The sequence below is a fragment of the Eublepharis macularius genome, chromosome 18 (genome assembly GCF_028583425.1).
Source record: "Eublepharis macularius isolate TG4126 chromosome 18, MPM_Emac_v1.0, whole genome shotgun sequence".
Classification (NCBI taxonomy): domain Eukaryota; kingdom Metazoa; phylum Chordata; class Lepidosauria; order Squamata; family Eublepharidae; genus Eublepharis; species Eublepharis macularius.
The window spans coordinates 2,985,858-3,123,563 of NC_072807.1; the positions used below are offsets into that span (position 1 = coordinate 2,985,858).

The following is a 137,706-nucleotide window of genomic DNA, read 5'->3' on the forward strand; positions in this document are numbered from 1 at the left end:
CACTTCTGCGCATACAAAAGTCTGGCTGCTGCCGTCATATAGAATATCAATGTCCTATGTTGTGCTGGGATGCCTTCCATTCCCAAGTTCAGTAGCAGGAGTTCTGGGTTCTTGTTAACTTGAAATTGTAAAATCTCACTCATTACTCTTATTATTTCCCCCCAGTACTGCCTAGCTACCTCGCAAGTCCACCACATATGATACATTGATCCCTCATGTTTTTTACATTTCCAGCATCTATTAGACATATTCGAGTTCCCTAGCGCAATCTTCTTTGGCGTCAGATACCAACGGTAAATCATTTTGTAAATATTCTCTTTAATATTGGTACATGTCGTGATTTTCAATGTATGTTTCCACAAGTATCCCCACGCCTCCATTGTTATTTCTTTGTTAAAGTTTATAGCCCACTTCATCATTTGCACTTTGACTGTCTCATCTTCAGTATACCATTTTAACAACACTTTGTAGACCTTAGAAATTTCCTTTTGGTCTTCTTGTAAAATTACTTTCTCTAATTCTGAGTCTTCCATCCTTATCCCTCCCTTCGCACAGTCTGAGTAATAAAGATCTCTAACTTGTCTATATTGAAACCAGTCGTAGTTTGGAGACATCTCTTGTTGCGTTCTTATTCTTATTTTAAAGGATTCTATTTGAGTTATCTCCTTATACGTTAAACACTGTTGTTCATTATCGACCGTTCTTGGATCTATTACTTCATATGGAACCACCCAGGAGGGAATTCCTTCTTGTAGGTATTCTTTGTACTTCTTCCAAATTGTGAAGAGGCTTCTCCGAATATAGTGATGCAGGAACATAGAATCTGCTTTTACTTTATCATACCATAGGTATGCATGCCATCCAAATAATTTTTTGTATCCCTCTAAGGCCAGCAGTTTGCGATTTTTCAATGTGATCCAATCCTTCAACCATACCAGACAGATTGCATCATAATAAAGTCTCAAGTTGGGCAGTTGCATTCCCCCTCTTTCTTTTGCATCCTGTAACACTTTCATTTTCACTCGAGGCTTCCTGCCTGCCCACACAAACTCTGATATTTTCCTCTGCCATTTATCAAATTGCTTGGAGTCCCTAATGATTGGTATCGTCTGTAACAGAAACATAACTCTTGGTAACACGTTCATCTTGATTACTGCAATTCTTCCCAACCATGACAAGTTCAGCCTATTCCATTTGATCAAATCATGCTCTATTTGAGTCCATAATTTCTCATAGTTATTCTTAAATAGATCTATATTTTTTGCAGTCAATTCAATTCCCAAATACTTCACCTTACTTGTTACCTCACAGTCTGTTATTTCCGTTAATAACTGTTGCTTTTGTTTAATCATATTCTTACATAAAATCTTTGATTTCTTTTTGTTTACATAGAAACCTGCCAAGTCTCCAAACTCTTTTATTTATTCTATTACCTTAGGCATGTTTTCAATTGGATCTTCCACAATTAACATTATATCATCTGCAAACGCTCTGACCTTATAGGAAAAGTCTTTTATCTTTATACCACGGATTGCATTATCTTCTCTAATCTGCATCATCAAAATTTCAAGAACCAAAATAAACAACAATGGGGATAGCGGGCAACCTTGTCTTGTACCCTTTCCGATAATCAGTTTTTTAGTCAGCTCGTCATTCACCACAATTGCTGCACTCTGGTCTCTATAAATTTCTCTCACTGCTCTTATGAACCTTTCCCCCATTTGTAGCTGTTCCATGGTGGCAAACATAAAGTCCCAGTTCAAATTGTCAAATGCTTTTTCAGCGTCTACAAAAAAGAAACCAACCTCCTTATCACATCGCCTGTCATAGTATTCTATAGCGTTTATGACTGTCCTTAGGTTGTCTCTGATTTGTCTATTTGGTAAAAAGCCTGCTTGTTCTTCTCCAATAACTTCGGCAAGCCACCCCTTTATTCTCTCCGCCAAGATCTTTGCAAAAATCTTGTAGTCATTATTAAGTAAAGAGATAGGTCTGTAGTTTTTAACATTGGTCAAGTCCTGTCCTTCTTTGGGGATCAATGATATATTTGCTTCACTCCAGGTATCTGGGATCCTTTGGTCCCTCATAACACCATTGATCACCTCTTTTAAAAACGGTACCAGTTCATTGGCCATTGCCTTGTAAAACTTAGCTGTGAGTCCATCAGGCCCTGGCGCTTTTCCCAAGTTTGTTGACTGTATTGCCTTCCTTATCTCTTCTTCTGTTACTTCACTGTTTAGTTTAACTCTCCACTCCTCGGACATTACTGGCAGCTTCATTTTCTCCAGATATGCGGCTATCGCATCTTTATTCACTTCTTTCTTATCATACAATTTAGCGTAAAATTTATAAAAGGCTCTGCTAATAGCGACCTGTTCCAGGTGTACTTTATTGTCATCACATATTTTATTTATTATCTTTTTCTCCTTTCTTTTCTTCAATTGCCATGCCAAAAATTTCCCAGGTTTGTTCGCCCCTTCAAACGACTTTTGATTCAGTCTTTTCAGATTCCATTCCAATTCTTTATTATTCATGGCCGTCAACTGCTCCTGAAGGATTTTAATGTCCTGATATATTTTCTTTTTCCCTGGTCTTTTCTTCAACTGGATTTCTTTGGCTTTTATTTTTTCCATAATCTCCTGTCTCTTCTCCTCTTTTTTCCTTCGGAGTCTTCCATTTAAGTCCATTAATACACCTCTGATTACTGCCTTGTACGTGTCCCATACCTTGTTGGTTGGTACTTCTTGATTCATGTTGTACTGTATGAAGAATTTAGTCTCCCTTCTCAACATTTCCATATTTTCTCCCTCTTGCAACAAATCCTCATTTATTCTCCATCCTTTTCTCTTAGTTCTTTTTCCAAATTTCCACATAATTGGGTTATGATCTGAGCCTACCATAGGCATTATTTCTACTTCCTTAGTCCAAAGTACTAAGTCCTTTGAGGCCCAGATCATATCAATACGCGATAAGGTAGAGTGTCTTGCAGAGAAAAAGGTATACTGTCTGATTGTGGGATTCTGCGTTCTCCACACATCTTCCAACGCTTCCTGTTGCATTAATCCAAAAAAAGTCTTTGGTAATAATCCTCTTTTCTTTTGTGTAGTGGCTGATTTCTTGTCTTGTTCCAAATTCGTAACTCCATTGAAGTCTCCTGCAAGTATTATCTGATCATATGAAAGTTCATCTAGTTGCTTCTTTAAATCCTCAAAAAAGCACTCTTTAGCTCCATTAGGCGCATATATTCCAATCACCAACACTTTCTTTAAGTTCCAAATGCATTCCACTGCTATAAATCTGGCTTCCCCATCTCTAATTATCACCTTTGGTTGCAGCTCTTCTTTTATATATAGTACCACTCCCCTTTTTTTCTTTTTTGAGGCCGCTACAAATTCAATGCCCAATTTACTTACTTTAAGGTATTTTACATCCTGATTTCTAATATGAGTCTCTTGTAAGCAAACTATATCACATTTCTGTTTTAATAGCCAGTGGAAAATACTTTTTCGCTTATTAGGTGAGTTAAGTCCATTTACATTCCACGATAAAACTTTGCACTCCATATTCAAAGCCTTGTTGTTGGTAAGTCTTTTTCATTGTCCATCATGAACCTTTCCATTTCCAATTCAGATCTGATGCGCTTTCTTACCCCTCCAAATTCAAAAGATATCCCTTCCGGTAATTCCCATCTGTATCTTACTTTCATGTCTTTCAAAGTCTGGACTAACACTTTGTATTTTTTCCGGTCCAAGAGCACCGATCTGGGTAACTCCTTCATGATGATAATTGTCTTGCCATCAACTATCAATGGATCTTGAAATTGCTTAGTCACTATCATTTCCCTTACATTCCTTGTCGTAAATTGCACTATCACATCCCTTGGTACCTTTCTCTGGGTCGCAAATCTAGAATTTATTCGGTACACCACATCTAGGAAAGCCACAACCTCCTCCTCCTCCTTTTCCAGGTATTCAGCTAACACTTCAGTCACCTGTTCTTGTGCTGTCTTTCCTTCTACTTCCAACAAACCTCGAAACCTCAGCTGCTTTTCCATATATTTACTCTCCGCAACTGCCATTCTTCCCCTCATTACTCTCATGTCCGTTCGCTGCGTCTCTGTAAGGTTGTCCATCGCCTTCTCCACATCGTTAACTTTTTGCTGCGCTGCCTGCAGGTCGGTTTGTATCGTCTCCATTCCCTTTTTTACTTCTGCCAGCTCATTTTTAACTGTCTCTTTGACATCTTTGACTTCTTTCACCAACTCCAATTTTGTTTCTTTAAGCTCCTTTAGCATTTCACAAAGTTTTTTGTCCAAGTTCTCTATGGCTGCTTGCCACTCTTTCTTCGACATCGTGGGGCTTGATTTACCTCGCTCCCACGAGTCTGCACGTTTTCTTAGCTCCGTGGCATCCAAATTGGTAGTCCTTTTAATTAATTTAAAAGTCCCGGTCCTTTAAATGAACAAAAATCGCTTCAAAAATCCAAAATGTCGGGCGTCTTTTCTCTATGGTTTCTCTGTACCCTTTTGTAATCCAAGATGTCCTACTTCCGCCCTTGCTGAAGCCAAGGCCCTTCCCTGTTCAAAAATGGCGATGCCCTTCTTCCTGTCTTCCAGTAGGGGCCGTCTCCTTCTGGCGACTCTATCACTATTACGTACTTCCTGTTTCCCGACTCTCCGCTGCAGCTCTCGCGATGGTAGAAGTTTTCCCACAGCCTGCTATCGATTCTCAACCACAGGTATGATAAACAAATGTCTCTTTTCTGAAATTACTTCTTTTTACTTAGTCCTTTTTGGAATCTATTTCTTGCCGGGTTTCCCCCTCCTTATAGTAAGTCTGTTGCAGTTTAAAAAGTCCTTTTAAAACTTCGTTGCTTTTAACAATCCATCCCAATTCAGGAGATAGTGATCTTTACCTTTTCAAACGTCTTTCTGGGTTGTAATCACTGCTTCAATCTTAAGTTCTCTTTCCGTTTATTTTCCCCCTGTTGAAGCTTGGGCACGAAGGTCTTATGCCAGCCGCACTGGCCCCGGGTCTGTCGCAGAGATCTATGCCGACCTGTCAAAGGGTGGGACCTCAAGGGTCGAGAGAGAATCCTTAGCGCAGAACCCCCCCCCCTCGCCCGAGATCAACGCGCCCTGAGGTCTTTGAGCGTTCTTTGCCTGTTCTCCGCCTGAGAGCAGGTGGCCGGGGGCTATTTGTGCCCCTCCGGCTGCTGAAACGGCAGCCCGGTCAGCTCTGCACTTAGAGCTGCGTTAGACCTCCATGGATCCCAAACCGGAAGTCCCTCTCCCACCATTCCTGAACTTGAGAGCATCAGTGAAGATGATGGGAAATAGATTTCCTGCTTGATTTGATTTTGCAGCCTTAAAGAGGCTCGTGCACCATAAGCACGTGACTTCCAATTGGACATTTTGGACCAGGGTATTTGCACATGTGCTCATTTATTTATTTGCGTTATTTATAGTCCATCTTTGTCTCAAAGACTTGTGGTGAATTACAGAGAATAAGTCCATGTGATCAACTGCTGGGACATTCAATAAACAACATAATAAGTAAGGCTTGCAGAAATCAGACACAGAGCTGGGAAACAATGCTGAAACACAACATAAGCAGATCGATATGACGTATTAAACAAATGTGGAGCTATTGACTAGGAGCATACTTACAGCAACAGACAGTATCTAGTAGTATAGCATACCAACCCTGTCCCTGTCAGTGAATCTCTCTGAACCATTTCCTTAGAACACAGCCCTATTCGCTGTGCAAAAAACCCCTCCTTCACCCCCAGTTTAAAAAGTGTCTCTTCGAGTCTCTCTACACAAGACATCTTACATGGGGCTCTGCAGGGCTGGCGCCTCCATTGAAGCAACCCTGGCGATCGCCTCCAGCTCTGAGGTGCTGGAGGGGGAGCCAGGGCCAGGGCCAGGGCCAGGGCTGCACGCTGCAGAGCTGGCAGCAGCAGCATGTGGGCGGCTTACTGGGAGGGATGGGAAGCTGCCTGTGCAGCGCCTCAGCTGCCTGCCACACCTGGCCTGCAGCTACTGCAGCCTCCAGTTCTCCTGCGCTGCTGCCACCGCCAACACACACCCCTGGTCGGGAGCAGCAGCCACGGGCCAGGCGCAGCAGGCGTCTGGGGCGGCGCATGGAGCAATGGAGCAGGAGGGCTGGGAGGACACACACGTGCCTCCCCAGCCATCCGCCGTGCTTGGCTGGGCCGGCAACCTCTCAGCCCAGCCATTCAGACACCCAGCTGCCCGCCACCCCCGCAGTCTGGGTGCACGCACGCGTTCTGCGCATGAGAGAGAAAGAGGGGGCAGGAGCAGTCCTGAAGCTGCCCCCCCCCAGCCTCAGGCACCAGAAACCCTGGCTCTGGGCCTGGGGCTCTGTCACTTTCACTTTCCTTTCACAGAGGTGAAGGTGAAGTTAAGAAACCCTTTGAGGGCAATCTCCGCCGGCTCCGTCTTTCAAAACTACGCTTCCTGGCTAACATTGCGTCTCCCTACACTTGAGTGTCCCCACGTAAGAGCTCTTGTGTAGAAAGATTCTTTGCTGAGAACAAGTAGGAGGGGGGAAGGGAAGTTTGATGCTTCCAAGCCCCGCTCAGCCTTGGGCTTTCGTCATGCAGATGCGGCCAGAAGGCTTTCTGTTAAAGGCTGGCCCTTCGAATGCCAGGAAGGTTTCTTCCTGGGACCTCCAGGGAAGGCCTCTCTGACCTGCACCTTCGGGCTGCCCAGGGGGTGAGCAAAGGGGGAGAATAAAACCTCCCTGGCCCAAGACGGAGCAGCTCTTTGGCCAACTTGAGCTGGGAGCTGACGGAGCTGAGAGGGCATTGGCCACGTGGAGGCTGGAGGCCTGCAGTAGGAGGAGGGCATCTCGATGAACTTGAACTTTGCGGTCTGTACAAGATTTTAGTATGGAAGCAACCAGCTACCTGATGCAACACATAACCCCGTAACTGAAATGATCACATAAAATGAAGTATGAAGGTGCAGATGCTTCTTATGGTAACAGAAAAACACCTCTTCTCATTTGTCGAATGGGCAGGCCTATAGCTAGTTCGGCAACAGGGGCTGTTATCACACTGAACTTCTGATGTGACCTTGTAACAGTTTTCACATGACGATGGTTTGCGTTTACGAGCTGCCTCGCTTGCTCCCCTCACAAAACATATTTGCTTCATTCTCCCCAGTGGCTACCCAAAGTAGTTTGCACAGTCCTCCCCTCCTCCATTTTATCCTCACAACAACCCTGTGAGGCAGGTTAGGCTGAGTGGGTGGGTCTAGCCCAAGGTCAGCCAGCAAGCTTCCATGGCAGAGCAGGAATTCGAACCTGGGTCTCCTAGATCCTAGTCCGATGATCTAACTACTGCGCTACTCACTCATCTAACCACTCTGAGGCAACAGCTCCAGAGACGACAGCGTGGGAACTATTTTCCTTTGGGTTCCTGGCATCCTAGCCATGGGAACTGGGGGGGGGGGCAAGATGACAGCTAAGGGGACAGCACTATGGGAGTCTGGGGCTGTCACTGACCCGCCAGAATTACCTGGCCTTCTCCTCCTCTTTTTTGCCAGCCTTCAGAGGATATCCAAACAGTTGAAACTGACAGCACAAAGGAACAATCTCTGTGACACAAGGAACGTTTCACATCCGATTTATTGCTGACAGAGTTTTTCCACAATAGTCTTTAACCTGTTGCACCAAGTAACTGAACATGCTTCGCTGCAGCTGCAACATTTTTTAGCATTGGGATCTTAGTTAATGTGTAACCGGCCCCTGAAGGAAACTGCAATACCTCCTTCATGCTCTTAGACCAGGTCAACCCAAACAGTATTTGCTGGGACTCCCGAGGGGTAGCCCCCCTGTTAGGCTGTTGCAGCAATAGGAAACGGGGGTCTACTGGCAGCACCTTCAAGTGTAACAACAACGGCAACAACAAATACAGCATAAACTTATGTGGAAGAGATCTCGCTTCTTTAGATACAGGTGGCTCCTTATCAGGCAGGCCTTTTATAGAGAAAGCATGAGAAATACAAGAAACTGCAGGACCAAAGGGCCACGTGCTGCAGGAAGCAGAGGGCAAAATGTAATTATGTAAAATTCAAATCTAATTGATAAAAGTACAGAGACCATTTACTTGTTTTGCTAAGCTAATTAACACCTGTAATGAGTGGGGAATCCTGGGTTTTGTTGCGGTTGTTAACACCTCTAATGAGTAAGAAATCCAAAGGCTGAGTTCGCCCCTGGCAAGGAGACAAGGGTGTTTTCCACGTGGGCAAATTATAGTGATTTCGTTTCCATTTTGCTTCTCTTGACTTCTCACGTGAAAAGGTGGCAAAAGGTTCAGAACTGATTTTTTCCTGGTTTATCCCTTACTTTTTTCCCTATGCACAAATTGTGATTTTTTTAAAAAGCTGGTGTTAATGCAGTTTTCGTGTGTGCAGAACTCTTACTGTGATAGGGCTTCTCCCGCCCGCTCCCTTTCCTTCCCTGGGTGCTGAGTGGTTGGCTACCCACTGGAAACTACTCCTAGGCCGATTCCAGATGACTAACCTTAAGTCGCTTCATGCCGCCCTCTTCCGGATCGCGACGGGGAAAATGCGAAATATCGCGTTTCCTCGCGCGAGTTTTGCGCGTCGTCGCGCAAAACTCGCGCGAGGAAACGCGATATTTCGCATTTTCCCCGTCGCGATCCGGAAGAGGGCGGCATGAAGCGACTTAAGGTTAGTCATCTGGAATCGGCCCCTCTGTCCCCCACTCTCTGCACCTTTTCTACTCCTTTTTATTAAAAAAAGATAGTAATGCTGGGATAGATGTTTAGTATATATGGCTTTCTTCAAATGATTTACCAAACAGCCCACGCTTAAATGGTGCGCGCAAAATAATTTTTCATTGCTGAAGAAGTCTCAAACCTTCTGCCCTCCTTTTAAAAAAAGATTTGGGGGATTGCAATGTTGCAACGTTACTGAGGCCCATCCGTAAAATAAAAATTCGGGTTAATGGGTCGATGGGCCTCCACAGTCCTTCACTTCTATGCTTTGACAGCACTAATTTGGATCACATTTTATTTTTTAAATTTTTTTTGCACACAACTTCAATGCTTTCGGCTCAGGTTCCATCTTATGAGGAGCTGCAAAATGGCGGCTAGCGACAGGGAAGGCGGATGGTTCACCCACTCAGGCCCCCCTCCTCAACCCACAGCACCATCATGTGATGTTTGGCCCCCAGTCGGAAGGCGGAATGTGTGGGCTATTTTCGGCCGCACCCTCGAGCAAGCTGGATGCTTGTGGGATGGCTCCTCAAATGTCTGCTGGTGGCCGAGACGTTTCCTGGCCCAAGACGGAGACATTGGATCTCCTTGAGCGATGGGGCAGGGGAAATGTGCAGGAGGTTCTGGCTCCCCCTCATAGGAAGATAGACATATTCAAGAGAATAGCAGAGCAAATGGAGGCAAGGGGGCACAATGGGACGGCCTTGGAGTGCAGGACAAAAACAAAGCCTTCTGGCAGGAGTACAAATGGATGGGTCACCCACAATGGCCGACTGGGGAACTCTCCTACAACCAGCTCCTTTTACCACCAACTGTATCATACAGTGCGGGGAGATGCCAGCCTCAAGCCGCACTCATGTTGCCAGGAGCCTTTCCGTTCACCCAGGGGATGTCCTTAACAGACAGCAGGACACTGCTCTTGAATGGTCGGAGGAGCTCTTCACACATGACCTTGTGATGATAAAAGTGCAGGACATCGCCTCTCCCACCCCATTGACTACAGGTGAGTGCCGTTTTTGTCAAGATGGGAGCTGTGGGCATGTACTCTCAGCACAGGAAGCATGAAAGCTGCAGTGGGGAAGGGGGCCCATGAAGTGCCAGCTGTTCATTGTGGGGAAAAACAGGATCTATGTTGAGGTACCTTTTCTTTCCCGCTCACGTGGTTCTCCACAATCTCGTACCAGAGTGGTCCCCAGAAGATCAGGAGACACAGATTACTACCCTGTTTACAGCCACATCACAGCACAGAGGAGAAATTGCTGAAGAAGATACGCCTGCATTTCTTTCTAGAACCCCAAAGGGCCCTGAGATGACAGGGCCCACTTCTGACTGGGGGGTGGGGATCCGTGGTCGCCTTCCACGGTCTGTCCAGTGCCAGGCAAAGAAGACAAGATGGAACTTGATAGACTCTTGGTGTGACTTAGTGTAAGGCAGCTTCACATGTTCGTGTACGTATGTATGTCGTCATGGTATGTACATTGCATGACTATCACAGGAGAACCCTGATTCCACATTCTGGTCTCCCTGGTCAAGCTCTGGCTTAAAGAAAGAGCGCTGGGGTAGATTCATACCCTGGGCTCTTTGCAGGAATTTCAGATTCAATTACTCTCCCATCCTTCCTTCTCTTCTTATATATATAGAGTACTAGAGGCTTACCTTGAGATGGCGCAGTGCTTTACTCTTGCCTTGCCATTAAGGCTCTTTTTACTTGGAATGACGGACTGTAGCACTTACTTCCACAGTTCATGTTGGGAAGTTGTCAGGCATGCCTTTGTCATTTGTATAAATGAAAACCAATTTTGCTGTGTCTACTGCACAATTAAAATAAAATAAATTTGGAAACTATGCAATCCTCATTCTGTACCAAAAAAGCTGAATTCTGTGATCTGTATACCATCCTAAACCCTGGCTTGAAAGGCAATGAAATCCTATGTCAGCATTTATTAGATATAAGCTAGTATCAGGATGGGCTGTTTATTGTACAAAATGAACGAACCTGCACGCTTTCTGTAATTTTTTGACAATTTCTTCTGGTTTTGCTAATTAGAGGGAGGGGGTAGGAGTTTCTGCACGACACTGAAGCCCCCCCTCCCAGCCATGAGAAATGTTACTCATGAATCCCTCCGGTTTCTGAAATCTTACTTGGCACCATCACAGTTTCAAATGTATCTTTACAATGATAAAGGCTAGAAACTTGCATTTTAAAAAGGCAGAGATTTTCAGGTGGCTGAATTTTGCATTTAGTACGGGTTTCCACCCCCACCCCCACCCCCATGCTTCTGTCAAACACAAGGAACACACAGCCCTGCTCAAAGTTTTGTATGTAAGAAGGCAATCTGCTATCACATTGTGCACATAGAAATAAGTGCCTGGGGAAAGAATTGCTTTTCCAGGACACCAATTAAGAACAATATCTTATCATTACAATTCCTCTGCCTGCATCAATGATCATCCTTCTGCCCCTTTAGCAATTCTTAATGTTTCATTTCCTTCCTCTTTGTCTCTCTGCAATGCCTCGAATGATTAATTGTCATGATGCATCGGTTTGCTCTGTGAATTGTGGGGTGGAGTGGGTAAATCATTTGTAGCCAGAATATTTTAATCTTTTTTAACCCACAGACATCTCAATACTCTCTAGTTGCTAGTGTGGGCAGTGCTTAAAAAGTAGCAGGCAGATGAGTATAGGTGGGTCTACCACAGACTGGAAGCGGGGGAGGATATTTTGGGAATAGATGTACAATGAAGCTGAAGTTGTACATCACTAAAGTTTAGAAGGAGAGGAGAGGACGCCTTGAAAACTCGGAATAAGACGGGCCTGAAGGAAACGCCCTGCTTCAGGGGGTCTATTCACAGTCAGATCGGCATCGCTTTTGTAAGGTGCTGTGTTTACCTCTACAAAACTATAAAGGGATCACAGCCCTCCTGAAACTTCTGATGGACAGCCACCCGCACTAACGTACATCCTGTGAAAAGAAATCTTTAGGTGCACACAGAGGAAAGCCACGCTAGCCAGAGATTTTGTGGAGGGGGGGGGGGTCAGTTCTCAGGTGGTATGACAGAGGAGTAAAAGCTGCTGAGAGCTGAAGATTTCAGCCCTCCACCGAAAATAGAATTTTAGGAACCTTGGGGGCGAATGCATCACCTTGTCCACTCCTCCCTTCGCCCATGACTCTTCCCCCCCCCCCCCATCAACGGAATTGCAGGGCTCAGTTCAACACAGAGATGCCTGCTTGGATGCAGAGAAGCTCCTTTGTCAAGAATGGCTCCTCCCTCTCCTCTGCCTGGGATGCCCGAGCTCTTATTCTGAAAGGATGGCCCTGCTGCCACTGGAAGCTCTGACCCCCCCCCCCTCTCTTCTGCCAGTCCTCCGTCTCTCCCTTCTAAAAAATTATACCGTCTCAGTAGACCCTCCTTCCACCCATCGAAAGAATGTCTTCCTCCAAAAAGTACTTCTGGCTGCCAGAAACGGCCGTCATTGTGGCTTCCCGGGTCTCCAAAAACAACTCCCCCCCCCCCAGAGCCTCTCCTCCCAGGCCGACATGGGATGTCAAGAAGGGCAGTTGGAGGACAAGTCAGGACATTTTACCTGGGCATGAATCTTGGCATTGAGTTAGTAAGTCAAGCCCTGGGGAAGACAAAAGGGCAGTCAAGAATAAATGCCCTGTGTCTCAGGCATGGCAGACACAGATCAAGTTCCACTAAAGTGGTAAAGCGAGGCGGAAGAGAGGGAGCTGTGTGCCACCTCCTGGGATGGATGGAAAGCTCCTCTATACAAAATCTTCCCCTCTGTTTGGAATACTGACATTGCAGAAGAATTGCAGTCAATTGCAATTGCAATGTGGGGAATTGCATCCCCACATGGGGATGGGCTTGTGTGGTTTCTACATTTCTACATTCACTGCCAGAGCAAGGGGGCTACCACATTTTCCTTGCTCCAGTCCGCTATGGTGGTCACCACCACCCTCAAACCACTAGGTGACTTGCAGGATTTTTTTAAAAAAACCAGCAAATAACATTATACTGTTATTACATTATGATGGTCCATCTGTCAGGGCTCCCACATCCCAGCTTTCCTTTTAAAAAAAAGGTAAGTCTGCACCCCTTTTATTGCAGAGATATAAGAGGAAAGGCATATCCCTGCAACAAAAAGGGCTAGAGAGTTTTTTTTTAAATAAAGTGAATGCTGGGAATTCAGAGAGCAATAAAATTGTAATGCTAGAATAATATGTCAATGACTGATTTTATTATTTTTTTTACAAAACAGCCTTTTGATGGCAGGAGTGGAGGTGTATGTCTGTAGTGAGATACTCCTGGGACATAGGAAACGTTGCCCATGTGGGCAGGATTGGGAATATGGACTTTCCCGTTCACATGGAAGCTAGTACGGCATAGTGTTTATTGTCAGACTAGGATCTGGGAGATCTAGGTTCAAACCCTCCCTCTGCCATGGAAGTGTGGTGGGTAACCTCGGGCCAGTTACACACATTCAGTTCAGCCTACCTCATAGAGCTGTTCTGAGGATAAAATGGAGCGGAGAACCAGGTGAGCTGCTTTGGCTCCTCAGTAGGAAGAAAGGCGGGGCAGTTTAAAAAACAGGTACAAAACGCAAATAGCATGAAAACAGATCAGACAAAAGGTGAAGAAAAATCCAAGAGGCGCCCAGAAGCACCCTGACGCTGTGGGCAGATGGGGGTGGGTGGGGTGGTACAGCTTCCCAATTAAAATCCAAACCAGGGCAAACAGCCCATGTACAAGAGGCGTATGTCTCTCCCCAACACACCAATTTTCTATGTTCATGGATTTGGGAAGGGAGGGGAGAGAATGGCTCTGAAATCACGTGAGCTGCCACGTATAATCTGATGTGGCAGAGTGCCATCTCTGGCTGCCATCACAGCACAAGAGGAGTTAGAAGATCGACCGCTCTTTCCCCACAGTTCTTAGCCCTGTTCACAAGTTACAATGAACACACGTACAATCCGAGCAGTGTGGTGATGGTGGAAAGAGCCACAAAGTTGCAGCCAACTTTTAGTTACCCAGTAGGGCTTTCAAGGCAAGAAGTAAACAGAGGTGGATTGCCATTGCCTGCCTTTGCATAGCAACTCTAGACTTGCTTGGTAGTCTCACTGTCAGTCCTAGGGTGGCAAACCCTGGCAGTTAGATCCCCAAGCCCCTCACAGCAATGGTTGAAGAAGCTTTATTTAGCGATCTATTCAGTTCAGGTGTGCACTCATAGGTAGAAGTTGGCAGAAGTGATTATTCAAACAATAGGACTATTAATTATAGGGGATGTTCTTCTGCCCTCTGGCCCATTGGCATTCAGGCACAAAACCCAAAAAAGTTACATGGGAACAAAGTAGTTTAGTCTAGACATTCTCTCCTGTGAAAAATCAAAAAGAGTCCAGTAGCACCTTTAAGACTAACCAATTTTATTGTAGCATAAGCTTTCGAAAATCACAGTTCTCTTCGTCAGATGCATGGAGGGCAAGAAGAAACTGGTCAGATATATAGGTGGAGAGGGGAGGGCCGAGTAGATGCAAACAGTAGCTTCTGATATGGAGATCAATTTGCTTCTATTAAGGAAGTCAGTTACTTCTGATAATGAGATAACCATTCATAGTCTCTATTCAATCCCAGCCTGACTGAATCAAATTTACATATGAATTCCAATTCAGCAGCTTCCCATTGGATTTTAAAAGGTTTCTGTTGAACTACAGTGACCTTTAAGTCCTTGATGGAGTGTCCTGGTAGATTGAAGTGTTCTCCCACTGGTTTCTGGATGTTGCCATTTTTAATGTCAGATTTGTGTCCATTTATTCTTTTGTGCAGAGGTTGGCCGGTTTGTCCAATGTCCAGAGCAGATGGACATTGTTGGCACATGAGAGCATATATCACATTGGAGGATGAGCAGTTGTAAGAGCATTGGAGCAGATATGATTGTAACATAAGGCTTGGCTGTAGACAATTGACCAAGTGGTATGTTTAGGGTGGTAGCTGGAGGCATGTAGATATGAGTATCGGTCTGTGGGTTTCTGGTATAAGGTGGTATTTATCCGTCCATTATGTAGTTGTACAGTGGTTCCAGGAAGTGTACCTGTAGCCTTTGTTACAATCGTATCTGCTCCAATGCTCTTGATCGGGACTCCCACTTAAGAGATTTACAACTACCATTTTTGGGACTACAATACTCACCAAATGAAGTGAGGAAACAAATCAACAGTGCCAGACTAGTACCCATAAACAGCTTGCCCCAGGACAAACCTAAAGGAACTAACAACAGAACACCACTGGTGGTCACCTATAGCTCCCAGCTCAAACCCACCCAACGCATCATCAGTGATCTACAACCCATCCTGGAAAATGATGCCTCTCTCTCAGAAGACTGTGGACTCAGGCTGGGATTGAATAGACTATGAATGGTTATCTCATTATCAGAAGTAACTGACTTTCTTGACAGAAGCAAACTGATCTCCATATCAGAAGCTACTGTTTGCACCTACTCCTCCCTCCCCTCTCCACCTATATATCTGACCAGTTTCTTCTTGCCCTCCATGCATCTGACGAAGAGAACTGTGATTCTCGAAAGCTTATGCTACAATAAAGTTGGTTAGTCTTAAAGGTGCTACTGGACTCTTTTTGATTTTGCTACTACAGACTAACACGGCTAACTCCTCTGCATCCTGTAAAAAAGATACATTTCAGTACACAGCTGCAGCTCTGGTCCAAGGACACTCAGAAGTGAAAGCGCATATTTCTTAGAGATAACAAAGAGGCCACTGGCTCCTCTGGAAATTAGTACTAGCAGTCTGGACTCCCTCAGGTGACTTATATAAAATGCATCAGGTACAGTATTTAACTTTGGCATTATATCAGCATGAGTTTAAGATGCAGTGTAAGATGCAGAACAGAACAACGGCATGGATACTTGGCATACGTGACACTCACATTCAAATACTGAGACCGACCCTGCTTGGCTGCCAAGATCTGACCAGATCAGCCCAGCCTGCACCCATTATTTTCTTTGTGTTGAGTAATTTGCATGCCATGTGCAACACACACAACTGAAGGTGTGATTGAAACCTCATGTTTATTCAGGTACTGACCGATCCTTGGTTTCATTGGTGAAGTGTTTCCAGTAGACCAGCAGTATTTGAAGGAGACCAACAAGGATTTAGAGACCAACAAGATTTCTTGTGAGAGTCAGAGCCCCTTTCTTCAGATACAAATGAACTGGTAAAGCAAATATACACGGGCACAAATGCTAGAACTGCCAAGTCTCCCCGGCAACTGGCAAGGGGTGGTGGTGGTACTTGCCGGGGCTTCAACCTTCGCGCATGCGCTCCCGGCCAGCTTGCAATGATGCCACTTCCAGGAGTGACGTCACTGCACCGGCCGTGGAAGTTCTCCCGCACTTGCATGGGGCCGAGTCTTTAAGAACCGGTTTGTTTGTGGCTGAACTCAGCCCTGCAGGAAGCGCAGAAGTGCTCCCAGAGCCAGTGCTCTGACATCACTTCCTGAGGTGGGTGGTTGCCAGGCACTGATCGCTGGAAGAGAGGCAACCATTGGGAATTTGCCCACCACTGGCACACACCTGGCTAACCTGAGACTGTAATTTGTGAACAAGGCTCTTCTTGTTCAGTGAAGAACACACCAGCACAGGTAACAGTTAACAGAAACACACTGACACAGAGACATAAGCCACCTGGATTACTTTATTCCAAAAAGTAAGGTTTGGGGCAAGTTGTGAGGAATGTCTTGCCTCCGTCGCTGGACTCTAATGCCCGCCTGCATCCTGAGGCCAGTACTCGGTACTCGGTGGGTGCTTGGTGGGCAGGTGGGCTCACTTCACTTTCTGGAACACCTGGACACAGACCTCATCCTCTGCTGTCATGCGCTAGATGAGAAAGGGGGACCATTTTTGAAAGAGGAAAAAAGGTCTAAAGATCTGGTTCACTGTGGGGGATTTTCCCCCCGGGGTGATGCTTAAACCAGTTCATGGTTCTAACAGAAAACCTACGGGGGCTACTATGAATTTTTGTTGTGTACTTTGTTACAAACAGTGTGCAAAAGGCTCCTTTCAGTGCAGGGTTGTGTTTTCAGATGGCAGGGAGGGAGATTCACAGCAAAGATCAGCCACCCACCCTGGAACAGATCCAAGGTTAAAGCAGAAAAGGCTGTTTATTTTAAGACTCTGTGTGGTGGATATTTTTCTCTCTCACAATAACCAGAGATATTAGGTGCTCCAAAAGAATAATCCCTTATGTCCTGAAATGGACGTAGGTGATTCCTGTGAAACATTCCAAGCCAGGATCCAATCCCCTGCCTTCAGTTCCTGTCTGGCTTGGAGGGAGCTCTGTCGTCACACACCACAGCCACGGTCTAAGTTACTCTGCTTACAGACAAACTAGAGGAGACCGCATCCGTGGGTCTGACCTGCTGCTGTAGCATAGTGGGTAAGTGGTTGGGCTGTGAAACAGCACTCTGCTTGTTTGACTCCCACTACTGCCATAAACTCTGCAGGTGGCCTTGCGTGACCTCTCAGCCCCAGCTCCGCAGATGGACTGTGAGGATAATAATAACAAGGGCTTTGTTCACCTCGGAATAGGGCATAATCTCTCTAGAAAAGCAGTATATAAGCACATGGTTATTATTATTAATAATAATAATTATTATTATTATTTTTACGCTGCCACCATTTTAAAGTGATTTAAAAATGGTGCAAGGGCACAATCTTAAAGATGTCTGCAGTGCAGGGGGCTGAGGCACACCTGCTCCCCCCCCCCATGCCTTTTCAAGTGTCGAAACACTGCTGTTTTGGCACATGAAAAAGTGCTGGGGATGGGACAAGAGTATCTCAGCCTGCCACGTCGCAGCCCAATCAGGCTGGGGCCCTTGTAGTATTTTAAAATCATTTTTAAATGGCAGTGATGTCCACAGGTTGGACTCAGGGATGCCGTCGCTTCAAGTCTGGCCCTCAGAAGATGTCACCTGACCCATCAGGCCTGCTGATCTCCCACCCTTAACAATACGTCAAATCTGTTTAAGAAGAAAAAGTTACTTCACTGCACGTTCCCCACGGTGTCTCTGGGCATCCTGGCACCTGCCAATGTATTCCCAGCGTCAACTTGCTTCCTCCTCACAGCAAAGACCCCGTCCTAGCTTTCTCGGGCCTCCTTAGTGCAAGAGGCGGCTCAGAAGAGCCCAGGAGGCATCGTCTTTTCTGTCTGCATGGAGCATCCATTTGGGAATAGCTGCCTTCATCACAGGAGGATGCTTTGCTTGCAACCGGCCCTTTTGTTAAGCCGCCCATGTGGCCGCCTGTGGTGACTGGTCCCAACTACCATGGCAGCCATGTTGTTGTGGTGCCCACAGCCATTCCTAACATTCCAAGAGCCCCCAGCTTCTGGGGGGCTGGGGCTCCCTGCTTTAGTGTCTTCCCTTTGGACCAGCTAGCCCAAAGGTTCATTCCAAAACCACTGCGTAACACCCCAAGCTTTTCTGTTTGGCCTCTGCACTTGAAAGGCACTAAGTTTTGCTATCTGAAGCTATAATCACCCACGTTCGTAATTTCAGCAAACCCATTTGCCCCTGGCAAATGGAGGCATTTTTGTATGAGCCTTTTAGCGAGGGGAGATGTATGTCAACAGTTTTCACATTTTTTTAAATTAATGTGAACTCTTTCATCACTATGGCCATGAGTTTATCATCTAAGCTGGCTTAGTTTTATTGATACAAGCTGTTGTGCACCATTGTATTTTATGGGGGCCTTATATTTTAACAGATGTTTTAAATAATGCATTGTGTCTTCAGATCAACAAGCAATTATATTGCCTCTGAAATACAGTTTATGCCCCCCACAAATATTTTAGTTTGTTTCTTCCCTCGGCAACTTACTGTTCCAAGTGGTGAACTTCCTCTTTGCACAATCCCAAATTCCATTGCCTCACACTGTGTCGTCCCAAGAAGCGTTACACCCTTCTGAGTACATGGAAGCCAATGGGCTTCAGATAGCATAACTCTGCACAGGATGGCACCCAGACTGCCAGTGACTTGCAGATACTTTGTGTGAATAAGAGCCCAGAATTCACTGTGCATTTCCCCACCCCAGTCGCCCCTCCCGCCCCTCCGTGTCCTTTTCATCTCTGCCTGCAGGCATCCGCCTCAGAATGTCTTCCAGAATTTCTGGTGACGGGAAACACTCATGTACAGACCCTGCCATCTCCTCTGTCGGTGCTCGTTTGGTTTTTGGAAGAGTATCATACACGGAATTGTCTTGTGTTTGATGGATTCTGTCCTCCCTTTCTCACACTGGGGGGGGGGGGGTCAAATTTCAAGGAAAGGACGGGACAATGGGTAGGTTCCTACTGAGCTCAGCCAAGTCAACTTTTGAACTCTTGGGAAGGCCGGTTTTGTCATGCCGGCTGTTGCCCCCAGAGAAAGCACACATAACTCATGGGGCCTAGCTTGGATTTCTCAGAGGGGGAGGAAGGAAGAGGAGGGCTGTCCCCGTCTGTGCTTCTGAAAACTCCCGCACGCGCACGCTATCTCCTACAGCTTCTCTTCTCTTGAACTTTGGGGTGAGGGGAAGCAGGGAGTTAAGGAAGCCCTCCTCACCAGGTGCAGCCGGTCCCCTTCAAGCCAGTGCTTCCAGCCCCGGTTCCTTTTCTCGCCTCGCTGTTCACACACCAACTGATCTCCATCCCAGTCAACAGTTGTCTGAAAAAGGGAAGAGGGCAAAGAGGGAGAGAGGTGACAACATCAACTGAAAGGGAATCAACCGCAGAAAGATTAATTATGCACAGTGGATTGGTTCCAATAAAACAGTACTGGTTTAAAACCTAATCTAGATAGTAGCAAAAAGAATGAGGCTAAACCAGATGTGTGCTGGCTGTTCTATGTCCAGAGCATCCAAATGTACTTTAAAACAACATGTCCTGCCCTAAACACAGAACTCCCAGCATACGTTTGGTTTGGCTCTGAACCAGGGATTTTTTTCTGGGGAAAGAGGTGGTGGAACTCAGTGGGTTGCCCTCGGAGAAAATGGTCACATGGCCAGTGGCCCCGCCCCCTGATCTCCAGACAGAGGAGAGTTGAGCTTGCCCTCTGCGGTGTGTAGGGCAATCTCAACTCCCCTCTGTCTGGAGATCAGGGGGCGGGGCCACCAGCCATGTGACCATTTTCAAGAGGTTCCGGAACTCCGTTCCCCCGCGTTCCCCCTGAAAAAAAGCCCTGCTCTGAACTATGGATGAGGAAGTCCCTGGTTCATATTTAAGTTTTGCCATTAACTCAGCAGACAGTCTTAAGAAAACTTCCATTTCTCTGGTTCCCTTCTGCAGTATGGGTATAAAGTTGCCAGGTTGTTTTGTAGCATAGCTGTCAACAAAAATGAGGTGATGTACATGGGATTCTCGGAACCTTCAAAAGGGCTGTTCAAATATTATTAAAACTGCCTAAGATCTGGGAATTTTGTTTTCTGGAAGTTGCAAAGGAGATTAGTATCAAGCACAGCTAAAAAACTGGAAGAGTTTGTTACTCAGTCCTGAAATTTTGTAGGGCTACAGAGGAATGTGTCCCACGTCATTCCAATTTTAGAAATCCCAGAATCAAAATTATACCCACAGGTTCTGTATGGAGCTGAAGAGGGGGATGTTTATTGCCGAGGTTAGAAATTGTTTCTGAACATAATTCGGTATGTTATTTTTGGCACCCCAAGAGGGTTTAGTTAGTGGGTGAAATGGGAGGTGAGAATTGAGGGGAAGCAGAACATGCCCGTCTTTCTTTGATTGCTGGTTAAAACTCATGCGTGTGGCTGAAGATGGGCTTCATTGCTCACGGCTGCTCACAGAGTCTCAAAAGAAATAGCTTGGCAGGTCCCATCAGGTCTCCTTTCTGAATCATTTTGTAGCCTCCAAAATGTCCCTTGATAAACAGGAATTAAAGGGGGGGGCAGAAAAATTTGCTTACCAGATCACCAATATGCATTGAAATAACAAAGTGGTTCGGTCCATGGCCATCATAAAAGCAGCACAAAAAAGTAAGAGAGCCCCCAGAGATGTAGAAAAAATATCCATTTTGTAGACTAATTAAAGGAAAAAACACCCAAAACTGGTCTGATGAGAATTAAATACGCTCTGAGAGCCCCCAGGATGTTGGGGAGCAGCTTAGAGTCCAAATTCTTTTTTTAGAAAAAGAAGAGAGAGAAGGTAGCCTACTCCAGCCTCTGAAAGTTTACAGAATCCTGCGGGGGGGGGGGATTGGGCAGGGGGGAGCTCAAATTGTCCTATGATGCCGCAAGTTCCCCCAGTTTGTTTGTCTCTAAACGGCATATGTTAAAACTGCCCCCTGGTACGGAATGAAGTTTCACTGTGGATTCAAACATGCTTTAACAGATTTAAAATTTAAAAAATTACCATCTGCTTTTCAAAAACAGGGTTCTCAGTCTAACCACGGGAGGCTGAGGCGGGCGGATTGCTTGAGGTCAGGAGTTCGGCAATGCAGTCAGCATATAACGTCGGAAGACGAACTGTATCTCTGATCTGAAAGGGTCCAGGAGAGGTGGCCCGGCTCATACTTGCGGAGCGCGAAAAGCTCCAAGGATCATAAGGATCGCACTATGAATTTTCTTAAGATAAAGATCAAATGTTTGCCAGAACCAAAAGTTTCCCATCTGTATGGGGCCTCTCTCTTAAACCTCATGAGTATCTGTGGCAGAGAGTTCCACAAGCCCAGGGTTAACACAGAGAAAGATCTAGATTTGCACTGAAGGTTTTTGCCAATATTAATTCCAAGGGGGTTACAATTAACCATCGCTATTAAACACCGCCCAAGCAAAAACAACTCTGCATTGTTGAAGCTTCAAGGAAGGCTGCCTGCTGCTTTAGACATCCTAACTTCTCATTCAACTCAAGACTGGCCGGGATGCAAGATGTTCCACCCTGTTCTGCACCTTTGACAAGAGCCGAGTAACAAACGGCTTCCTGTGCCTGTTGCTGAAGAAGTATGTCAAGTGGCCAGGCCGGCAGAAATTAGAATGTTTCCTTGCAAAACAACCACAGAGGTCACCAAACCATGGCAACATCAGCCTCTGCTGCTAGAAGACGTCAACAAAAATTTGAGTAATTGGGAACCTTAGATTGCAAGTTGGATGCGTTCTATTTTATGATGGTTTACACTTGCATATTTACCTTTATGGTAACAAAGGTGATTGTCACAGCAAATGCTTAAACAGGTGCTAAGCACTAAAAATGTCAGGCGGTTCTTCCCATGTTATATTTCTCACCCCCCTTCCAAAAAAACCCAGATCAGATGGGGAAGATCACTTCTACACGCTCCACTGAACACAAGGAAGGTACACCCATCACATCTTGGGATGCCACCAAGCCAAGACTGTGCAACGAGCTGCAGGGGCTTGGTGGCATGGGCCAAGGAGGGAATGCCATTCATGTCCCATGCCACAGGGGGCTGGCACCAAGCGAAGCCCCTGCAAAACCTCGGCACTCTTATTGTGCCTCCTTAGCTTGGTGGGCTTGGCTAGAGAAACAGCCCCGACTTCACTTTATTTCTTCTCCCCCTTTTCTTGGGCTCTCCGAACTTTGGGAAACATCTCATCTCTCTGCCCATTTTAAAGGTGCATCTTTTCCTTACTTAATTGGCTTCCTGCAATCAAAGGCTAAAGCAACAGAATCGTCCTCCCACACTTTTCCTGTATCCAAGCACTCCCATCAAGATGCTGCTTCTGTCTTTCACGAGGAGGATGGTTTGATTTTCTCCTGTTGACGGCAGCATCCACTGCTATTTTTGAGCAGTTCTGCAAATCTTTGTTGTTGTTAGCCTGATGAGTTTTGGCTCTCTAGTGGCTTTTTTTTTTAAATGCATAAACCACTTCAAATATTCTTGAACAGAAAGATAAGGTACAATTCTCCTAATAAAAATGTACATTGCCTGCTTTGAACGATGAAGCTAATATAATTCTGTTTCCCTGTTATTGTTGTGTTATTTTCCCAGCAACAATTCTACCCCGCCAGGTACTGGGTTGGATTCAGTCAGTTTTTATGCTGGTGAAAAAGGGAAGACAGGTCCCCTTTGGCCACAAAATGGCTATGCTGGTGTTCCTAGGACTTGTATGGACAAAGGCCACATGGGACAGGGGCTAGAGTACGGAGAACTGATGATGGCAGGAGAAAAAGCTGGCTGAATCCATCCCTCTACATCAATTTCTGTTCCAAATGCTCTATTGAGTGAGATGGCCCATATGTCATGGGGCTTGATTGGCTATTGCCAGTGATGTCACACACACACCTCCAACAACACTTACGTATTGTGATCTTAAAATAGAAAGAAAGCTACAAAAATAACAAAGTAGCCCCCAAAATTGTGTCCTTGGTGCCCAGGTACTCTGTTATGTCCTACCGCTACTTAAAAAAATAAAAAGACAAATCTGAAAAAATCAGCAAAGCTCCTCAGAGCTGACTTTACCCGAAAGGAATGTGAAACTGTTGTTTTAGACAACAGCGTCCGGGGGTAGTGGCGATAGCAGGCAATACTCTGCCTCTAGCACCCAACCCTGTGTCAAAAAGAACTCCCAGCCCAGATCAGCTTTTCACCTCAGATGTGAAAATGTCCAGTGCCAGCCCCAATCCCACGTTAGTCTCCAAGAGACAGACACGTAAGCGGCCACGTCCTCAAGTAACGAGTCCACTCAGCATTGTGCACCAACCCTCGTTTGCTGTTATTTGTACTTTTCTCTATTCCTTGTTTCCATTACTTTCAGAGGGAAATACATTTCACATGAGATCACACGAGCCAAACTCCCCAGTCTATCAAAGTCAGTATTGTCCACTATCCCTAGAAATGGCTCACCTGAGTCTTTGGCAGAAGCAGTTTCAGGTGGATAACCATGTTAGCCTGCAGCAGAAGAGCAAGATTTGAGTCCAGTAACACCTTAAAGACCAACAAGATTTCCAGGGTAGGAGCTTTCCAGAGTCAGAACTCCCTTCTTCAGATATATTCAGGTATCTGAACAAGGAAGCTTTGACCCTTAAAAGTGCTATTGGACTCAAACCTTGCTTTTCCCTACCAAATTTCACTCAGGTAGCAAGAAGTATCCCCTTGTCCTCTCCTGCAAGTGGCACAGGGACGTATGCCAACACTGGTGAAGGTTCCCTCATTTCTGAGGCTCCTCCAGGTTCTCTTTTTTAAAAAGCCAGAATACACAGATATGGGAAGCCAAACCTGATCCATTTCCTTTCTCTAAACTTGATTTGGACACTAGAGAGCAACTGGGACGGGAGTAAAGCTCTGACAACCACGGAGTTCTCCACACCCACAGGCTGTGATTTTGTTTAAAAATAGACACCCCCTCACACACACACTGCCCTTACATGAGAACAGATTGTGTATAAATTAGTATTTCTTCATTTCGCTCCAAACTAAAAACTAAAACCTTGCTTTTTTCCCACTCAGCACCACAGAATCAATGGTAGTCAGCTCCCATTCCCATAGATGCATCGCAGGTGTCCCCTGACACTTCAGATCCGCCCTAATTTTTCCTGCACCTATTGTGGGGGAGGGGGAGCAATTGTCTCTCCTTCCCCCATCTGCAGCAGCCGATCTCCCTTCCATTGGCATACAAGCAGAACTTGCAGAGGCATGGCGGGGAGGGGGGCTTTGCCTCTATCCTCCCCCCCATGCCTGGATTCTCCAGGGCCGTTTCCAGATGGCTTACCTGCACCCGTTACGTCGTGCCACATTGCGGGGAAAACGCGAAATATCGCATTTTCTCACGCAAGTTTTGCGCGATGTCGCACAAAACTCGCGTGAGAAAACGCGGTATTTCGCATTTTGCCCGCAACGTGGCGCGATGTACCAGGTGCAGGTAAGCCATCTGGAAACGGCCCAGGATACAAGAAAAAACAGTTGTCTCTCTCAGGTTAACTGCCTGTTGTGCAGGGGAGACAGCTTGTGCTTCTGTTTGGCTTCTATTCCCCTCTGCAATGCCTTCCTTTGGAGAACACAGTTGCCCAAGCAGACAGGCACAGCGCGAGAACAGAAAACGGATTAACAAGCCAACTGAACACATTTCTGCTCATACATGGTGGCAATACAAAAGCCTTTAGCACAGCAACTGACCGCGAGTGAAAATACTGGTCTCATAAATACCCACTGGAAGGAACCTCTCCTGTATAAATATCTGCCAGCTCATTTGGCTGGAAGATGCCCTTGTCAATTAACCTGCCAAGTCATTCTGCCCCTTCACATAGCTTGGTAACATACGAATGGGAGAGGTGCCCTGGTAGACAGACCAGTAGTCCATCTAGTCCAGAATCCCATTCCACACAGTGGCCAACCATTTCCCCTGAAGGCCCCACAAACCAGGCAGAGAAGACACGGCCCTCCCTCCTCTCATCTCTTTATTCAGAGCTTTCTTCCTCTGACTGGGAAGGCTCCCTTCAGTAATCACAGCTAATAGACACTGAGGGACCACTCCTCCATGAATCTGTCTAACCCCCTTTTAAAGAATAGCTATAATTTGTGAAAATTGCCAACTGCCATATTCAACAATTGTATTCAGTACATTAAAGAATCAGCTTGGATTTCTCTTACTTAATATCTAGATGCGCAGGACGCTCTCTCAGCCTCAGTTCTATCTGCCATTTGCAATATGAGGAGAATAATGGCCAGCCATACAAGAATGATTGTGGTAATATACACGAAACCCTTTTACTTGAAGAGTGCTGCACAAGTGCCTCTGCTCTGCTTAGCCAGCAACAGAACACTCATTCAGCACATATGCAAAATAACTTCTTTCTTTTGTATCATTTTTATCCTGCCCTCGTTGCATACATGGCTCTCCCCTCTGCTGGCCGGCTTATCTCCACAACAATCCTCTAAGGTAGGCTAAGCTGAGAGAGAACAACTGGCCCAAGGTTATTATCCAGTAAGTTTCATGACAGGTGGCAACTTGAACCTGGGTCTCCCCAATTCCAATCCAACCACTACAGAACACTGCCTCTTAACCTTTGTTCCTAATAGTAATCACTGCTCTCCCACTAAAAAGGCAGCTACAGGATATTCCAGTATTGGATTGGAGCTTTTGGGTTCAGAATTAAAACCATTTTGGTTATGTGGAAAGGTCAGAAGGAACAGAATGTAATTTTTTCAGCTTGCTTATAGGGCCAGAGAGCTCAGAGTATTCCTGGATTAATGGAGCAGGTGTATAATTTCACTCCATGAATGCAGCCCCCCACCTATACAGAGTGGGCTCAAAAAACATCCACATTTGGCTGGCTACAAACTGCAAGAATAAGGCTGGCTGGCTTGGTGTGTCACAGTTCGCATAGACCTCACATTGAGTCAGGTTTGGGTAATGAATTGAACCCAGTTTTCATGAACAATAACAATAAGTATAAGCTGTCTACCCAGGTCAGCACTGTTATGTTCTAAAAAGAACACTAGCTGGAATTCACTAGTTGGGATTTCCACACTCCCTGCGTACTCAGCTTCTAAGTATGATCATTACAGCTTCCAATATTACATCACATGAAAAGACCGCTTGTGCATGCTGTTATTTGCAGTTATGCCTGAGTGCAGCAGTTAGACCAAAGAGCCTCGGGTTCAAATTTCCCCCAATTAGGTCACTGGGTGTTAGGCCAATCACTCACTCTCAGCTTACCCTACCTCAAAGGGTTGTTGGGAGGATAATACAGAGGAGTGTGCCATCCAGACCTCCTTGAAACAAAAACAGGATACAAATACGACAGACTGATAGGTGTGGATGGGATTCTCTTCCCTGAGAGGTGGACAGAAAGCCAGGCTTGGAACTGAGCTGAGCCAGCACAACTCAAGGCCAAGAACTGACACCTCTGAAACCATTTTGGCTTCTCAGTTTTGCTCTCCGAGGAGGACAATAAAATCATTTGTTCCCTCCGCTCAGCCTTCCCGGAGGAGATCTCTTACCTGGCACTTGCGCCCGTCCACTGGCCCCAAGTCCTCTTCAAACTCAACCCCCAAGTCAAAGTCCATGATGTAGTTTCGAAGGGAAGTTAATGTGCGGATGGTCATGTGGTTCCCGTTGTGGACGATCTCCTTGTCTGGTTTCAGGAGGCAAACCAGCTTCCGCAGAGCAACATTAATGTCTAAGTGGAAGGAGAAGATAAGCAGGACAGAAGAAGAGATCTGGGAGCAGGGGAAAGCAAGGCAGACTATCAAGCAAATTAAATGAAGTAAAAATAAAAGGGAATAGCTAAATACCTTACACTACTTCCCACCTCACAACCATCTCTGTGTTTACAAACTGTGGTACACAGATTTTATTCAGTCCCCAAGTGCAACAATTATAGATAATAATTTGAAATTCATACTGGGCCACTCGTACAGTAGAAATTAGGAGACCACCACAGATTGCTTCAGGTGGGTTGCTGTGTTGGTCTGCAACAGAACGGCAAGATTCGAATCCAGTAGCACCTTGAAGACCAACAAGATTTCCAGGGCATAAACTTTCAAGAGTCAAAGCTCGACTCTCAGATATCTGACGAAAGGAGCTTTGTCTCTTGAAAACTTATGCCCTGGAAATCTTGTTGGTCTTCAAGGTGCTACTGGACTTGACAAACTGGTATGTTTTAACTATTCTTCAAACAATTCGTCCTTAGGCCAGCAGTTGCCTCCACCTCAGCTCTTTGCTTCATCTGCAGTATAGAAGACAGCACCGGGTAATGGTTAAAGGAACTGTAAAACTACACTAGAATGTTGGACAGCCGAGACCTGGCTTTCTATCTTCACTCTGCAGTTGAAGTTAGCTTGGAGAGCTTGGACCAGTCTCTCTCTCTCTTGGCCTAACTTACCTCACAGGGTTGCTGTGAAAAGAGAGAAGGAAAAGGATGGACTAGATGACCAGGAGGTCCCTCTCAACCCTATGATTCTTCTGGCTCAGCTCCTTGGAGAAGGCTGGGATGAGAATGTGCTAAATAACAAGTATAAGACTAGAATCTAATATAGGATTACAGAGATGTTTTATGCAAAGCACTTTAAAAACATTACAGAAATGGCAAGCATCGTAACTACTGTTACCCTCTTAAAAGCAAAATTCCAAAGTGCCAGAGTTTAAAACTGCCTAGAGATCTAGAAGTCCTGCCATCCCTGCTAGAATGTATCTGAAGAAGTGAGCTGCGACTGGCAAAAGCTCCTACCTGCCACAAATTTTGTTAGTCTTAGAGGTGCTACTGGACTCTTGCTCTTTTCTACTACAAGCAAATACCACTACCTGTCTTGATCTATCTCCGGATTATCTGTACAAGTCTGGGAGCAAACGTGTCTTGGAAGGCACTCTGCACACACTCAGAGGCAATCGGAGCTAAACCACTCCTACGTGCTCCCAAGCTGAACTCCCACACGAGCGGTGCGGTGGAAAGCGTAGCGCTGCGCCAAAGAGGAGAAGACAAAAGGCAGCGCGGGCCCGGGGCAGGGAGAGGCCGCTCACCTAAGGCGCGGAGGTAATTCTCCATGTTGTCCTGGGAGACGAATCGGTAGTAGCCGGTGAGGTTGGGCGGCATCCCGCGAAAGAGAAGGCGAAGAAAAACCCGCACACAGAAAAGGACACCAACGGGGCTCCGGACGCGCGTTAAGTTGCCCGTGTGAATGCAGCCCGGCGGGGAAGAGAGCGGCTTTCCCGCGCCCCGCTGCCGGCCACTGACTTGGGTGGGCGAAGTCCGCCGCGGTTTATATAGCGCCGCCGCGGCCCGGAGTCCCGCCGCCGTAAGAGTCGCCGGAGGCCCCGCGCGGCTGTCCAGGGAGGCCCCTCCCGGCCCGGCCCGGCCCCGCCTCCGCGCCCTCCCCGGCTCGCCCCAGACGGAGGTTTCTTCGTAGCGCCTGAGCCCGGCGGGTCCCGCGAGCGCCGCGCCGCATGGGAGGGAAGGAGGGAAGGAGGGAGCCGCCGGCGGGGCAGCCGCGCCGTCCTCGCTGGGGCCGCCAAGGCACGCTGCGCCCGGCTCCGACCGCCACCTTCTCCGGCACTTTCAGCAAGCGGGGCGTGAAGAAACGAAACGAAACGAAACCAAACAAGCCGCGGGCGGGATCTTCAGGCGCCGTTTTGCAGGGGCGGAAAGCTGAGCCGGGCCGCAGGTTTCAATGGCGCGGGGATCAGGGGCTAGGGTTGCCAGGTCTGGATCGGGAATTCCGGGAGATTTGGGCGGTGACGCCTGGAGAGAGCGTGGTTTGGGGAGGGGCTTCGGTGGGGTATAATGCCGTAGACATTTCCCAAAGCAGTCGTTTTCGCCAGGCAGTAGAAAAGAGCAAGAGTCCAGGAGCACCTAGAAGACTAACAACATTTGTGGGAGGGTAGGAGCTTTCGTGAGTCACAGCACGCTTGGTATCTGAAGAAGTGAGTTGTGGCTCACCAACGCTCCTACCCTACCACAAATTTTGTTAGTCTTTTAGCTGCTACTGGACTCTTGCTCTTTTCTACTGCAGCTACAGACAGACTAACACAGCTACTCATCTTATTTTTCTCCAGGGAAATTGATGTCTGTCGCTTGGAGATCAGTTGTCATTCCGGGAGATCTCCAGACACCACCTGGAGGCTGGCAACCTTAGGTTGCACTGTAATAATCTTTACAATGCTCTTGCTGCCCATATCTCCTTGACATCTTGGTCCTGTACTATTGTTATTTGTACTTTACCTGCTGGTGTTGTGGTCATTTTGATGACCTATAAGCCTTTTTGGCTTTTTGTGTCTGTACTGTTTATTGCCATTTGCTAGCTTGTATTTTGAATGGTATATAAGCGCACTGTTTTCAATATAGCAACATCAGTTACACACAGCAGAGTTGTATTATTTATTTAATTACTATAGTCTTTTCACAAATAATAGAGGAAACCCTTAAAGGTTATTTGGGGGCCAGTATTTAAGCCTGAACATGGCTGGTTTTGGTTTATTTGGTTCATTACACACACCGTGATCCCTTGCTGTAGTTTGGACCACCTGGAGGCTGGCAACCTTAAGTTGCACTGTAATAATCTTTACGACAGTTTTGTAAGGCAGGCCAGACATATCGTTGTTACTCCCAGACGGCAAGCTGTAGCTCAAAGTTTGATGGGTCGCTCAAGGGTGTAGTTCGTGGTGTGGTGAGATCCGAAGCAGGGATTTGTTAGCGCGCATGTGGTGCCAACCTATCCAAAGCTCTTTGTGGGGGGAAAGTGCCATGAAGCCACAGCTGGCTCATAGCAACTCCTGCTGCGGTTTTCAAGGCAAGAGACTATACGAGGAGGAAGGAAGTTGAGTCCCACAGAGTTCAATAGGAAAATCATGTACAGAATTAGACACTTCAGCCTGCCTTCCAGAACCCAACAAGTTTCAGTCCACAGTATCTAATAAATAGCAAGCCCAGAAGTACGAGGCTCAGTGGAAGGGAGCTCAGAAAAAGAAACTGTGGCCCCTTCTGCACCGGGGACATAACTCCTCACTTTCCCTGAAGTCAAGCCGAAAGGCATGAAGTATGTGGCCGTCCAGACCTCTCTAAAACTTGATATTAAATATCTTTAGTTTTGATACCCAGATATTTAGCCCCCTATACAATAATCCTGTCAGGGTTGAAGTGTATGTATGTAACCGAAGAGACTCTGTATTAATTCTTTCAGTACTCTAAGTGCTTTGTTCCCAGGTGCCAAGATGTTCTCAGCAGCTATCTCACGGAAGAGGATTGTTTTGGCTATCGCTTCTCCAGCCTTGGGAAACTTTCGCTTTCTCAGCTTCAAAGGGATTGTTTTGAGAACTGTGGGGGGAGGTTGGGCCTGCTGGGTTCTGATACTTTGTACCTCATGCTTTGCCTGTCATTCGTAACAATACACGTGTACCAGCCTGGATATTGTATCTGGGCCCGTGGACTATAATGAACTCTTTCTTCAGTAAACTTTTGAAAACAACGGGCTTTTGTCTGATTGCAGAAGGTAGTCTGGAGTAAGGACATTATCTAGCCACAGTTCTGACATTTTGTTACGAATCCAATTTTCCAATGCCTAAGCCGGAGAAGACGGATACCAAAGCCGTTCCCGACAGGGACCCTTTGTTTGATCCATATGCCTCCCCCGGCTCTCAAGGACTGGAACCTCAAGGACCTGTTCCAAGGGGGACAGGGTCCTCTGTTACTATGATTTATACTCTTGCTCCCAGCAGAACGGATACTCGGCCCGTTGCCGCAGCAGATCCATTGATATCCTTGCCGACTCCGACGCAGTGGGGTGCGAGGCCACGGGAAGCAAGAGAAAGAAGGGCAAGTACAGTGTTCATGCAACCCCCGATGGACGGCCGGAGGAGTTTAGAAGTAATTGCAGAGCATCCCAGTAGCCAACCATGGTACTACTGGAATAGAGAAGCCGACCAGTCGGAGTGGGAAACGTCCCGCCACGATGTATTAAGTTGGGACTATGCAGAAGTTACCCCGTGGTCGGGGCAACAAGACTTGAGTGAACACTCGTGGATACAATTGCAAAGCAGAACCATAGCAATTGACGCTGGAATCTCAGTGGTTACGGGATTGGCGAAAGGGATCTTAGCCGGAAGATCCCAAGAAGAACAAGGTGCAGGGGCTCAAGGCATGGGAGAAATAAGGCCTTGGCCAGGGGCAGCCTGTGCGGAATCATACGCTGAATACGTGGAGACCTCGCAAGCCACCGAGGAACCACCTTTTAAGTATGCTGATGCCGAAACTGCCGGAAGAAATTCGAGCCCTGTACAAATCTTAGAGGAAAGGCCTACAAGCATGGAAGAGAGTCTGGCCCATGCAGTTCACCTACTATCTGTACTCGTGGTGGGAGGTTCGGAAGAAAACCGGGAACTGCCAGCGGGTCTGCCCAACATCAGTCAGAGCCTGTCTAACTTACAAAAGTATATCCCAAGGACTGAGGTGGGGGCACCAGGTCAACCGCTTCCAGTAGAGGATATACTGCAGCAACCCGATGAACCACAAGATCCCATTCTGGATAATGGTGAGGATCCCTGTCCGGATACAGGGGAGGATCCCTGTCCCGACCCAGATGTAGAGGATGAAGTGGATGAGGACGGAGACGTGGGGGGAGTGCCGATAGAGGAACCTCCGACAACCCCAAGAGGTACACCGGAAGAGCCCCCGGGAGAAGATCCCGCCATCACACCGCCAATTATTCCACCAACAACGTCCCGGGGGGGGCAACCCTTTCTGCCGAGACTATTGGCACCGTTGCAAAGGGGCACCACTCCGCGTCCCACTCCGATACCGGGATCGATTGGAAGGGGGACTACTCCTCGACCGCTACAAACTCCTGGACCGAGAGGAACTCCTGTCCCAAGACAACCGATCCCAAGAGGCACTCCTTCCCCATTACAGCCTGTGCCGCTACAACCGGCACCGCTGCTGCCAGCGCCACGAGAGACGCCTCCAGCACCACTACAACCAGTACCGCGGCTACCCGCACCACGAGGGACGCCCCCAGCCCCGTTACAACCGGCGCCGCTGTTGCCCGCACCACGAGGGACGCCCCCCGTCCAACCATTACCAATACAGCCCGCACCATTACAACCAGCGCCGATGTTGCCTGCACCAAGAGGCCCCCCCCACTGCTACATCCAATTCTGGGGGGCCCTCCACCGCGGCTACCTCAGCCAAGGCCCCAACAACCTCCGTTTCAACCACCGCCGCAACCCGTACCACTCGAGTACTATCCGGCCCCGGCGCCAGCGCCCAGGCCACAAGAATTACAGATGGGCTGGGTAAAGTTGGAAGCCACATTTGATGGGGATCCTTCCAAATTGGGATTCTTCCTCGTACAAGCCCTGCGATTTTTCAATCGGTGGGGACATTTATTTGGAGACGAAGCCAGTCAAATCGAACACTTGGGATCCCGTCTCCAAGGAAAAGCTGCAGACTGGTATGTAGGTCTTTATGATATAGGTGCCCCTGAGTTAAATACACTTCAAGGGCTAGTGGATGCACTGCGAGCCCAATATGAAGACCCTTTAGAGGAGACGAGAGCTCGAACAGAATTGCAGTCCATTAGGCAAGGCAACATGTCGGCCAGAGACTATGTTACAAAATTCCGACAGCTTGCCGCCAAATGCCCAAGGTGTGAGGAATCGACCAAAATAATTCTGTTCAAACAAGGCATGAATCCCAAGTTGCTAGATAGAGCCCTCATGCAAGAGAATCCTCCCACCTTATTGGGGTGGATTCAGTTAACTTGTGAAGTAGAAAACCGCATGCAAGAAGTGCGCTTAGTTGAACAACAGCAACATGCGGGACAAAGGCGCTCCTCAGTACTCATTAGAGGAGGCAGAGGTGCTGGATATGCTACCAGAGGAGCGAGAGATGCTAGATGGCAACAAGGATTGTGCCTGCAGTGTGGCCAAAGCGGTCACTTTGCGGCGCAATGTCCGTACCGGCCTGTGCAGAGAACTCCGCTCCAATTAAGGCGTCCAGCCCCCGCTTTCCCGGCACCACCTCGCCCGACACCAGCTCCCAGAACAACAAGAGGCAGAGGAGCTTCTCGGAGAAATCCTCCCGAAAGAGGGTTAGAGCTAGAAGAAGTTATGGACTATGATTCAACGGCTCTAACCAGGGAGGAGAATCCAGAGAGTCCTGCCTCGAGAAACGAAATGGATCTGTCGTAAAAGGACCCAAACGGCAGATCAAACCTCAGTCAGTTCCTACTTTGAACAGACCTCATGGGTCCATACTCTTCATACCAGTAACACTGGTGAATCCAGATAGAAAAATGCACATCCGGGTTCAAGCTCTCATAGACTCGGGCTGCTCTAGAGACATTATTGCACCAGCCCTAGTGAATGGATTAGTACTCCCCATTAAGGAACTGGAAACTCCAGTCATTTTTGAACAAATGGATGGCACTAACATGAATCCTGTCACTACTGAAACCGTGCCAGTCATAACAGGCATGGGGCAACATTGGGAATCAAGATCGTTCGTAATTAGTGCCACTGCCAAATATCCGTTGATTCTGGGAAGCAGATGGTTGTGGGATCACAACCCCTACATAGACTGGGCAAATGGAAGTATCACGTTTACCCATGATACTTGTAAAAATCACCGTTGGAATCAAAATTGGGGTAACAACCCTACCCTCACTGAACAAGCCCTTTTAACTCAAGAAGAAATCAACCAAATACCCAAACAGTACAGAGCTTACATCCAAGCTTTCACTGAAGAAGAAGCCAACTCCTTACCTCCCCACAGGAGGACGGACTGTGCCGTGGAGATATTACCGGGCGCATCTTTGCCCAAAGGCAGACTGTATCCCATGAGCCCTAACGAAAGGGAAGAACTCCGTAAATTCATTGACACCAATCTTCAAAGAGGATTTATCCGACCCGCTAATAGCCCACATGCTGCTCCAGTACTTTTCGTTAAGAAGAAGGATGGGGGACTAAGACTTTGCACAGACTTTAGAGGACTAAACGCAGTATCCTCCAGCAATTCCTACCCCATCCCACTCATTCGAGATTTGCTCAGCGTTGTGGCACAAGGTAAGATCTTTACAAAATTGGATTTAAAAGATGCTTACTTCCATGTTCGGATCAGAGCAGGTGATGAATGGAAAACCGCTTTTAACACAGCCCTCGGCCAGTATGAATATTTAGTTATGCCGTTCGGCCTGGCCGGGGCCCCTTCGGTTTTCATGTCCATGATCAATGAAGTATTACATGAATTCTTGTACAAAGGAGTAGTAGTGTACCTAGATGATGTCTTAATTTATTCAGAATCGGAAGAAGAACATGTGGAGCTTGTGAAGAGAGTTCTGACTACTCTAATGTGTAACAAATTACCCATTAAACTGTCGAAATGTGAGTTTCACAAAACAGAACTCACTTATCTGGGATACTGTATCTCTAAAGACGGTCTGAAAATGGACCCGGGCAAAGTTCAAGCCGTACAAAACTGGCAAACACCCACTACCCGCAAGGAATTACAATCCTTTTTGGGCTTTGCCAACTTCTACAGAGAATTTATAGCAAACTTTGCTCAAATATCACTCCCCCTAACCGAACTGCTAAAAACCAAAGACAAGGGGGACCAAGCCAAAAAACCAGGGGCCAAATTGTCCTGGACGCCAGAGTGCCAAACGGCGTTCAACCACCTTAAAACGCAGTTCGTTTCTGAACCCGTCCTACAACACCCCGATGAAAATCGCCCCTTCGTAGTACAGGTCGATGCCAGCGACACTGCGATCGGAGGCGTTCTTTTGCAGAGGGGGGAGGATGGTAAACTTAAGCCCTGTGCCTTTCTATCTCGGAAATTTTCTGAAGCTGAAAGAAATTGGAATGTATGGGAAAAGGAGGCTTTCGCTGTAAAAGCAGCACTTGCCGCTTGGAGGCACTGGCTAGAAGGAGCCCGTCATCCTTTTGAAGTATGGACGGACCACAAAAATCTAGAAGCCTTACGCGGCCCCCGAAGACTAAATGCTAAACAACTGCATTGGACGGAATATTTCTCTAAATTCAATTTCACCTTAAATTTTTTACCCGGCAAAACTAACTTTCTGGCCGATGCTCTATCACGCATGCCCCAGCACAAGAGCAAAAGGGAGGAGACGATAGACACCGTCTTTTCGCCTACGCAATTAGGGGGAGTGGTGACAACGTGCAGCCGCGCAACCCAACCTCCCCAACCCGATCAAGGGTGGAGACTAAAACTGAAAGCTGAAGTGGAAAAAGAGGGGGGAAACGTGCCCAAAGAAAAATTACAACAATCTGAACAAGGAGAATGGCTTTGGGGAGATCGCTTCTATGTACCCAGCAGCTTAAGGAAAGAAGTATTACAACACTGTCATGACGCCCCTACGGCTGGACATTATGGGTACTTGAAAACGCTCCATTTAGTACAACGGCAATTTTGGTGGCCGGGCATGCGCAAAGACATCTCCCAATATGTAGCATCATGCCCCATTTGTCTTAGTGCTAAATCCCGCAAGGGCAAACCGCCGGGCCTGCTACAACCTTTGGAAACACCAAACAGACCATGGGAAATAATATCCATGGATTTTATAACCGACCTACCCCCCTCCAAGGGTCACAATTGTATTTTAGTCGTAGTAGATCTATTCTCCAAACAAGCTCATTTTATACCTTGCACCACTATACCTTCGGCTCGAAAACTAGCAGATATCTTTTTAAAACACATTGTAAAACTCCATCAAAGGTGATCTCGGATCGCGGCGGGCAATTCGTTGCCAACTTCTGGCGGGAGCTTCTACAATTTATGGGAATTGAGCAAGGATTAAGTTCAAGCCATCATCCGCAAACTGACGGACAGTCGGAAAAAACTAATCAAATATTGGAACAATTCCTCCGCTGTTATATTAACTTTCAACAAGACAACTGGGTCGATTTGCTTCCCCTAGCAGAATTCTCGTATAATAACAGTGTACATGCCTCTACGGGAGAAACTCCTTTTAAAGTCGTTTATGGCTTCCACTTCAAACCCTTCCCGTTTGAAGCGCTCCCCCCTCCTACTTCAGTAACCAAGGACGTTTCAGAATGGTGGGGGGAAGCTGCTCAACAATGGACTCTAATTAAAAAACACCTCGACAAAGCCAAACAGGATTACAAAAAATACGCAGACCGCCATCGTGTGGCCGAATGGGAATTACAACCAGGAGACCTCGTATACCTTTCCACAAAAAACTTAAAAGTAACTCAAACCAGCCGCAAATTGGCTTTAAAATTTCTAGGACCCTTTCCTGTTCGCAAGGTAATCAACAAAGTGACTGTTGCCTTAGATTTGCCAAAAAACTTGCGTTATGTTCATGATACCTTCCATGTCAGCTTACTAAAAAGAGCTCCACCGGCAGACCAGTGGCATGTTCGAGCTCCTCCTATTCCCACTTTGATTGATGATCAAACCCATTATGAAGTGCAACAAATTTTGGACTCTAAGCTTAAAAGAAATCAGCTGTTTTATCTCATCAGATGGAAAGACTTTGACTCTGGGTTTGATGAATGGGTGTACTCTGCACATGTCCATGCTCCTAAGTTAATCAAGGCTTTTCACAATCGTTATCCGCACAAACCTGGGGGAGGGGCATCTTAGAGGAGGCAGAATGTCAGGGTTGAAGTGTATGTATGTAACCAAAGAGACTCCATATTAATTCTTTCAGTACTCTAAGTGCTTTGTTCACAGGTGCCAAGATGTTCCCAGCAGCTATCTCACGGAAGAGGATTGTTTTGGCTATCGCTTCTCCAGCCTTGGGAAACTTTCGCTTTCTCAGCTTCAAAGGGATTGTTTTGAGAACTGTGGGGGGAGGTTGGGCCTGCTGGGTTCTGATACTTTGTACCTCATGCTTTGCCTGTCATTCGTAACAATACACGTGTACCAGCCTGGATATTGTATCTGGGCCTGTGGACTATAATGAATTCTTTCTTCAGTAAACTTTTGAAAACAACGGGCTTTTGTCTGATTGCAGAAGGTAGTCTGGAGTAAGGACATTATCTAGCCACAGTTCTGACAAATCCCACCTCTGCCAAAGCAAAAAGAATAAAAAGAGATCTTCTCCCTGTGCTTTCAAACCAGCGATTCATAAATCCTGCTCTGAATTTAAAAAAAAAATTGGCCCCATCCAGATTCGTCATGTATATGTACAGACGCACTTATTTAATTATTGTTATTTACTTCATACTTTAAATGCAGTGGTAATTATTGTCATGCACAATCAATCTGAGTAGAAAGTTTGTATTTGATGTTAATAAACTTGTATGTTAACAGAATTTGCAGGAGGGTATGTTTATAGAAGGCATTTACCAATCTATACAATTATTTGATATTTTTCTCCAATGTGTTTTTAAATTATTTTTAAGCATCCAATAAAATTGTTGGAAGTTAAAAAAATACCTCTGCATGTTTTTGCACTGAAAACAAAGTGATCCTGCCTTGTTTCAAAATTGTAACATGTTAGAAGTACTTCACACACAATATTTCAGTTACAATGGACCTAATATTGTTAGCCCCATTTTGCATGAGACAGGGGCTAACGCTGACAGAAATTGGCTTATCCTAGGTACTGACTGTGTTGCTAAGACAAGTCAATATGCTTTGCCCCAGTTTATATTCCTTGGCTCAGTCATCAACCAAAAGGGAAACTGCAATGAAGAAATCAGAAGAAGATTGAGACTTGGAAGAGCCGCTGTGAGGGAGCTAGAGAAGATCCTTAAAGTTAAAGATGTCTCTCTGGGAACCAAGATCAAGATAATCCAAATTATGGTATTCTCCATTACTATGTATGGATGTGAAAGTTGGATGGTGAAGAAAGCTGACAGGTAGAAAATGGATTCATTTGAAATGTGGTGCTGGAGGAGAGTTTTGTGGATACCACGGACAGCCAAAAAGACAAATAAGTGGGTACTAGATCAAATCAAGCCTGAATTCTCCCTAAAAGCTACAATGACAAAACTGAGGCTATTGTACTTTGGTCACATCATGAGAAGACAAGATTCTCTGGAAAGGTCAATAATTCTAGGAAAAATGGAAGGCAGTAGGAAAAGAGGAAGACCCAAAGCGAGATGGCTGGACTCAATAAAAGAAGCCACGTCCTCCAGTTTGCAAGATCTGAGCAAGTCTGTCAACGATAGGATGCTTTGGAGGTCTTTCGTTCATAGGGTTGCCATAGGTTGGAGGCAACTTGACGGCACATAACACACACACACATATCCACCATCTCTGTGCCATTTTCCAGTTTCTCTTTTTTGTCTAGAACAGACACAGCCTCTCTATTTCACAAGCCGCCACATTCAGGCTGATCCTCATGTGCATTTATTCACATCCCTCAGTGGCTGCAGGTATGAATGTAACACCAGAGGCAGACCTTTCAATATTACCCAGTGTCTGTTCACACGTTTGGCTGCCCACCCACCCCATGTTCTGCCTGCATGTGTGAACAACCTTTCAAACCCTATTCCAGACTTACTTCTTCATCAAAGCCTTCCCTAACCTTGACGAACTTCACCGTACCTAACACCTCAGTTGCCCCAAGACTTGTTTCTTTCATGTATTGCCTAGGAGACTCAAGGTGGACTATGGAGTTATAAGAATAATGCAATAAAGACCAGGATAATACATACAATGAAGAAGGCAGTAAAAGTGGACTCATACAGTTAAAGAACAATGAAATGAATACAGTATAAATAGCCTGGATTTCACAGTTAGAGAAAAATAAGATAAACAGTGTACTATTAAGGTGTGGAGGGGAGCAAAGAACTATCTAAAATTGTCCCTGACCCATCTGTAAAAAAATAGCCTGCATCGTCCCACCCGTTTCCCTTGCGTTCTGTGTAGAGCGTCACACACTCTGAGCAGGGTCCATCCATGCTGGGCTGATCCACAAGCCACCCCAGGAACTCTTGGAGCGGCAGAAGTCTCAGGGCACCAAGAATCTCATTGTGCAATCCTACAACCATTTTCTTGGGAGGAAGCCCCACTGCATAGGTCCGAGTAGGCTTGCTTAGGGCGACACTGTTAGTCTCAATTGGCCCTGATGGTGGAGTTGGCAAGATCAGGCCAGATCTGCATAGACTGCTGTGGGGGGCTGCGCCATTTCATACTGCTAGTAGGGAAAGACATTTGTGCTTGTTTCTCCCCCCACCCCAAAGGCAGGGGAGGGGACGGCTTCATGCAAGCAAACAATCAGTGCGTCAAAGAGAGAGGTTCTAGGCCAGACTTGGCTGTGTCCCTATGGGTTTTGGAATGCTAAAGTGTGCACACACCCCTCACAGTCTGAAGTTGTAACCTCATTTCTGCTGCCTCATCGTCTTCTGCAATGGTCCATGAAAATCTTGGGGTGCACCTCTATGATCATGTAGTGCAGCCACATGGCACAGCCAAATCTCTTGGCTCAAACATCTCCCCGTGTCCTTATCTATGGACACAACAATGTAAATCACTTGATGATGGCAAGTGGTTTATCATACACTCATCCAAAAATAGCTGGTCTGGCTCATTAAAGCGGCTTCCAGAACGATGAAACAAAATCAGGAAATGAAGCTATAATGACTCCGCCCCCCCCTGCCAAAAAGTTCATGTTTCGATTTGGTTCTTACCTGTGTAGCAGCAGCACAAGCAGGCTAGGAAGTTGTGGGCTGGCAGTATCTTGTTTTCAAGAGTCAGTTTGGTGTAGTGGTTAAGCATGGCAGGACTCTAATCTGGAGAGCCAGGTTTGATTCCCACTCCTCCACTTGAAGCCAGCTGGGTAACCCTTGGGTCAGTCACAGCTTCTCGGAGCTCGTTCAGCCCCACCCGCCTCACAGGATGATTATTGTTGTGGGGATGATAATGACATACTTTGCAAACCGCTCTGAGTGGGTTTACAAAGTGTCCTGAAGGACAGTATATAGATTGAATGTTATTAATGTTATTATTCCTTAATGGCAGATCTGCATGCAAGTAATCGGATCTGAAGGGGAGAGATTCACAGAATCACAGAGTTGGAAGGGGCCATACAGACCTTCTAGTCCAACCCCCTGCCCAATGCAGGATGAGCCTAAAGCATCCCTGACCAATATTCATCCAGCCTCTTCTTGAAAACTGCCAGTGAAGGGGAGCTCACCACCTCCCTAGGCAGCTGATTCCACCTTTGAACTGCTCTGACCCTGAAATTTTTTTTCCTAATATCCAGCTGGTACCTTTGTGCATGTAATTTAAGCCCGTTGCTTCAAGTCCTACCCTCTGCTGCCAAATGGAACAGCTCCTTGCCCTCCTCCAAATGACAGCCTTTCAAATATTTCAAGAGAGCAATCATCATGTCCCCCCTCAATCTCCTTTTCTCCAAACTAAACGTTCCCAAGGCCCTCAGCCTTTCCTCGTAGGGCTCAGTCTCCAGAGCCCTAATAATTCTCGTTGCTCTCTTCTGCACCCTCTCAATTTTGTCCACATCCTTTTTGTATTGAGGCCTCCAGGACTGTACACAGTATAGAATCATAGAATCACAGAGTTGGAAGGGGCCATACAGACCATCTAGTCCAACCCCCTGCCCAGTGCAGGATCAGCATAAAGCATCTCTGACAAGTATTCATCCAGCCTCTTCTTGAAAACTGCCAGTGAGGGGGAGCTCACCACCTCCCTAGGCAGCTGATTCCACTTTTGAACTACTCTGATCGTGAAAAAGTTTTTCCTAATATCCAGCTGGTACCTTTGTGCATGTAGTTTTAGCCCATTGCTTCGCGTCCTACCCTCTGCTGCCAACTGGAACACCTCTTTGCCCTCCTCCAAATGACAGCCTTTCAAATATTTCAAGAGAGCAATCATGTCCCCCCTCAACCTCCTCTTCTCCAAACGAAACATTCCCAAGGCCCTCAGCCTTTCCTCGTAGGGCTCAGTCTCCAGACCCCTGATCATCCTCATCGCTCTCCTCTGCACCCTCTCGATTTTGTCCACATCCTTTTTGAAGTGAGGCCTCCAGAACTGCACACAATACTCCTGGTGTGGCCTGACCAAGGCAGTATAGAGAGGGGCTATGACCTCCTGCGATTTCGACGCTATGGCCCCTTTGATACAACCCAGGATTGAATTAGCCTTTTTTGCCACCGCATCACACTGACTGCTCATATTCAGTTTACAGTCCACTCTTACCCCAAGATCCCTTTCACATATACTACTGCCCAGAAGTGTATCCCCCATCCAGTATTTGTGCTTCTCATTTTTGTGGCTCAGGTGTAATACTGTGCACTTGTCTTTGTTGAATTGCATCCTATTCACAGCTGCCCACTTCTCCAGAGTATTCAGGTCTTGTTGAATTTTAATTCTATCTTCTTGGGTGTTTGCTACCGCTCCCAATTTGGTATCATCAGCAAATTTAATGAGCAGCCCTTCCACTCCTTCATCCAGATCATTGATAAAAATATTGAAAAGTACCGGGCCCAAAACCAAGCCCTGCGGCACCCCACTGGACACCTCTTTCCAATCTGATGAAACGCCGTTGACCACCACTCTTTGAGTGCGGTCCTCCAACCAGTTCCCTATCCACCGAACTGTCCTACAGTCTACTCCACAGTCTTCCAGTTTGCCCATCAGAATGTCATGGGGGACCTTATCAAAAGCTTTACTGAAATCCAGATAAATCACGTCAACAGAGTTCCCCCGATCCAGTAAGCTGGTCACTCAATCAAAGAAGGAAACCAGGTTGGTCTGACAAGATCTGTTAGGAACAAAACCATGCTGACTTCCCCGGATCACTGAGTGGTCCTTCAGATGCTTACAGATTGATCCCTTTAAAATCTGCTCTAATATTTTCCCAGCAACAGAAGTCAGACTGACCGGCCTGTAGTTTCCCGGGTCATCCTTCCTCCCTTTCTTAAAGATTGGGATAACATTCGCTCTTCTCCAATCTTGTGGCACATCCCCAGTCCTCCAGGAGGCCTCCAGAACTGCACACAATACTCCAGGCGCAGCCTGACCAGGGCAGTATAGAGAGGGACTATGACCTCCTGCGATTTCGATGCAATGGCCCTTTTGATACAACTCAAGTTTGCCTTGGGTTGTATCAAACTGCATCACACTGACTGCTCATATTTAGTTTACAGTCCACTCTTACCCCAAGACCTCTTTCGCATACACTACTATCCAGAAGTGTATCCCCCATCCAGTATTTGTGCTTCCCATTTTTGTGGCCCAGATGTAATACTGTGCACTTGTCTTTGTTGAATTGCATCCTGTTCACAACCGCCCACTTCTCCAGAGTATTCAGGTCTTGTTGAATTTTAACTCTATCTTCTTGGGTGTTTGCCACTCCTCCCAATTTGGTATCATCAGCAAATTTAATGTGCAGCCCTTCCACTCCTTCATCCAGATCATTGATAAAAAATATTGAAAACTACCGGACCCAAAACCGAGCCCTGCGGCACCCCACTGGACACCTCCCTCCAATCTGATGAAATGCCATTGACCACCACTCTTCAGGTGCGGTCCTCTAACCAGTTCCCTATCCACCGAACTGTCCTATAGTCCAGTCCGCAGTCTTCCAGTTTATCCATTAGAATGTCATGGGGAACCTTATCTAAAGCTTTACTGAAATCCAGGTAAATCATGTCAACAGAGTTCCCACGATCCAGTAAGCTCGTTACTTGATCAAAGAAGGAAACCAGGTTGGTCTGACAAGATCTCTTGGGGACAAAACCATGTTGACTTCCCCAGATCACTAAGCAGTCCTAAGATTGAGCTGCCCTTAGGATTAACTCCATTGGCAGGAAGGTTGAATATGTGCAGTACACATGAGTGCATTGTCTCATCTACCTGCCAATTGAGTCATCGAAAGAGGAGGAATACTGACCCTTCCCCACACCCACTGGCTTCAGAAAAGTCTGTTCACTTAATACCATTGGGAAGGGAGTGTTTGCCTCTTTTGGGGAGAAGCTACTTGGGCATGGGCATTGTCTCCCTGCCAATCAGGTCATAGGAGCATGACTCCTCCCCACCGATTGGCTTTGGAGCGGAGGGAAAGAAGAACCTACAAAGGCAGTGATGGGGCTGGCTCTGTGTGGTTTCTCCCTGCTCCTGCGTCAGTGAGTGACGGCTCGGCGCCCGTGTGCTGGAGCCGCTTTGCTTTCAGATATGTCCGTTTGTCCCCATTTCCTTTCCTTGCTGTTTATTTTGTTTCTGAAAAGGGGTGATGGAGGTTGCTTGACTTAGGGGAAGCTTGGGAGGAGGTAAAGGAATCCCCCCCCCCATTGAAATCAAGGGGCCTGGCTCCATCATCACCACATGATCTTAATGGGGCTGGGAGGAAACCAGAGGCCACCCGGCCCTCTGCTCTCTGCTGTGTTGTCTGCCGGATCCCCCAGGGAGCCCCAGCCTGACTCCATGCTGCTCGAGCCCTGGGGCCAGGATGGTCTGTCCACGTAGCCCTCTCACGTTCTGTGGAGTGGGAGGAATCAGGTGCTGCAGCCTGGCCTAAGACATGCTGCTCTTCCGTCTGGTAATCGTTTGTACTTGGAGGAGGAGTAGCACTGTGTGATCTGTGGGCAGGGCATGCACGGGGGAAATTTCATACATTGGTTGGGTTGCACGCTGGCCGTAAGGAGGGTGCTAGCTCTCAGTTCAGGAGGAAGAATAACAGCAAACAAGGCCACCAAATGAACGTCTTGTGTGGTTTGTTTCAAGTGGGTAGCTGTGTTGGTCTGTAGTAGCACCTTAGAGACTAACAAATCCCTGCTGATTTCCCCGTATCAACATGTTGTCCATCAGATGCTTGCAGGCTGATGCCGTTAATATCTGTTCCAGTATCTTCCCGGGACCAGAGGTCAGGCTGACTGGCCTGTAGTTCCCAGGATCGTCCTTTTTCCCTTTCCTGAAGATCGGGATGACATTTGCCCTCCTCCAGTCTTCCAGCACATCACCTGTGCTCCAAGAGGCCTGGAAGATGATCGACGAAGGGTCTGCAAGCTCTTTCTTTAAGCACTCTTGGGCTCACCCCATCTGGCCCAGGGGTTTTGTGCACATCCAGTGCAGCAGGGTGCTTCTCTGCCCATGTCAACCAGCAGCCTCAAACTTACACTTTGCCTAGCAGAACCATCTCTAAGTGAGCCTGTTCTCTCCTTCAGAGAAAAAACTGAGGCACAGTAGGCATTGAGTCTTTCTGCCTTCTTTCTGTTCTCTGTCCAAGTTTCTCCATTTTCATCCAGCAATTGGAGTATCGCTTTTCACCTTCCGTTTGCTTCTCACATATCTGAAGAACATCTTTTTGTTGGGGTGAGCCTCTCTGGCCAGTCTCAGCTCATTCTGAGCTTTGGCCTCTCTGACGGCTGCCCTAATGTGCCTAGCTACCCCTAGATACTCTTCTTTGGAAGAATATCTAGGGTACATTTCTTGAACATCTCCTTTTTCCTCCTTAGCTCATCACAGAGCTCTCTGTTCATCCACGTGGGCTTCTCAGATCCTCTACCGCATTGCTGTCCTGCTGGAATGGTGATAGGTTGAGCCTGCAGCAGCTCCTCTTTTAGGAAAGCCAACCCTTCACTCATTCCTTTCAGCTGGTACAACTGTGTGTAGGCCTGCTGCTTCCTCTGAACCAGGGCTTTTTTTCAGCTGGAACGCGGTGGAACGGAGTTCCGGAACCTCTTGAAAATGGTCACATGGCTGGTGGCCCCTCCCCCTGATCTCTGCGGCGTGGAGGGCGATCTCAACTCCCCTCTGTCTGGAGATCAGGGGGCGGGGCCACCAGCCATGTGACCATTTTCTCCGAGGGCAAACCACTGAGTTCCACCACCTCTTTTCCCAGAAAAAAAGCCCTGCTCTGAACCTCTGGTATCTGTTGTGATGTGAAGCCGCTACACATTGCTGGAGATGTGAAACAAGGGGGAGAAGGCTTTTAGGGGGCTTCTCTGCTGCATGGGGGATCTTTCATAGTGTTTCAGCAGTTCTGCTGAGTTGCCCACTGTAACTTGTAATGTGAGGGGTTGGTGGTTGGCTGAGTTTGTGGTTGGCTGAGTGGAACTTTTTTGCAAGCTGTAAGGATCAGAATTATTTTATTGGGGTCTTTGGGGGAGAGTAGTTTCGGCAGTAGGTATAGTCACATTCAGGGCTTTTTTTCTGGGAAAAGAGGTGGTGGAACTCAGTGGGCTGCCCTCAGAGAAAATGGTCACATGGCTGGTGGCCCCACCCCCTGATCTCCAAACAGAGAGATCAGCCGCTAGGCGGCGCGGAGGGCAATCTCAACTCCCCTCTGTCTGGAGATCAGGGGGCGGGGCCACCAGCCATGTGACCATTTTCAAGAGGTTCCGGAACTCCGTTCCACTGCCTTCCCGCTGAAAAAAAACCGTGGTCACATTTCAGATCTCTACCAACCTCAAGTTTCTCTACTCCACCCGCATCAGTTTCTCCACTCTAACCTCAGGTTAACTCTTAGGAGAGCATGCCCACAGTTGCACCTTCTCCCACCTATCAGTGCTATGAGAGGGAAAAGGGGGAAATCCAGTGGAATGACTTCTTCCACACAACAGGGTCTCTCACCCTCTTTCCCCCACTGGGGGTCGGATAAGTGTTTGAAGCCACCCCCCACCCCCATCCTAAGGTTTGGCAGGTGCAGGTCACGAAAGGGTTGCTTTGCTCCAGTGAGGGGAAAGGGGAGTGGGCGACGCTGTTGGCCAATGGCCATCGGCCAATCCCTTTCAGTGTTTTTTTATGCACAATATAAGGAAAGGCTGGCAGTGCCAGCAAAGGCAACCTGGGCATCTAGAGCGTCTCATGCAGCTTTGAGGAGGGGGGGGGGTGTCCAGCTTGAGTCCTGGGCTGCCACAGAGGCGCATGTTATGCAGATTAATAACTAATAAATAATTATAAAAAGAGAACCGCATTGAGGAGGACCCAGGCATGAGTTGCCCAATCCAGTGGCCTTCTACTGCAGTTCTTCCCGTCTTTTCTGGGCTTTTTTGATTAAAACTGTTAGCCCAGGTGGTAAAGAAAGGGCGACAACGGAGGTGTTGCTTGCATTCCACACAGAAGAACTGGCCTGGTCAGATTCCTTAAAGCCTTCGTGGCAATTGAACTACCATGTTCACTTTGCCTCCTCCTATTTCCTTCAACTTGGGTTAACAGTTTTATTTGGAAAGGGAGACTAGGGGGCCTGTCCAGTCTCCTACTAGTAAAAAATAGAGAAAACAAGAGAGCCATTCCTCTACTTTCCATGAACAAAACCAAACATCCCCCCCCACACACACACTCACTCCTCCCTTTGAGATCTGAGGGACTCCCAGGGCATCGGAACATCAGTGGGCTCTCATGTTTAGAGTGGGGCATGAAATGATACCTTATGCCCGTCATAAAATGAAGAGAAACAGAATAGTGCCCAGTGCAAAGCATCGTAGTATGCAAGTTGTGCTCTAACCTGTTGGGGAAAGGGTTAAAAATAGTTTATATTCAGAGTTGCAATGGATCTTGAATCAAGAGAGTTAGATGCTTGGTTTGCTTTTAAGAAAAGTTTACTTCTAAAAGGGAAAAAGGGTGCACAGGGTTGCTACAAAATAAAGAGATCTATCACCTACATCTTGACACAACAAAGTGCAAACTTTGACTGAAATACCACGCCTGTTAAGGCAATCTTCTTCTTGACCCTAGAAATCACCTGACCAATTGACCAATAGTAGTTTACAAACACATCTCAGTTTCCTGGGCTTTGAGTTAGATTAGGCTATGGGCTCTCTGCCAGGTTTCCCAGGTCAATACAAACAATAGCGCACTGGGAAAACACATTAACCCCATAATGACTGAATGTCAGACCTTGCAGCCTATATTCCACCATAATCTTTGGTCAAAATCATGCGGCATTAAGAACTTTAGAGAACTGCAGGTGCATGGACACAGATGTGCCACTGCTAGCCAGTCTCTTCCTTCTGCAGGCGACAGACGATGCTGCTGCTGCTGCGAATAAGGCCTTTGGATGAACTACAACGACTCACTTTAAAGTTCGAAGAAAGATCAAAGATCAGAGCTGAGAGGATGGAGTTGAGCCTGAGCCCACCAACTCTTTCTCCTTCTTCCACTCACAGGTTAACTGGGAAATCCTCCAGGACAAGTGCAAAGGAGGATCATTTATGCAAATAAAAGAGGAATTGTAGCCAGAAAAAATCAGAGGGAAAGGTTTGGTCTGGAATGAAGGTCTCCGGAAGGGGGACACAAGTTGGTCAATGGCCACATGCACCACTCCAGCAGCACCGGAGCACCGGCCTGTCTCCGCTACCTCTACCAGGGCACTTGGATAGCCCTTTCTTTTGGCCCTTTCTCTCATCACTTTCTTTCGGGCTTGCTCTCTTTTTATGTAAATAGCAAACAAGTGCCCCAATGAACCCCCAGCTTGTTCATTAACCAATTTAGGTTTCCCTTCATGTTTTTTTAACATTCACGACTTTAAAAAACCCAATTCTCCACATAATCTGCTGCTGTGAGCCAGTGGCCTACTTATCCCTGTCTGCCCGCACAACACAATGAAAAGTTATGCAAAAACAGTGGTCTGTCGGGAAGGGGTGGGTAGGGATTGATGCCGCCTGCCTGCACTTGGCAATTGGTTGTGGCTTAGGTGAGACACACCCTGTTTTCCAGTGGAATGCTGAAAGATTCTCTGCTCGCTGCCCCTCATCAGGGGACTGGGATGAAATTGCAAAGAAGCACAAGGAAACATGGCAGCAAGTAACATGCAAGGCTGCAAAGGTAAGAATCAGGGCTTTTTTTCAGGGGGAACGCGGGGGAACAGAGTTCCGGAACCTCTTGAGAATGGTCACATGGCTGGTGGCCCCGCCCCCTGATCTCCAGACAGAGGGGAGTTGAGGTTGCCCTACGTGCCGCTCCTGCGGCACGTAGGGCAATCTCAACTCCCCTCTGTCTGGAGATCAGGGGGCGGGGCCACCAGCCATGTGACCATTTTCTCCGAGGGCAACCCACTGAGTTCCACCACCTCTTTTCCCAGAAAAAAAGCCCTGGTAAGAATAATTTATTGGCACTATCATCACTTGAAAAAGGGGGAAAGGGAACATAAAGCAGGATTTTAAAAAATATAATGCCATCATTCTGCCGCACTGGTTGGAATTGGGCCTCACTGTTGCTATCACTTTGCAAGTCAGCTCCCCACAGTGTGTGCCTGGCTGCTGACACTCACTTTCTTTGGGTATCCGTTGTTGTTGTTGTTGTTGTGTGTAGTGTGCTTGAGAAAAACTCCGTGGGTCAGAAGTTTAGAGGGATGACTATACAGTACAGCACAATCTTTATTGCAGCCTACAAACTACACAAACACAAAAAACTATCCGCGATTGATAACCCACACAAATCCCAGTTACAATAATCATCCAAATCCATAACCACATTTTAAAAACTATAACCTAAACAATTTACACATGGGAAGTTAACTTGGCTAGCATTTTCATTGCAGAAAGCAAAAACTTGACTACAGAAACCATAATTCTTTGGTCGATTCCCACCCTCTTTTCCAAGAATCGTTTTTAATCGCCCAGCACTGGTTTCAGAAAATCTGTGCATGCTTGGACTTAAAAGCTACAGTGAACCAATGACTCAACTAGGTTATTGGAACACGGCAAATTTTATGATTAGAAGGAATATTTTGATATATCTTTGTCAACCGGGAGGACTGTGTTCTGTGCCATTTTGGTGCTGTAAGGTACAAAAACAGCTGCCCCAGAGTTGCATTACTCCAAACCACCTTGAAAAGAACAGTGCGCATGTGTGTATTTGCAGCCAACACCTGCCTTGTGTATATGCAATGGGCGAAAACTCATTTTAAAAAATGGCAATGCTCCAGCCAGAACAAACCAGTAATAGAATGGAGTTTGATGGTACCATCGTTCTCCGGCCGTGAAAGCCTTCGACAATACATAGAATGGAGTTTGTTTGGAAGCCCCAGATCCGATACCGAAAGAGAAATTTTCTGGGGCACACCTCTGGTTTTTTACATTACCTGATACCACACAAAGAATACTTTTCAAGAGCAGGCAGGTCAGAAGTTTCAAGCATTCCAGTATATTTTTAACCTGCCATCCCTCCAAGGAGGTCAGAGCAGTTTACATCCCTCTTCTGTCCCCATTTTATCTTCGCAACAATCACGTGAAGTAGGTTTGACTGAGAGAGCATGACTGGTCCCAAGTCAACCAGCAAGCTTCTATGACAGTGTAGCAATTCGAACCTGGGTCCTGACATTCTAACCACCACACCACCCTGGCTGTCAGCGAGGAAAGACAAAAGGCCTCCCTTTTCTTTGTCCAGTGCCTAGTGCATTGCTGGCCCTGCACAAAGGCAGCCCAGTTACCCCTCTGACCACTTCTTGGGACCAGCTCCAGTCAACATCTTCATGCTGGTGGTCTGACCCGAAAGAAGGGCAGCCGTCAGTCCCAGTTTGAATTTCCGCTCCACTTTGGTGGTTCTCACACCAGTATTGTGATGCTGTCTAGCACACGGCAGAGCCTGTCTTGACGTGCTTTGTCCCAGCAGGGACCTGCCTCTCTTTTTGTTTTGTTTTTATTTTATTTACATTATTTATAGTCTGCCTTTTTCATTGAGACTGAAGGTGGATTACACAGCGTAATTTAATAGGAGCAACAGTTGGGACATTTAATCAACACTACGATAGGGAACATAAGTTGCAGAAATCTGAAAACCAGCAGAAGTCTGACACAGGGCGGAAGCAGGGTTGAAACAAAACGTAAGCAGTTTGACATCATAAACGACAGTAACGGAGACTGCTCAGTAGTATAGCCCACAGTCCCTATGCCACTTCCCCACTCTTGACCCCATAGGGCATGTGTGTGTGGGTGTCTGGGTCAGATGTAAGCGGTGATGAGCATGTGTGGTGTGTGGGTGAAGGCATTTGCTGTGTATGTGTGGCAGCGTGCTGTGTGTAGGCTGAGTCTGATGGAGCGTTTGGGGTGAGCGGTGTGTGTTTAGGGGTGGGGACAGTGTGATTTAATTTTAATTTAATTTATTACATTTATATTCCGCCTTCCCCGCTTTCGCGGGCTCAGGGCGGATAACAAAAATACAAATGTTAATACCATTAAAAACATTAAAAACACTGTATCTAATCATTAAAATTACAGCTATGTACATAAATGTCATATATTTACAGACAATAGATAAAAGCAGCACATAATTGAGCGGTTTTTCCAGAGCAACTATGTACAGTATCGAGTGTGGACAATAACAATGTGAGCATGCTGAGCTCGGGCGTGTGCGTTTGTGGTTGGGGTGTGTGTAGTGGGGTTTGGGTGCGAGGCATGCGCGTGGGGCCCCACTTGGTAAGGGTGTGGAGGGATGTGCGTCCACAGGGTGGGCGTGGTGGGCTGCTCGCTCTGTCTCGGGGGGGGGGGCGGTGTGGAGGCGTGGGAGGCTGCGTGAGGAGCGCGTGTGGCGAACGGCGCGTGAGGGGGGTGCGCGCACCCCCCCACCCCACCCCCGCTCCACCCCAGCGCCACAAACTGGGCGGGGAGGCGCCTGCCGGGCCCCGGCGCCGCCCAACTCCCCCGAAGTGCCCGCGAAGTTCCTCGCGCGCGCCCCCGACGCCCCCCTTGCAGCGGGCGCGAAGCGGGGCGGGGGTCCCTGCCTCGCCCGCCGCCCTCGGTGCCTCCCCTCCCCTCGCTCGCCTCCTGCCGCACCTGGCTCCGCCGCCCCTCGCATTGGCTGCTGGCGCCCATCAATCAGCGGCGGGCGCTGCTGACATCATGCTGCAGTAGAGGGGCTGTGCCGGGCTGGGGCAGGGAGCCGAGAGCAGCGGCGGGAGAAGCCGGGCGGGCGGACAGGCAGGCAGGCAGGCGGAGCAGCCCAGGGGCAGCCGGCGCCCACCTCGGACCAGCGCGGCGCGGCACTTGGCGCAGGGCGGGCAGAGGCGCGACTCCCTCGACGGGCTCGGGCAAGATGGGCTGGCGGCGGCCCCTCGCCTGGCGGCCCCTCGCCTGCCTCCCGCTCGGCCTCCTCCTCCTCCTCTCCTGCGCCCTCGGCAACAAAGGTGAGTGGCTCGGGAGGGCGCGCGGGAGCCCGGGCGCTGCCGCCCCCCGCCGGCGCGCCTCTGCGCCGGGCGCCTCTCGTGCCGCTCCGCACCCGCTGCCGCTGCCGCTCCCGCGGGGGCTTCGGGGCCCTTCTGCGCCCTCTCCCCGGGAGGAACGCGCCCATGCCCGGAGCCCTTTGCCCGGCTCTGCCCGGGGCGCCCGCCTCTCTGCCTCCCGGCTCCCTGCCGCCCCACCCGCACGCCCCTTCGCAGCCTCGGCTCCCGGGCTTGGCCGGCTTCTCCTCGGATTAATGACGGAGAGATCTATCATCGATCCGCGGGGGGGGGGGGGCGCTGCGCCCGGCCGGGAAGTGCTGCCAGCGCCGGCGCCACCCGAGAGGGGCTTCAGCATTCTGAGCACGGCCGTGGGAACATGCATGCACACGCACACACGCGTGCATGTCTGCGCATGAGAAGGAGCCACATCCAGGGGACGAGAAGGCACCGAGGCAAGCTCGTTGAAGGAGGAGGGAAAGAGAGGTGGAGAAGACCATTCCCGGCTGCCTCTGGTGTGCAGCAGGAGGAGTGGGTGGCAGAGCATTTGCTGCCCGGGACCACCCCTCTTAATTGGGGGGGGGGCGGGGCGGGTTGCACGGTGCCTCTGCAGCAGCATTAGGATTCTGTGCCTGATAGTTTTGCAGGTGGAGGGGGCCTAAGAGTGGGGGCTAAATATTCCCTTTTTGTGTCAGACGCCACTGGTGGGAGTCTTTGCCTTTTCTTAGTGCTTCTCTGCAGGGGGGGCCAGCACGCCCCCTCCCCTTGCCAAAGAGCTTCTTCTCAAGAAACCACCAAGGACTCTTCAAGCAGCAGATGGAATACAGCAAACGGTTTTATTCCTCTGCCAAACGCTTGTTGCCCCAGCAACAGGGTGTAGTTTGCACCAGAACACCCCCCCCTCTTTTTGGGCCAGGCCCAAAACAAAGATTATCAACAGGACTTTAAAAGCACCAGTGGTGTGTGTGTGTGGGGGGGGGGTGCGGTTTACATTACAGGGTGAAGAGAAGAAGAGCAAGTCACCTGCAGGCAACGCTGATGAGAAAAGAAGGGTCAAGAGGTGTTTTTCTGGAAAACGCATGTGCATGTTTGGCGTGTGCGTGCCTTGGAATGCATCCTGGAAAGCTGGCATCCTGACTTCCAGACCTCCTATAGGTCTGTGCTGTGCTCTTCTCTTTTGAAGTCTTCTCTGAATCCACAGAGCTGCCCTTTCCCGAAAAAGAACCCCAAAGCAGCATTCTACCAGATTTTGCACATCTCAGGTTCCCTGGACCTGACCTGCATCCTTTATGCTGTCCCAGCCCTGTGCTGCCTGCAAAGACTGACCCATGTTCCATCGTCACAGATGTCAGCTTTTCTAGGCACATTTCCCGTTCTTTCATGCCTTCAGCGTTGGCTTCCAAATGGATGCAAGAAAACAACATCTGCCTTGATGGATGAGGCCAGGGTCCCTCTAGTCCAGCCTCCTGTTTCTGACTTGAATGCTTTGGGAAGCTTATGAGTAGGACATGTATATCCTACTACTTTCCTTCCCTTAGGATTGCCTGTCTTTATTTTTTGTCCTTTGATGGTTCACAAAGGTATGCTGCCTCTGTATATGGAGGTTCAAGTTAGGTCTCCTAGGAAATGATAGCATGATAGATGCCTAGTCGCATGGATGTGCTTAAAGTAAGCCAGTTTTAAAGCATCAGCCAGCAAACTTGGATGCTTATCTGTACCTGGTGATGGTGGAGTCAAGAAATGACTTATGTGCTATATGAAAAAAATCAGTTCTGATTCTCTCTTTGCCCATGTTTTGTTCATCTGCCCTGGGCCTGGCATGGGGCAATGGGCTGGCTCCAAGTTGTGAAGCAGCCACTTCTATCGGGAAGTCCCTAGTAAATTCTGGATGCTGCTCAGGCCAACCAGGTGGGAAGCAGTTGCATCGGATCCCTGGAACATAATCTGGCAGGAAGCGCTTCTGTACGAGGCCCACAGGCATGAACGAAGGTCATGAAGGAGCAGGGTGTGCTTGCACAGGGGAGCTTCTTCTAGTGATGATTCTTTCCCACCGGGGCAGACTAGGCCATTAACTTACTGGGAAATCAGCCTGGTGGGCCCCTGCTCTAGAAGGCCACTGGCCGTCAACAGCAAAGGGACAGCAGTGTTGTTAGAGTCTCCTGTGACAGACACGTGGCAGGGCCATTCAGCCATCCCCATCTGCCCCAGGAACCCCAGCTTAATTACTGGGAAAGAGGAAGTGCTCTTTGGACGTCCGTCTCATGGACCACCATGTCTTGGGTAGGTCCTGATGCCTGTGGATTTGCAGCCAAGGCACGAAGCCCAGCTGTGCTCCCTTAGGAGTTCCACTTGTGTCAGTGGGTGTTTGCATTTTGTTTCTATTTATGCCCCAGTTTTCTTCCCACCAGGAACCCAAAGCACCTTGCAATGCTGCTCTCTCCTCTTCCATCTTCACTACAACAACTCTGTGAGTTTAGGCTCCAAGGTCACCCATCAAGTTTCCAGAGTGAGCGTTCGAATCTGGGTCTCCCAGATCCCCCCAGATCCTAGTCCAGTGCTGCGTTTGTGCTCGCTGCTCTGGGGACCATGGGGACATGTTGTTGTTGTTGTTGTTGTTGAGCTGCTGTGATCATACCAGAGGCAGTATTTGTGTGTTTGTGTTTTATTTCATTTAAGGAGGGGACTGGTTTACACCAGCAGTGCTTCTGCTACGCACAACCTGGCTGCCTGGTTTGGCTGTGAATCCTGTGAAATCTGAGCCAGACCACAACTTTTGGGTGCCTACGATGGAACATCCCAATGGCATTTCCATTGATGATGATGATATTAGCATGGACACACCATCTATCGGGACATTCTCTTGAACAAGAGTCTTAGGCACCTCCCATTCATTTCTGTGGTGCTTGCCCAGGAGAACGTCCTTTAGATGGTGCTCTGTAGGTCAGATCGGATGTTCCCCGTCTGTTCCTCTTGATGGCTCCATCCCCTTGCCTGCTTTTCTCTTTTAAGGGAACCTTGTAGGATCATCTGCCGAGCGTGAAGAGTGTGTGAAGGTCATTTCACATGGCCGTTCAGTATCGTGATGATACCAGAGGGACTTCAGCAGTAAAGAATGGGTTCTTAAGGGGTTTTTGATCTCTTCAAGCTGTAGTTGGTGGGAGCCTTCTTTCCCCAGCCAGCCCCCAGAGATCAGATTCTCCAAGATGGACATTTCATAGCTGAATGGACCAAGCCATGATTCCTTGGAGGGATGTGCCTGGAGAGGTCGTGGGCTTGTAACTAGACCATTGTGACCAAATCCCCAAGGCCTGCTTCCTCAGGGATTGGTTGTTGGGGACTTAGTGTTAATTTATAATGATTTTTCTTCCCCTCTTTTCTCCCTCTGCCCCCTCCCCCCTTTTTTCCCTGCCCTGGAGGTTGTGCGGTAAAGATTAATTTGCTATTTCTGGGTCTGTGACATTTTTTCAGAGCCTCCTGCCGGCTGCTGCCTCAATGTTGAGTCTGGCCGGACTCCAGCCAGTGGGATTAGCATGGCGAGTGATGAGGAGGGGCCAACGGGAATAGGGCACATGCCAGGACAGGGCAAAGAGAGCTGGGGGCTGGGATGGACCTGTGGGCGGAGCAGGACGTTTCAGGGGGGCATATCTGGGACTGTGGATGAGGAAAACATACTTTTCACCCTAAAGCCTTTGGCATAATCCTTAATCCTCATCCTCCGCCCAAACAAAGCCTAAAGGCACGTAACACAACCTTCAGATAATTCCAGAGGGGTAGCCATGTTAGTCTGTTGTAGCAAAAATAAACAGGAGCTTGGGGCATCATATGGACAGTTTTATCCCTGTTTCTGATTTCTAGTGAGCTCCAGTCCATGGAAGTTTAAGGTGTAATAATATTCTCTTCAGGTTTAATGTGCCGCCAGACTCCTGTTTATTCATCCAGTGTTACAGTTGTCTCTTTCTCCTCTCCCTTTGCTGCGTCTTCCACTATCAGGATTCAGGGCTTAACTACACACCACGTTGTCCTTGTGCCCCCCCCCCCGCAACTCACCTCATGTTCATCTCATTCCTGTTCAGTTCCCAGTGGGAGTTCCATGCTCAGGTCCTACTTCTCGGCGGTGCAGGGGCCTGATTTGGATCGGGACTGCAGTGAGCAGGGCGAGGCGGCTCCAACCTCTCCCCCAGTCCGTTTTCCTGGCTTGAAATAGATGGGGAAATGTACATGTAGTCCATCAGTACAATGGGGACCAATTCAGGAAGGCCGTTCTCTCGCTACTCGACGCTCGCTGCAGTCCTGATCTAAATTGGGGCCCCGCGTGCCTGGGAATTAAATTCCAAGGGGGGCATTCCCAGGGGTTGTCCGTTGTTCTGCAGGACTGCTGGGAGGCAGGAGGACAAGGGCAGTCTAGTGTATAGTTAGCCTTTTAGAGGGACAAGTTTCTTGGGACATCAAACTGTCTTGTTTGCTTATGTGAGAGAAAATGCAAGTATTTTGATGGCACCACTTACACAGCAAGGCCATTCTGCTATGGACCCATCAGACATTCTGTTTTCCATCTTCCCGTCATTTCCAAGCAGATAGATTTTGCTCTCCAGAGCTCTGTTTGCCCTGCAGTTCCTTAAGCATTAAAAAAAGGGCTAAAAACTCCAGAGTAGTTAAATCCTCACCTGCTAAAGCGCCTGGGACCTTAAAATGTTGTACATTTGGGGGCTTTATGGTGATTTATATGTATACTTGGTTACTAACATTGTGATACCGTTTTATGATGTTACGGTGTAAAATGTTCAGAGGCACCATAGATGTATGTGTGTCTGTGCGCGTGTGTGCTCACACAGAGAGCTTTTTTTGTGCTGGTGCTCACTGGTTTTGAGTACTGACATCTTTGAGGGGGGGGCTTTCCCAAATCCTAAGGGGGAATTGGTGGAAATCAGTGCAGTTTTATATATGAGTACTGGTATTTTTAAAAAAATAAAACTCTCTCTGTGTGTGCATCTATGTACCTATATCCAAAATGAGTCTGAGAAGTTTTTTCAACGGGACGTGAAACCTGATTCCATTGTCATCTGCGGAAAAATAAGCCCCGCTGAATGCTATCAAATATATCTGTGTAGGATTTTATCCTCATTGATAACTTTTGTGTCCCCCTCCCCCAGAGTTTCCTCTATTCTCCTGAAACACAAAACCATGGGGGAGGGGGCACTACAAAATTGTGAGGCTCCTGTTCTCTGTGGGGCGCCTGTGACCAGCACTGTGGTTTGTTTTCATATGTGACGTGGGGCCCAGGAGACTCTGTCTTGGGGGTTAGGAGCAGCTCTCAGCAGCCTGGGTGAAAGACGGAAATAACCAGCAGGTATCTGAGGCAAAGTAGAGGTAGGCAGTATGAGGAGGGACATTGTGAATGCCAGCCAGCCAGTGGGTTTGATCCCTCACGAGATTTTTGCATGCACAACGATCCTCGCCAAGCAGAGGTGCTAAAACCAGTCCTCTCGGTCTGCTTGCGTTAAGCTATGCCAACTGCCTTGTCCACGAGTGAAAGGTATTTCTTCTGAGAACATAGATCCAGAGGAGTTAGCCGTGTTAGTCTGTAGTAGCAAAATCAAAAAGAGTCCAGTAGCACCTTTAAGACTAACCAATTTTATTGTAGCATAAGCTTTTGAGAATCAAGTTCTCTTCGTCAGATGCATCTGACGAAGAGAACTTGATTCTCGAAAGCTTATGCTACAATAAAATTGGTTAGTCTTAAAGGTGCTACTGGACTCTTTTTGATTTTGCTTCTGAGAACAGTTTACAAAAAAAATTAGAACAGAATCATGCGAGCCTTCAGCTGTACACACCCTTGCCCCATAGGCACGCGTTTAGTTTAAAACTTAACATGGAAGTGCTTTGTGTTGCCACCGTCTCTGCCCAAGCGGAACTACGCTTAAGTCTCTTTGCCTTTCTGCTCGTGTGTTGCTGGACCCAAGATGTGATCTGTTCTACTCTTTGTCTTCCTACAACCTCTTTGCACCCTGTATTCTCTCAGCCAACAAGCACAAGCCCTGGATAGAGGCTGAGTACCAGGGCATCGTCATGGAGAACGACAATACTGTCCTGCTGAATCCGCCGCTCTTCGCTCTGGACAAGGATGCTCCAGTGCGCTATGCAGGTCTGTTGGTGAGGGAGAGGAGGTGACTGTGTGACTAGGGGAGGGAACAGGGTTCAGTGCTGCCTCCAGGCGGGGACTGGAGGTTGCCAAAATCACAACTGATCTCCAGACTACAGGGATCCATTCTAGAGAAAATAGCTACTTGGGAGGGCGAACTCCATGGCATTATACCCCGCTAAAGTACCTCTCTTCCCTAAACTCCACCCTCCCTAGGCTTCACCCCACCAAAGTCCAGGCATTTCCTAAATTGGAGTTGGCGACCCTACAGCCATCTCTGCCTGGCCCAAGTCTATTACTATTGGTGGAAATAGTTCAGGCAGGGATGATCAGCTGGGGGGAAACGATCTATGGAATATTCAATGGAAAACAATACAATTAGGCTGTCCTCACACGTCTTGGCGTAGTGCTAAACTCACGGAGTGAGGGAATCTTCATGGTGCAATTTCTGACATCATCACACCCTCGTTCCTCATTCCATGGTTTTAGCGCAATGCCGAGACGTGAAAACGGCCGTAGTCTTTAATTTAGAATTATTTGGGCTGCAATCGTAAGCACACTTATTAGAGAGCATGTCCCACTAACTCAACAGGACTTAATTCTAAGTATACGTACTTAAGATCAGACACTTAATACATTAAGTCTAGTGAAATAAAATTCAATTTTAAGAACATTATTTAAACACACACAGAGATGCTCCATGCTTGTCAGTCATCTTAATCTTTTTACTCTCAATGAGAGCGCTGGAAGCAGGAAGCAAGAATGACTTCTTCCTTAATGGCTGGGTAGAAATACTGCTGTGTCTATATACTGCTCTTCTAGACAGATTAGTCTAGTGCCCCACTCAGAGCGGAGAAAAAGTTAGTTATTATCCCCACAATACAGCTGGGGCTGAGAGGAGCGGCTTACCCAAGGCCACCTGCAGAGTTCATAGCCGTGGTGGGATTTGAACCAGCCGAACCACTTAACCACAGTGCTACAGCGGCTCATTCTGTGTTCTGTGGCAAAAACTAAAAGCCAGGTATTCGTAACCAATAAAGCCAAAGAGCCCCGTGGTGCAGAGTGGTAAGCTGCAGTACTGCAGCCTATAAGCTCTCCTCACAACCTGAGTTCGATCCTGGTGGAAGCTGGGTTCAGATAGCTGGCTCAAGGTTGACTCAGCCGTCCATCCTTTCAAGGTCAGTAAATTGAGTACCCGGTTTCCTGGGGGTAAAGTGTAGATGACTGGGGAAGGCAATGGCAAACCACCCTGTAAAAAGTCTTCCAAGAAAATGTCATGATGCAACATCCCCCCATGGGTCAGTAATGACTCGGTCCTTGCACCTTTACCTTTTTACCTAAAGCCAAAGAGAATTCATAGATCCAGAGGAGTTAGCCGTGTTAGTCTGTAGTAGCAAAATCAAAAAGAGTCCAGTAGCACCTTTAAGACTAACCAATTTTATTGTAGCATAAGCTTTCGAGAATCACGTTCTCTTCATCAGATGCATGGAGGGCAGAAGGAAAATGGCCAAATATAGAGGAGGAGAGGGGAGGAAGGGGGGAAGGAGGAGAGGGGGGATGTAAACAACTCCTTTGATATGGAGATGCAGACAGCTCCTTTTGGTGTGGGGATCAGTTTGCTTGTGTAAAGGTTCAAAGGAGTTTGCCGTGTTAGTCTGTAGTACCAAAATCAAAAAGAGTCCAGCAGCACCTCCAAGACCAACCAATTCCACTGCAGCACAAGCCTTCGAGAACCACAGCCCTCCCCGCCAGATACATCTGACAAAGAGAATTCAGTTCCTGCTTTCATGTTAGTTGTGTAGACAAATCACTAAATATAAGGAAATTTGATGATTATTCTGCAAATCTGGTCCATGTGCAAGTTCTTATCTAAACTCAGTGTTCAAAGACGCACCCTATCCAAGGAGACTTTAGGGTTAGAGATGTGGAAAAACAATTCTGAGGGAAGGGGCACTTTCTAGAAAGGGTAATCAGGTTCTAATTTTAATTGCCTCTGAAAATTTTGGGCGGCCTCCTCTCTTTTATACTGAATTGTTCATTGGCTATATTATACCCCATCTTATTTCATCATTCCCTAACGGTGAATTCCAGTTTATGAGATGTTTTATACTGTTTTTTTAATTTCAGTATTCAGTTGTGTTGTGCAGCTTTATTGCACTGTTAATTGTATGTATGGCCTTTATGGAATTGTTTTTATTACTTTGCAGTCTCCCTAGAGGTACAGTGAGAATGGTGGGCAATAAATGAAGTCAATCAATAGATAAATAAATAAGCGATGAGATGCATCCCTGAGTGTGCCACAGGGATGCGTTTTAGAGCTTATTTTTTAACTTTTGAAAATATTAAAATGATCGGGGAGCCAATCCTGCTGGGGACCATGGCTCGAGGGGATGTGGTGATCGTACTCCTGCCCCCGCCCACGTAGACAGGCCTAATTTCCTTTGAGAAGCTGGCACAAGGGAGAGTAACCCGCCTCCTTCCGCTTCAAATCAAGGCTTTGTTTAAATAAATGCAAAGAACTTGGGAGATTTGATCATAGCTTTGCCTTGTCCGTCTGTTGCGTAGTTGGGGAAAGGCTTCCTGCTGCCCATGTGCTGCACCTGTGGTGTGACAGCCTAATAGGGTGGAGGTCTGCAGCCTTTTAACATGAAAGAGCCAAACTGTGTCCAAGTTCAGAGCAAGAGATCAAGAATGAGCTGATGTAAAAAAATAGGTGCAAGATTTATGTGATCTGAAGAGAAACCAGACGAGAAGAGCTGATGTAAGAAAGCCCATGTGCACAACTGAAAATGTACAATTTAACTTTACTGATAACTGGCAAGTGGATTTAATCCAGAAAGTTTTCACAGGCCAAATGTTGATTGTTACAAGTCTTTTATTAGAAAGCGACACACCTAAAAGACCTCCCAGTAAATGATAAAGATACACAGGTGCGCCCTGCACGGTTGTTTTAGTGTACTGGCATAATCTGTGCATGGTTTGCCCTCAGATTACTGGTAACTGTTTACCTCTCATTTACCTTTGAGTAAGGAGCCCTTTAGTCCACCATCGCTCTTATCCCTCCAATATGCTTCACTGTAGAGATCTTTTTAAAAGAACTGCACTTGCTTCTATACTGGGCCTCATTTGGCTCTAGACCCAAAGCCTGTGGACCTACGTAAAAAAAGTTTGGAGTGGAAGTCCAAAGTCAGCACACAGTGGGGAGTCAGAGGCTTGCCAACACGGGCTTGGGACATTTCCGCCATAGCGTCCACCCTCCCAAACAGCCATTTTCTCCAGGAGAATGGATCTCTGTAGTCTGGTGATCAGTTATAATTCCAGAAGAACACCAGACATTGCCTGGAGGTTGGCAACTAGGGTTGCCAGGTCCAGGTTGGGAAATTCCTGCAGATTTGGGGGGTGGAGCCTGGAGAGGGTGGGGCTTTGGGAGGGGCCTCAGTGAGGTATGATGCCACAGAGTTCACCCTTCGGAGCAGCCATTTTCTCCAGGGGAACTAGTCTCTATTGCCTGGAGATCAGTTGCAATTCAGGGAGATCTCCAGCCACCACCTGGAGGCTGGCAACTCTATTGGCAACCCTAATCTTTTTTTTTTTTTTTTTTTTTTGCTAAATATTGCTGTGAACTAGTAACATGATTTATAAATGATGTTGAGGGGAGAATTGTGTGACGGATGATCCATGTGGTATATGTGGATCCTCCTCCTCATGGATGCAGCTTCAGTTGGCGTCTGTCCGGCAGCCATTTTGTTTGAGGCAGAACACTGGAAGGCGTTCATAAGGGGCTGGGATGGCCAATAGGGTTGCCAGGCATTGGCTGGCGACCAGCAGGAGAGCAAGGGGATGGGGGCAGGGGCACGATGTTGCACTGACAGCACAAGGTCAGTTTCAGCAAGTAAATGGAATTTCTGGTTGCCAGACTAGGAGACTAAGTGGGGACGTGTGAGGGGACAGCCATCAGTGATGGTGTGATGTCACTTCCAGGAAAACCTGGAATTGATGTCCCAGTGTTGGGGATGGCACTTCTTTAGAGCAATGTTTTCTTTCTGTGGCTGGCTGCTGGAGTGCTGGGAGATAGATGGTGACTCTGTGGGAAGCAGGGATGCCAGGGCAACCCCTGGCAATCCTGGGAGGATTTGGGGGGCTGAGGCAGACATGCTGGCATTGCACAAGTACAGGCAAACTATGTCAGTTTTGGAAAAAAACACAGAAGTTCTGTTTTTGATGGAAGTGACATCATGCAGTGCCCCCCTCCATTTTTCTCTGTTGGCATTTGAAGCACCAGAGCAAATGGGGAATTGCTGGGAGGCCTGGTTCTCCTGACTGAAAGTATCATCACTGCACCTGTGTGACATTGGATGATTCTCCCCAAATGCTACGATTTTACCGTAGAGATTTGGGTGAATTCTAGAATGTCATGTCAACATAGTGACAACTAGAGATGGGCACGAACTGGGAAAATTCTGAACCATGTAGTTTGTGTTTCATCACATTTCACGAACTTGCCCCAGTTTGTGAATCGGTTCATTCGGTTCGTGAAAATGTCACTTCCGGGTCAGCAGAAGGTCTGTAGAGAGGCCATCCCCCCTCCCTCCGTTGCCTAGGAAACTGATAGGTGCCAGGCTGTTCACAGTGATGAACTGAAATATGAAACAAATTAAAAGGGCTAAAATTCATCATGTTTTTTGAGAAATGAGCTCCCACAAACCATCAGTTCGCGACCCATGAACTGGCCCAGTTCGTGACAAACTTTGGTTCTTATTTTGGGTCATGCCCACCTCTAGTGACAACACTTCCAGTTATTTGTTGTAAATGACATTGCATCATAGATGCAACTCCAGTTTTTCCTCTCATTTCCCCCTCTCCTGCCCTGCCAAGTGGTAGCAGACAGAGCAGACTGAGGGAGGAGGTCTCTCACTGTTATGGGTGACCCGGTATGCCTGCTGGCCAAGGATACTTGGGGCCTTAGAAAATTCAAAGACCGTCTTTCCCTCCCACTGAACAGGGCTGATGGTTAGCCAGCAGGAAAGGGGAAGTACTGGTTTCCTACAAGGGTCTTCACATTTCTTTCCCTCTCCTCCTTCTGCTTCTCATTTCTCGGGAACCAGGAGAGATCTGTGGATTCCGGATCCATGGGGCAGGAGTGCCCTTTGAAGCAGTGATCTTGGACAAAGCCACAGGTGAAGGATTGATTCGGGCGAAAGAGCCAGTGGACTGTGAAGCCCACAAGGAGCACACATTCACCATCCAAGCCTATGACTGTGGAGAAGGACCAGACGGTACCAACACCAAAAAATCCCACAAGTAAGACTGAGGAGTCATAGTATTTAGAGTGCTGATGGTATCTTCCCTTTAAGATTTTTAACCCTAACCATTCAGGGAAGTTTTGCATGGGACAGAGGCCCGTACTGAGCCCTACATAAATATCCCCAGGGCTTCTTTTCAGGGGGAACGGAGTTCCGGAACCTCTTGAAAATGGTCACATGGCTGGTGGCCCTGCCCCCTGATCTCCAGACAGAGGGGAGTTGAAATTGCCTTCAGGGCCATCTCAACTCCCCTCGGTCTGGAGATCAGGGGGCGGGGCCACCAGCCATGTGACCATTTTCTCTGAGGGCAACCCACTGAGTTCCACCACCTCTTTCCCCAGAAAAAAAGCCCTGAATATCCTGTATTCATGACGACGACAGCAGCGAGATTGCTATATGCTCAGAAATGTCAGTGCTGCCTAAAGTAGAAGAATGGCTGTAGAAAATGATGGACTATGCTGTGCTGGCTAAATTAACACCTTTGATTAGAGAAAAGACTTTGGATAAATACTTAATCACATGGAAACCCCTTACTGACGTTTTGCTCTAAACAGAATGAGAAGAATGAATGATATGTGCATTTGAAGATTAGTTAAAGTTATGGTAGAATAAGTATTATGTTTTGATTTCTTCAAATGGAAAATTGGTAGATATTCTGTTTATTTAGACGTTCTTTTTCTTTTCTCTTTTGTCTTTTATTTTTGTTCTTTATCTTCTGGTTTTTTAAAATGTCTTTGCTTCTTTTTCTTTTTTCCTTTTTTCTTTCATTCTGTTTTTTCCTTTTCTTTCACCCCTTTTTATTTTTATTTTTTATTATATGTTTTACAAATACGTTGGAAATTTGAATTACTTTTTAAAAAAATTCAAGGAATGGGTAATCCTGTACTTTGGATCACAGATTTTTTTTAAAAAAAATACACAGCTCTCCTTTACTATATGTATTGTTAATGTAGCTACTACTTCGAGGTGCTAGTCATTAGTTATCTGATAGATATAATGTGACCTGTATACTGTTGTTATTGTTTTATTAGTAGCAATAATAACTTCTTTATTTAGAAAATGTATTTGTAGGCTCTCCAGAGACCTGCTCAAGGTGACTTACTAATAAATAATAATAATAATAATAGAATGTCTCTTAAATCCTCCAGGTGTTTCAGAAATCTTAGGACAGAACTACGTGTGGGCTTAACAAATGCATGTTACCAAACCTGCAGCTGCGAGAATGGGACCCTGGCTGGAGGGAATTAGTGCAGGCTTAACCCCTTCATGGGGCCATTGATTTTTCCCCTGCAAAGCGTCCCCCAAAATCTTTCGGGAGGGGGAGGAACTTGGCTTAGGAAATTGAAAGCAGTCCTGGGAGACAATTTCATGAGGAGAATCAGTGGGCAGGAGTTACACAACATTTCCATTTTGCAGTTCACACTTTATTCCACAAAAGGACAACATGGGATTGAAAGATGAACATAGTTGCTTTAAAGCATGTAGTTCTGCCCTTAGGATCCCATACTGGAGTCCTGTAAGGAAGGCCAGTATGTTGTTGTTGTTGTTGTAGTAGTAACAACAACAACAACATTCAATTTATATACCGCCCTTCAGGCCAACTTAACACCCACACAGAGCAGTTTACAAAGTGTGTCATTATTATCCCCACAACAATAATCACCCTGTGAGGTGGGTGGGGCTGAGAGAGCTGTGACTAGCCCAAGGTCACCCAACCGACTTCAAGTAGAGGAGTGGGGAATCAAACTCAGCTCTCCAGAGTAGAGTCCCGGCACTCTTAACCACTACACCAAACTAGAGAGGAGGGCTGAGACATTGGTTTGTCTAGAACCAGTCTTGGGGGATGGCCACATGAGATTTGAATAGTCAAACCTCATCTGTTTAAGCACTGCTCTATACCAGCTGTTGCAAGGTTCTTGGGGATTTAAACATATGTTCATGTTGTTGGACTGTGTGGGTTGGTAGGCACTGGCCAAGAAGCTGTTGGTGGTATTGGCAAGCTTAGAAGGTCTCCTTTCCCCCACTTTTGTTGGGGACAAATATGAATCTGGGGAAAATATGAAATATGAACCCACCATGATGTGTGGCTTGTATTGCTTGGGGTTCTCCATGCACATTGGTGCCTGACTCAGCCAGGGCTTCACAAAGATTACAACTCAGCCCTAGAATCTGGTTAAGAGTCAAAGCATGGAGCATATTAATATTGAATGCCTCTGAGCATACACAGAAAACACTCCTGCCACTTCTGAGTAAGCCCAGTCAGTCCTTAACTTCCTCTGATCAGAGATCAGGATGTGCCAGAATTGTGGCCTGGCACTTCTCTTCTCTAGACAGTCTCTCCCTGGCTTAGCTCTGTTCTTTCCCCCTTTGCCAGGGCCACCGTGCATGTGCGAGTGAATGATGTCAACGAGTTTGCTCCAGTTTTTGTGGAGAAACTTTACCATGTGGCAGTCACAGAAGGGAAACTGTATGACCGCATCCTGCGTGTGGAAGCCATCGACGGTGATTGCTCCCCTCAGTACAGCCAGATCTGCTACTATGAGATCCTGACTCCCAATGTTCCCTTCCTGATCGACAATGATGGTGAGGATCTAGAGTGGCCTGTGTCTACCAGATTGTCCCAGAAATTGGAGGGCAGCTGTTTTGGATGACTAGTTCAGATACAGATGTGCACTTAAGAAGCCCTAAGCATCTGGTTAGCTTTACTGTATCAGATCATTTAACTCCTGGCAAGAGGTAAACCTCTGTAAGGTTTACCTCTTGTGTCTGTTGAGACACAAATAAATACTACTACAGAATTTCTGCTTCCATTCTAAACCTTTATTAAAACATAAGTTTTCAACGTTCTTCAGCTAAATCAACTGGAAATCATACCATGCATCATTACTACATAGATTATTAAAGGAGAGCAGTTACATGAGACCAAGAAAGTATCTTACCCAGAATGCAGCAGGACGCATCCAGCACATATACAACTTGTCCTGTGCCAGCTGCACTGATTACCGATTGAATTCCGGGTTTGACTATAATGCTCAAAGGCCTAAATGGACCGGAGACCTACATACCTACAGGACTGCCTCTTGCCATATGTTCCCCAGAGAGCCCTTTGTTTGGCTGACCAACATCTTTTGGTGGTCCCTGGTCCCAAGGATGTTCACCAAGCCTCGACCAGGGCCTTTTCAGCCCTGGCACCAGCCTGGTGGGATTCCCTCTCCTTTGAGACTAGGGCCCTGCGGGACTTGTTACTGTTCTGCTGGGCCTGTAAGATGGAGACGTTCTGCCAAGCCTGTGGTGGTGGTTGAGGTTTGGGTAGCCTACTTGGTCAGCCTCTCTGCTGTGGTCTTGGGTCACTATTTAGCTGAGACATCTGCAACCTACCCTTTCTACCCCAATGAATTCCTGATTAGGTGTATTAATATCACACACTGCCACTTGAATTTGGTTTTAATTTTTATATCTGGTATTATATTATTGATTTTATATTGTATTTTATGTTCTAATATTACTGTTGTTACCTGCCTTGAGCCCGCTCATGGGGAGGGCGGGTTAGAAATGCAAGAAATTAAATTAAAGATAAACAGGTCACGGGCAAGGAGCCCTTTCCAAGAAGAAGCTCCTGATTAATTCAGCTTCTCAAATTTATTGAGTTTCAGAATCATCTCTTAACAATAACCGACTTTCCCTCTTGAAAAGGGCTCATATTCTTGGATAACTAATTGTCTTGTAACTTCAAACACCATACAAGTTTATCTATACCAGAAACATCTAAAAGTATATAACCATTGTTAGTTTATTCTTTTTATTTTAACAAAGTCTATGTAACAAAGTTTCTCATACACAGTAATATCTTTTTTGGTCCTCCACCAATACAACTATCCTTGAATCACATCTTGACTTCTGTGAAGTTAGAACGTTCCTTCTCTTCTTAGACACTCTCTGCCTCTGGGCCTCAGTGCATAGTATCTATATTCATATGGGTTACATGACTCTTCTGTCTACACAAGGCCATACAATTGTGCCATTCCTTTGTTTTGTGCCCCTCTTCAGAGTTGTTCTGTTTGGGGCCTCTAGGCTCCCTTCGTGGCATATCTAGCTGTGGGGCCAGCCGAGCTCTATTCTTGCATGGGGGGGCAACCACTAGGATCTTCTTGGTCAAATCAAGCAACTGTTCCCTTGTATTTCTGGCTATATCCATGACACAATGCTTTGGAACATTACAGAATTAAAACTATGAAACTGATGTCATCCAGGAGGCCAAACGAAAGGGAGGCATGTTCTAACTTTTTTTTAAAACATGGGGAAAGGTTTGGGGAAGCTGTCTGTGTTTGTGGAGGGTCAGCAAGCAAGGCATGGCTCTTTAAGCCAGTGTGGCGGAGTGATTAGACCATGATCTCAGAGACCCTGTTTTGAATCCCCGTTCTTCCATGGAAGCTTGCTAGATAACCTTGGGTCAGTTGTACGCACTTAACTTTACCTACCTCAGATGTTGTTGGTGGGGATAAAATGGAGAAGAGGAGAAAGATGTAAGCCGCTGTGGGTCCCCTGTGGGAAGAAAGGTGGGGTATAAATGAAGTCAGTAAATAAAGTGTTCGTGGAACTTCTGGTGTCAATATTCATCTTGACCCTAACTCTGGGATCTTTCTCGTTTTCTGCCAGGGAACATTGAGAACACTGAGAAACTGCAGGTTAGCGGGGAACGCCTCTATAAGTTCACGGTGACGGCCTATGACTGTGGTAAGAAGCGGGCCTTTGATGATGCTGAGGTGGAGATTCAGGTGAAACCCACCTGTAAACCCAGCTGGCAAGGTAAGGGACCCTCTTTTGTGTGCCTCTCTCTCCCCCTGTTCATCTCTTGATTCCACAGGGGTATCATTCGAACCCGTTGCCTTAATTTTTCCCCCTTCCTTATCTGAAGGCCTCCTCCCTTTACTGATTGGCCTTGCATGTATCAACTTAAATATCATAAAAAATGAGGGCTGTTACCTGAGTTTTAGATGATGTCATAGCAGGTGGATAATGTCTGAGCGTTCCCCAGGTGTGACAGTGTTTCTTCAGAGATGGCATCTGCCAGACACTTGTGTACGTTTCTGTATTAAAAATAATTAGCAGTGCTAAAATACTGTTGCTTGATTTATCAAGAGCACTCTTTTAATGGATTAACTGGTAAGTCAGACCACTTAGTTGAATAAACATTGTAGCCCCTAATAAATAGATACTTAAATTGTAAGCTGGGGGCAAGGGATTTTTTTCATTGTTTATATTACTCTGTGCTTTGATGGCAGCATGCAAATAATAACAATAAGGAGACTTCAAAGCAAGCAAAAGTGTGCAGCAGTTTTTCTTACTATAATGTCCTAAACAAAGTTAACTGTTTTAAGCCTGTAGATTTCAATCAGCTTGGACAGTTGTGACTCTGTTTAGGACAGCAGTCTCATAATGTCTCTAAATTTTCAGCAGGGTAGCTTTTGAGGAAGGGCAGGGTGCCATTTCAGGTTTTGTGTTGGTTCACAGCAGACTCACAGCAAGAGTTAAAAGCCTGCTGGTGGATGTATTCCCATTTTAATTGCATAAAAAGTAGTGCATTTGAAGAGAATTTGCATTGTCATTAGGAATTTTTTTTTCATACTTGCTAATTAGGATTGCCAGTTATGGAGTCTGACCTGAATTGTGGCTGAAGAGCCAATTCAGTGTTGGGGAGAAAATGGGAAGACCTGAGTTCAAATATCTGTTCTGTTGTGGAGTTCACTTTGGGCCAAGTTGCTGTGACCCAGGCCCTGACCTGGATAGCCCAAGTCTGATCTCGTCAGATCTCAGAAGCTAAGCAGGGTTGGCCTTGGTTAGTAATTGAAGACCAGGGTTGCAGAGGCAGGCAGTGGCAAACCATCTCTGTTAGCCTCTTGCTATGAAACAGCCACCAGGGGTCGCCATAAGTCAGCTATGACTTGAGGGCACTCACCACCATCCCAGTGTGACCCAGAAACTGTGTGGATAGACAGGGGAGAAGAGACTGTGCGCACTGATCTGACTTTGGAGAAAGAGCAAGGGGAGGATAAAATAAATAAATAAAAGGAGATGGATTGTTTTTCCGCATGACCGGACTTCTCATTTTCCGGGAAGCTGAGACCTGGGCATAGTCTGGATCCAGGTCCTAACACCCATTTACTCTTTTAAAAATCTCCAACAGGTTGGAATAAGAGGATCGAATATATTCCCGGCACAGGAAGCCTCGCACTTTTCCCCAGCATCCACCTGGAGACCTGTGATGAGCCTCTGTGGAACATCCAGGCCAGTGTGGAGCTGCAGACGAACCACGTGGCCAAAGGTTGTGATCGCGACAACTACTCCGAGAAGTCCCTGCGCAAACTCTGTGGTGTGTATTCTCTTAACACCCAGTTTGGATAGGAAGAGAATGAAGGAATGGGGGGAGGGTGGGTGGTCAATTTTTATGAAAATCTGTCCCAAATTCAGTGCAGCTGTTGGTGGTGGGGTCATTACCTTCATAACTTTCCTTCCAGCCGGACCAAGGGGTTGACCGTGGGCTTCCCACGCTTCTACCGATCAGAGGCAACTCTGTCATGTGGCAAAGTCAGGTGGCAGAAGGTTGATTCAATTGATTGACCAACAGAGCCTAACACTCAGGACATTTTTTCTGCACAAGGTTTATTGAGATGTATGAGACCTGTGGAAGACCACTGTAGGAATCCTTTTCCGTTAAACAGAAATTGCACAGGCAATATTCCTGGTAGTTGGTGCCCCTGTGTTAATTAGAGGGAGGGGTGAGTGCACCGTATTAATTTTCCACGCCAAACAGGACGATGTCTTGTCCTGCCTTGTCTCTAGTGAGAGATACCATTCATTGTTCTTCATTCATTACAACTTGTTGTGACTGTGCCCTCCCTTCCCCTCTCTGACCTTCTTCCACTGTCCAACAGGTGCCGCTACAGGTGAGGTAGACCTGCTACCTGTCCCTAGTCCTACGGCCAACTGGACAGCACGGCTGTCGGTCCACTACAGCCAGGACAGCAGTCTCATCTACTGGTTCAATGGCAGTCAAGCCACCCAGGTGCCGATGGGAGGTGGAACCAGTGCTCTTGAAGGGCTGAGTGACCATTTCACCCTGTCCCTGTGGATGAAGCACAGCGTGACACCAAACAAAGGCAAGCGGGAGGAGGAGACAGTGATCTGCAGCACCATGCAGAGCGGTAGGTTCTTTGTCCTTTCTCTGAACAAACAGCAGGCTAGATTGACTTCAAAACATGATGGAGGTTGGTGAGGGGGCAAGGATGCTTTGGGAGCCCTCTCTGAAAGGAGGAAGCTCCAGAGCGGGTTCTGCGGGTCAGTCGTTCTGTTTCTTCCTGAGCCCCACCCGGAAAAGTATCTGAAAAATATCTGCTGAAGATAGGGAGTGCAAAAGGACCCCTTTGCGCAAGAACCTGTTCGGTATTGCAGGAAATTCCTTTGAAGGTAGCAGCAAGCGAGCTTTTAAACTTGTGTGAATCTCTGCTAATTATGACCCATCTTTGCATCTGGGAAATGTCAGACAGATTATTTTTGTAAAAATAAACGGTAAGTTTTCAACAAGAGCAGGCTCCACAAGTCAAACGCACACCCCGCATGATGTGGTTAGAAAAAACTTAAGTTTTGCTGGAGAGGAGTCGAGCTTTGTTCTTCGCAGAGCCTTCTTGCTAAATAAGGAGGGAGCCATTGGTAGATGCTTACAGAGAGACAGATTCTGACACTATGCAAAAAAACAAAACTGCAAGAAAACCCTGTGCGAAAAAGGTTAAACGTTGTGGCCCTCAATTTCTTAATTCTTTCTTACTTGGTGTAATGGTCAAGAGCGGCAAGACTCTAATCTGGAGAACTGGGTTTGATTCCCCACTCTTCCACTTTAAGGCGGCTGGGTGACTTGGGTCAGTCACAGCTCTGTCAGAGCTCTTTCAGCCCCACTCACCTAACAGGGTGATTGTTGTGAGGATAGCAACACAATTTGTAGACCGCTCTGAGTGTGGCATTAAGTTGTCCTGAAGGGCAGTATATAAATCGAATGTTGTTGTTGTTACGCTTTTGCTAGTCACATGCAGAGATGCAAGGAGTTACGCAAGGCCCTGAAGTCCACCCAGGTCCCCGCCCTCCAGTATCCCAGCTTCTGAGACTTCACTAGGTGTTGTCTGCATGTTCTATAAATGGATTTTTTAAAAAAAATATATAAAAATGAGATTCTCAGGAAACTGACTTTTGTGCAAGGAATTAATGTTATGGGCTTTTTTGCGACTATGGAGTATACGCAAGCCCTTGCTATAAAATGTCTGCTTACCACCGTCCCTGTTCTGAGTAAGACTTGCCTTCTGTTATTGCCGTTTTTGTAAATTGGAAGAGCTTTTTTTTTTTCCTAATGTGCCACAATTCATTGGTTCTTTATTTAAGACATTTTAACCACCTTCCACCTAGAGGCCTTCAGGGCAGCTTACATTAAACAAAAACAAACATTAAAAAACACAATTAAAAGCTACCCATACATTAAAAAATGGTTACACAAAAGCCATTTTAAATTCTAAAAAGCCTTCAGCTGCCTCCTGAAGATAGAGAATGAAGGTGGGGGGGCCAAGTGCAGTTCCCTGGGGAGATTGTTCTGTAATCATGGGGCTGACCCAGAAAAGGCCCTCGTTTGTTATTGGGTGAATGACTGTTCTAGACTTTTTGCAAGGCTGCTATAGGAACACTTACAAAAAAAAACCCCATTCACGTAAGGAGAAGTGCCTGAGCTTCCAACTCTTCCCCATTTATCATTGCTGAAGATTGTTCTTTGCCTGTGTATGGGAGTGCCGACTCCCGTTCTCTTACCTGGCACAGATCTCCTGGCACAGGATACAGGTACCTCATTTTCTTCTGTACCTGTAACCTCTGGAGAATGGCTACCGGATTCCAGCCGTTAGAGCCAATCCCAGGATTAACAGCGCCAGCATCTGCACCTGGGATCAGGTGCAGATGCTGGAAGGACTCCTACAGAACTGGGGGCGATCCCTAAGAGAGGGGTCACCCATCTTACATGGACTACTTTACCAGCTCCCAGACAATGGGCACCCAGGAACCAGGAGAAAAAGGAGAAGCGGAGAGGAACGCTGTTTGGTCACTTCTTGAGTGAGACAGGAGCACCCGAGATCTCCACGGTTTCGCAATTGACCTCCATCCCGGAGAACAGTCAGAGGATCGAGCCCATGGGAGACCTTTCCCTCGGAGCATCCTAGACCACTTCAGAGAGAAGAGTGGAGAATATAGCCGCAGGTGCATCGGATTTTTGGTGGGATGATGAACTGGGACATTATGTAAGCTTCCCCTTGAAAAAGGAGGGTTGTTTACTTTGGGAGTTGGAGCCCCCTCTGGACCTTCCTCCAGAAGGAGGCCCTGAGTCACGAAGGGACTACCAGCAATGGAAAAACATTTACCAAGGGAGCTCGTTCCTTGCCTGGGACTCCCCCGAGCCGATAGATGGGACGGAAAGAAGAGGATCGTTTGGATTACCTCAGTGAACAGCTCCAGGTGATGAGATACGACCTGTTGGTGTTAACAGGACTTACCTGGTGTTGGATGAGGAGTGCAGCAGATGCTCAACGTACCCAAGTCCCGGCAGATTTACAAATAACTGGGGACCCTGGATTACCCCCTGGAAATGCTGCAGAGTGCGGTGGATTTACAATTAACCCACAAAATCGGTGGGAAACGGGAGTTGTGGCTGAGCCAAGCAACCAGGAATGGGGCCAGATGCCACAGCTACCTACACAACAGGAGGCGACAACACAATCGGTGTTGGAGGATGTACAAATACAGGGGGACCTTGGATTAACCCCTGGCAAAGTCACCAGGAGTATAAAAGCAATGATGGTACCTACACCCTGGACTGGAGTGCGGCTGGACCATCAGTCCCATTCGGGTGCCAGACACCGCAACCAAGAGAGGTGGGAGACAGGTACCAGATCCTTGAGGCCCAAATGGCAATGAGGAGAAAAGAGCTGGAGCAAACCGCCCAGCTAGTAAACGAAATGATGAGCTTACTGGTGGGATCCGGTGCACAGCTACTGCCAGAGGAGCAGGGGAGAGCTCCACAGATTGGACAAGAACAAGGAAGTGCAGAAGAGGGGAGACCAATTTTAGTGACTCCAGAACATTTTATGGGAACTCAAGTGATTCCCCTCACTGCACAGTTTCCTATAGTTACAAGGATGGGAGGGTCCATTCCACCCCATGCCACAGGGACGGCCTCTAACATACCCTCCCAGGGAGGGAATGGGCCCAAGTGGGGCCCCACAGCCTTTGACAATACCTCTGATCATGAGTGCCAATTGCCACAACGGGGATGAGAGTGTCAAGGAACCTACCAGTTCAAGCTCAAGCAAGCACAGGGGCAACGGTTGCTGCCAGTGGGAGGAGGGTACCCCTACCAGGCCAACCACAAAGAACCTCTATAATTGTCCCAACAGGGGCAGGAGTACAAATAGGACGCACCCACGGAGGAGGTCCTCAAACGAATGTCCCTCAGAGGATTCGAACGGAACACATGCAAGTGGGGCGGTCCCCCAGTAAATATCCCGCAGAGAGCCTAGGGAATCCAAGTGCAAATTTTTCAATCACAATATGGAGGGATACCGCAGGCTGCTCCAATGCCATGGAAATTTTTTCGGGACTAGGGGCATTTATTTCCGTCAGAGCACAGTCGAGTAAACCACCTGGGATCTCGAATGGTAGGAGCGGCAGCTGAGTGGTACGTAACCCTATACAACATGGGAGCACCTGAGCTACATGGTGAGGATTGAACAAGGAATTAGCTCCACCTATCATCCTCAAAGTGACGGACAATCCAAATGCACAAATCAAGTACTTGAACAGTTTCTAAGATGCTACATTAACTACCAACAAGATGATTGGTTGGACTTTATTGATTTCGCCAAATATGCATATAAGAACTCAGTGCACTCTTCAACAGGGGCCACACCATTTAAGATATGGATATGAAGGAAACAGTCTTCCTTTCACTACAACCCCTGAATCCTCACAGGGAGGATACCTGGAGAAATAGTGGACTAAGTTAACTTCCCAATGGGGAATCATTCAAAAGACTTTGGACAAAGCCAAAGAGGATTACAAAAAAATTGCTGATAAGCGCTCAGAGCAATGGGAGCTGAAACCAGGAGATTTTGTATACATCTCCACCAAAAACATAAAAGGGGAGCAACCTAGTAAAAAGCTTGGCTGGAGATATCTAGGTCCTTTCCCTGTAAAGAAAGTAATCAATGATGTAACTGTAGAAATTGAACTTCCAAAGAACTTACAACAAATCCACCCTGTGTTCCACTTCAGTCTTCTAAAGTGGGCTCCCCTACCTGATCAGTGGTATGCTGAAAGGGGCCCCCCACATCCAATGCTAGCGGATGCACATATTCACTATGAAGTGGAAGAAATCCTAGACTCTAAGACTAAGCACAACAAACTCTTTTACCTGGTCAGGTGAAAGGACTTTGATGAATTGTACAGATAATGGGTAGAGCAATCCCATATGAATGCACCCAGGCTAATTTCAAACTTCCATAGACGCTATCCTGACAAACTGGGCCCTTAGGGAGAAGGGCCATCTTTAGGGGGGCAGAATATCATGTCTGTAGCCCCTACATCCATGTCATTATTCTAGAGAATGCTAATTGCTAATACTGTGTTGCTGTGTTTTGATTTCATATTGCAAATGCTATGTGCATCACTTTCGTTTCTCCCTCTCCCAGCCTGAGAACACAGCTGGGTAATCTTTCTTTGAAGCTCACTGAAATGACCTTGGGGTATCTGAAAATGTTACTGTTTCTCTCTGTCTTGTCTAGCTGATGTATAAACTGCAGCAAAAGTTTCCCAGACTTCTTCCTGCTCAAAACTGGTGGGTTAGGGAGGGGGGAAATGAGTATTTAGACCTGTACTTTCCTCAAGCCTCAAGGAAGCTGTACTGCCTAGAAGCTTTCTTGTTTCTAAGTAAGCTGTGGGCCTGTATATGGAAATGATTTGATTTCTGAATAAAAAGTCATTTATCCAGGAACCTGTGTCTTGATGCAGTGACCCAGAGATCTGTCTGCTGTATCCTGTCATCCACAGCCTGACACGGGACAGCAAGGTCAAGCCAAAGAAACAGGCTTGGGACAAGGAACATGAGGTGGAAGTGGATGAAGCCAGTCACTGATATTTCCCATACCGAGCTTGCAGCATCGGGGTTATGGGAGCATTGGCACTGGAGTGGAGATGCTGTGTTATTAGGGTGACCCCACAGCAACAAGGCGGCCGGAAGCAGAGAATAGAACTTCAAGGGGACTGACCATAGAGGGATGGAGCCAGGCTGGTGGGAGGCCTCTGTGGGTTTGTTTAAGCCTCACTTGTCGAAGGGCCAGAGAAGATCTGCAGGGTGGTATGAACAGGCTGTGGAGTGAAGGACTCAGGGCGCTGCCTACATCACCAGGGAGGCAGAGGAAAGGATTCTCATGCATGCTGTAGCCAGGCTTCCAACCAGCATCGCTAACAGCTGGGAGTGAATACAGGAAGGAGATTGCCTGTATCTGAGGTGCTTGCAACACCCAAATGAGTTCTCCAGTGGATCCCATACACTTTAGACAGTGGCCTACAGAGCATCAGGAGAAGGTGGTAATCTTGAGCAAGCCGAAGGAAGACCGAGACAGTGTGGTGAGAGCCAGATGAAGGAGTAGCAGAGAGATTCTCACTCCACACGGGAGAACAAGCCAGTTGACCGAACTTTCTCCAGATGGCAAAATGGAGGTTTTTCTGCTCACTTTTTGAAAAGGTTACAGAGGGCGTCTGATGTTCCAGGGCCCATCAGGTTCAGTTCCTAGCCCCCTCAAATGGGAACAGCAATATACTGATCAATGAGTTTTGGTATTTGATGAGCTTTGACCCTCTCAAGCAGGCCATATTAGATAGGTATGAGATTTACAGACGAAACCTAGAGACAGAGTTCCTGAGAACATAAGGAGGGTGGTCTTCCAAGCACCAGTGTGGGAAAAGGGAGGAAGGTGCTGTACTTTGGCTGAATCCTGCCACAGAAGTAAAGACAAACTAGCAAAGAGTCCAGTAGCACCTTGAAGACTAACCAACTTTATTGTAGCATAAGCTTTGGAGAACCACAGCTCTTTTCGTCAGATGCATCTGATGAAGAGAGCTGTGGTTCTCGAAAGCTGTGTACTATTTCGTTACTACTCACTAACACGGCTAATTCTTCTAGAAGTAGAGACGTTAGCTATGGTGAAAATCAAGACTGAGCAAGATCCTGACTCATGTTGAGGGAACCTACCACCCTGATAAGCGCCCCTCGTCTAAAAAAAAACCTGCTCACCTGCCCCAGCCAAAGAGGGTGGACTGGACAAATCAATGAAGGAAATCTTTCCAAGAAATCGAGAGAGAGCCCAAATAGGCCCCTGTTTTGAACAGTCAGAAGTCCATTTTACAAATAAAGACTTTAAGCATCGGGTTGGGAGCAATCCTCTCCCAGGAGTACAATGGTGGTTTGCCTTAGTTAAGGTACTCCACAACAGATGAAGAGACTTAAGTTGGAAGAAGGGACACAGACTTTCCAGTACTACCTGGCCAATAACCTGTTCCAGCTCACAGTGAATTGTGCCCACTCCAGCAGATGGATTGGATGGAAGACTATGATGCTTGGGTCTCATGGTGGCTTCTTCTGGCCTGCAGATTTTCTGTTGGTCACTGATGGTTTGTGCTAGGGTTGGCAGGTCAGTGGGCAAGGAGGCAAACCCCTGGGAGTTTGCCCACCACGGGCAGGCACCCAGGAACCCTCTCCTCAGGCTTTGCTCCAGACAAATGCTCTGGAATTTAAGCTTCAGGCATATCCATTGGCAGGGCTTTTTTTCTGGGAAAAGAGGCGGTGGAACTCAGTGGGTTGCCCTCAGAGAGAATGGTCACATGGCTGGTGGCCCCGCCCCCTGATCTCCAGACAGAGGGGAGTTGAGATTGCCCTCAGCGCCGCGGAGCCACGCGGAGGGCAATCTCAACTCCCCTCTGTCTGGAGATCAGGGGGCGGGGCCACCAGCCATGTGATCATTTTCAAGAGGTTCCGGAACTCCGTTCCACCGCGTTCCCCCTGAAAAAAAGCCCTATCCATTGGGAGGATGTAAATGGGCTGTTACTGTTTTCTGTACGTTTTTAATTTTTGGAATTGTAATTGTGATTTTTTTTTAAGCTCTCTTGATCCGCAAGGGAAGGAGGGATCATAAAATGTCAAATAAACAAATCCCTTTGCTCACAGCCTTCTCATTAAGCTGCCAGTTGCACAGTAAATTCAGATAATAGTGGTTTAGAATGCTTAATCTCACAACAGATGTGGGCAGGATTTATTCTAAAATGCAGCAAATCAGGCATATCCAGCTGCATTTCATGTCTGGCTTTGGGGTACGTGAGGTTGTGGAAGGGAAATAGTACTGGTATTTTGGTTCCATGCATATGCGTTTATATGCACGTTAATGTGAGTTGTGATAAATCCATTCTTCCACACCATTTTAGATATTTAACTCCTAAAGGCAAAAGGGAGAGAATTAATGCATATTTTTAAAAAAAAAAAAAAACCAAAAAAGTCAGCTACAAAAATGTCTACAAAAAGCAAAAATGGAACAAAATAAGGACAGTGCTACTAGTAACAGATTTTAGAAACAGGGACTGTTTCAGGAGCTTATGAGGAGAATTAAGTATCCCAGTATAATTGCTGCTATATGCCAATAAAGGCTAACTTGACTTGACTTGAAGTATCCCAGTAGAGGCCCCTGTTGCCCATTAATGCTCTGTCCTGTTACTGTCCTCCTGCAGACGATGGATATTCTCATTATTCCTTGGCTGTGCACGGCTGTCGCATCGCCTTCCTCTACTGGCCTCTTCTGGACAGTGCAAGACCTGTTAAGTTCCTGTGGAAACTGGAACAGGTGAGGGGAAGGGGGGGAAGCTGCTTTCCTCGTCCTCTTTTTCATTCGTCCCTCTCTTGCTCTCACGCACTGAGTGAAAGTTCCCTCCTTTTCTTTCCCTCGGCTGCAGGTCTGTGATGACGAATGGCACCATTATGCCCTCAACCTGGAGTTCCCCACCGTGACACTTTATGTGGACGGCGTCTCGTATGACCCTGCTCTCATCCACGACAATGGCCTCATCCACCCTCCAAGGCGGGAATCTTCTCTCATGATCGGTGCCTGCTGGGCTGGTAAGCACTTGTCAACAGAGTGTGGATTAGATAAAGACCTGGGATTGCTGGATCAGAATCCTCGGACTGTCATCAGGGAATAGGGAGCCAGCATCGGGAAGCAACTGGAGTTTTTTTTTAAGAACCGTCTCCATAAGATGTTTTGAGAGAAACTGAAATATATACAATAGTAGCTAAACTATCAAATGTAAACAATATCCATTACATTAGTAATGGATTAGCACATAAATCTGTGCTAGCTATTAGCACATAAATCTGTCAAACCAGTCCTACTTATATAAGTTGTGTTCTTTAGTTTTCAATTCAAACAACATTTATTTGTTAATTCAAGAAATTTCTAAGCTAGCCTTAAAAAAAAATTCAAACCAGTATATAACTGGGTTTGATTCCCCTCTCTTCCACTTGAAGCCAGCTGGGTGACCTTGGGCCAGTCACAGTTCTGTGGACCTCTCTCAGCCCCGCCCACCTCACAGGGTGTTTTGTTGTGGGGATAATAATAACTTACTTTGTAAAGCGCTCTGAGTGGGTGTTAAGTCATCCTGAAGAGCAGTATATAAATCTATTGTTGTTGTTGTCATTATTACACAATTAACCCAATAATAACAATAAAGTAATGCAAACTATATGATCAATATCACCTTATATAAAGCTATCATTGAAGATAAACGGGCAGAAGGTGAGGAAATTGCTCTTTAAAACAAAAGCGTGAGCAAAAAGTCTTTCATTCTTTTCCAGAATGCTTACAGACGTTCATTCAAATGTATTTCAGGGGAGGATACAGGGTATAGTTTTATGCCGTATCCTTTGCATCCGCAAGCTCTCATCCAGCTCAGTTATTTAGAATAATTCGACCTTTAATCTCCTATCACAGGGAGAAAGGCAAATTGTTGTTTCGGGACTTAGCTGTGAGGCTATTGGGAGCTTTTTTGTGGGTAAAATCTTGTCCCTCTGCCAGAACCTGCCAGCCATGGTTGATACAGTACATGCCCTGGAGACCCCTAGCTGTCTTCTGGTTCAGTTTTAGAACAGTTCAGCTGCCTCTCCCAGGATGAAGTCGACAGGACCTTTGCCGCTGTGAGGCCCACCGCTTGCCCCTTGGACCCTTGTCCGTCAGGGCTGGTTAAATCCAGCGCTGACAAACTCCAGGTTCCACTGGCGGAGATCATTCATTTATCTTTGAGCTCGGGGGTGTTCCCTGGAGTGTTGAAAAAGGCAGTGGTAAGGCCCCTTCTGAAGAAGTCATCTTTGGACCCCACTGAGTCGTCCAATTACCGCCCAGTTCCAAATCTCCCGTTCCTGGGTAAGGTGATTGAGAGGGCAATGGCGGAGCAGCTGCAGGTATCCCTGAAAGACTCCTTGGTCCTGGATCCATTTCAGTCCGGCTTCTGCCCTGGCCGTGGGATGGATACGGCGCTGGTCGCCCTCACAGATGATCTTCATCGGCATCTGGATCGAGGCAGGTCGGTGGGTCAGGATGTGACGGCAGTGTTCGACACGGTCGATTATGACCTCCTGACCCACTGCCTCACCAACATGGGAATACGTGGAGCCGCCTTGCAACGGCTAGTCTCTTTTCTCCACAGTTGGGGACAGAGGGTGGCGCTTGAGGAGAAGATGTCACCGAGGTACCCGCTGGTGCGTGGTGTTCCTCAAGGGGCAATTCTGTCCCCAGTACTATTTAATATCTATATGCGCCCGCTTGGCCAGTTAGCCCAAAGTTTCGGACTGGGATGTCATCAATATGCTGATGACACCCAGTTGTATCTGCTGGATGCCACCTCGGATGTTCTGGCCAGGGATTTGGATGCTGTGACTGTGTGGATGAAGCAGAGTTGGCTGAAGTTGAACCCTGTGAAGATGGAGGTCCTGTATCTTGGTCAGGGGTTGTTGAGCTCGGGAATCCGGCTTTCAGCCTTAGATGGGGCACCTTTGACGCCTGCGTCGATGGTGAGGAGCATGGATGTGATTCTGGATGCCACCTTGTCTATGGAGGCCCAGGTCTCGTCAGTTGCCAGAACTGCGTTTTTCTATCTTCGGCAGGTCAGGCAACTTGCTCTTTAACTCTCTGCCCATGATCTGGCTATGGTGATCCACGCAACAGTCACCTCCAGATTGGGCTACTGTAACTCACCCTACTCAGGGCTCCCCTTGAAACTGATCCAGAAACCGCAACTGGTCCAGAATGCAGTGGTGTGTGTCCTCCAGGTCAAGTTCAAGGTGTTGGTGTTAACCTTTAAGGCCCTCAACACACTGGGACCTACGTACCTTCGGGACTGTGTCTCCCTGTATGTTCCCCAGAGGGCATTAAGCTCTGAAGATAAACATCTGCTGGTGGTCTGTGGCCCCAAGGCTGTTCGCTTGGCCTCAGCCAGGCCCAGAGAGCCTTTTTGGCTCTGGCTCCGGCCTGATGGAACGCTCTCCCAGTTGAGACCCGGGCCCTGCAGGACTTATTACAGTTCAGCCGGGCCTGTAAAATGGAGTAGTTGAGGAGCTGGCGAACTATCCTGCTGGTCTCTTGCCTGTTTTCCTTTGTTCCGCTCCACTTTTTAATGAGATCTGTGTTTTTTATTATTTTTAAATGATTTTCACTATTTATTGTATTTCATTGTGGTCTTTTATGATTTTATGATGTTGTGACCTGCCCTGAGCATGCTGTGGGGAGGGTGGGATATAAATCGAACAAAATAAATAAATAATTAATAAACCTCTAGGTGGCATCTGGAGATCTTCCAGAATTGCAACTGATCGCTAGACTACAGAGATGAAATGGCAGCTTTGGAGGGTGGACTGCTAGGGCATCACATCCCTGCTGAGCGCTCTTCCTTTTCCAAGCTCCACTCTCCCCAGTCTCTGCCCCCCAAATCTCCAGGAATTTCCCAAGCTGGAGTTGGCAACCCTAGGCATACCAGAACTCTGGAGTAACCACTGAAAAGGCCCTGCTGTGAGAGGAGGACATCCTGCTCTCCTTGCAAGGTGGGACTTGAAGCGAGGCCTCTCAAGCTGATCTTAAACCATGGGGAGAGTTTTATGAGAGTATATGCCAGGCTGGTTAAGGCTTCCTAGGTCGAAGCCAGAATGTTGAACTTAACCTGGAAATATACGGAAAGTCAGTGAACTGCTTTAGTTTCCGTGTGCCTTGTTAGCTAACATCAGGGAGAATTCTGGCTGAGGCATTTTGTACCAGTAGAATTCTGATTCCAAATAATATTCAAAGGCACCCATGATCATGTTGAGTGCATCACAGTAGTCACATCTAGAGGTCACTAAGGCCTCAGTTACATGTTGCAATTTCTTGTGTGTTTAATTTGCTTTGCAGTTTTTCTGTCTCAAGAGAATGGAGTAGGGAGAAAGGGGCACTACGAAGAAGAAGAAGGCTTCCCCTGAATATTCCCCTGCCCATTTCCATTGTTTCCATATTGGGAGACAGAAAAGAAAGTGTATGGGAATAGTATAGTGGTTAGAGTATCAGGACTAGATTTAGGAGACCCAGGTTTGAATCCCCACTTTGCTCCTTGGGTGACCTTGGGCCAGTCACACACTCTCAGCCCAGCCTATCTCACAGGATTGTTGTTAGATCAAGATGGGTAGCCATGTTGGTCTGTGTGCAGCAGTGGAAAAGAACAAGAGTCCAGTGGCACCTATAAGACTAACAAAATTTGTGGTAGGGTGTGAGCTTTCGTGAGTCACAGCTCACTTCTTCAGATACAGCTAGAATGTGAGCCCATCTGTCCTTACATCTTGGAGAGTGGAATGATTGCAGGACTGTTGTTGTGAGGATAAGATGGAGGACGAGAGAACAATGTCAGCTGCTTTGGGGTCCATTGGGGAGAAAGACAGGATATAAATAAAGTAAAATTTTTAAAAATGCTGGGTCAAGGCTCAGTGAGGTTCTACCAGCTGCAATGCCAGTATGATTCTGTCTCAGCCTAGTGAGGTGACAGGTCCAGGCAGGCCAAATATCTACGGGGATGAATCCCTTATTACTAAAGAACAGACAGGGGTAGGGTTACCAGCCTCCAGGCAGGGCCTGACTTTGTCCCAGAATTACAAAGGCTCTCCATCCCCTGTCAGAAATTGCAGCCTCTTGATATACCACAAAATCTGGGAAAAACAGAAGTCCTAGAGTGACATCACATCCTTGCTAAGATCGCTCTTCTTTCCAAAGTCTGCCCTTCCCCAACACTACCCCCAAATATTCCCAATGTGGAGATGGCAACTATAGGAAGGGGTGACTAAGGAAGGACCTTTCATAAGTGCCTGGCAGAACACCAGCTTGTATCCAGACACTCCTCTCAGGGCCAAACTACAAGTGATGAATGACACAGGTTGGACACTTGTCTGCTTCCCTCAAGTTTTGGTGGGAAATGTAGGCAGCTTGGCGGAATGTTGGACAAGTGACAGTTGAAAAGTCCATTGGACAGCAGTCAGAGAGCGAAGCTGCGAGACCAGGACGCCTACATTTCCCATCAAAACTTGAGGGAAGCAGACAAGTGTCCAATCTGTGCCTTTTGTCACTTGTGGTTCTGCTCTCTGTCTCATTTGAAGCCCTCCTCTGGCCCAAAAAGCCTTCCTCCCTCTCATCGAGGCTTATGAAGTTGCAGCAAAAATAAGCAGGAGTCTTCTGGGACCTTGAAGACAAACACATTTTATCCTAGCATAAATTTTCATGGACTAAGGCACAAATTTTTCAGATGCGGTACATAGGTTGCTTGCTATGCTGTTGTTTTAAGTGCGAGGTATGAAAAAAAGGAGGGTTAAGGAACCGTGAAATGCAGGACGTACAGGATGAAATGCAATTATGTGGAATTTAAATCTAATCAAGAATAAAGCGAAGACCATTGATTAAGTTAAACAACACCTGTATACGGAAATAGGCTTCAGGTTTCCAGGAAACCCAGCTCTGAAAGCCGGCTTCGTTGTTGCCTTTTTCACCCCTGTGGTGCCAGACAGTAATTAAAGCCCTACATCTAATTTCTCAGCCCAAAGATGGAGCCTCTGAGTTGTGATTGTCTGGCTGCTTCCTTTGCTGAGGAGCTGCAAGTAGGAGCAAAACCCGCGCAGCACGATGGCCCCATGAGTGCCACCTTTGTGTGCAAACAGCTCTTGCTCAAGGCTCTGCACTTTATCCTGCTCTGTTTGCTTTCTTGCAGAGGAGAAGAACAAAGAAAAAATGAAAGGAAATGAAAATGCCACAGATTTGGGGCAAGGTACGAGGTGCTCTCCTTCACTAAGCATGTTTCTCATCCTTCTTCACGCATGACATTTTTCCTATATGATCGTCCATCTCTTTTTCACCATTGGGAAAAAGTCTTGGCACCTTGTTAACTTGGCAGTTTGGCTTTCTGTGAACAGGATAGTGGTGGAAACGGGGAAGCTGGGACAGAATGTGGTTCATATTTCCATCAATAATTTTTGGACTTGCATTTTATCCAAACGTTACCTTTTGGGGCACTCCATCCTTTGCCTGTCATGGTTGCTTTTTCCCAGGTTATCTTTTGAGGAATTTGTTTTTCTAGAAAGCGTTCCAGAGTCTGTAGAGACGTGGCGGGGCCTGCACACGTTCGTCACGCTTTCCAACATCTGTGCCATTGCCTCTGTTTGTGGCTGGCTGTGCATCCAACACTTTCTTCCGCCGCTTCCTTCTTTCTCTGTCTCTCCCTCCACTCGCATTATTTTATTTCCCTCTCTGTCATTTTTGTTCTTTTCTCCCCTTTCACTTCACCTGTCTCTCACACCATCCCTCCTCCTGTATTGCCCACAGGAGACCCTCTACCGATTCACCACTACTTCCACGGTTACCTGGCTGGCTTCACGGCACGCCCCGGCAGCCTGGAGAGCCGGGAGGTGATTGAGTGCCTCTACGCCTGTCGCGAGGGGCTAGACTACAGTGACTTTGACAGCCTGGGCAAAGGGATGAAGGTACATCCTCCCCCTGCCCTTTGCCCGCATGGCCTTCCTTTCCCCTGCTAGAACCTTGGCTTTGCTCCCCAGGGCCGTGGCTGCTCCCGCCTGCCGCCGAAGCTCCTTTTGTTCTCCTGAGTGTCTCTTGTCTGCTGAGTTTAGGACTCGCCATGAACCTCACCTTGCCTTCTTTCTTGACAGGTTCATGTCAACCCTTCCCAGTCTCTTCTCACTTTGGAAGGGGATGACGTTGAAACCTTCAACCATGCCATCCAGCATGTGGCCTACATGAACTCACTGCGCTTTGCTACTCCGGGGGTCCGGCCCCTCAAGCTTACCACTACAGTCAAGTGAGTAATACTCACTTCAGCAGTCTTGTAGCCTGCCTGTTGCTGTGTACACAGAACTATGCTCTGCTGTTAGGTTCCTGGGCAGAATATAAGAACAACAACATTTGATTTATATACTGCACGTCAGGACAACTTAACGCCCACTCAGAACGGTTTACAAAACATGTTATTATTACCCCCACAACAGACACTCTGTGAGGTGGGCGGGGCTGAGAGAGCTCCTAGAAGCTGTGACTGACCCAAGGTCACCCAGCTGGCTTCAAGAGAAGGAGTGGGGAATCAAACCTGATTCTCTAGATTGGAGTCCTGCTGTTCTTAATCGCCATACCAAACAACAAACAGTGTGTTGTTATCCCCACAACAACAATCACCCTGTGAGGTGGGTGGGGCTGAGAGAGCTCCAGAGAGCCATGACTAGCCCAAGGTCATCCAGCTAGCTTCAAGTGGAGGAGTGGGGAATCCAGGGCTTTTTTTCAGCTGGAACGCGGTGGAACGGAGTTCCGGAACCTCTTGAAAATGGTCACATGGCTGGTGGCCCCGCCCCCTGATCTCCAGACAGAGGGGAGCTTAGATTGCCCTCTGCGCCGCTGAGCTGAGGGGAGGGCAATCTCAACTCCCCTCTGTCTGGAGATCAGGGGGCGGGGCCACCAGCCATGTGACCATTTTCTCCAAGGGCAACCCACTGAGTTCCACCACCTCTTTTCCCAGAAAAAAAGCCCTGGGGGAATCAAACCCGGCTCTCCAGATTAGAGTCCTGCTGCTCGTAACCACGACACCAAATTATAATGTTTCTTATTTCAACAGTTCCATCAATCTACATAATTTTTATTTTATTTATTAAAACATTTTGTATCCCACTTTCTTGCTGTAGATGTCAAGCCAAGTTGGCTTACACAAGGCACAGGGCAGAGCAACATAAACCAAGAAGGCAGGACTCTGCCCTCAAGGACCATATGATTAAATGGGCTTATAATAGAGGGAGGAAAGGCAAGACTAAATGCAATGCCCTTCCTTTGTTCCAGACTGTCAGACTGTGGCTAAATACGGCACTCACTACAGGGTTCCCTTTAGAAGCAAACACAAGTCCATTGTTTGGAAAAGGAAACTTTACTGCAGAAAAGGTCCATTATAGTCCACTGTCCTGAATAGGAGACTCAGGATGGTACATGATCATTGTTACCAATGAAGAGCAAGCATAAGGTACAGAGTAACAATACCCATCTGGATTAGCCTCCCCCCACAGTTCTCAAAACAACATCTCTCAGTCCTGGGAAGCTGCTCTCCTTCAAGGCCAATGCTTGGTGGAACGGTGTTAGACAAAACAGTCTCCTCCGGTGGGAATGCTGCCTGGGAACTGGTGCACCTGGGAAGGAAACACTCAAACACTAGAAGCATTAGAAAATGGAGTCAGTACAGTTTAGATATACACTGGACCTGACATTCTGCCCCCCTTAAAACAGATCCCCCCCTGGTTTATATGGGTAGCGAGTATGAAAAGCTTTGGTTAATCTAGGAGCATGAACATGTGCAGAGTTCACCCATTCATCGTAACCAGAATCAAAGTCCTTCCATCTAATGAGGTAAAAAAGCTGATTTCGTTTGAGTTTAGAGTCCAAGATTTGTTGTACCTCATAGTGGATTTGGTCGTCAATCAAAGTTGGAATGGGTGGAGCTTTGACGTGCCATTTGTTGTCGATGGGAGCTCTCTTTAGAAGACTGACATGGAACGTATCGTGCACATGGCGCAGGTTCTTGGGCAAAGTTACAGCAACAGTCACTTTATTTATTATCTTGCGCACAGGAAAAGGTCCCAGGAATTTCAGAGCGAGTTTGCGGCTTGTCTGAGCTAGTTTCAGATTTTTTGTGGAAATATACACATGATCTCCGGGTTGTAATTCCCATTCGGCCACACGATGGCGGTCTGCGTATTTTTTGTAATCCAGTTTGGCTTTTTCAAGGTGTTTCTTAATAAGAGTCCATTGCTGCGCCGCCTCCCCCCACCATGCAGATACATCTGGCAATTTAGAGGAATGGAGAGGGGGTGCGTCCAACGGGAAGGGATTGAAGTGAGTTCCGTAGACAATTTTGAAGGGGGCCTCCCCCGTTGAAGCGTGTACACTGTTGTTATATGAGAACTCGGCCAGAGGGAGAAGGTCCACCCAATTATCTTGTTGAAAATTGATGTAGCAACGAAGGAACTGTTCTAATATTTGGTTTGTTTTTTCGGATTGCCCGTCGGTTTGTGGGTGGTGGCTTGAACTGATGCCTTGCTCAATATTCAACATTTTCAAAAGCTCCCGCCAGAAGTTGGCAACGAACTGTCCGCCGCGATCCGAAATCACCTTGGACGGAAAAGAATGTAATTTTACGATGTGTTTTAGAAACAAATCCGCTAGTTTTCGAGCGGAGGATATAGCAGTACAGGGGATAAAATGAGCTTGTTTGGAGAACAGATCTACCACAACTAAAATACAATTATGTCCTTTTGAGATAGGTAGATCAGTGATAAAGTCCATGGATATTACTTCCCAGGGTCTGTTTGGCGTTTCCAATGGTTGCAGGAGACCCGGAGGCTTCCCTTTCCTGGTTTTGGCGCTGAGGCAAATAGGGCAGGAACTAACGTATTGGGAAATGTCTTTGCGCATGCCCGGCCACCAGAATTGTCTTTGGATTAGGTGCAAAGTTTTCAGATACCCATAATGTCCAGCAGTGGGAGCATCATGACAGCGCTGCAAGACCTCCAGCCTGAGGCTGTCTGGGACATAAAATTTGCTCCCAGCTAGCCAATCCCCGTGTGGGGATTGGGTCAGTTTGTTTCGCGGAGCTCTATCCCCCTCCTTCTCCACTTCAGTTTTAAGTTTCGATTTCCACTCTTGGCTGGCCGGGAGGGGCTGTTTGGCACGACTGCGAGTAGTCACCACGCCCCCAAGTTGCGTAGGCGAGAAGACAGTGTCGACAGTCTCCTCCCTTTTGCTCTTATGTTGGGGCATGCGCGATAGGGCGTCCGCCAAAAAGTTGGTTTTGCCCGGGAGATAATTTAGAGTGAAGTTAAATTTGGAAAAGAATTCCGCCCATCGCAATTGCTTGGCATTCAGTCTGCGCGGGCTTCGGAGGGCCTCCAGATTTTTATGATCCGTCCAGACCTCGAAAGGGTATCGCGCCCCCTCCAGCCAATGTCTCCAGTTAGTAAGGGCTGCTTTTACTGCAAAGGCCTCCTTCTCCCACACATTCCAATTCCTTTCCGCCTCCGAAAATTTTCTAGACAAGAAAGCACAAGGCCGCAATCTCCCATCCTCCCCCTCCTGTAGTAAAACTCCCCCTATCGCCGTATCGCTGGCGTCGACCTGTACTATGAAAGGGGATTGTTCGTTGGGGTGGGAGAGGATGGGTTCCGTTACAAATTGCTGTTTTAGACATTCGAAGGCCGTTTGGCAATCGGGGGTCCATTGCAGTTTGGAAGAGGGTTTTTTAGCTTGGTCCCCTTTATCTTTGGTTTTCAGCAAGTCTGTTAAGGGGAGCGTGATTTGGGCGAAATTTGCTATGAAGTCTCTATAGAAGTTGGCAAAACCCAGGAAAGATTGTAGTTCTTTACGGGTGGTGGGTGTCTGCCAGTCTTGGATCGCCTGTATTTTGGCTGGATCCATTTTCAGACCTTCTTGGGAGATACAATACCCGAGGTAAGTGAGTTCGGTTTTATGGAATTCACATTTGGACAACTTGATGGGCAGTTTATTCTTCATCAGGGTGGCTAAGACTTTTCGTACTGTTTGAATATGTTCTTCCTCGGTGTCCGAATAAATTAACACATCATCAAGGTACACCACCACCCCTTTGTACAGAAATTCGTATAGAACTTCGTTTATCATGGACATGAATACAGACGGGGCTCCCGTCAAACCAAAAGGCATAACTAAGTATTCATATTGTCCGAGGGGCGTATTGAAAGCGGTTTTCCACTCATCCCCTGCCTTGATACGAACGTGGAAGTAAGCATCTTTTAGATCTAATTTCGTAAAGATCTTACCTTGGGCCACGACGTTGAGAAGGTCTCGGATGAGCGGTATAGGATAGGCGTTGTTGGTGGACACTGCATTCAACCCTCGGAAATCCGTGCACAGTCGGAGTCCCCCATCCTTCTTTTTCACGAAGAGGACTGGAGCGGCGTGGGGGCTAGTGGCTGGGCGGATGAACCCTCGTTGGAGGTTGGTGTCAATGAATTTCCGGAGCTCTTCGCGTTCATGGAGACTCATGGGATAGAGCCGTCCTTTGGGCAGTGAGGCTCCGGGTAAAATTTCTACCGCACAGTCCGTTCGTCGGTGCGGGGGTAGAGTATCAGCTTCCTCCTCAGAGAAAGCATTTAGAAAAGGCCAGTACGGTTCGGGTATTTGGTTGACTTCTTCTTGGGTGAGAAGGGCCTTTTCTTTATGAGTTGGATCTTCGCCCCAGTTTTGATTCCAACGGTGATTTTTACAGTTGGTATGACTGAAGGTAATACATCCTTGTGCCCAGTCTATGTAGGGATTGTGATCACATAGCCATTTACTGCCTAGAATTAACGGGTACTTGGCAGTAGAGCTGATGACAAAGGACCTCTTCTCCCAATGTTGTCCCATGCCTGTGATCACTGGGATGGTTTCGGTTGTTACAGGATTCATGTTGGTACCATCCATTTGCTCAAAGATTACTGGATTTTGTAGATCCCGAGTTGGTAGGACTAGTCCATTGACTAGAGCAGGGGCGATGATGTCTCTTGAGCAGCCCGAGTCAATAAGAGCTTGCACTCGAATGTGCATTTTCCTCTCTGGGTTGATTAGAGTCACTGGCATGAATAAGATGGACCCAGGCGGCCGGTTCCGTGCAGGGACGGGCTTAGGGTGGATCTGTCGTTTGGGTCCTTTTACGACAGATCCATCTCGTTTCCCGACTGGGGACTTTCTGGATTGACTTCTGCGGTTGGGGAAGCGGGATCGTATTCCATAACTTCTTCCGCTTCCAGCCCTCTCTCTGAGGCTGGCCTTTGGGAAGCGCCGCGGCCTCTATTCGCTCGTGGTGCTGGAGTCGGGCGTTGGAGCGTAGGAAACGGAGCAAGGGTTGGACGCCGTAATTGGAGCGGAGGTCTTTGCACAGGCCGGTAAGGGCATTGTGCTGCAAAGTGACCAGCCTGTCCGCAATGCAAACACAGCCCTTGTTGCCATCTAGCATCTCTCGCTCCACGGGTGGCGTAGCTAGCTCCCCGTGCTCCCCTCTGTAAGGTCAGTGGTCTTCTTTGTCCCGTTTGTTGTTGTTGTTCAACCAAACGGACTTCCAAAATGCGATTCTCCACTTCGCAAACAAGTTGGATCCACCCTAACAGCGTGGGGGGATTGTCTTGCATGAGGGCTCTGTCCAAAAGTCTCGGGTTAAGGCCTTGTTTGAACAGGATAATCTTGGTGGACTCCTCACACCTAGGGCACTTGGCTGCTAATTGCCGGAATTTTGTGACATAGTCTCTGGCTGACATGCTGCCTTGTTTGATGGCTTGCAATTCTGTTCGGGCCCTGGTTTCTTCTAAGGGGTCTTCATATTGGGCACGGATAGCATCCACTAACCCCTGGAGAGTATCGAGTTCTGGGGCCCCGACATTGTATAGTCCTACATACCAATCTGCTGCCTTGCCCTGTAAACGAGATCCAAGATGTTCGATTTGACTGGCCTCACTGCCGAAAAGGTGCCCCCATCGGTTGAAAAACTGTACCACTTGTACTAAGAAAAATCCCAGTTTGGAGGGATCCCCATCGAAGGTGGCTTCCAGCTTCACCCAGCCCATCGGGAGTTCTTGTCTCGGAGCAGGCGCTGGGTAGAAGTCCATCGGCAGTCTTAGTTGCGCCTGAGGCGCGGGAGGAGGTAACTGGAGTCTCGGTCGGGGCAACGGTGCCGGCTGTACTGGCGGCGGTTGAACCGGCGGTGCCGGCTGGGGTTGGGCTGGCTGTACTGGCGGAGGTTGGACCGGCGGTGCTGGCGGAGGTTGCCGTGGTTGAGCTGCCGGGGTTGGTCTCGGTTGGGCCGGAGGCTGCAGTGGCGGGCGAGCAGGTGGCGGCAGTCTTGGTCTGGCTGGTAACACGGGAGGCGTTGGCGGTAGCTGTTGAGGTGGAGGAGGCTGGTGTGGTTGAATGGAGATCGGCCGCTGAGGAGGGGGTTGGAGGTGTCGTAGTGGTGCAGGCCGTCCCGGTTGATTCGGGGGTGGTAAGACGGGCTGGTCCTGGGGCTGCTGCAACGGTATGAGCTGCGGTCGAGGTGAGAGGGGCCGCTGCGGCGAGGGTCGGACAGGTGGAAGGCCGCGCGGGCTTGCCCCTCCGGGCGTTGTTAATCTGGGAAGCAACGGCTGGTCTCGTGGTGCTGTTAGACCGTCTCCCGTAGGTTGCCCGACGGGGACAGAGTCTCGCGGTTGACGAGGGGCTCCCTCCTCGGATGGAGCCGCGTGTGCTCCCGCTTGGTCCGGCCGGACCGTTATAGGAGAAGTATGAGGGGGCATCACCGGTGTATCACTAGGCTTTTCTTCCCCTTCCGTAGGCCTCTCAACGGGAGTCTCGTCTGGCGGCACATCCCCTCCCTGGTTAGGAGGTTCGGTGGGGGTCTCTCCGGGTGGCTCAACCGGGTTATCCTTTCTCGGTGGAATTTCCTGCTGTGCGGGAAGTTCCTTGGGTTGTTCTCCCGATTCGCCAGGGTAGGTGCCCCCCTCGCCGGTAGGTGACGACCGCTGCTGAACATCCTCCACCGGATAGATGACACTTTGGAGGGTAGCTATCTGTATCGCCATCTCTTCAGGAGACAGTCTTTCTCCTGCTCCCATTGCCGAAATTAAATGGATGGCATGAGCCAAACTTTCTTCCATATCCATCAGTTTAGCTTCTAACTGTTGCATTCGACTTGGCCCCGGTTGCTCGCTTATGGAACCTTCATTCGTTGCACTCACCGGGGAAAAGGGGCCCCAAGGAGGAGGGTCCCCTTGGACGACTCGCGATCTCGCGGCTAGAATTCCCTTGGCCATACCCGTCACGGCCGAGATGCTGGTATCTACCGCATAGGTGCGACCTTGTATCTGCTCCCAACTTTGTTCAGGGACCTCCGTTGGCTCTTTCCACGGAGCGAGTTCAGAGTAATCCCAACTCAGGGCGCCGCGGCGAGACGTGTCCCCCTCCGTCTGCTCGAACGTCCTGTTCCAATATCGCCATGGTTGGCTGCTGTCTAGCTCAGGGACGGTTTCTAGGCTTCGGCGCCCGTCCATCGAAACTCGTGGATGGAGTCCACCTGCCCGACGCTCTCTGGTTTCTCGGGGTCTGGCTCCCCACTCCGACGGGGTGGGTACCGAAATCAAGGGGAGAGCGGTCGCTTTCGGCCTTGCCCCGAGGTCGGCTTCGGTCTCGTCCCGAGTACTGAGTTCGATGAGAGGCGGGGTGGAAGTGGAGGCTCCGGTTCCGTTCCCGGCTGCTCCCAGCTCCTGGGAGTCTTGGGCTTGTACAGGTTGATTGTCGGGAGACGCATACGGATCAAACAAAGGATCCCTGTCCGGGACAACCTTGGATTCCGCTGGGCCCGACTCAGACATGATTGGTAACAAAATGTCAGACTGTGGCTAAATACGGCACTCACTACAGGGTTCCCTTTAGAAGCAAACACAAGTCCATTGTTTGGAAAAGGAAACTTTACTGCAGAAAAGGTCCATTATAGTCCACTGTCCTGAATAGGAGACTCAGGATGGTACATGATCATTGTTACCAATGAAGAGCAAGCATAAGGTACAGAGTAACAATACCCATTTGGATCAGCCTCCCCCCACAGTTCTCAAAACAACATCTCTCAGTCCTGGGAAGCTGCTCTCCTTCAAGGCCAATGCTTGGTGGAACGGTGTTAGACAAAACAGTCTCCTCCGGTGGGAATGCTGCCTGGGAACTGGTGCACCTGGGAAGGAAACACTCAAACACTAGAAGCATTAGAAAATGGAGTCAGTACAGTTTAGATATACACTGGACCTGACACAGACAGGGGTTGCTGTGTTGACGATAATAATAATTTGTGTGGTGTTTGGCAGGTTCATAGACCTTAGCCCATTACTCTCACCTTTGTGACAGTTTTATAAGGCAGATCAGTCTTATCCACATATTGTAGATGGAGAAACTGAGGCTGAGCAAGAGGGGCTTGCCCAAAGGGCTACCCAGTAAGGTCATGGCAGAGCTGTGAATTTCACCAGGAACATCTTGGTACTCAGCCCCTTTGCTGGTATGCTTAGCAAACACTCAAGTAGATGTACAGTACCAATGAGAATGTAGCCCCTTTCATTTGAGAGTATGCCTTAGAACCCATAGATGAAAAATTGTCCAATAAGAGATAACCATCTTGTCTATATTGCATCTCTCATTCCCTTTATGGATAATCAAAAAGAGTCCAGTAGCACCTTTAAGTCTTTTAGTCTTAAAGGTGCTACTGGACTCTTTTTGATTTTGCTACTAAAGGTGCTACTGGACTCTTTTTGATTTTGCTACTACAGACTAACACGGCTAACTCCTCTGGCCTTTATGGATAGTAATGGTTCTGACACCTACAAGAACCACATCTGGCAGTCCACTAACAGGCAGAACAGTGTTGTACTTCCTGACATGTATGTGCTGGTTGTGAAAATGGCATTCAGGACATCCCCATTTTGAATATGAACTCTGCCTTGAATTCACTTGGTGGCCTCCAAAAGATGGTGGTGCAATTGTCACAATACAGTTGGGCATGAAACGCTCAAAGCAGAGTGCTTCGACGGTGTGATTCACCAATCAGTGATGGTTCTGGATGCAGAGTAACAAAAGGGAGGCCTGCCTTTTTCAAGACCGGGTCAGTGCTGATTCAGCCTCTCTTCCATTAGGTGCTTCAGTGAGGAATCCTGCGTCTCCATTCCAGATGTGGAGGGTTACGTGGTGGTGCTCCAGCCTGATGCTCCTCAGATCTTGCTGAGTGGCAATTCCCACTTTGCCCGGCCTGCCTCTGACTTTGAAGGACCAGAGGGGGTCCCTCTCTTTCCTGACCTCCAGATCTCTTGCTCCATCACGCACCAGGTGGAGGCCAAGAAGGATGAGAGCTGGCATGGCACAGGTAAGTGAGGTACTCTAAAAGGGAACTTGTGGGTCCTGGGCAGTAATAGGGAGGAACAAGAGACTGTCTCAGTGGAAGCATAAAGTGTCAGTCTTAGCAATCCCAGATTGGAGCAATGCCCCACCCCAAGCCATGTCACACCTGGGTTTTTTGCAAGATTAAGAATAAGAATTACAAAATAAATAATACACCTTAAATGTTCAAAATTCTATACATTGTACAGGGGCAAAATATAAAGTCAGGTCCTTACTGTCTAATGAACCCTCATTTTTGTTTATGTGGATTACTGTCATGGCAGCTTCCTCCAAAGTATTCTGGGAAGGATAATTTAGGGATGGTGCTCAGATGTGTAGATCCCAAACCTCCTTTACAGAGTTAACTATTCTGTGATGCTTGAAAGATGAAAAAAAGGACACATTTCCATTCTTGTAAAACCCTTGTTTTTACATGAAAATTACTGCCTGTGTTCCCAGTCCCTTGCTCATACTGTTGGATGCAGGCTGGTAGCCAGAAATGTTTCGTTAGGGGGGCAAATGAGCATAGTGGGAGGGCAATCCGTTGTGCATCTGTTGAGAACTGCCATGCTTAGTTTTCTAAGTCAGTCAAGAGCTGTACCATCCAAAACATGTTTCAGCTTTATTAGATTTATCATATTTACCTGTAGAATATGTATTAAGCATTTATACAGCATTTTCAGTTCTCAAAGTAGTAATCCTTACGAAAGCCCAATAAGGTAGGCCAGCAGAAGGTCACGTGTAGTCAACCGCAGGCGCAAGATGCAGCCTGGGGCCTCCTCGGTCATAGCCCACTGGGCTGCATCAGTGGGTACTCTGCAATTCTGCTGTTGGACTGGGGAAACTGGGAAGTAAATTCTGATCAATTCCCCCCGCCCCTGGCAGCTTCTCCAATCTAGTCAGGAATAGTCCAAATAAGAACTGCCAAAACTGCTTTCATTTGCTTAAGGACTAGAGACTTGCTTTAGTAATAAGAGGAAGTTGACAGTTTTAGGATGCCTGAATTAAATGGCATGGGTGACTTCACGGCTGTCACTCCCCCTCAGCTTCCCTACCTCACAGGGTTGCTGAGAGTGTAATGGAGGAAGAGAGACCGGAGGAAGAGCAGAATAAACACGTACAGAAAGAATGGCCATTTGCAATATGACATGCCAGCTTAACCGTCTTCACAAGAAAAGGCAAAAGAAGTTGTACTTTTGCTGTTTTAAAACACAGTATCTGGCAGAGTTATCCCTAAAGCTCTCCCTTCCCAGCTCTCGGTGTCTGATTATACAAGCAGCAGACTGCAGCTGGGAAAACGGGGGTGCTCTGCATATTGTCTTCAGCCCTTTTAGGAGAAAAATGGCAAACTGGCATCAAACAGAGAAGTGTATAACGTTGTTGACCTTTTGGAGATACAGGTTTCTCTTTTTTTATACACTAGAATTTCAGATCACCCAATAAAACTGATTAGAAAGAGTTCAGGACAGACCAAAGGAAGTATTTATTCACACAACATATAATTAACTTACGCAACACTGCCACAAGATGTCGTTATAAACTCCAATCCGTATAGAAAACTACAGCCTCCTGCCCTCGAGGCAGGGCTTTTTTTTCAGCGGGAACGCGGTGGAACGGAGTTCCGGAACCTCTTGAAAATGGTCACATGGTTGGTGGCCCCGCCCCCTGATCTCCAGACAGAGGGGAGTTGAGATTGCCGCCCTCAGGGGGCGGGGCCACCAGCCATGTGACCATTTTCTCCAAGGGCAGCCCACTGAGTTCCACCACCTCTTTTCCTAGAAATAAAGCCCTGCCTCGAGGTACATATAATCTCAAATAGAAAGTGAGGAGAAACATCAGAGAGATGGGAGAAAGTATGTTATGGTGACGTGTATTTGGGGCTGTTCTGGGGTCAGCTAAAGTCAAGCAGATGAGCTTTAAGGCGGGGTCTGGAGTTCTCTTAGAATTACAACTGATCTCCAAATGACAGAGTTCTGTCCCCTTGGAGAAAACGGCTGCTTTGCAGGGCAGAATCTGTGGTGTCCCATCTTCACTTAGCTCCCTCCCCACCCCAGACTCCATGTTCCTCAGACAGTATCCCCAAATCTCCAGGAGTTTCCCAAGCCAGAGGTGACAACCAGTGGCGAGAAATAGAGAATGCACCATATCATAACTTAGAGAGGGTGTTCTAGGCATGGGGCAGAAAGGGAGAATGGGTGGAGAAGTGACAGAGAATACCAGTCATAAGCAGGGAAATAAGGAGAAGCGAAGGGACAGGGTGGAACGAGGCCACAATGGCAACTGGTATTCTCCTCTCGGATTTCAAAAAGGATTAGATCTGCTAGTGCTGCAGCCTCATTGGCTCCCTCTCTTACGCTCAGTCGTCACTGGAGGAAGAGCAAGCAGCAGCCAGCACCGCCTCCCTCCACCCAGCCACCGTTGTTTAAAGGAAGACTCTTCTCGTGTTGACAGACGGCACTGCAGCTGCCCACCTTTGCGCACGATGAGTCATGAAGCAATGCGGGTGGCGCACCCGTGCTCAGGAGAACACACCTGTCGTGTTTCCTATGCAGAAGTGCTGGCTGGCTGGAAGCACAGGGGAAGGAGGAAGTATGCAGGGAAGTAGAGCCCCACCCTCCTCTGCGAAGGCATCTCCGTGCCCTCCTCCTAGGGGCTGCGGCCACCTCTGCAGGCTGTCAAGCAAGTCAACTGGTGGCTGCAGATTGCAGCAGTGGAAGAATTTCCAGCTGTCCCCCACACAGCCGCTGCTGCCGCTGTCCACCCAGGGCACGTATAGGAGGAAGAACACTGATTGGTGGGGCAGGTCACATTTTGGGTGGTGCATTCCTTATGTGCCCCACTGTGGCTGTGGCCCTGGTTGGAAGTTGTCAAAAAGTATTGATGTTATACAGTAGCCTGAAAAAAACAAGCTGATATTGTATCATGGTATTATTGATGTAACGCCACCAGTACTTTTTCTTGATGGCATGGAAAAATGCCTAATCTTTTTGGGTGAACACAGTTGCAGTTCCAAAAAGACAAGCATGTTCTCTGTGTGTGTGTGCGCGCGTGCGCATGCGTGTTCGTTCCCCAGTAGGCAAAATTCATGGGCAGGGGGATACATGGGGGGAAAGACTTAAAAGCCCCTTTCCTTGTGTCACAGTTCTGCTCAGAATCAGTCCCCCTGTGTATCTCTGTGTCAAATGTAGCTGAGCTCTGTCTGTCTGTCTTCTCTGATTGCGCTTTCTCTTCCTTGCAGTGGCAGACACACGGATGTCCGACGAGATTGTTCACAATCTAGATGGTTGTGAGATCTCGCTGGTTGGAGAAGACCTGGACCTGGAGAGGGAGTACCTGCTCATGGATGAAGCCTCACTGCAGCAGCGAGGCCTGGAGCTCATCAACACCTCTGCCTACCTCACAGTCACAGGTATGTATCTTTGGGCATTGCTGTCTTCTGGCATCCCTCCAAGACAACTGAGCGATGCTTCAGGCAAAGTCCCGTCACCCAACTGACGGCTCTCCAGTCCCCCATGGCCAGTAAATCCATGTGTTTAAACCCAAACCTGCCTCATGGAGGTGTGGCTCGATTGCAGTTTGCTAGTCAAAAGGGTGCTGACCTCTTGCCCACCCGACCCCCAACGTTTATGTAGCTGTAGTCTGTATTCCCAGGAGATTTTCTCAGCAGAACTCCAATGCTGGAAGTGACTTGAGCTGCAAGCAAAGAGCCTGGAAAGCTGGACAGCAGGTGTGCGAAGGCCCTGGCGTCCCTCCCTGCAGGCTGCCTTCTGCACTGCAAAAGAGGTTGGGGGGGTGTCGTGATTTGGAGTGGGAGTGAGTGGCATGGAAGGAGGAGTGCTTCACTCTTTCCTCACCTTCTGTTGTTCGCTCTTAAATCCCCCCCCATTCCTCTCAGATCTTCCCACCCCCAAATACGGTTTTAGAAGCTTAGTTGTGAGATAAGCATGTCTTGAAAAGCACCTGTGGGGAGAGGGAGTGGGGAACCCGGCTGCCATTCCAGGCTGCCCCCATTTATCTGCTTCACAGTAGGCTTCTTGTTTCTTGTGATTTGTATATTACGTTCTCACTCACGTGTGAGCGTTTTGTTCCATATGTAATCCAGGGAACAACAGTTCATTCCAGGGTTGCCAAGTTCTAGGTAGGGGCTGGAGTTCTTCTGGAATTACGACTGTTCTCCAGACAACAGAGATCAGTTCCCTTGTAGAAAATGACAGTTCACAGGGCAGATACCATGGAATCCAGGAGAAACCGAAGTCCCTCCACAAGTACTGCCCCCAAATCTCCAGGAATTTCTCATGCCAGAGCTGACTTTCATTGAATGGCTCAGGCTAGCCTGAACTTATTAGATCTCAGAAGCTAAGCACGGTTGACCCTGGTTAATAGTTGGATAGGAGACCACCAAGGAAGGCCAGGGTCGCTATGCAGAGGCAGCCAATGGCAAACTATCTCTGTTGGTCTAGAAAACGCTATGAGGTCTCCAGATGTCAGCTGTGACTTGATGGCTCTTTCTACACTCACACAGCCCTCGCCTTGTTGCCTCATAGCCTGCATTCAGCCAGCCTGGAATCCTTTTTATTTCTTTTCAGTCCTGACCTTTTCCTTTCTGTCTGAAGGTGTGGAGAGCATTGCTGTATATGAAGAGATCCTGCGGCAGGTGACATATTGCACCCGCCGTGGTGCCGCCCTTTATGAAAGGAAATTTCGCCTTTCTTGCACTGAGATGAATGGCCGTTACTCCAGCAATGAGTTCACCGTTGAGGTAAAAGCCTGTTGCAAAGACACGTGTGGAAACTCAGAACTCTGTGAGCCTGGTAGCGTCGTGGCCAGCAGGACCCACCTGAGCTCAAGAGTGTAAACGTCTCTCCTCAGGTGAACGTCCTCCATAACGTGAACCGAGCTGCCCACCCCAACCACATCATGAGTTCCCAGCAGTTCATGCATCGTGGCCACCATCTACCACCAGAACTCTCTGGCCACAGTCTGGCAAATGTCCACCGCAACTCAAGTATGTACCAGTTGGCAGGGCAATTCTGCAGCCAAGCTAGTCGAGCAGCTGTTTGGGGCGACATAGTGAGGAGGTGCCGGTGCGCTGCAGGGGCTCTGCTGCTCCAGCTGTCGGTGGTGTGGCAGGTGACCGTCATCACCTCCTGGGCCTGCGCTGTGGCCTAACCTCGGCTTTGACTGAGCCAGCAGCAGCACAGACACATGAGCTCGGGGTACCTTGCTTAGGGTGACAGAATCCCTTGAACCGGTCCTGCGCTCATTAACACTCTCTGCACAGTACAGAGGGAATGAGAGAGGGCAGAACTGCCTTTCTGCCATTTTAGAGGTTTCCTGTTACAGATGGAGTTGTGCTGGTTGTGGTGTAAGTCGTGGGAAGCCTCTTGGAGGCTAGGTGAGACCGAAGCCTCTTTAATGCAAATTCATGGCCACACCAGCCAGCGGTGGTTCAAGGTCTCCCATTGCCTGAGCCAGCCACCACCACACCTCTCTGCCGCTGCCCACCCTTCCTTATCCCACTTGGGCGTTGCTGCTCCTGTAACATTAGCAACAGCAAAATCACTGCCCTCCGTTGGAGGCGCTCTTGAAAATGTGCACAGCCAGCCACTCAAGGGGGCCTGCAGGACTTCCTGAACTTCAGCAAGAAAATTCATGCCCATCTAGCACCTCTTGTTATCTTTCAGAGGGGTACATCGTGATTTGATAAAGAGACTGCTGGCACATTTGCATGCCGTAGCCTGCTCTAACTCTAAACATCTCTTTGTTCTACTCAGGGCTTTTTTTCAGGGGGAATGCGGGGGAATGGAGTTCCGGAACCTCTTGAAAATAGTCACACGGCCGGTGGCCCCGGCCCCTGATCTCCAGACAGAGGGGAGTTGAGATTGCCCTACGCGCCACTGAGCGGCATGGAGGGCAATCTAAACTCCCCTCTGTCTGGAGATCAGGGGGCGGGGCCACCAGCCATGTGACCATTTTCACCGAGGGCAATTTAAACTTTAAAAAACTCCCCCCTTGTTCCAGCTGACCCAAAGTGACGTCATTGTGCAGTCCTGAGTTCCACCACCTCTTTTCCCAGAAAAAAGCCCTGGTTCTTCTTATCTATTAGCTGCATCACAGTTCCTAGAGAGAGACAGTAAAAGTAAGTGAAAGGGCACAGTAGGAAGGAGGTAGCAAAGCCTCATACCCACGATGCCCCTGAAAGTGAACCAAAGCTATATTAAAAGAAAACCCCTTAACAGAAGAAGGCCCGGCCCAAGCAAGTCAGCAGATACGTGGTTGCTGCCATCTCCTGCTCTGCTGCTTCCAGACCGTCTCCTTAGAGAGCCAGCTATGAAAGAGGTCATGTGACGTTACTCCATCCTGGCTTCTTAAAGCTTGGCCTCAGATGTTGTGTTTAGTTGTGTTTAGCAGCTTGACAAAAATCGGGGGGCTCATTTCTCCCAGAGTTCCCTCCTGTTGGATTTGTAGGGTATGGATTCCACTGCACGTATCAAAGACAACGTATTTTCTGTCCCTATTAAAATATGGAAGAACTTTGGGGGGTGGCAGTTTTGTGAATTCATTTTAAATCTAAGGGAAATAATATCCAAGAAAATATTGTATATTTCCAGTTCCCAGCATTCTGTGACACTCCAGTGTGACCAAGCAAGAAAACCCAGACTAGAGTTTGGCAGGTGAAGGAGTGGAGCTTCTTCACAACTCTAATGTCAAGGAATAATTTAGTCCGTCCTCCCAGTGGGCAGAGGCCATGGTCTACTCACCCACTAACTTGACTTTTTCTTGCATTAAGTGACTGTTTCCCGTTCTCTTGTAGGGAAGGGGGCTACAAGTGGGAACGGTGTTGAGACCAAAACCTGCCTTCCTCTCCTGACCATGGGAGGCTGGTGCTCCGAGAGGGGAACGTGCAGAGTGCGTCCGATTAGGGGACGCTGCCTCTGCATGTGAAGGTCTGATTAAGCTGTTGATAGGCTGTGACCTCCATGAAGCTGTCTGATCCTTTAGGAAAACAATCTAAGCTGCTGAACAGCCCTGTGATTGGTAGCGGAAGGTAGCGCAGAGTTGCTTCTTCATCTTACATGGCAAAAGGGTAGCCTACAAAAAAGCATCCCATCTCATTTAAAAGAAACATTACCTTGTGGCTCTGCCGAACCAGTGGTCCATCAAGCCTAGAATTGTTTACTCTGGTCCAGCGCGTTGGAAGTCTTTCCCAGCTCGGCTACCTTAGGGCCAAGCTACAAGTGACGAATGACACGGCCGGTGAACAGACTCGCGTGTATCCCTCCCTGTTCGCCTGTGCTCCACTTGATCACGTACAAGCGACTTCCCCCTTCTCCTGAGTTCCCGGAGAAAGACTGGAATGAGGGCATGCTAGAGCAGCAGCAGCAGATCCTTCCGCTGTTGCTGGGTCTGGAGCTTCGTTCTGCAGAGCAGCTCCCCGGGAGCAGGCAGCCCGCAGGTCACGCTGGGAGGAAGTAGCAGCTGCCCGCCCCCAGACGATCGCTGGGAGCCCTCTTGTCCAGCAGGCTTGTGACTGGAGGGATGATTTGCAAAAGCTGCTGCTGGCTTTCTCTGCCTCTTCAGCCAGCGATTCTAACAGAGAGGGGGAGGACACTCGGACTTCACTTCCCAGGTGAACTTGCAATAACTATCAAGTGTTCTCCATGTGAAGGAAGTCACTTGTAGCTTGGCTCGTAGTGATCCACTTGATCAAGTGGAGCGCAAGTCGAGTGCAAGTGAACAGGGAGGAATACACATGAGTCTGTTTGCTTGCTGTTCAAGTGTCATTTGTCACTCGTACTTTGGCTCTCAGATCCTTTCAATGGTGATACCAGGGACTGTCAGCATGCAGAGTCTGTCTCCCCTCCCATCCTATGACTGAGTGCGCACCCTCGCTTCTCTTTCCTGCAGTGGTTCCCAGTGCTGCTACCATCATCATCGTGGTGTGCGTAGGCTTCCTGGCTCTGATGGTGATCCTGGGTGTCTTGCGCATCCATTCCTTGCACAGGCGAGGGGACGGGCATGAATGCACGGGCGAGTCCGCAGGGAGCCAAGACGGCACCAGGGCCAGTGAAAGTGAGATGTTCTGGGATGACTCTGCTCTCACCATCATTGTGAACCCCATGGAGGTGAGTGGACGAGATTGACAGGAGGGGAGACGTGTGAGGGCCATGGCGGGGGGGGAACCAGAAAAATATCGATTCCCCCCCTGGACTTTTTATTCCATTTTTTCTGCTGAAAAATTGTAAAATGTGGGAGAGTACTAGAGAAAGAAACGTTGAGACTGAGCAAAATGCTCTTCAAACTGAGGTTCTGCTTGCTCCGAATGTGTCGCGTGACAGTTTGCTGTCTCCAGAGAGGCAGCACAGACTTTGGCTCAATGAATAAAACTGTATGGTTGGCATAGCGTATGTTCAAAGATACATTTATAGTTTAAATGGGAATGATTTTGGCAACGGTTAACATACTATAATGTGTTTAATGATAAGAGTTCAGTGGTTTAAAAGTTAAAAGGCTTACGTTGGTAATCAAAATGCTGGTAATCTATTATGGCTCTTTTAGAGGATTTGTGCCCAAATAATCACTTTATTTTGCTTATGACAATTTTGTTTTCTATTTTAAACTTTTTCTAATTTGAAGTTTTATTTTTTTCCTTCCTAAGGTCTCATACAATGTAGCAGTTTGCAGCCCTTTCTCAAGTATTGGGTATATTCACAATTTTGCTCATAGAAAGTTATCTTGTTTAGGACTGTGCAGTGGTTCCCAGTGCTGCTACCACCACCATCGTGGTGTGTGTAGGTTTCCTGGCTCTGGTGGTGATCCCGGGTGTCTGGCGCATCCATTCCTTGCCCGGGCGAGGGGATGGGCATGAATGCACAGGCAGTTTGAATTCCATAAATAGGCCAAATAGTGCAGTGCTCTATGCTAAGCGCTGAATGATACATTTGATGTCGTTAAAGCAGTAAAACAGGTTTGATAAGAAAGTAAGCATTGCATATAACTCAACCCCCTCTCCCCTTTCAGTTTCCTCAAAAACCAACAGAAAGAAATTTCCCCATTCAGCATTTCTGGAAACTTTCCATCTCTCTGGGAGGGTGGGGCAAGGAAGCAACTAAGGTGGGCTGGCCGTCCACCTCTCTTTCTCACCCGTAATCCCTTTTCTGCCCCTCGACAGTCATACCAGAACTGCCAGGAGCAAGCGGCTGAGTCTCAAGTCAGAGGGGCTGCAGAAGAGGAGGAGGACAGCAGTGACTTTGAATCCCCCGACTCTCCGAGCAGCGACGCCCCTGGCGGCCAGCGCATCAGGAGCCAGCGGGATGCCCCCTGCCGCTACTAGAGGCATGCAGGCGTGGACGGGTGGCGGGAGAAGAGGGAGGGAGGGCCAGCTTAGGTTTAATACTGGAGGGGGGGAGGGGCTTGCTCCCACACCTTTTCTCTCTCTTTTTATTTTCCTACTTCAATGCCCTGCTTCTTTCCTGCTTTTTCCAGACCTCTCTTTTCGTAGTTGTGAAGACCAGCTTAAGGAGGCTTGGTGCCTCAAGTGGGCACCTTGAATGGCACCTAATCCTCCCACTGATTCCTCAGGGGCAGACCCCCCCCCCCCCCGCCGGGAGTTTTGGTGTGTAAGCCTCTTTGAAATGGAGAGTGTTGCCAACTTCCAGGTGGGGCCCGGAGATCTTCTGGAATTATAGGTGATTTCCAGAAATCTGTCCTCTGGAGAAAATGGCCACTTTGGAAGGTGGACTCTATGGCATTACACCCAGTTGAGGTCCCTCCCAAGGCTTTGCCCCCAACACAGAGTTGGCAACCCTGTAAACGGAGCTGCACAAAAGTACTACCAGAGATCCGTGTCCTGCAGATCACATTTGCCCACCTTCAGTGGTTGCCCTTTCTGTTCTCCCAAACCCCCTTCTGAGGGAGGCACTGCACCTTGCCACACACGGCAGGCCTCTCTCTTCCCACAGCAGATCCCAGTGGAGGAGCTTCTGTCTTTTCCCACGTTCTTGGTCTCCTCGACTTCTTGCGTGAGCTTGTGGGACAGCCCCCCCCCCATTTCAGTCCCCAGCGTGAGATTCCTACCCCAGCAGAGAAGGGTAAGCTGGGTTGATATGGCATGCAGCAGACATACAGAGAAACCAGAGGGAAGCTTGCGGGTGGGGAGGATGAACGGGGTCCATCAGTGTCCCCAAGATACTATATATATATATTGTATATTTTTTCAATGTCGTCCTTTGAGGTTTATTCTTGTTTTCTTGTTTGATGCAAAAAAACAAAAAACCTGCAGCTTGTGTCGCTTTGTAAAATTGTCAATAATATTAAAATAAATAAGCGAAGGGGAGAGCAACATGGAGAAGGAAGTGGAGCAGATTTTAAAATAAAAATGGATTTTAAAAAAGGCCTGGAGTTTTGAGGAGTCTTTCTTGAAAGATGTGTAACTTCAGGGCCCCCTGCCTGGTACTGAAAAATAAATAAAGTTGGCAGGTGTGGTTAGGGTGTGGTATTTAACTGCCTGCTGCATCGCAGACAGACTGGTCTCGAACAAGCAAGGTCTGCGATTGCTGTCTGGTTTCTTCCAGACTGCTACCCGGGTGTGGAGGGAAACTGAACTAGGGGTGGCCAGCAAGACCCAGTAGATTAGTGATACTCAGTTGCTAGGGAGCGACCTGAAGCTCTTCAGAGCATCGCTCCCCATTGTGCCACCTGCCTCATGCTTCTGAAAAGTGGGCAGGGCCCTTGTCCAGTGGGGCTTGTGGTTGGCAGGAGGTTCCCACCTTGAAACAGCTGCTGCCAAAAGAACAGGTAAGCTGTGAGGCTCTGTAAAGTGCAGTCCTCACACCGGGGATAGAAGTAAACGTCATGCCTTTGGTTCATAGTAACTGCGAATGTGGCTCTGCGAGCTGCTGAGTGAGTACTACTGTAGTAAAGCATACAGCCAGAACCTGGAATCCAGATACACAACTCAGAGCGGGACCACAAGTGACGCCTGACACAGGTTGGACACTAGTCGGCTTCCCTCAAGTTTTGATGGGAAATGTAGGCGTCCCGGTCTTGCAGCTTGACTCTCCGACTGCTGTCCAATGGACTTTTCAACTGTCACTTGTCCAACATTCCGCCAAGCTGCCTACATTTCCCATCAAAACTTGAGGGAAGCTGGCAAGTGTCCAACCTGTGTCAGGCATCACTTGTGGTCCCGCTCATAGCCTCCTTCAGGAAGCCCGTCAAGGGATCTTTGCTCCAGCATTCCTCCGGAACCCACTGAGAGCAGAGATACTTTTGCACATATCCAGGCCCCTCCTGCCTGGAAGAAAACTGACCGTTACGGGGGTGTGCGTGTCACCTGCACCTCAGAAGTGCACTCTGGTAGGACTGTGAGGACTTCGGCTCTTTCTGGGACTGGTCCGGTGGAGGAATGCGAGATCCTCCAAGTAAATGGCGTTTCTGGGAGAAGCTGTTGGCTTTTGAGGACTTTACAAGACATGAGGGGGGGCATGTTATGGGTGTATTTATTCGGCCGTCGGTCCTGCTCACATATTAAACATGGGGGCTATTTTTTTTAATACGAAAAGGAATATGCAGCTGAGTGGAACTAAACCTTTTACCTCACAGCAGTCTCTGATTTTCAATATTGTTTTGCCAACCCAGCTTCAATGTGAGCCAGGTTTGGGAGAAAAGAGTTTGAATTAACAGGAAGGGGAAGGGTCAGGTTTATTCCCTCCCTCACACGCACACGTCTGTCATTTGTGTAAATTTTGTGTGAACAAGACATCCACAGCCTTGGTCAGGAGTGCAATTCTAACTCGGGTCTCCCCTCCACCAGAGGATAAGATGCGGTGATCAATTTATCAGAATCCAGACTAGTACAATATGACTCGAGCGTACACACATAATTTTTGATTGAAATAAAAATAACTGAAATTTTCAAAATAATTCTGTTGACTTTTATTAATCTAAGGCCAGTAAATGGTAAAGGGTAGGAGTGGTGGCTCAGTGGAACAGCCTCCGCTTTGCATGAAGAAAGCCCCAGGTTCAATCTTCAGCGTCTCCAGTTCACAGGACCAGGCAGCAGGGGATGTGAAGGGCCTCTGCCTGAGACCCTGGAGAGCCACAGCCAGTCTGAGCAGACAAGACTGACCCTGATGGACAATGTGGTGGTCTGATTCAGCATAAGGCAGCTGTGTGTGTAAATTAGCCCCCCCACACACCCACCATAACAACTAGTGCCACCTTGAAGGTCACCCCTGCACGGGCTGCTCAGTCTTGTCTAGTTTGGCCTTGAGGCTGTGAGCCAGGAAGCCCCTGCTGGAGTTGGAAGGGGAGGCACCGTCAGCCTTTGGGGCCCTTTCTCTTCCTTATCTGTGGAAATCTCTGGCAGAAAGGCTGCCTCAAGCGGCTGACTTCTGAGGTAGTTGAGAAAGGTGGTCCATTGATGCAGATGTTTTCATAAAATAATATGAACTGGTACAAACATTTTATTATATAAATTAAAACAGAATTATCAGTATATCTAAAAATGTAGCTTGCTTCGTTATTCCTTCCGTCCATCAGATGGTGCCAGCAATCCACATTTGCTGTGCTAGAGTCCAGCTGCGCCACCGCTGCGCATCTTTTCCCCACCCCCTACTGGCTGTTCCCATCTAACGCCTTCACTCGGCTTTTTCCTACTTGTTTATGGAGAGGAGATCTGCAGATGAAATGGTAAACAAGGCCCCAGGCAATAAGAACAGAAGCTGCTATCAGCAAAGGGGCTTTCTCGCTACAGCAGACGGCCTCGTTTTTATTCCTTTGCTCAGCTCCATGTTGTGCAATGCACTTACCTCCTCCAGCAAGGAGTAGAAGGTGGACGGGAATGTGCAAGCCTAGATACCCTGCCTGTCTTCAGGAGGCGGCAAGTGGCTAGTCTGGAAACCTGCCTTAAAGGTTCCAACCGCCCCTTTGCCACCAAAGCTCACTGGGTGATTTTGGGCCAGGCACTCGTGCTTAGCCTGACCTAACTCACAGGGTGGTTGTGCGGCTACAGTGGAGGAGATAAGCTGCTTGGGGTCCCCACTGGGGAGAAAGGCAGGGTATAAATGAATAAATAAAGTAAGAAAGGAACACTGAGAGCATCAGAAAGTATCACTGAAGACTCTCCCTTCTATATATAAATCTCCTTGCAAAATATTCCCAACAGCCTGCTGTCTACAGTTTTTGTACAAATTTTGTATATTTTCAACCAACTGGCCAAGGAGTGACATGTAGCTCCTGCCTTGACCAGCACATCTGAGACTAATCCGTTAGCGATCCTGGAAAGACAGCATGCCTTCCCTGAAGTATCAAGTATACATGTCCACATCGCTGCTTCTGCTTGGCAAGCTCTACCTCTCTCTCCGATGTTCCCTCTTCTCATGATGCCCTGAGGCAGCTGGTGGTCCCTTGCAGTAGAAAACACCTTAAATTATCAAGCGTTGAGAGCACAGAGAGAGAAGCTGCTGGCCTTCAGATCTTTCCCTTATGGCAGCCAGTGTCTAACCATTTAATGGGAAAACACGTCCACTGTTAAGGCATCCCATTGTGCTAAAACGCGTTCATAAACATTGGCCAGTCACGGAGAAGGGAAAGGGGTCACATTTTCTTTGCCAAATGAATAGTCAGTTCGTAAGTGACCATGACGATAGCTGCATTGGGGATCTGGCGGATCAGGTGGGCTAGGAGCCCGCGGTAAAGAGCTGAGGGACCCTCTTCTCTGACCACAAGCCGCACAGTTTGCACAAAGGAGCAGTAACGTGAACCCTCCTCTCGTAGCCGTGTCCGGATGACCTCTAAGGAGAAAAGAAAGAGAGGAAAGGGAGATCAGGAGATTGAACTTTCAGTCTGGTAGGAAAGATGGCTGGCTGTCCGGTTGCTCCTCCAACCTGACTGGGCAGAGGTGGAGGAGGGTAAAGAACGTCAAGCCGCTCACCATGTGGATAGGCGATGCACGAAGCACAGGTTTTTGAGATGGCAGCTGCCCCCATCAAGCCAAAGAAGTCCTGGCTCTTGGGCTGGAAGACAAGGGCTGAAGACCAGAATGGCTGATGTTCCCTCAGCTGCTGCTTCAGCGCCTCGTAGATAACAAAATGGATGATGGTTTCAGAGACTCCAGCATACGAGGCTGAAATCCCACGGTAAAAGCCTCGCAGGCCCTCACTGTGGTAAACGCGCATGGCACATTGAAGGGCGCTGCCACACATCTCGCCTTTGGCTCTGCAGAGTTAAAAAAGGAACAATTAGGAACATTCTTGTCTGACTTGGCCAAGAAACAGACACGTGTATTCTACATTAAAGGCGGCAGGGGTGGGGCCCCTCCAAATTGCAAGCTTATGCGGCTCAAGTATTGGGCCTAGAAAAGCTGAATTGTGCAACTGCGATCATTCAGGTTTTTTTCTTGTTTTGCTAATGTTATTCAATTTAATTGATTCCATGGTGGGGTGAGGCAAGGGGCTGTACAGGCCACTGAAGCCCTGCCTTCCAATCATTGGACACCTTAGTTATTCTGGCTCCAAAAACTGTGTAGGCACCATCTGGCAAAAGTTCAAGCTTTTCTTCAGGAGACAGTTGGGTCGGGGGGAGGACAGGAGGCTGAAGTTCTCAGGCAACCGAAGTCAGCGCTCAGTAGTCAAAGCTGTGCTTTCAGGGAAAGGAGGGATATGTACATCCTCCCACAGGCACAGATGGTCTCCACGCACCCGCTGCTTTTCCCACAAGGCTCGCGTAAGGTAAACGCTCTACTTTTCTTACCTGGCTTCCAGTTGCATTCGGGTTTTCACCAGCCATATGGGGTTGGTCAAGGTGGCTGAAGTAACTCCTGTGAGAAGGGGGAGGGAAGAGGAGGTCAAAGGTGTCTCTGTGAAACTGTGCAGCTAATTGTGTATGGAAAATTGGAAGGCTCATTCTAGGATTCTCTGCCAAAAAAACCCAAAAAAACAAGGCACAGTCTAGCCAAAGTTGGACCTTTTCCAAATCCAACTGATCCAAGGCCTGAAACCACACAAGATGTTTCTCCGTGAGTCAGGTTTGCATCCTCTGCAATCAGACAGGAGCAGAGGGTTACTTATTTCCCCAAGGACTGCAGGGCCTGGTTCGGATTGAGACCATGGCACAGGGTAAGGGACCCTTGTCCCCTTGCACTGCAGTCCCAGCCTGAATTGGACCTCTTGGGGAAATAAGTTTCCCTGCAGCTACTGACTGGCTGCGGGAAATGCGAGTCGAGCTAGGGAAGCTCAACCAACCTGAGGGAGAAACATCTTGTGTAGTTTGGGCCTAGATGGGAGAAGAATACAAGTTTAACTTCAAAGGCACCCTCACCCAACAACCTTCCCCAGCAAGGACAAGAGCAGGAAATAAGGAAGAGTCTTTCACTCTCTTTCGAAGCAGCAGCAAATCCAGCCAAAAGCCCCCAAATCCACCCGCCCTCCCTCCAAACCCCAGCAACAGCTCCTCCCTCTCCCCCCGTCTACTGGAACCGAAAGCAGGAGGCACAGAGCCATGCTTTATGTAAGAAACGCTCACATACAGCCAGAGCTGGATCTAGGGGCGCAGGCGCCCGGAGCAACCCTTGCCTGGGTTTTTGCACGCGCACATAGCGTGTGCGTGCTTCTGACGCTGCATGATGATGTCACTGTTGTGACATCATCACGCAGGGTAGGAGGTGGGCCCGCCCGTGTGGCAAGCCGGCTGCCCCAGTGCACGGTGCGCCGTGGAGCTGGAGGAGGCAGCGAGGGCATTGGCTGGGGCAGCTGGCTTGCCGCACGGGTGGCTGAGCGCAGGGCTGGGAGGTCCTGCGCGCACACAAGCCAGCCGCTCCATCAGCGGGGCTGGCAAGGGCCTCCCAACCCTGCACTCAGCCTCCCGCGCAGCAAGCTGCAGCGCCCTCCCAGGAGGCTAGCAGCCATGCCCGGCGCCCCCTCTTTGGCGGCGCTGGGGGCAGGTTACCCACCCTGCCCCCCCTCGATCTGGCCCTGCATAGAGCAGAACAGGAGCTCTCTGGTTGGCAGACAGACCTGCCTAACAGGGTTTGGAGGGATGAGATTGGTGTTCCCATGGCTACAGAAGGCCCCTCCCCCCCTGCTTGTTGCTCTCATAGAACAGAATGGGAGTTCTCAGGTTGGCAGGGAGAGCTGCCTATCAAGGTTATGTGGGCTAAGATTGGGGTTTCCACGGCAACAAAAGGTCTGCAGACATTCCAGGCCTATGTTGCCTAGGGAATCAATGGATCGGCACCAGCCTGTCTGGCATCATGAAGCATTCACGAATCAAATGAATCGGCCCGATTCGTCATGAAATTTTATTTGTATTTCAATTTGTGCCCATGTCTAGTTGCCTGCCACCTGCTGGCAATTCCTAGATCTATTCAGGGCAAATCCTGGGGAAGAAAATGTCAGAGATGCTGTGACATCACTTCTAGATGCTTGCTCAGATGTGACATCACAGCGTGCACTCTGTCACCCCCTATGTGATGGTGGAGACTGCCCTCAAGTCATAGCTGACTTACAGCAACCTCTGGTAGGGTTTTCATGGCAAGAGACTAACAGAGGTGGTTTGCCACCTCTGCAACCCTGGTCTTTATTGGAGGTCTCCCATCCAATTACTAACCAAGGCCAACCCTACTTGGCTTCTGAGATCTGTGTGTGCTACAACATAGTCTTGAAAGAGAAGAATTCCCAGTATAAAAGCTAGCACAAGCTGAAGTCTATTTACACAGCCACAATAGAACTGGGGGGGGGGTGTTTTTGGCACAGAGGGATTGGGTAGTAAGTGGAAACTCCCATTCCAGCCAAAGAAAAGAGTTAATTCTTCTTTGGAAAGGAAGAATTCCTGCTCATTGTCTAAAAGGGATTTGGCTCTGTGGAGGACCCCAGTACTGTTGTAAAGTGAAAACTGTGTTGAACTAGAAACCTAAGTTTAAAAGGGGAACTCTGCAAAGAAACACTGTTACTGAAACCAAAGTATTGAACCTAACTTCTCTCACTAATAAGAACACTGAAACTAAGCTGTGATAAAACTGTTTTGCCTTTTACTTTTAAAGTATTCTGTTCTACCAACAAATTTTACCTCAGAAATTTCATCTCCTGACTGCCCATATTCCATCCATGCCTGTTCAATAAAGTTCTTGTTTCTTTTGAGAGTTATTCAGCCTCTAGTGCCATTTCATACTAAGAAGAACAGGACTCCTGCTTCTCCCTTATCAATTTCTGGGCTTGGCTAAAATGCCTAAATATAACCGCTTATCAGGATGAGACAAAAAAAAAAGGAACTGTACAACCACAACTTTACAATCACTAACAGAGACACGCTACTTGTGGCTGCTCAGTCACAGCAGGCAAACTTGGATTTTGACAGGAAAATCTGCCTCAGTGTAGGGGGGTGAAGGAAGGGGGTCGTCCCCCCCCTATACACTGTTTTCTTCCTGCTACTGCAGCGGGGATGCAGCATGGGAGCAGGACGTTGCCTGCTGTGGTGGGCAGCCTAGTAAGCCTATGGCCCCATCTCTCAGTACTTAATGCAGAAAGGATGAAGCTGAGGCCTGCCAAAATATGATATTTTACCCACACAGGTGTGTACATAGAGGCATGTGTACAAACACATGCCTATTTGCCAAACATAAAAAAACTTCCCAAAGGCAAACCCACAAATCTTTACACAGAATTACTTCCTTATTTCTTTAAGACAGACAGATATAAAATTATATATATAAAAGCACCTTATCTCTACTACTCAGTGTGCCTATGAAGGCAACGTATACATGTCTGTGTCGTCAAGTTGCAACCAACTAATGGTAACACCAGCAAGAGATTTTCGAGGCAAGCGAGAAGCAGAGGTGGGTTGCATTGGCCACTATCTTCTTCAGAACCTTATGGACAACGGAGTGCAATGCGTATGTGTGGCTGTTACTTACCTGCACAGGCTGCTGAAAGCATATGAACTTTCTTGGATTCGGGTATAAGTAGCATGTTGAGTTTCTCCTTCACCCCTGAATAGGCAGCAAAATAAATGGCTCTATAAGAAGAGCAGAAATAGTGTATTGTTAACCCAAGAGTTGGAGCTATACTGTATAATTTTGTTTCTTTGTTTGTCTAAATTACATTTTTTTGTTTCTTTGGGAGGTGCCGAGTGGAGAAAATGAGGACTAAAAAAAACCTGAATAAATTATGTGGGACAATTTCCTCAGATGCAGTGAAATGAGAGAGTCTCAATGGCTACTGCAGTATTCATATCAATGCCCAACCCTGTTATGCACAATCCCATACTCCGGCCACTGAATGTCAGTACAACCACAGCTCCTTTTTCTGCAAGATGCTCCTGTGTTTGGGGGAAAGGGATCCTGTGAGGGCCGATATCAGTCAGAATCCCTGAGGAAGTCGCACCTGGGGAATTAGGCACGGGAATCTGTCCTTATTCGGCATATTTACCTGGAAGGGGCAACTCCGATGAGATTAGGCCCCAAGCCTCGGAAGAGTGCGCAGAAACCTTCTTTCTCCAGAATGGTTCTATGGAAGAAGGGAGCAGATCAGTTGGGAAAGGGCAGAACACGTATCTACAGTCTCTCTACCAGGGCTTTTTTTCAGGGGGAACGCAGGGGAATGGAGTTCCGGAACCTCTTGAAAATGGTCACATGGCTGGTGGCCCCGCCCCCTGATCTCCAGACAGAGGGGAGCTTAGATTGCCCTCTGCGCCGCTGAGCTGAGGGGAGGGCCATCTCAACTCCCCTCTGTCTGGAGATCAGGGGGCGGGGCCACCAGCCATGTGACCATTTTCTCCACAGGCAACCCACTGAGTTCCACCACCTCTTTTCCCAGAAAAAAAGCCCTGCTTTCTATAGTCTTATCTTTTAATCTTTTTATTTTTCTCTCCCTGCCGCAGGCATAAAGATCTAAATTTACTAGGGCTGTTGTGAAGCCTCAGCTCTAATACGGTTGCCAACTTCCAGGTGAGGGCTGGAGATCTTCTGGAATTACAACTGATCTCCAGACTAGAGATATTATTTTCCCTGGAGAAAATGGCAGCTTCAGTGAGCAAAGTCTATAGTAAACTATAGATTCTAATTGAAATCCCTCTCCAAATTCCCCCCTCCATAGGCCATGACCCCAAGAATGTCGCAGGCCAAAGCTGGCAACCTTGAGAGGATGAGATAAAAATGAAATAGGTCTTTTTCACACTTCTCTGTTGAATGTGACCTCCATAGTGGAAGTCAAGAAGAGCGTTCCTTACCCTTTCTTAAAATATACGTATATAGAAGGCTCCTCCCTGAATGCCTGCTTATAGAATCCCTGCTTACATTTATAAGGTAACTAACACCGGCTCCGTCCGACCTCCATTTTCCTTCCTCAGCCTTCCTTATTCAGATGGCTGCATGAACATCTGCCTCCTCCCCCAAGCCTTGTGTTCCTTCATTGCCATGTATCACCTACGTTGTCCCTTCCCTGCTCACCTCAGCAGCTGAAGCACCCCTACAGAGGGGAGGCATGGGCGGATCAAAGCCCCGTTCACGCCCTGCAGCTGTACTGAGGGTAGGTAAAGGGGCCGGAGGGCGAAGGAGGAGGACTGCAGGCGGGTCTTGACCACTTCCAATGGACAGGTCAAAACGGCTCCCACTGTGCCACCAAATCTAGAAAGAGAAAATATCAATTCAGAGCCTGCTTAACTGAGTTTCAGAAATCACTCTCAGAACTGTTATCCTCATACAGGGCCATTCCATGGTATTTCAGGAACACTGCACAGTTTATCATCGAGGTATAATATGAAATACAGCAAACAGGTATTTCAAAACACATGCATCATGAAGACATGCTTGTGAGAGTATTAAGATTGTCTGTGGTGGCAAAGATTTATTGGGTGAATTATGTGTGAAATGGCCTCCAGACACAACTTGCAACTATCTTGGAAGAAGTTACTTCAGGGATTCCATCAAATGCTAGCTATTCTGCAAAAGCAGGGGGGGGGGGGAGAGAGAGAGAACAAACAGGGCTCCTTCCCTCAGGCCGCCTGGACGACTCTCACCAGGTCATTCCCACTCAGACTGCACCACCAACTAACCCAGCGATCCCCAACATGGTGCCCGAGAGCATCACAGCGCCTAGCCTACCAATTTGTTTTCTGGTGCCCTCTGACTTCTTCCCCCAAAGCAAACCACCTCCTCACTTTTCTCTTTTTTGTTGGAGGAGGAAGTACTTCAGAAGAGGCCTGGGGAAGAGGCTTAGACTTTTATGTCCTCAGAAACCCCAAATTCAGAAACAGTGGCCTCCATTGTCTCAAACCCCCAACATTTTGTGGAAGCTTCCATCACTGAACCAAGAGGAAAAGTGATGTTTAAATGTTTTAATAAATAAATTCTAAAAACGTGATCTGGTCTGAGCACTGCCCCCTCCACAGAAGCCATTTCTGAGGGTCATTCAGTACTGGTTCTCGTGCCCACAGGCTCAACAAGGTTGGGGACTGCTGGGCTAGGCATTCTTCAGGAGGGGAGAGAGGAAGAGATTCTTCCATTGGCCTGATTTCACCAATTAGAACTTGTCAGCCATCTTGAGTTCTTCTTTTGAAAAAAAAGGCAGATCTTAAATACAATAAAAACCGCTGCAACTTTCACCCACCAAGGATAATACTGCTATGCTCTTTACATGATTGTTGACCTTGAGATGGAGGACAGGTGAGTAAAAAGTCCCTCGTCTTGCCAAGGGCCTACTGACCCAACTTCCAGATTTACCTTTTTAGCTAATCAAAGCAGAGATTTTTGTCCATTAATGACTATTACAGCAAGGTAACTGATTGTGTAAAGAGGCATTGTGTGTAACCATGTCACAACCAAAGTGGCGCAACAGCTCCCATCATCTCCACCCTCCCTCCTCACTTCCCCCTAGCAGTGCGCTGCTGTCTGGATGTGCGTCACACACACACCCTCTAGACTGCAACTGATTAACGTGCTGACGACTGGTTTCTGATGTGTTCCAAACAGAGATGCCCAAGAGCTAAAGTCCGATGGGAGTCCAGGGCAGCCAACTATCATGAACGTTGCATACTGGAGCTGCTGATGCATTTTGTCCCATTTCAAGTGATTTCCTGCAAGGGCAAAGCCTTTGGAAGCCACCTGGAAACAGTCCCTTGGTCCCAGCCTTCACCTTCATGCACAGACAAAGCTGAGTTCTTAAGCATATTAATCTTCCTCAACTTGCCCCCCCAAAAAATGCATCAATAGCCCTTTTCAGTCTTTACAATTGCATATAAGGGGAGATTTCACTACCTACAATCCTTCCAGTCTACACAGTCAGTCGCCATTTTGTCTGAACAGAGAAACCATGTATATTTTCCACCTTCGGTACATGCAAACATGTACCCTAAGAAAAACTGGGTATCTGATTGCATAGACCAAAGCTAGAAAATAAGCACATTCCCCTACGTGGTGATAGGGCATATCAGTTCATAAAATGCCGAGGTTTGGCCACCCAATTGTAATAATTTAAAAGGGCTCTTTATCAGTCCCTTGGTTTAGGGTGCCCTGAATGTTGTTGGGTTTCTTGGCAATTAGGGCCTTTGCAAGAGCAACCCACAAATTGCAAGTACTCAAAATAATTTAATGGAAATGTACCTGTTTGGCAACTGGGTGGGAATGATATTAAGGTTACTTGCTGCTGGCTTAGAAACCTAATGTCTAACGGTCTAAAAGCAATCAAATGTTTATCCCACCATTTCTCTAAAGAGTTCAGAACAAGGTGTATAATGTCCTTCCCTCCTCCAGATATATCCTCACAGCAATCCTGAGAGGTAGGTCATGCCAAGAGAGAATGACTGGCCCAAGGTTGCTAACTGAACATAATGTCTGAGTGTGGATTTGAATCTAAGTCTCCTCCTTTCCTAGTCTGATCACTAACCACTATGAAATACTGGCTCATTTGTCATTAAATCTCTCCACACGAGAGGCCTGGGTGCATGTTTGTCAAGTGCCAGAAGATGCAATGTTAGGTGGGAAGTGTAGTTTTAAAAGACTGAGCTGGTGGAGATTGCTCTGGAGGGGACGGAGTCTCTCACAGACCTCCACCACCTCTAGTGTGACAGACTGTCTTTCCTTCCAGAGCTTTTACTCTGCCATCCTTGCTGCTTAAAACTTTGAATTAACTGAGTTTTGGCAGGGCAAGGCTCCAGAAGAGGAGACGCCAGAGGTGGTGGAGTTCTGTGAGAGAATCCATCCCCTCTGCAGCAATCTCCACCAGCTCTGTCCTTAAAAACTGCACTTCCCAGCTAATATTGCATCTCCCGACACATGAAGAACACGTGTCAGAAGTCTCGCGTAGAGAGACTCATTGTCCAATAGTCTGTAAGCCCTCTTCTTCGCTGTTATCTAAGCTGCTATGATGTCACAGAATGTTCTTGAACAAGAGGAAGATGGCCTTTCATGGAATGCTGAAAAACAATGTATGGGAATTGGGGAAAGCTTCACAGAGGGTGCAAGGAAGGATAAAATTGCTATGCTGCAGGGGGACTACAGCCTGAGGGAACCTAGGGGGTGGTGGGGCCAGAGCAGGTAGCGGGGGTGGGAAATTCATCAAAGAAAGCCAAAGGACATAGAGGAAGGTATTTTTCTCGATGGGAAGGGGTGCAGAGATAGACCAAAGGGCTGTATTTCTCATAATGATGTAAAGCAAGCTGCTAATGGGGGAGGGGGTGGCTGCAATGTTAAGATGTTTGTCTAAACCACCCTTTCATGCTATTGTGTCAGCCAGTTTCACGACAAGAGGCCAAACAGGGGGGACCAAAGGTCTTTGGTGTCCTGGGCCAAAAGCTCAGTTCTTGCATAACCTGCTAGGCAGAGTGCACAAATATTCACTTAATCAAAAAGAGGCAATGGGGTGAAGGGTGAGGGAATTTGTTTTGGCCTGGATATATATATATTTTTATAGTAATGTGCAAACATACAAACATAAAATATAATCTATAATAATTTGTATATCATGCATTTATATATGGAACTTACTTAAATTTACTTTTAATATTTCACTTCTATTTAAATAGCTTTATTCTAGTGGGGTTGCCAACCTCTAGGTGGAGCCTGGAGCTCTCCTGGAATAGCAACTGATCTCCAGACCACAGAGATCAGAAAAATGGCATCTTTGGAGGGTGGACTCTTTGGTATTATACCACGCTGAGGGTCCTACCGGAATTTCCCAACCCAGAATTTGTATCTTTACTGGCTTGGCACCTAGCATTTAGGCATCAGGATAGAGCTTGTCATCTAGGCTAGTATATTTTATCCCATCTTTTTTGTTTGATTGGTACTGGCCTGTTTTCCACCCCCACCCCCACTCCATCCCTGCCTGTTAATGTTTTTATGGCCTGCTTTTATGGACATGGCTGCAGTTTTTTACTGAATGTTGGTTTTAACACACTGTTACAACAGGGAAATTATTTTTATTGAATTCTTTTTTATTGTTGCATTGATTTATTATTTCAAATAGCTGGAGAGGTAAGACAGAAGTGCACAAAATTTAAACAAACAAACAAAATTCTTTAATGGGGAGACGGCAGGTGTGCTTCTCAGCGTCATCAGCTAAGAGAGGGCATCAAGTCCGAAAATTGGAAGGTCAACAATGTGGAGAAACTAGGCTAGATTTCCAGGGGAAAGGAAGGGAGAACAGCCCAGTTCAATTTGGCCTACAAGAGACAATTCAGACCTGTAGCAGCTGCATGAGTGTAGGACCATAGCTGTATAGAACAAACATCAGTTATTCCAATGGCGCACACACACCCCTCCATGTAGAAAACTCGATGTCTGGGAGAAGGTATCTAGCTGAGCCTTCATGCCAGTTGTCTATGATCACTTTTTTTAAAAAAAGGAAGAGCGCTCAAACAGGCAAGAACTACAGTCTGAGGTGGCAACACTAAGACCCAATCTGCTGTTTGGGAGAAGGACTAAAGGTCCAATATGATGGGGGTATCCATGTATCCCATGTTCTCATGTGAAAAGAAGGGGTAGGAGACTTTTTAAAAAACAGAGTTTTGTTCCTGCCCTGCCTCATCTTCCTTTGCTTCATCATGTGGAGAATTGTGCCCCCTGTTTGTCTTCAACGCTGAAGTGATACAAGCTGGAAGAAAAATGCTTCAAATGGAAGCCAGCAAGGTGAGAGAGCAGGGAGGGCCCAGGGCTAAGCTCCCCTCACCAGTACACTCCTGTTTTCCCCAATTGTTAAAGAAAAAAAACACCCCACTTCTCAACTTCCCAAGCAAACGGGTGAACCACGTGAATAAGTCCACATTCATCCCTCCCCCACCTCCATCATACTTAGCTTGGCTCTAAGACATGCCCCTAAATCTGGAAAATTGCTTCCCAACTCCTTTGTTCTATTTAACTCACTAGAAGTTGTTTTTCTTTTTTAACAAAATAGATTGACAGCCCCCCTCCCCCAAATCCCTCGATTTGGGCTTCGGGAGCCCTGGCAACCCTTGTTGTTCCCCACTGGGAGCGTACTCGCTGAGCGCTTGCCCGGGCTGCCTGCCAGAGGTGGGCCATCACTGGGTGGTTTGCCACCGCCAGCAATCTGTGAGCAATCTGCCGGAAGTCTGCCCTTCACCGATGGGCAACTGGGAGCCCTATTCCTAGAGCTACCCTACATCACTTCTGAGTTTCCCCCACAAGTGACGTAGCAGCATATCTGACATCACGTCCCTGCCCCCAACCATCCTATTGGATGGCAGGCCTGGACTGGCAACCCTAAGGATGACTCTATGGCATTTTAACCCAGTGAGGTCCCCCCCTTCCCCAAACCTCATTCATTTTTTCATCCAAACCCTGCCTAAGACTTCGAAGCCTTTTTGGCAACAGCCACCAACCCCTCCTCTAAGGAAAGACACACGTTTAAACCTGAGCCACAATGCAATAGAAAGCTTTCTGTGGCACCACCAACATAAGCCTGCACCCATGTTTCAAATGTGCGTTTGTCAAATTTTAGCAAAATATTCTCTGCACATGCAACAATTTTTGAAGCAATCCTATCTGTGTACACACACCAAAGGGAAAGATACTACGGTATATCCGAGGCAAGCCCTGTGCACAGAGAAATAAGTACCACACGAGTAAGCTAGGAAGCCTCAGGTTCAGATCTTGCTTCTGCCGCAGATGGAGGCTGCAATCCTATTCAGACTGAGTAGGAAATGTCCCTACTTGAACTCTGTGGGATTTACTTCTGAGTGAATATGGTTGGGCTTATGCAGCCCCAAGCATGACAATATTTTTTCAGCTTAAGTTTCTCATCTGCAATAATACTGATAGGACCCTACTTTACAAAGTGAAGTGTTTTAAATGCTCGAAATTAGCTAGATAAATGCTGGGTGCAGACAATACACAGCCACTTCAATATATTCAGGCAGGCACTCAAGAAGCCATCATGTCAGCAGGAGGAAAGCTGTGTGGGAAGTTAAACTGGCCCCAATCCGGAATTAGGAGCAGCGTGCAATCTGCAACGGACAGACATCAATGCGCAGTGACCCTGAATTGAATCCTGCTGCCACTGTCCAGAACCCATCCAAAAATGTTGCTACATGATAGCCAAATGCTTCTAGAATCACTCTGCATAACAAAGCACAATAAAACATTTCCTCTCTTCAGGTCATACCACCTTTCCCCAACTGCATTCAATGAAGGGACAGGAAGCAAAGAGAAGAGCATGAAAAATTGGAGGGCAATGTGGGAAAGTACCTTAGAACAGCAAGAACCGGGTCCAGTAGCACCTTAAAGGCTTCCTAGAATTCCAGGATACGAGCTATTTAGCTTGTCTTTAAGGTGCCACTGGACCCGAATCTTGCTCTTCTACTACAGACCAACCTGGTTACCTGTCTGAAACTACCTTAGAACAGATTCATACCAATTCTAGCCTAGTCTGACAGCAATGCCTGTGAACCTAGGCAGATCATGAGATGGAGGGCAGGAAGAGTTACATCAGTGCTTAGTTCTTGTGGCCCCTTCTTACATGCCCAGGGTAATGCTGATTGCCACTTTGGGGTCAGGAAGCAATTTTCCCCAGGCCAGTTCGTGTTTTGCCATCTTCTGGGCATGGAGTAAGGGTCATTGGGTTTGTGTGTGGAGGGTGGGGGAGTTGTGAATTTCCTGTATCGTGCAGGGGGTTGGACTAGATGACCCTGGAGGTCCTTTCCAACCCTATGATTCTTGCCTCCTCTGGAGGAAGATGACATGGATATAAAACTCAGGGCTGCTTTCAAAGAACAATCTCCAGAGCGTGGAAAGGTCCAGTTTCGGGGGAGGGAAGCCCAAACTGTCTTCAAGGGGGTGGAGAGTGCTGTCAAGTTTAGTGAGACAGCCAGTTTGGTGCAGTGGTTAAGAATGCAGAACTGGTTAAGAGCGTAGTGGTTAAGCATGGGAAACTAATCTGGAGAACTGCGTTTGATTCCCCACTCCTTCACTTGAAGCCAGCTGGGTGACCTTGGGGCAGTCACAGCTCTCTCAGAGCTCTCTCAGCCCCACCCACCTCACAAGGTGATTGTTGTTGTGGGGATAATGATAACATACTTTGTAAACTGCTCTGAGTGGGCGTTAAGTCATCCTGAAGGGTGGTATATAAATCTATTATTATTGTTGTTGTTGTTGTTGTTGTTGTTGTTGTTGTTGTTGTATTGTCGAAGGCTTTCACGGCCGAAGAACGATGGTTGTTGTGGGTTTTCCGGGCTGTATTGCCGTAGTCTTGGCATTGTAGTTCCTGACGTTTCGCCAGCAGCTGTGGCTGGCATCTTCAGAGGTGTAGCACCAAAAGTCAGAGATCTCTCAGTGAACTACAATGCCAAGACCACGGCAATACAGCCCGGAAAACCCACAACAACCATTATTATTATTATTATTAAGTCATGCAAGAGCTCTGTGGCGGAGTGGTAAGCTGCAGTCCTGCAGCCCAAGCTCTGCTCATGACCTAAGTTCGATCCTGGCAGAAGCCGGGTTCGGTTAGCCGGCTCATGGTTGACTCAGCCGTCCATCCTTCTGAGGTCGGCAAAATGAGTACGCAGTTTCCTGGGGGTAAAGTGTAGACGACTGGGGAAGGCAACGGCAAACCACCCCGTAACAAACGTCTGTCAAGAAAACGTCGTGAGGCGACGTCCCCCCATGGGACAGTAATGACTGGGGGACCTATTAAGTCATAAGCGGCTTATGGAGGCCCCTGGTGGGCTTTCCATGGCCTAATGCTATGCCTTTGTGAACGGGTATCTCTTTACCCCACGGCATTGTTTATGGAAATGTTCTTGATACTGACTGTACTCCTCGCACAGCGTGTAACCCGCCTTGAGTCTTAGCGAGAAAGGCGAGCTATACATGACATAACTCAAAGAGCCCACGAGAGGCGGGTTGCCGCGGCCTGCCTCTGCAGGTCTCCGCTCTCGTGCCTAGCCAAGGCCGACCCTGCTTAGGCCGCCTCCAGCCTCGCCTGCTGCGGCTTCCCCTCCCGGCCAGGGCCGCCCTTCCCCAACCAGCCTCCGCCGGACGCCAGAAGGCAGCGGCTGGACGCGGCTCCCGCTCAGCGACTCACCCGCCCGCCGCGAGATGCAGCGCCGCGCCCCGAGCAGGCATCCCTTCGGCTCCCTCCCCGCCGGCGACCGCCTCTCCGGAGCCGTGGCGCGATCCTCTCAGCCAGCTCGCTTCTGCTTGTGGGGAAGGCGCGGGCTGGCGGGACGGCTGGGCTGGGCTGGGCTGGGCTTGGCCCGGCCCGGCCCGCCTTCTCTGCGCCTCCTCCCCGCGCACGGGCTGACCCAGTGGCCGCGGCGGAGGGAGGTCCCCTGCCCTGGCGCGCCGCCGGGTCACAGCCCTGCTCCCGCCTATGCCAGCAGGTGGTCAGGCGCGCTGGCCTCTGCCCGGCCTCTGGGCCCGTGGGTCGGTGCCGGAGCCCTGCTTCTCACCGATTGCTGGCAGCCTAAGAAGACGTGGGGGCCAAGGGGCACTTGTTGGGCTTTCAGCCTGCGGTAGGAATTGCCCAGGAGCTCCCCCCCCCGCCGCCCCTTTGCCTGCACTGATGCAGCATTTTGAGTGCTTATGCCGATAGACAGTTAATTCTGTTTAATTGGTCCCACTGGCAGCTATAATGCAAGTTGGTAATGAAATTAAGGACGAGGGAACAATTAATAAGCACTCTGGTAGGGTTGCCAGCATTGGCTGGCAATGCCTGGGACCGGGGTGGGGGGGTGTCGGGCTAGGCATTATGCAGTCCTCATGATGTTGCAATGTCACTTCCACTTGTGTAAGTGGAAGTGACGTCATATGTCACTGTGATGCTCTAGCAGTCCCCCAAATCTCTATGGTAGAACCATAGAGATTCAGTGGATTGTTAGAATGCCACAGTAATGCATGGTGTCACTTGCAGTTATGCAACTGGAAGTGACCTTGTAGCATTGCCGCAATGGCAGCCCCCTCTTACTACATGGAGTAATCTGAGCACTCGCAGCAGCAACTCATGCAGCCTAGTGGTTAAGTGACTGGGCTACAAATCAGCACTCTGCTGGTTAGAATCCTGCTCCTGCCATGAGCACAGCAGGTGGCCTCGGATAAGCTGCTCCTCTCAGCCCCAGCTCCCCAGCTGCATTGTGGGAATAATAATAACACTCACTCACTGCTCTGAGCAGGGCACTGATCCATCTAGAAGAGCAGTGTATAAATGCAGTTGTTGCTGTTGTGATGGTGATGATGACAACGTGAATAGCTTCCCACTGCGGGGCTGGGGGGGGGCTGTGGACTCAGGAAAAAGGCTGGAGTGAAAGCAGAACCCCTCTTCCACTCATGCTACATGTTGTCAGTGAGATCCACTTCTGAGACTTCTGCAGGGGGAAATTATGATTATAACCTGGAGAGGTTTTTATCCAGGCCCCACAGGGAGGTTGGGAACCTCACATCACACCTTATCAGCCTGCCTTTCCCCACAGTGTGGTTATGAGGATCAAGTGGAGCAGAGGAGAGCGATGGGAGCCACTTCAGGGGAAAACATAGGATATAAATAAGCATCGATTTTTCTGTTTTGCCTACTTGGTAAGATTTAAAACACACTCCTTTCCAGGTGCTTGGATTTGTGTGTGTGTGTGCGTGTGTGTTGGGACGGTGTGGATTAGACACACAGCACTAATCCTTCTAGTCAATTGAGAACATCCAGCCCGGTCTGGCCAAAGAGAGGGAGAGCCGCACCTCCATCTCCCAGTCGTTGCCCCCACATGCAAATCAGGCCAGGCGGGGGCTTCCCTGGGATTCCGATACACCAAAAAAAGAAACTCCCTCGGGTACAACGTACAACCAGAGGAGGTACCTGCTAACCGAGAGGTATAATGTATAATATATATATAAGTATAATGAAATACAGTAATGTGAAATCTTAAAGAAGTATTTTTTATCAAAAGGTGCAAAAGTGCAAGCACTCTTAATAAATATATACAATAAACAGATTCACATACATGAGATATACAAAAATGCTGTCTAGAGTATTCATAGAGTATCAATAGTCATTCTCATGTAAGGCACAGTATGATGTACAGCTGCAAAAGTCCATTCCAATTTGTCGATTCAGTCCAATAGCATAAATAATCTACTTTCCTACTTGCAGGTGCGCAGAAAACTCTGACATGAAGATAGAAGACGTCAGCACTGTTTGTAAGTATAGTTGACCATCAGCTATAACCATTGGACTGCTTTGTACTTTGAAGAAAACGCCACATTAACACCAATGAACCTATAAAGGAACACGCAAATAGAATTACATCACATAGTACATCTCTGGAAGACTTGCATTATTTTCATAGGATGGGACTTACCGCTTGGACTCCTGACTGTATTTGTACATAATTGTATATTTGGATATGTATCAGATGTTTATGGAATGATCTATTGATACTTATGTGTAATATTTATTAGAAATTGCACGTTGACACTTTAGCTCTTTGCACTTTGAATTCCAAAAAAAATACATTTAAAAATTCATAATATATCCTTCGAGGTTTATTCTTAGATATTGGTTGTTTCTGACTCAGAGGAGCCCTCTTGTTTATTCCTGGTAAGTATTCATGAGCAACTAATAATAGTTGTTTCTTCGTTCTTTTACAGGTGGCTTGACTTTAGAATAAAGAGGAATTCAAGTAGAGAGAGTGACTGCAGGAGAGAAAGTAACCTTTTAAGTAACTTTTTCCATAGTAGAGGTTACCCTGACAGAGTGATAAAGAGAGCACAAAAAAGAGCAGAGCAGGTGTCAAAAGAAACATTGCTTGTCCCTAGACAACGATCATCTACAACTAGAATAAGACGGGCATTGGACTATACCCCTTTCTCCAGAAAAATCGCCAAGGTAATTTATAAACACTGGCACATTTTAGGGGATGTAGAGGGATGTGAGGCAAAACCAGTAATGGGCTACTGTAAGACTAGGAGTCTGAAAGACTTATTTGTACACTCTGCCTTTGAAGAATGCCAGCCGTCAACATCACACCCTAGGGGACATTTCCCTTGTGGGAATTATTCCATTTGCAATACGTCAGTGAAACTTAATGGCATCTTGAATCTTCAAAATGGCAAACCACTTTACGATAAGGATTTTTCTAATTGTAAAACATCATGTGTAGTTTATGTTATATGGTGTGTTTGCAATAAGCTGTATATAGGGAGTACAAGTCGCCCTTTGAAGGTGAGAGTACAAGAGCACATATCTAGGATAAAGAACAGAGTCCCATTTCACTGAAGAAAATCCTAGTGAACGGGATTTTAAGGTGTCAGTTCTTACAGTTATAAAACCTTTACATTATGATGTACGACAAAAGCTACTGCAAAAAGAATCAGAATGGATATTTAAATTGAATACTTCAGTTCCTCAAGATATGAACGCTGCATTAGAACTTCTAATAGCATTTTACTCTCAAACTTTTAAGGGTTATGATAATCTGTAATATTAAGAAATAAGCAGTCTTGTTATTAATAATTGTTAGGTTTGATTTTTAGACGGGCTGGATGAGCTGGAAAATATTTAATTGTTAATCAAGATCTATAAAGGTTAGGTTTTTGATACCTTGTGTTTTAACAGTTCTGGCAGTAAACAGTTTAATACTCGCTTCCCCTATAATGGATAAAACTTATAAGTTGTCTTAGAACTGCAGTTATGAAATGATGGTATAGAGATATGCTTGACAATTTGACTGTAAGATAATTAGTTCGATAAGAATGTCAGGGCTTGCCGTGGGCACCGCTGGGCAGGGCGCCGCCATGCCTGGCCCTGACATCAAAGGGGTGTCAGGGATGCTGCAGGACCCTCCTCTGTGGAAGGAGGGGTGGTACACCTCACCCAGACTCCCTCTCAGTCCACTCGCTGGCCTGCTCAACCTGCTCCACTCATCCCCTTTGATCTCCGCCATCTCCTCCTCCATCAACTTTCCTCCTTGCCTCCACTCTTGCTCCGCTCCAACTCCACTCCATCACTCATACTCAACCCACCTGACCCTGTGGGTGGGCTTCCCTTTTATCCCCTCAGCCTTGCCATGCTCCACCTGCCAACCACGTCCTCCTGCTGCCTTCTAACCATGGCTCTGGCTGGCCTAGGCAGCTGCACCTGTGCTCATCTGGCTGGAAGCACTGGGCTGGTCCACCTGTGCCTCATCGGCTGGCTGTCCAGCCTCTCTGGCTGAGCTGCTGGTGAAGGAGGTCCAGCTGAGCCTCCTTGGCCGGCTGCCCATCTCTCCCCCAGGCATTGCTTCGCTCCTGGCATCCCCTGGGCTAGGTTATTGCTTTCAAGCTGGGCTGCAGACTGGGGCATGGCTCTGAGTTACTGAGAGCCAAGCTACAAGTGACGCCTGACACAGGTTGGACACGTGTCAGCTTCCCTCAAGTTTTGATGGGAAATGTAGGCATCCTGGTCTTGCAGCTGTCATGGAGAGCCAAGCTGTAAAACCAGGACACCTACATTTCCCATCAAAACTTGAGGGAAGCTGACAAGTGTCCAACCTGTGTAAGGTGTCACTTGTAGCTTGGCTCTGAGGCTGCTTCTCCTCCCTGGCTGGTAAGGCTTCAGTTTGCCTGGCTGCTGGTTGCCTGTCCCCACTGCCTTTGCCCTCCACCTCCCTGCCTGGCACTCTGGACTCCCACTGGTGGGCCTAGCTGGTCTCCACCTGCCCCTTCTAATCCTTTGAGGCTTGGGTGCTATTTTCCCTCCCTCCTGTACAGGTAGGTTCTGGCCAAGGGTGCCTGCTGGGGTGACTGGGCGGCTGTCTCCCGGCTGTCTCCTGTCCCCTCCTCCCGGTAAGTCCGGGGGATGTGCCCCAGACTCTGGACAAAGAATAGTAGACTGTATAACTTTGAAACATTGGCAATAGGCAAGCATGGTTACAGGTATCTTGAGTATAAGCAAAAGGTAACGAGAATATGGAGTAGATATAAATCAGAATTTCTAAAACTATTTTGTATTAAAGATTTTAGGGTTACGATAATCAGTTATATTAAGAAAGAAGCAGTATCTGGGTTAAGAATTGTCTTTTGTCCCTTCTTTTTATTATTACTAAAATAATGAGTAGAATTAGGTATGAATTTTTTATGTGTTGCTTATTTTGGAAAAACATTTTTGTTTTTGTATCTTGTATTTTAATAGCCCTCGGAGTATATATTGTCATATCTGCTTTGTTTGCCCCCCCTTTTCTTCCCTTTCTGTCTGTATTTCCCTTTTTTGTTTAATTAATTTTTTTAATTTTTTTTAAAGATTTGAACACTGCAATTGAATATTCTTGTTATTTATCACATGTATGGCACTATCTCTTTAAACCTGTGTGTTGTAGCTGCAAAGATTTGGCTTAAATGCCGTGATGAGAACCAGCAGTCTACAGCAATGGTCCATCAGCTTCACAGTCACTTGGAGATGGGAATCTAAATGCTGGAGCAATTGTGAATACTTTTGATATGTTCAATGACAGCATAAAATGACAGCTTAGTCTATGTAATTTCATGATTTATTTTATGATTTAATTCACAGTATATAATATATTCATGAGCCTTTGGAAAAGCATTTGCCGAAACGGGATATCAGGCTGGCAAAACCCATCAGGCTCTTCAGCCCAATTTTTGGTTTTTGGCTGTAACCACTAGATCATGTTGTCTTGTGAAGAAGCTCCAGAAAGACGTTAACATCTGCATAATACAACCACAGGGCAAGAGACGTCACACATGACATCTCCAGTGTAGACAACAACATCTGATTGGAGAAACTATAACAGCTGGACTTTTTGATCAGGATTGCATGTATCTTTAATTATTTATTGGATATTTATTGAATTATTGGATGGTATTATGAATTATTTATCAGCACTTTAACACTTTGTATTATGCACTGAACTTTATAAAAATTACAAAAAAACTTTATAAAGATTCACAAAATTTACATATAATTATTTCTGTAGACCTTCAAGGTTTTTCCTTCTATTATGCTCTCATTTCATTCAGAATAGCTGAGGCGGGGGGAGGGGGTCATGGCAGCCCTGGAGCCCCAAGTGGCTTTCCTCTGGCCCAGATTGGGCAAGGGTATCATCGAGGGGGTCCCCAGTGAGGCAACAGTCACAGCAACTGCCAGCAAACTTACACTTGGCAGAGCAAAGAAAAAAATCCAGATGCCCAACCCTGCCCGTTCTGCCACGGCGGCGGCAGGCAGTGACATCATGCCCCACAAAAGCTCTCTATCTTTCTCTCTCTCTCTAGAGCTTGCCCTTCAAAACTGAGTCCAAATAAGCAGAAATATAAAAATTACTGCTATGACTGCCAGCTCTGGCTTGGGAAATTCCTGGAGATTTGGAGGGGAGGGTTCGGGGAGAGGAGGGTCTTCTAATGCCACAGAGTCCACCCTTCAAGGCAGATATATTCTCTAGGGAAACTGATCTCCAGGGCCTGGAGATTGGTTGTAATTCTGGGGACTCTTCAGCCACCACTTGAGGCTGGCATCCCTAGCCAATTGCACACCCCTGGAGACTTTTCTAGGGAGGCATCCTTGCTTCAGGAGGGAAGTTTCACTAGTTGGATATCTGCCTCCTCTGCAGCTGTGCTAGACAGGGAAGGGAGAAAAGGACAGAGCCACAGATGGGAACTTTAAAAAAAATAGAACTGGATGTGGATGATCAGCGAGGAACAGCTTGCCCTTCACATATGCTCAGAGGAAATGGCTGCCTAGGTTTCTTAAAATGTGCAAGGGCCCTCATTGAAATTTTAGCCACGCATTTTGCATCAGCCTTCCCATCTCTAAGTCACAAACAAGGGTGGGGAGGAAGAGCACAGTAAGGGGGGCAGTTAGACCATGGCTGAATTTGAACTGGGAAAAACCAAAGTTGCATGAACAAATGAATATCTACAGAGTGCAGAAAAAAGGAAAAGATGGATCAACACTGATCATAAGTCTTTTTTTAGAAAACTGTGCAGCCAGTTGAAACATGAAATCACATATCATAACAAGTCCACATACTTAGCTAGAACAAACACGGATCCAGTGCTTCATGGGGTAGCAAGAATTCAAAAACATAGATCCAAGGCAGGAATCTTCATGAAGTCCTACGCTCTCCACTGAAACCAAACCAAACCACCTTGAGTCTGTAGCTCATGTCGTAGCCACTAAGAAGCACCATAAAAAAAACCCTGTTTCTACCCACTTTATTTATCAGCATGGCACAAAAACGCGGCTTCAAGGTCGAGAATGTTGGGATCCTCAAGATTTTACACGGAGTGACCAAAACTCACCATCAAATCACATATGGTGTCCATCGCCCCAGATGGCACCACAAGAATCAGAAATCCACCTTTTTGTGGTGCTGCCAGGGTGCCCAAATGTGATTCCAAAGCAGAGATCCTCAGGATTTTTACAAGAGTTTAATATGTGATTTGATACTCCATTTGGGTGTGTTGTGTGAAAAAGAGAGGATCCGTGAAGATCTGACTAGATCTATCTTTTACCCTCTGCCCCCTTGCTTGATCTCTCCGGATCCTTCCTGGCCCAGCAGCTGGGCTAGCTGGAGCCAGTGGAATCCTTGCATGGAATGCTTGAGGGGAGTCACAATGGCAGGTTCTGTTGTGAGGTTGCCACGGGAATGTCGGTTGAAAGAAGTCCTTTTACCCCTGCCAGCCTCTAGCGATGGCGAAGGTAACAGCCCTTGGCTCAGGCTCCGCCAAAGACTTGGCCAGGGCGGGGGGTGGGCTGCATTCCCCCACCCCCAAGAATCCATCAATGGAAGCAAAAAACATGGGGTGGGGTGGGGGACGGAATGAAAGGATGGATTGAATCTGGGGAATCAGAACTAAGCCCGGGGTCCACCAGCAGACCCCTCTTCACTTGGCTCCCCCACTCCTATGGCCAAGAGCCCCCAGCCTCACCCCCCTCCATCCTCTAGTTTCAATAAGTTCCCCCCTCCTCTCTTGTCCCGCCACCAGGAGCACCTTCTCCACCCTCGCAGTCTAAGTCCCCCAGGGCAGGGGGCTGCTTGGCAGATCCTCCCATCATCTCCTTCCTTACTTGGGTTCCTGGGCACCCTGGCCAGAAGTGATGTCGGGTGCCTGGGGAACTGATTGGGGCGTACGAAGGGGGGCTCAGCCGCAGCAGGGGGGTGCGAGCAAAGTGGTTCTCACATTAATTGGCGTCCTGTTCCTTGATGGGCCACCTGGGTGGGGCCAGGCATGGGGGAGGCAAGGAATTTTCCTGTACAATGGGCACCTATGGGCTACGCTACCTTTTTTGTTGAATAACTTTCTGCCACTGTTGGGGGCATGCCCAAGTCTGAAACTACCTAATGCCTTGCCCCCTGGCCCGCCCCTCTGGGCTCCAGTGCAGGGAATTACACTGCACTGAATACCATGCCCAGCCAGCGTGGCTGGGCACGGGCAGAGATCCGAGGCAGAGCAAGACTGGCACCGTCCGTTGCCGTCAAGGTGGTCACGCCACTGTAAGTGCAGGATATGACAGCGTAACCCTTAGTCGACTGCCCTTAGGACTGAGCTGGGAGTGACCAAAACTCACCATCAATTCACATATTGTGTCCATCGCCTCAGATGGTGCCACAAGAATCAGAAATCCACCTTTTTGTGGTGCTGCCAAGGTGCCCAAATGTGGTTCCAAAGCAAAGATCCTCAGGATGTTTACAAGAGTCTTATACGCAGGACTCATTTTGAGAGGGAACGCGCCGGAATGGAGTTTCGGCAGTTCCCCAAAGGTCACATGACAAGTGGCCCCGCCCACCTGACTTTCAGCCATTTGGGGCCCATTTCGGCCTGGATTGGGGCCGAAATGGCCCTGATCGGGCCTCTGACGGGTGGTGAATTACTTTCCCACTCAGCAGCGGCCTGATCCTGTCTATTTTGGACCTCTTTTCGGCCATTTTCAGCCCCTTTTTGCCATTTTGGGCCCAGTTTCAGCCCTGAATGGCCAGGATTGGGTCCGAAACAGCCAGGATCGGTGATGTCAGGGAGTGTGGCATATGCAAATCAGTTATGCTAATGACACACTTCTGGTGATGGCAAGGAGCATGACATATGCTAATGAGTTATGCTAATGAGTTTCTCCAGCTCTTTTTCTACGAAATGACCCCTGCTTATATCTGACTTCATGTTGGATTTGGGGATGTTGTGTTAAAACTAGAGGATCCATGAAGATCTGCATAGATCTGTCTTAACCCCCGCCCCCTTGCTTGATCTCTCTGGATCCTTCCTGGCCCAGTGGCTGGGCTGGCTGGAGCCAGTGGAATCCTTGCATGGAATGCTTGAGGGGAGTCACAATGGCAGGTTCTGTTGTGAGGTTGCCACGGGAATGTCGGTTGAAAGAAGTCCTTTTACCCCTGCCAGCCTCTAGCAATGGTGAAGGTAACAGCCCATGGCTCCCCCACTCCTATGGCCAAGAGCCCCCAGCCTCATTTCCTCTCCTTCCTGTGGTTTTGGCTCCCGCCCAACCCCGAAGCCTCATTTTGTGCTGTGCTGATTCCAGCAGGTTCTTTGAGTGGGGACGGGGTGGGGGCACTACTGCTTGCCATCTTCCCTCTGGTAGACCTTGCTTGCTTTGGGGCAGCTGTGGAGAAAACAGGGGGCGGGTCTGGTACCATCCTGATTCAACCCAATGATTTCTCAGTGATGCTGGAATGCCCCCTGAATTGCAGGAACATGGGGGGGGGGCTGCTTCCCAGATCTCCCTCCCAGAGAAAGCTCAGATACAGGCAGGTGGCTCTTCGTAGGAGGGGGTGTAGGGTGTCTAGAAACAAAATCTCGTTCCCCAGGCTACTGATGGATGGCTTCTCCTGCACCCATCAAAATGCTGCAAGTATGGTGAGCATATGCCCATTGTGGGGGCTCTGGTAAAGACTCTTTAGAACGAACCTCACTTGCACCAAATTTGCCCGCAATGCCTGATGGTTGTCCTGTGTAGCTCCAAAAGTCATGCTGAGCCTCTGCTCTGAAATCCAGCAGGGCCTTCGACGAGGGCTCTCGCTGTGGAGAAGAAGAGTGAGCCAATTCTTCAGCTGCAAAAACAAAGTGTCGCCAGGTATGTGGGCTGCAACACGCTGGGCATTGCCTGCTGCCCGCACTCAGAACCCTTCGCTTTCTGTGGGATGATTTAAGCAACGAAGTCCGTATGCTCTGGAATCCATATCCCAAAATCTTTGATGGCCTTTACTTTCCACTTAATTTTAAACTTCTTTCTATTTTTTCCCCCTTTTGTCTGGTGAATCGAGACCTCTCACAGAATCTGATTTCTATGAAGTGAAAACACACAAACAATCAAGAATGAACCACAGTTCTCAACAATGAAAATAAGCCGTGATACCAGATTAAGTTCTTTCTGCATCTCTCAGAACTTGCTGCTCCAAAGGGGCAGTAATAAACCTACAACGGATATCCGTTGTAGGTTTATTACTGCTAACCCTATCCGTTGTAGGTTTATTACAACTGATATCCATTGTAGGTTTAGTACAACGGATATCCGTTGCAGGTTTATTACTGCTAACTTGTTACTACACAGGGTGCCCTTCTTTGTCCTTGCTCCAAATGGGCAGTCAGCTTCAAGGCTTCCTCAACTGAATTAACAACTAACTAGCTGTTTCCTTTTGAGAAAAACATTCAACTTGAGTGCCCTACTCATCAAATATTAGGACTGATTTCCATGTTACCTTGTCCCCACATACTCTACGAGTCTTCCCAGGCAAGTAATAATAAAACAGGAATGCCCACTTATGTGGGTGTTAAGTCATCCAGTGTTTCCCTCTGGTTTTGTAAAAGCACTCTTGCCACATGTGTCATGGGCTTGTAGTATGTGGCTCCCATTCAGTCTTGATATTTCTTTCATTCCTAAGCATGCTGAAATTGGCTTATGGAACCCACTGACACAAGATGTTGCATCTGTCATGCCACTTGAGATGGATTTAAAAGGAAGTAAGAAAAATTCACGGAGGACCAGTCCATCCATCTGCATTGTCCTCAGTGGCTCAGTGGACCCTCCAAGCTCAGAGGCAGTATATCTCTAAGCATCAACTTAGAACATAAGAGCAGGCCTGCTGGATCAGACCGGTAGTCCATCAAGTGTAGTGTTCTGTCGCACACAGTGGCCACTCAGTTACTATGGAGGGCTAAGAACAGGACACAGACGCCCAGGCCTTCCCCTGAAGTTGCCTCCTGGCACTGACATTCAGAGGTTCACTGCTTCTGACATGAACAATGCAACCCTAAGCAGAGTTACTCCAGTTTAAGCCCATTGATTTGCACTATAAAAATTTAAAAGACTCAAAGACTAGTGAGAGAACCTTTTAATCTTCCGGGATATTCCATTGCTGACCTCAAATGGTTGTCCTCAAACAAAGAAGCTTCAAGAGCAGATTACAATGTGAGATTGCTGAATTTGAGTTCATCCACAAGTTCAGAACAATGGAATCTCCTGGGCTGAATAGAGACATAGGATCTCCATCTGACAGCAATGCTGAGTCTGTGAACCTGGGCAGATCATGAGAGGGAGGGCAGGAAAGGTTACCGCAGTGCCTAGTTCTCGTGGCTCCTTCTTACATGCCCAGGGAAAGGCTGATCACCACCTTGGTGTCAAGTGGCAATTTCCCCCAGGCCAGTTTGGCTAGGGAACCTGACGGTGTTTTACCATCTTCTGGACATGGAGCAAGGGTCACTGGGTGTGTGTGTGTGGGGGGCAAGCTAGTTGTGAATTTTCTGCATGTACATGGGGCTGGACTAGATGACCTTAGGATTCACTTCCAACCCTATGTTTCTGTGATTCCTATCTCAGTACATATGCTAATTTCTGCTCTGCATTTGAACATTGTACCTTTCCATTCTAACTCCTTTTCTTCACCCCTCCCACTGCCTGACTAGGATCAAAAGGTTCAGGGATCACCATTTCTATGTATAACTGAGAAAGTGAGCTTTGACTCTCGAAAGCTTACACCCTGAAAATCTTGCTGGGCTCTAAGGTGCCATTAAACTCAAATCCTGCTTTTCTACCACAGTCCATCAGGACTACCTCCCCGAACCATATTTTACAGTACATCTCAGCTTTGTGTTTATAGTCTCTTTGAGGTGGCAAACCTAAGCACATTTTCCTGTGAGTAAGCCCTATTCAACAAGATAGAATTTATTTCTGAGTAGACCTGCATAGAATTGCTCCCTGACTCATGGGGAGATGATCTTACTTTATATCTAGGGTTGAAGTGGACAGGGTTTTGTTTCATTCAAGCAGCTTTTCAAATACACAATCACACCTTCCCTTAATTTTCTTTTCCTCCAAATTAAGCACTTTCCAGTTCTTCACTTTCTCAATAGATCATTCAACGCAAACCCCACCAGAGAATTTGGATTCTCTTTAAATTGTTGTTCCAAGTATGCTATAGCAATAAAGCAGTAAATTCACTCTTTAAAATGATCAGGAAAGGGGCTAGACACAACAGCAGAATGCTATTACATCTGTGAAAAGGTATATTTGGAATACAGAACTCTGCAATCCTGATAATTCCATCCCCAAAATGGACTTCTGAGATGGAGGAGGTACAGGAGCAGGGCTTTTTTTCTGGGAAAAGAGATGGTGGAACTCAGTGGGTTGCCAGCACAGGGGGCAACTCCTGGTGAGAGGTGGTGCCTCTGGTACCAGATGCGCGAAGTGTGCGCATGTTCCCAGGACTGTGCAATGACATCACTTGGGGTCAGCTGGAACAAGGGGGGAGTTTTTTAAAGTTTAAATTGTTCTCAGCAAAAATGGTCACATGGCCGGTGGCCCCGCCCTCTGATCTCCAGACAGAGGGGAGTTTAGATTGCCCTCCGTGCCACTCCAGCAGCGTGGAGGGTGATCTAAGCTCCCTTCTGTCTGGAGATCAGGGAGTGGGGCCACCAGCCATGTGACCATTTTCAAGAGGTGCCGGAACTCTGTTCCACCGCATTCTAGCTGAAAAAAAGCCCTGTACAGGAGCAAGCTGGAGCATCTTCCTTTTTTAAAAAAAATATTTTGTATTGTTTTCACACATACATATACAAACATGAGACAGTTATCATTTTGCTTGTCGATATCTGTTATCTATTTCTTTACCTCTTATATTTCATCTTATTACATCTTTAACTGTGAGTTCTACTATGTCATTATACAGTTAATCTGTTAATTCTTTTTGTGCTGAAAAGTTAAAGCAAAGGCCACTTGAACTTGCTTTATATCATCAAATTCTGACCTGTTCTCAAGCAAAGGCAGATCTTCCTCCTCTCTTCTTGCACTGGAAAAAAATATGCAAGAGGCCCAGTAAGCATCTACTTGCATTTGTCTGGGTTTCTCATCTCCTTCCCTTTGCATCTTCCTTCAAACTCAACGTGACTTTCCAGGCTCTTACTCTTCAAATACCTAAATGGTTTCCCGAGAGACTGATTGTGTTCTTGTGGTCACCCACAGACGTCCCAGAGACATCAACTGAAGTTCAACTTCAGGAGGACAACAATGAAGTGGTGGTGGAGGCCAGGAACAGCACAGGTAAGAGACTGTCCGCTGGGTATGGGTATCATTGTTCCCTCAATTCTTTAGCCTGCCTTGCTGAAAACTGTGCCAGTGCTGTGCCAGTGTTTACAGATGCATCTCTTTTCCTTTGCATCTTCCTTCAGACATCAAAACTGTGCCCAAAGAACTGAATGGTTTCCCTACAGAGTTACTTTCTTCTTATGGTTACTCGTAGCCACGCTGGATTCATCGAGATAGTTCCACCTTGAGAAGGACAAGGAGGAAAGAGAGGTGGAAGAAGAGGTCAGTTGTAGTGCAGGTAATGGAAGCATCCACAGTGTCACTCCATTCCACAGCCCCCCTTGGTGAAAATGGCAGCAGTGGCATGGGTACATGCCCCACCCTTTCCACAATGAACACATGAAAACAGTCCTTTTTCCTTTCTGCCATTTCCCCATCTTCCTTTTCCTGTCCTTTTATTAATTGGCCAGCTGCTTCTTTGGCTTGGTTTTCCCTCTCTGCATAATTTAAAAACATTATTACTGTTTGTCTTGATGCTTTTCCAGCCTACAGAGTGCATTCTACCTGGGCATCCGGTAGTATGTGTAACAATTTGTCCAGTTATTTCAAAACTTGGAATCCCATAGAACCTTTCCCTACCTCGAGAAGAGGGCAGAAATCCTTTCCTTGGTTCCAAGGTTGTCTCACTTACAAATTAAGAGTGCTGTATAAACATTTAGAAATGTTTTAATTAAAAATCAAGTACAGTTATTAGAAAGCTAATCCTGTCTAGCATAGATGACTAACTACGAGACTGATGATGGCCAATTTTTTCAGGCACTTCTATAAAATAACGGCGAACCTTGGAACATTTTTCTTACTTTCTTTTGCTGCTGTGAAATTAGAGCACAGGCCCTTTGAACTTCCTTTACAGTATTAAATTCTGACATAGGATCAGACAAAGCCGTTAGTTCTTACTCCTGTCTTGCACGCACTGAAAAAATAAAGCAAGAGCCCCAGTAAGCAGCATCTTAGTTGGGGGTCTATTTATGGCCACTGAAGTGTTTTTCTCATGTCTTTTCCCTTGCATCTTCCTTCAAAACTCAACATGGTTTTCCAGATTCCTGAAACCCTTAATCCTGCATGTTCTTTCTACTGATTTACTGTGTTCTTATGGTTATCCACAGCCAACCTCAGCTCATCAGAAGAATCGCAATTGGACAACAATGAGGACCAGGAGCTGGAGAAGGAGGACAGCTGTAGTGCAGATAATGGAAACAGCCGCAAGGCCTGCGTTACTCACTTTGTTATCCTGGGGAGAGATCTGGGGCACTTCTTCCAGAGAACTGAGCTGCCTGAAGCTTGAGGCAGTGATCTTATGGGTGCCCACAGCCAATCTAGGCTCACCAGACCTATTTGAACTGGACAACGACAACAACGAGAATGACGAGGAGGAGAGAGAGGCGGTAAAGGAGAACATCTATTGTGCAGGTGATGGAACCATCTGCAAGGCCTGTGCCACTCGCTATGTTACCCCCTCCCCTTGGTGAAAATTGTAGCAGTGGTATGGGTGCTTGCCTCACTCTTTCCACAATGAACTCAGAAATCTCTCTACAGACTTACGGTGTTTTTATGATTACCCACAACCAACCTGGGCTAACCAGAAGTATTTGAACTGGACAATGACAAGGAGAGAGAGGTGGAGAAGGAAGACAGCGATAGTGCAGGTAATGGAAACTTCTGCAAGGCCTGTGCCATTTGTTTCCTTAGTTCAAGGTAGTTTCAATTACAAATAAAGACTAATTATTTTAATTAACAAAACAAGTGGAGTTGTTAGACAGCCACAACAGTCTCAGCAGATCATATACAGGGCCGGCCCGCCCATTGAGGCCAGTGAGGCCGCTGCCTCAGGGTGCTAAGGCACTGGAGGGGCGCTAGCCTGGGGGCAGGGGCGCGCACCACAGAGCTGTTGCTGCCGCTGCCGCCGGCCAGGAGTGTGTGCTGGCGGCAGCAGCATGGGGCAGCTGAGCAGGCAGCGGTGCAGCCGGTGGCCAGGGTGGCCAGCTGCGCCTGGCCCACAAAGCAACTGAACGGGAGGGCTGGAAGGACCCCCATGCGCGCGCCAGCCCCTGCGTGATGATGTCACACACAGTGACGTCATCACGCAGTCCGGTGTGCGTGTACAGAGGCAGCATTAAGCTGCCTCAGGTGCCAGCGATGCTGGATCCAGCCCTGATCATATAGCACTGAAATCAAAAAGCCTGCTGTCTAGATAGTTGAGTACCTGGAGCTTTTTTGGAAGATAACACCTGAGCATACAGCAGATACCTTAGAAGTAGCATAAGCATGCAAACCAGGGAAATGGAGCTACTGTAAAGCTTGGTATACATGCAAGCGGTGCTCCACAGAGCAAGAGGTGGAAGGTGGAAAAAACATTCACTCATCCTGCGTAATTACAGATTTTGACTTGCCTACCAAAAGACCTGTGTTGACCAAGAAAATCTCTTCCTTTTCAGAACTTGCCAGAAGTTTCCCATCATTGCTCCTTTCTTCCCCCACTCTCAACTCTTAAATCCTTAAGGATATTTTCGTGGCTGGAGGACCTGGGGAGATAACAAAGTGCCCCACATCAATGGCACTTCCTCCAGAGAGCTGACATTCTTGTAACATGAAGAAGTTAAAACACTGCTATATTAAACTTCCAGACATGCATGTGGAGTCACAATACAAATATTCAGTCTGTACATTAATACAGATGGAACACAATGGCAAAACAATGGCAAAAAAGAGAACAGTTCTGTCTCCAACAATCCTTCTAGAGTTGTTGCCTTTCTTCTATGAGTGAGACTGTCAGCCGTGACACTTAGAATACAAGAGCCCCAGTAAGTAGTCACAAGGTTGGGGGTCTATTTCTCACCAGTCAAGTGTTTTTCTCATGTCTTTTCCCTTGCACTTTCCTTCAAAACTCAACATGGGTTTTCCAGACTCCTAGTCTCTATAGCACTGAATGTTCTCCCTACAGACTTACTGTGTTCTTATGGTCATAGATCCAGAGGAGTTAGCCGTGTTAGTCTGTAGCAGCAAAATCAAAAAGAGTCCAGTAGCACCTTTAAGACTAACCAATTTTATTGTAGCATAAGCTTTCGAGAATCACAGTTCTCTTCGTCAGATGCATGGAGGGCAGAAAGAAACCGGTCAGATATAGAGGAGGAGAGGGGAGGGCGGAGTAGATGCAAACAGCTCCTTCTGATATGGAGATGCAAACATGCTATACCTGATTGTCTTTAAGCACCCGTGTTGTCTCTAGCATTGGCATACACATCTGTAACACATTTTCCTCTCCAACAACCCTTAGCTCTTCTGTCTCCATATACGTCCTTCCTTTGTGATCATTTTCCCTCTTAATATTGTCCGTTTGGACTGATATCCCAAACCAGAGGCTCCCCAGT

At 47.7% G+C, this 137,706-nt stretch overlaps 3 protein-coding genes and 1 long non-coding RNA gene across 4 annotated transcripts; 2 read left to right on the forward strand and 2 right to left on the reverse strand.

Moving 5' to 3' along the window:
* The first annotated feature begins 4,698 nt into the window (after positions 1-4,698).
* On the forward strand, positions 4,699-10,432 carry LOC129345832 (uncharacterized). Its single transcript, XR_008598621.1, has 3 exons — positions 4,699-4,737; positions 9,656-9,772; positions 9,954-10,432. It is a non-coding gene; the product is annotated as an uncharacterized LOC129345832 (long non-coding RNA).
* A 6,028-nt stretch (positions 10,433-16,460) lies between these two features.
* Positions 16,461-28,554, reverse strand: RBP5 (retinol binding protein 5). Its single transcript, XM_055003111.1, has 4 exons — positions 28,241-28,554; positions 26,722-26,900; positions 19,381-19,482; positions 16,461-16,660 (listed from the first exon to the last, which is right to left on the reverse strand). Exons 1-4 carry the CDS (start codon positions 28,311-28,313, stop codon positions 16,607-16,609), a joined length of 408 nt encoding a protein of 135 aa, XP_054859086.1. The 5' UTR covers positions 28,314-28,554; the 3' UTR covers positions 16,461-16,606.
* Positions 28,555-51,116: 22,562 nt separating this feature from the next.
* CLSTN3 (calsyntenin 3) lies at positions 51,117-102,936 on the forward strand. The gene is made up of 18 exons (XM_055002537.1): positions 51,117-51,228; positions 57,281-57,403; positions 62,506-62,701; positions 65,078-65,286; positions 67,360-67,509; positions 68,888-69,073; positions 69,636-69,905; positions 77,563-77,675; positions 77,785-77,947; positions 83,098-83,154; positions 83,709-83,866; positions 84,050-84,198; positions 93,086-93,312; positions 96,565-96,735; positions 97,940-98,085; positions 98,196-98,331; positions 101,235-101,452; positions 102,499-102,936. The coding sequence occupies exons 1-18, from the start codon at positions 51,138-51,140 to the stop codon at positions 102,658-102,660; spliced, it is 2,925 nt and encodes a 974-aa protein (XP_054858512.1). The 5' UTR covers positions 51,117-51,137; the 3' UTR covers positions 102,661-102,936.
* Positions 102,937-105,775: 2,839 nt separating this feature from the next.
* LOC129345485 (solute carrier family 25 member 36-A-like) lies at positions 105,776-120,976 on the reverse strand. Its single transcript, XM_055002670.1, has 7 exons — positions 120,857-120,976; positions 112,771-112,947; positions 111,752-111,829; positions 111,238-111,338; positions 108,081-108,147; positions 107,263-107,546; positions 105,776-107,122 (listed from the first exon to the last, which is right to left on the reverse strand). The coding sequence occupies exons 1-7, from the start codon at positions 120,895-120,897 to the stop codon at positions 106,926-106,928; spliced, it is 945 nt and encodes a 314-aa protein (XP_054858645.1). The 5' UTR covers positions 120,898-120,976; the 3' UTR covers positions 105,776-106,925.
* Between the last annotated feature and the right edge of the window lie 16,730 nt (positions 120,977-137,706).

Coding starts and splice junctions, on each gene's coding strand:
- LOC129345485 (XM_055002670.1), bottom strand. CDS start 120,897: ATGCCTGCTCGGGGCGCGGCGCTGCATCTCGCGGCGGGCGG. Junction 111,339..111,751: donor ATCGGAGTTGCCCCTTCCAG/GTAAATATGCCG, acceptor CTCTTCTTATAG/AGCCATTTATTTTGCTGCCT. Junction 108,148..111,237: donor GCTTTCAGCAGCCTGTGCAG/GTAAGTAACAGC, acceptor CCCTTCTCACAG/GAGTTACTTCAGCCACCTTG.
- RBP5 (XM_055003111.1), bottom strand. CDS start 28,313: ATGCCGCCCAACCTCACCGGCTACTACCGATTCGTCTCCCAGGACAAC. Junction 19,483..26,721: donor TGGACGGGCGCAAGTGCCAG/GTAAGAGATCTC, acceptor TCCCTTTTTCAG/ACAACTGTTGACTGGGATGG. Junction 16,661..19,380: donor AAGGGGACCGGCTGCACCTG/GTGAGGAGGGCT, acceptor TTTCTCATCTAG/CGCATGACAGCAGAGGATGA.
- CLSTN3 (XM_055002537.1), top strand. CDS start 51,138: ATGGGCTGGCGGCGGCCCCTCGCCTGGCGGCCCCTCGCCTGCCTCCCG. Junction 77,948..83,097: donor GATCGGTGCCTGCTGGGCTG/GTAAGCACTTGT, acceptor GCTTTCTTGCAG/AGGAGAAGAACAAAGAAAAA. Junction 84,199..93,085: donor AAGCTTACCACTACAGTCAA/GTGAGTAATACT, acceptor CTCTTCCATTAG/GTGCTTCAGTGAGGAATCCT.